Source organism: Lipophrys pholis, assembly GCF_963383615.2.
Source record: "Lipophrys pholis genome assembly, chromosome: 1".
Lineage (NCBI taxonomy): Eukaryota > Metazoa > Chordata > Actinopteri > Blenniiformes > Blenniidae > Lipophrys > Lipophrys pholis.
The window spans coordinates 24,609,717-24,753,895 of record NC_137635.1 but is presented as its reverse complement, the minus strand read 5'-3'; the positions used below and the strand labels follow the sequence as shown (position 1 = coordinate 24,753,895).

Genomic DNA, 144,179 nt, shown 5'->3' with positions numbered 1-144,179 from the left:
GTTTGAAAACGCTGAGGTCTGGCTGCAGAGCGCCGCCCTGCTGGACTACGGCTTTGCTAACATCCACGTTGCTGTGTTGCTTTGCTAACATCCACGTTGCTGTGTTGCTTTGCTAACATCCACGTTGCTGCGTAGCTTTGCCAACATCCACGTTGTTGCTTTGCCAACATCCACGTTGTTGCTTTGCTAACATCCACGTTGCTGCGTTGCTTTGCTAACATCCACGTTGCTGTGTTGCTTTGTGGTGTTGTGAGACTAAAATCCGTCCAAACAGCAACATGTTGCCATGAAAAGTTGGCTAGCACAGTGCTACTTCCCTAGCCTGCTCGCTGGCTGCAAACTGTGGAATGGATTTCCTGACTCATTCCTCCTGGTCTCATTGAGACCCACCTCCCTTCAGGAAATCCAGTCCACAGTTTGCAGCCAGCGAGCAGAGCAGCAGCAGGGAAACACTGTGGATCATTTCAGTACCATGAAGCAGACCAGGATCATGGATCAGGAATCTCTGCAGGTTGGAGCGGAAATTTCTAATTTTGCACTCGTCCCACGGACTGGCCATCGGAAATGTGTCATAGTCTGTAGAAATATGTGGTAGTCTGGGACTGGCGTTAAGATCAACCCCTGTGAGGCCTTCTCCGTCTTCTCAGTCCCACAGTTTTACTCATTTGTCTTCTGGGTGGTCTGGAGTCACTGTTTGTTCTGAGAACACAGCTCCTTCTAACTGTTCTCATGTTCCACGATGTACATTTCATGTTCCTCTGGCATCTCCTCCATGCAGGCTATGTGGGAGGAGTTCATTGCATTTTCCATCTTTCTATTGGCCTGTAGGAGGAAGACGAGGAGTCCTCTTCCATCTGTGTTTCCACGAAGAGCTTGGCGGGGTTAGCTTAGTCTGGCGAGTGCAAGCTAGCCGGCTCATTTGGTGGAGTGTCGTCTTCGCCCTGCGGGAAATTTTTACTTCTCATCTTTCTGTTTTTGGCCATCTTTAAGAGGTTTATACGTTATTTATCATGCAAATCTAGCAAGGGTGGAGGAGCGGAGTACAAACACAACCTCCACCATGATGTGCTCACGAGCCCCCAAAGAGCTCAGGTTCTCTAAAACATGTCAACTGGAGAAGTTATTCTAACTTCCATGAGCTCGACAACGCAGGGTTGAAGGAGTAAATGAATGGTTTGTCCTGAGAGGTTTTCATGGTGGATGTGAATAACTGAAGCCATGTTTGTTGGATTCTGTGTTTTTTTCCAGTCTACCTGTGAAGCGTATCCTCAACAAGCCGCAGATCTTCCGCAGCAGCGCTCACGCCGACATGACGGCCGGCCACTCGTCCCGCGGTGGCCGCACGCTCCTGACCAAAGTGCAGCCGAGCCGACACAAACATCTCTACGACGGAAACCACCAGATCAGGGTGAGGCGCCCTGCTGCTGGGGATGTGTGGTGCTCCTCCACACCAAAGAGGAGGCTTGCTCCCTTCCCTTTAACATCTCCGTGCTATTGGCCAAAAGGGAGTTTGTGCGGTGTTGCGCCCAGCCGAGGAGTTACAGGAGCACGACATGTTAGGCCGTCCTTCACAGCCACACAGAGCGTTAGTAAGGCAGAAAAGGAGGACTTACACACAGATACTAGGGATGCATTCTGCACGGTTCAATTATGGACCACAGGTTTTAGGTGTTGAAATAAATTTTTCATTAATGCTTTGCAAGTGTGTGTGCGTGTGTTTGTCCCCGACAGCACAGAAGAATCCGTCAATGTGATCCGTGGAGTCCGGCGTGTCTCAGAGCAGAGGAACACAGCAGTTCCTCTGCTCTTTGTGGAGGTGTTGTCTCAGGTGGAGGTTTCGTCTCAGGTGGAGGTTTCGTCTCAGGTGGAGGTTTCGTCTCAGGTGGAGGTGTAGTCTCAGGTGGAGGTTTAGTCTCAGGTGGAGGTTTAGTCTCAGGTGAAGGTGTAGTCTCAGGTGGAGGTTTCGTCTCAGGTGGAGGTGTAGTCTCAGGTGGAGGTGTAGTCTCAGGTGGAGGTTTAGTCTCAGGTGGAGGTTTAGTCTCAGGTGGAGGTGTAGTCTCAGGTGGAGGTTTAGTCTCAGGTGGAGGTTTCGTCTCAGGTGGAGGTTTCGTCTCAGGTGGAGGTGTAGTCTCAGGTGGAGGTGTAGTCTCAGGTGGAGGTTTCGTCTCAGGTGGAGGTTTAGTCTCAGGTGAAGGTGTAGTCTTTGGTGGAGGTGTAGTCTCAGGTGGAGGTGTAGTCTCAGGTGGAGGTTTAGTCTCAGGTGAAGGTGTAGTCTCAGGTGGAGGTTTAGTCTCAGGTGGAGGTGTAGTCTCAGCCTGAGCTGATCATCTTGTTGTCGAGGGAGCCGGCGTTGCAGAGTTGAGAGAGCAGGGGCTTCATTTATAAAACTTTGTTGTAGGATCCACCCTGAAAGTCTACGTGTACCTAAAAGCTGCATTGGCTTGCACCAACAATGATCAGATTTATAAAACCATTCGGATGAACTTTTCCCTTCTTAAATCATAGTCCACCTGGAAGGTTGCTGGTTCCTATCCCTCCTCAACATGCCCACATTCTGCCATGATGCTCAAAGTTCTTCATGAATATTTTACCATCTCAATCCGCTAAATCCTGGCAGAAAGACGAGGAAAAGAAATTTAATGTAGAGAGAAACAGTCATAGGGAGGTGGAGGTCAGGAGATGATCTTATCTGGTGTCACAGTCAGAGCTTCACTAATTAAAGAACAACCAGATCAGCAGCTCGTCGTCACTGCTGGAGATACTGAGAGAGTCTCAGGTAGGCCGTTTCCACCAGTAAGAACCAGGTTCTAGTTAAGGAGTCCCCTCGTATCTCTATTGTTGTTTTCTCACATCTGTCTTGTTTTAGTCCGGAGCCCCGGAGTGGCCATAGAGAAAAATAATAGTAATAATAATAATAATAACATGAATGAGTTTGGGTCTTATTTTTCACCATTCCAACATTCCATAGTGACTTTCTGCTCCTTTCACTTTATTTCTGGACGAGTCTGAATCAAAAGCTTCAACATGAAGGAATGGAGGTGTAGAATGATAGAACGCTGCTCTACAGCCGTTTCCATGGTAACCTAGGTAACCACTCTGATTAAAGTTCTCTTTCACATGAAGCCATTAAAAGGCTCATTTTAGCTCTAAAAACTCCAGCTTTCATTTCCAGTAGTTTGTAGTTTGTTTAGTAGTTTCTGGGGAACCAGAAGTCTGGCTTCATTAGAAAGAAGTTCTGTGGAGTGTCTCATAGCGGAGCGCCCCCTGCTGCCTCATGCAGACCTCAGCCTGCGCTCAGAACGCCAAACAAGACCTGGAGGTGGAGTTAGTTATGATGATGTCACCATGAAAAGCCTGAAAAAAACTGGTTCTAGGTTCTAGATCCACCAGCTGACTGACAAGAGGAGCTCTGCAGCTCTAGACTTCAATTAGAGCCACGGCTCCACCCTCGCCTTTAAATGATCTCCTTCCCTCGCTTTATTAACTCCAGGGAACAACTTATCTCCTTCCCACACGTTATTTAAATTTTTTTCTCTATAACCACTCTGTGTTGGCTGTAGATTTGCAGAATGCCGGTTCCGAGTAACTCCGGGCACACGAGCACACCGCAGGATACTGGATGTACGATATGGGCAAAGAAATAAAAATCTTAATTTTTTTAAATATCCTGACAACAATAATCTGAGGATATTCTTTAAAATGTTATTTCTTTACAACAACAAAATGTGGTTTTCTTGCTTCCCAGGACATCTATGGATGGACACAGAGTTTCAGAACAGCAACCTTTGGTTATTTTCTTTAAACCTGCATTTAAGAGGAGGTTTAATTTTCCAAGATGGGGGTTCCCCCCCTACATTTTTCACATCAGGGGGTTATACACCCTCTGGTTCTATGCTTCTTTTATGGTCCCATTCATACCTCAGATTTCCTTCAATCTTCTCTGTGTCTGGGCGTTACAGGGGCTGCTCTGGTCTCCAGGCTCTGGTCTTTCTGTCTTCCAGCTGATAACACTGGGAGTAAAGCTACAGCCTGTTTGTGAGCCTGAGAACTTTTCAAGGATATGATACTATTTGTGATATTAACGAGTCTGAACACGATCCCTCAGATTGATCCATCAAATGCTGTTTGTCTGTTCTGTCTTGGCATCCTCTGAACTCCAGACTAACTATACACTGCTGTTCTTCTCTTTGTCCTTCTCTTCATCCCCTGATCTGATTTCTCAGCTCAATCTCTTTAAAAAAATAAAATATTTGCTCCAGCTACTTTCTCTTGTATCTGCACTGCTTCTCCAAAATGTCACTTCAACTCATATGTCTGTCCTCCTGCCCTGGTCAGGACCAAGTGGTGGTATTGTAGCATCATGTGGGCTTTTAGTGACATGGCATCTGGTTTCTGTGCACTGCACTCTGTGGCACGGAGGCAGTTTTTAAAACTGGTGTTTTCTTTAAAAACAAGAAAAGGAAAGGAAATGTAACACCTACAGATGTTATCAGATCTGAAACCATCCGCCACTTAATGTGGAGTTCTGGACAGTTTACATCACAGGATGGTCAACTAGCATCTGGACACACACACACACACACACACACACACACACACACACAAACTGCAGCTCACTGTTAAGGAGTGTATCGGTCATTCTTAAATCATGTTTAGCATGTAGCACGTCTCGTAGTTTCACACTGCAAGTCTTGATGCTCCGATTGGATTCGCTGCCTAAATACAGTATATATAATTTTTTTAACTGTGATTCTACGTGTATGGCACGTGTCCGGTACAGGTCAGATTTGTATTCCACATATGAAAGATTCTTTCTGTAGTATTTCCTTGTGTTTTACTTTGAGTGTTTAAAGTTTGACCTGTGGTGCCTGTGTTGTTTGTTCTAAAGACCAAACCTGATTTAAACACGACACTGCCAGTCCGACAGACGGCCTCCATCTTTAAACAGCCGGTGACCAAAGTGACCAACCACCCCAACAACAAGGTGAAGACGGATCCCCAGAAGGCCATGGAGCAGCCCAAGCAGGTTGGTCTCACCATAAACACACACTGAACACTGCACAATACACACTACACACTGACCACTGCACACGACAGACTGAACACTGAACAATACACACACTGAACACTACACAGTACACACTGCACACTACTCACTGCACACTGCACATACTATACTCACTGCACACTGCACATACTATGCACACTGCACATACTATACACAGTGCACACTGCACATACTATACACACACTGCACACTACACACTGCACATACTATACACACTGCACATACTATACACACACTGCACATACTATGCACACTGCACATACTATACACACTGCACATACTATACACACACTGCACATACTATGCACACTACACACTGCACATACTATATACACACTACACACTGGACATACTATATACACACTGCACATACTATATACACACTACACACTGCACATACTATACACACACTACACACTGCACATACTATACACACTGCACTATACACTACACACTGCACATACCATACACACACTGCACACTACGCACTGCACATACTATACACACACTGCACACTACACACTGCACATACTATACACACTGCACATACTATACACACACTGCACATACTATACACACACTACACACTGCACATACTATACACACTGCACATACTATACACACTACACACTGCACATACTATACACACTGCACATACTATACACATTGCACATACTATGCACACTACACACTGTACATACTATACACACACTACACATACTATGCACACTACACACTGCACATACGATACACACACTGCACATACGATGCACACACTGCACACTACGCACTGCACGTACTATACACACACTACACACTGCACATACTATACACACTGCACATACTATACACACACTGTACATACTATACACACACTGCACATACTATACACACTGCACATACTATACACACTACACACTGCACATACTATACACACACTACATACTGAACACTGCACATAATTATACACACACACTGCACATACTACACACTGCACATACTATACACACACTACACAATACACACTGCACATACTATACACACACTACACACTGCACATACTATACACACTGCACATACTATACACACACTACACTGCACACTACACACTGCACACACTGCACATACTATACACACTGCACATACTATACATACTACACACTGCACATACTATACACATTGCACATACTATACACACTACACACTGCACATACTATACACACTGCACACTACACACTGCACATACTATACACACTGCACATACTATACACACTCCACACTGCACATACTATACACACACTCCACACACTACATATTTCATTCATTGTAAAAAGAAAAACCAATACATTACAGAACATAAGTTTTGTCCATTAAAAGGGAGCAGAAGGAAGATTAACTCTGCCCTTTCCTCTCGGTTCATCCTTCCCATAGAAAGTTAACAGCAGACATCGAACAAAATGACTGTGAAGTCCGAGCGGAGCCACGGTCGCTTGTATCACAGTTACATTTTGTGTTTTTGGTTATGAGCTTCATACATAATCTGCAGATTACCATAATCCACCATGTTGTGAAATTTCATCAATTTTAACTGAATGAATAACGGGTTTGTTGGATCTCTATATTTTTTCCACGGATTATTCTAACGGCTCTTTTCTGTAAAATTAAACTTGACTGGATGTTTGTTTTATTGGCGTTTCCCCAAACCTCATCACAGTCAGTCAGATACCAACAATCCGAGTTCTATAACATGTACAATGATTTGTCCTTTAACAATTTCTTTACTTTGTATAATACAGCAACAGTTTTTGATAGTTTAACTTTTGTGTAATTTCCAGTTTAAATTTTCATCCACCATGACGCCAAAACTCTTAGTTTCCCTCACTCTATTCATTTCATACCATCTATAGTAACTGAACAATCAGTGTCTTTCCTTCTGTTACTAAATATCAGAAAGTTTCTTTTTCCCAGATTTATGTACTTTTCAGTGAAATCTGCATGTGAATCTGGTACTTTTATAGCTACCGGCCGAATTACATGGCTACTGCTGAGTGCTGGTAATCAAACGGTTCCATGTTTCGGTACCTAAACACATCCTTGCCCCTGGGAAGAGTAGGAGATTTTCCGAGCCGGACTTGAAAACGGTTGCACACGAGCTCTTCAGCCTTGAGGACAATGTCCACAGCCTCCGATTTACCGTCACAGTGTTTCTGGAGGGGACAGGGAAGGAGAGGAGTTACTGGAGCTGCTTTTAACTTGAGCATTATTAAGTACAAAACACTGCGTAGTTGTAGTTCAGGGTATTGTCAATCAACTGCAACGTTACAATTCAAGCTGTTGGATGTTGTTTTGAAATGTTTGTTAAAGTTTATATAATGACTAACCTGTTAAATTGGGGCCCCCGACCAGCTCAGTAGGTAGAGCATGAGACTCTCACTCTCAAGGTAGAGGGTTCATGTCCCCCGTCCAGCTCAGTAGGTAGAGCATGAGACTCTCACTCTCAAGGTAGAGGGTTCTCATCCCACACCGGGCGCCACCTTCCTGTGGGCTCTCCACCTTCCTGTGGGCTCTCCACCTTCCTGTGGGCTCTCCACCTTCCTGTGGGCTCTCCACCTTCCTGTGGGCTCTCCACCTGCAGGAAGGTTCTTAATGGTGCAATGTGATCTGGGTGACGGTGCTCAGACTGACACCACCACCACCCGGGTGGGAGAAGATGGATGTTAAATTGAATTTTTTACTTTATTTTATTATTTAAAAAATTATGATTTATTACCACATAAACACACAAAAGTACTGAGAATTGTTACCATTAAGTACCCGTATCTGTATCGGTATCAGCTCTAAGGTAAAAGGTTCTCGCCTCTGAATCACACCATAATGAACTTCGTGTCGCAGCAGAACATTTCTTCCAGTTTGTTCTTATCTCCAACCTCATTCATGTTCAAATCTTTTCAAATGTTGATGGCAAAAGGAACATTTCCTGGAAAAGCTTTGACACAAAGAATAAAAGCAGAGGAGGTGATCCAGCCAGCAAGTAAAGCACGGTGATCCAGCCAGCAAGTAAAGCACTGAAGCACTTAAGTTTCATATTGAAATGGTGCGGAGTTAGAATCCCCTGGAGGAGGGCAGCGTTCTGTTCCTCCAGGCTCTGGACTGTCATTGGGATTTTAAAGAGGAGATTCACACCTGCCTTGATAAAGCTCCATAATGATTCTCATGGAATTAGTTTGTTAAAGTTTACAACCAGCAGCTTGAAAATAATCCTCACAGATTTCACAGACGGCCCTTTGAAGTCTTGTTTTTCACCCTCCAGCTCTTCTGGGAGAGGAAACTGAGCGGGCTGAATGCGTTTGATATCGCCGAGGAGCTGGTGAAAACCATGGACCTTCCAAAAGGTTTACAGGGTGAGACGCCCGTTTAGAACCGTCCACACACAGTCGGAGGAACTTTCCACCGTTGAACCGTGACTCTCCTCCTGCAGGGGTCGGCCCTGCATGCTCAGACAAAACGCTGCTCTCCGCCATCGCCAGCGCTCTGCACACCAGCCCAGCGCCCATCACCGGCCAGCTCACCGCCGCCGTGGAGAAGAACCCCGGAGTCTGGCTCAACACGGCACAGCCGCTGTGCAAGGCCTTCGTCGTGACTGACGATGACATCAGGTGGGACTGAACACACACACACACACACACACACACACACACACACACACACACCAAGCAGCCAAAGTCTCAACAGGCTGTGAAACCACGGCAACCAGCCTGGAATCACATATTGGAGATCAATTATCAGGACGTGCGTCCGTGATGAGGACAGTCGTCCTTCACTCACATTTAATCATCTGAATGTAGGTCAGAGTATCTTCATCGTGTGTGTGTGTGTGTGTGTGTGTGTGTGTGTGTGTGTGTGTGTGTGTGTGTGTGTGTGTGTGTGTGTGTGTGTGTGTGTGTGTGTGTGTGTGTGTGTGTGTGTGTGTGTGTGTGTGTGTGTGTGTGTGTGTGTGTGTGTGTGTGTGTGTGTGTGTGTGTGTGTGTGTGTGTGTGAGAAGGAAGCAGGAAGACTTGGTGCAGAATGTGAGGAGGCGGCTGGAGGAGGCACTGATGGCCGACATGCTGGCTCACATAGACGACGCCGCTGCAGAGGCGGCAGCGGCCCAGCAGGTGGAGGAGAAGGTGGAGCAGATGGACAAGGAGGATTTATAGCCAAGGTTCCTCCACGCAGTCACCACCCCGGAGTTCCCTCACATCCAACACGTCTGTCTTTTTCCTCCGCAGGCCTGTTTCACCTGTTTGCTGGTAAACTTTTTCAATATTCAGATGTAGATTTGTACACAGTTAAACTGAAACAGACTTAAAGTGCAGACATTCTGCAGACTTGTTAACACAAACGTTCACATCCTGAGAGGGTGTTTCAGTCGTCTTTTTTACCTCTACTACAGTCTGGCAGCTGTGGATGGTGCTCGACACAATGCACTGTTACATTCACTTTAACAGCGAGTTAAAACCGTGTGTGTTTCTCTGGCGTGGACGAGTGTTACAGTGTCTTTTCATTTCTTGAAATTTCTCCACAGGCTTCGTTTCAGAAAGCAGGTTTATTGAAAATCGAGTTTATCTGCTGAGGAAAACACAAACTCTTTGTGTGGTAACGGGCTGCGTCCCAGTCCAGCTGATCAGACCGGCCGTTTGTCACAGCCTCATCGTCTGTCCCCATCACGTCTCATATTCAGTAGAGACGTCTGCTCCTTGTTTCCTTTAAGATTTGAAAGAACAAATCCTTTCACTTCCATGCGTTCTCTCTCTCTTAAGTGTCGTAGCTTCTTTTCCTCTGCATTTTTCTTAAAGGACTGAGGATAGACTGAAAAACTACACTTCAGCTTCCATATTCAAGCACTCCCTCAGGATAATGCCACAGAACTATTCTGTTCTTGTATGGGCCAACCTTCAAAAGCTGTAAATAGTATTACAGACTCGATTGATGATCTGTAAACTCATTTTTCAGGAGGATGTTCCCATTAAACCCTCTGTTTGGGGATGAAGCTATGAGGAGGATCATTGTCCTTAGAAAACCATGACTGACCTCTTTAACCTGCATTTTGTGGACAAACAATGTTAAACTAAGCAGAATAAACGGCGTGCCACTACTTTTTAAAGCTTAATGTTTTCTTAACTCCCCACTTCCTTTGCCATCAAATCATTTTTTCAGTGTGGAAAGTAGCTTTGACCTGTGGAGTGTTGGTCTGCGGTGTGGGTGGATGAAAGTGGGTGTGTTGCCCTGCTGGATGAACGAGCCCACATGTTGCTCCATAACAACACGTCTGTAGGCTTGCTGGTCGCAGGAAGCCTGTGGCTGCCAATGACTGAAGGATTCAGATTGTTTGTTCTTCTCACAAGACGTTTACAGCTTGATGATGTTTGTATTGTTTTTGTTTGTTTTTTAAACCACATTTGAGTTTGGACAGAAAACGGTTGTAAATACAGAACCAGTGTACTGTTCCTCTTTGTGCCACTGGAAGTCAAATAAATGCAGTTTTTTGTGACGATGTGTGTTTTTTCTGTAGGAACATTGTTTTGTTTTATTATTTTAGTTTGGTCAAATGTATCTGAATTAAAAAGATCCTCCTGAGGTTTTACACACTTTACCCCTCGGGAACACGTCGGGCGTCTTTCACAGTATTTTAGTTCAGCTCTCATTGAGCTGGAGTGTCTCGGTACCATGATTTGAGGTGGAACATTTGAGAGACTCAGGTAGACTCAGGTAGTATGAAGCAATCTGCACTAGAGCCCAACCCGGAGGACGGTGTTCTGGCCGGGGGACTGCACAGCAGAGAGTTTACCTGTTCTCCCTGTGTGTGCGCGTGCGTGGGTTTCCTCCCACATTCCCAAAAACATGCACTGGGGGTCCTGGATTATTTTGCCCCGACTTCATTCATATTGATCACACAATGTGCATCGTTATTTTAAAATGACTAGTATTCCTCTTCAAATCTGCTCTGATATAAAGGTCAAATACATTCTTCATTCCCGAGGGGGAACCGTGATATGAAGCCTTAAAGGCTCATGTCATACAAACTTCCCTCCCTAAAGGTTCTCCAGCAGTACTAATCGTCTCCATACCTGGACTGACGTCCCAGAAGTGAAGACAGTCTGTCCTCTCTCTCCCTGACTTGTTTCAGGTTTAAAAAGTGTGTTGCTCCAAGCAGCCAATCAGGAATCAAACCCTATATAGTGTCATCGGGGGTTTAGCCAATCACAATCAAGGTAGGCCCTCCCTTTGACTCCTCCCACAATTAAACAGCTCTGCTCTGGCACATGGCACCACCAGAGGAACTACTGCCTCCTCCTCCCAAGATGGGCATGTGTGGGCGGAGCCAGCCCAGCTCACACAGACACAGCAGATTCTGAATGCAGCTCCTATGATCCAATATTCAAATGAGGAGAATCAATGAATGAATAAAAGGTTTGTGGAGCGACCAGACCAGGAGGAGGAGAGGAACATCTGGATAATGTGACTCTGTTAAGTCTGTTTGTGACATCATGGAACAGAAACGCCGCTCCATCAGGCGCTCACATCTCGAGCTCAACGGGATTTTTTCCTGGTTAAATTCTGGTTGAAAAAAAACAACTTACTTTGGATCCTCTTTCTTTAATATTTGTTGTAGTTTCTGAAAGATTTCAGTGATATGAAAGCATCATAATCCATGCAGATTATTCTTGTGAATCTCTCCTCCAAAAGGTGAAGAACAAACCAAGACCAAGAGATTTCATATAGGAAGTCATACCTGCCCTGTCCACTGGGTGGCGCAGTGAGCTGTCAGCCCCCACATCCAGGCTCCCAGAGCAGAATTAAGAATATACGCTGTACTTTGCAGTACATGTTTACCTCTATGGATTGGCCATTGTTTACTGCAAACTGAATGGTTTTTTTAATCTCCCCTTGGATCTGAATTCTTTCCCGCTGAAATATAGAAAATGTCGTTCACTCTGCTTGACTGCTCTGAAAGGGCAGCGCAAACATATTTCATATCTAATGGAAGAAAAAACAAGGAAATAAGATAGAAAGATTATTTTTCTCTAAAACATGTCAAGTTAGAAAAAAGCTTCTTGAAATGATTAACTTTAAAGTATTCAAAAAACTAAGGCTAATTCAAAATGCATTCAAAAGAATCACCTAAAACCTGAAAGAACAGTTTTAATAAACAGGAAGAGTAATAGCAATATAAAATACAGTAAGGAAACAATAAGTGACGTAAGGAAAATTAAAAGAGAAATTACAGTGAAAAAATAAGTCAAAATATTGATTGCAAATCAAACCTTTCTCTGTTCCTGTTGAATGTTTGAGGACGTTCCGTTTAGGAACCCTGCAGTGCCCCTTGGTGCCGGTGCCGGTCGGGTGGGGTCGGCTATCCGTAACCAGACCCGTATCAGTGCCGTGTTTCCATTACACGGGGTTCGGTTTGAAATGTAGGCGGGGTTATGAACGGTTGTGTAATCATGCAGGATGTGACGCCATAACGGGAGGACATTTTCAAAAACGTTTCCTGATTGCTGCAGAAGAACTGATTGGAAATGGCTGCTTACTGGGAGAACAGGTCGTCACGGACCAATGAGCAGACGGCAGTGTTGAAGCTCCTCCCCCTCATATCCGGCACATTGTGCCTGGTACCCCAAGTGGAGGAGTAGCGAGAAATGGTTACCAATGGTACCGGTTGGTACCGGTTCTGAGTCAGTGGAAACGCACAACAACCGGTTCCGACCTGACCCGTACCGGCACCAAGGGGCACTGTGGAAACGGGGCTTTAGAGCGTCTGTCCTGAAAGCTGTGAACTTTCAGGAACTTCCAAGACAAAACCACATCAGCTCCTCCACCTTTCTGCACATCTTGCCTGCTCAGCCGTTCCTTTTGTTTCCTTTTCTGACTGAAAGACCAAAAACTTTCACCTCAAACCTTTATTCTATATTCTCCTGTGGAAATCTTCAGAATTCATTCATTCAGAAGGGATGGAGGAGTGATGGAGAGATGGAGGAGTGATGGAGGAGTGGTAGAGGAGCTGTGGTGGAGTGATGAAGAGATGGAGAAGGGATGGTGGAGTGATGGAGATATGGTGGAGTGATGGAGGAGTGGTAGAGGAGCTGTGGTGGAGTGATGGAGGAGTGATGGAGGAGGCATAGAGGAGTGATGGAGAATGGATGGAAGAGTGATGAAGAGAGATGGGGAGGGGTGGAAGAGTGGTGGCGGAGTGGTAGAGGAAAGATGGAGAGAGATGGAGGAGTGATGGGGAGGGGTGGAGGAGTGGTACAGGAAGGATGGAGTAGGGATGGAGGATGGGGGAGTGATGGAGAGAGATGCAGGAGAGACGGAGGAGGGATGGAGGTGTGATGGAGAGACGGAGGACTGATGGTGGAGTGATGGAGGAGTGAGGGAGAGATGGAGGAGTGATGGAGATATGGTGGAGTGATGGAGGAGTGGTAGAGGAGCTGTGGTGGAGTGATGGAGGAGTGATGGAGAGATGGAGGAGTGATGGTGGAGTGGTACAGGAGCTGTGGTGGAGTGATGGAGAGATGGAGGAGTGATGGAGGAGTGATGAGAGATGGAGGAGTGATGGAGGAGTGGTACAGGAGCTGTGGTGGAGTGATGGAGGAGTGATGGTGGAGTGATGGAGAGATGGAGGAGTGATGGAGGAGTGGCACAGGAGCTGTGGTGGAGTGATGGAGATATGGAGGAGTGATGGAGGAGTGGTAGAGGAGCTGTGGTGGAGTGATGGAGGAGTGATGGAGAGATGGAGGAGTGGTACAGGAGCTGTGGTGGAGTGATGGCGGAGTGATGGTGGACTGATGGAGGAGTGGTAGAGGAGCTGTGGTGGAGTGATGGAGGAGTGATGAAGAGATGGAGGAGTGATGGTGGAGTGATGGAGGACAGAAGGGTTAGTGATGGAGTAGAGATAGAGAGAGATGGAGTAGTGATGGGGTAGTGATGGAGTAGAGATGTAGTAAAGATAGAGGAGTGATGGAGTAGGGATGGAGTAGTGATGGAGAAGTGATGGAGGAAGGATGGAGTAGAGATGGAGGAGTGATGGAGGAGATACGGAGGAGGGATAGAGAGAGATGGGGAGGGTGGAGGAGTTGTAAAGGAAGGATGGAGGAGTGATGGAGGAGGGATGGAGTGATGGAGGAGAGACGGAGGAGGGATGGAGGAGTGATGGAGAGATGGAGGAGTGGTAGAGGAGCTGTGGTGGAGTGATGGAGGAGTGATGAAGAGATTGAGTAGTGATGGGGTAGTGATGGAGGAGTGATGGGGTAGTGATCAAGTAGTGATGGAGTAGAGATGGAGGAGTGATGGAGTAGAGATGGAGTAGAGATGGAGTAGTGATGGAGGACTGATGGAGTAGTGATGGAGTGATGGAGGAGGGATGGTGTAGAGATGGAGTAGTGATGGAGGAGTGATGGAGAGAGATGGATGTGTGATGTAGGAGTGATGAACTAGTGATGGAGAAGTGATGAGAGAGATGGAGAGAGATGGAGTCGTGATGGAGGAGTGATCGAGTAGTGATGATGGAGTAGTGATGGAGGAGTGATGGAGTAGTGATGGAGTGATGGAGGAGGGATGGTGTAGAGATGGAGTAGTGATCGAGTAGTGATGATGGAGTAGTGATGAGGAGTGATGGAGTAGTGATGGAGTGATGGAGGAGGGATGGTGTAGAGATGGAGTAGTGATCGAGTAGTGATGATGGAGTAGTGATGAGGAGTGATGGAGTAGTGATGGAGTGATGGAGGAGGGATGGTGTAGAGATGGAGTAGTGATCGAGTAGTGATGATGGAGTAGTGATGAGGAGTGATGGAGGAGTGATGGAGAGAGATGGATGAGTGATGTAGGAGTGATGAACTAGTGATGGAGGAGTGATGAGAGAGATGGAGAGAGATGGAGTCGTGATGGAGGAGTGATCGAGTAGTGATGATGGAGTAGTGATGGAGTAGTGATGGAGAGAGATGGATGAGTGATGTAGGAGTGATGGAGTAGTGATGGAGTAGTGATGGAAAGAGATGGAGTAGAGATGGAGTCGTGATGGAGGAGAGATGGAGAGAGATGGAGGAGCGATGGAGTAGAGATGGAGTAGTGATGGATGAGTGATGAACTAGTGATGGAGAGAGAGATGGAGAGAAATGGAGGAGGGATGGAGGAGTAATGGAGGAGTGATGAGAGAGATGGAGTAGTGATGGAGTAGTGATGGAGGAGTGATGGAGGAGTGATGGAGAGATGGTCCCCAGGTTCAGGCTGCAGTAACAGTCCCTGTAGGGTCGTTGTTGTGAAGAGGAGCTGAGCTATAAAGCAAAGCTCTCTGGTTACTGGTCGCTCTACATCTCCTCCGTCACTGTGGTCAGGAACTCTGGGTCGTGACTGAAAGGATGAGATCACGGATACAAGCTGCTGAAATGAGTTTTCTCCATCGGGTGGAGGAGTCACTCTTGGTGACAATAAAATCGAACTTCCAAAATCTTAAACAAATTAGGCCTTTCATTACAAGTGAAGCCACTAAACCCTCCTCCACCCGTCCTTCCTCTCTCACATGGAGTTCTGCTTCACCACCTGCTGTGAGTTTCACTGGCCTCAAGCCTCATGAACAGCTTGAGAAAAGACCATGAAGGTGACGGTGTTCCACAGAAAGCCTCCGTCACTTCATCATTGTGCAATCTTAAAGAATGATTGATTCCTGAGCTTTGACAAGTTCAAATGATTTAAAATTTTAAGTTTACTATTTAAGTCTGTGGATGGGATGACCCCACCCTCACTGGTACCCAGTCAGCCACCAGGGACTGGGAAGTCCATTTAGAAAGTCCACCTAGGCAGGGGGGGGCCTTGTCTGTTAAAGTCCCACCAACTGGAACCCTTTCCCTCCACCTCTGGTGGTTTAAGAGAGAGGACAAGACATGGCTGATTAACAACCTGAGTGAACACTGACAAAATCACATGCTTGAATCATGACAGACTAGAAAGCACTTCACCTAAATAAAGCAAAGAATGATTAGATCATCATTGTCTTTCTTTTACTATATTGTTTTTATTCTTCATATATGTCTGGAACCCTGTATGTTTTTATGGAGTAGAGGTTGGACAAGCTAAACTCGGCTTAAGCCATCGTGGTCGAGCCACGCCCCCGGTTTGTTTTTTCATATGTTCTATTTCTGTCTAGATTAAGTTAAACCTCAACTACATTTGTCCTTCATATACTGTCCTGTTTGTTTCTGTTTGTCTTGGAAAAATCTATAAAGACTGAAGTGAAAAAAATGTATATATTATAATAATTTAAGGATCAATAGTTCACTTTATTATAACCAAGAGATATCTATTATTATAATTTATTATTATTACTTTATATATAATAATAATAATAATAATAATTATATATATATATATATATATGTATGTATAAAGATGTGATTTTTTTTTGTATTTACATGGTAATTAAATTGTTGTGGCATTGTGGGATTAAGGGAGTTGAACACACGCTTCCATTGTGGTTTTTGGAAGATCTGCTTGAAGAAATGCGTTACATAGGGGGCATGTCTAACTATTTGTATGTAAAGAATAAAATTAGATTTAATCTGTGTTTGTACAACATGGAATATTATTTTTCCATTAGACAGAGTAGTTGTATTATGTTTACACTCCCTCCCCCTCCTTTTCGAATGTGTTTGTATAGCATATCATGTATAGTGGGTCATTTATATTCATATTTTGAAGTGCATATGTTTTCCTTAAATTAGAGGAAAATGAACACGGTGCTGTGTTGGCCTGCCGGGCGCCATGATGAACACGCCCAGCGGGCCACGAGCAGGACACCGGACCGGGCTGCAAACCCAAAGACTTGCAAGAGGATGAAAAGTGTTTTTCTGCAGATGACAGACACAAAGGTCCTGACAGCCGCGGCGCGTCGATGCGCTGCCGCGCCGCCGATGCCGCCGCCGCGCCCCTCTGCCGCATGTGGCCTTTGAACTCATTGTTGTGTCGCGGGTGACGTCAGCGCCGCGTGCGGAGACGGAGCGGCGTGCGCCTGTCGAGACAAAGGCGGCGGACGGAGCGGCTGAGCAGCAGAGCAGCACCGCCACCAGCACCGCTTCACTCAGCGCCACGAACCGGCGGGGCTCCCGGACAGCATGAAGAGCCTCCGGCGCTCCTGACGAGCTCTGCTTCCACTCCCCAGGAAAAGAGAGAAATCAGCGGAGCCGCTTTTCCGTTTTTCAGCGTTCTTCCCTCTTCTCCGCCCCCCTGTTAGTTAGCTACCGCCGCTAGCTGCCCAGCGCCTCCTCCTCCTCCTCCGGCTGCTTCTCCTCCGGTCCGAGGAGGACCTCGTCGAGAAAGGTTGGATAAAGTAAGTTTGGGTGGTTTTCCTGCTTGTTGTGTTCAGAAACGAGCCGCCAGGCTGCGTGTCAGAGCCGCTAGCCGCTAGCCGCTCGCCGCGCGGCTCCAAACAAAGGCTCGACAACGTGACTGGAGTTAGCCTGTTAGCCTGTTAGCTCCTCATGGCTCCTCCGCGGCTCCTGAACACCGGCCAGGCTGCACCGCCTCCTCCACAGCCCGCTGGGCTGACGGAGCGCTCCTGGACGGGGTCCGCTGTCAGGAGAGCAGCAACAACAGACAAAGCGAGCCGCTCGGACAGCGCAGAGGACGGGCTTGTTGTTGGAGAGGAGTCGGTGTCCCGCTGCTCTCATCCAGGATCCAAAACAAAGCGCTCGTTCCTCATCTTTCTCTTTCTCCCTCTTTCCTTCAGAGGCTGGCCGAACCCTCGACACACAGGCTGCCGGGATCTGATGTGAGATCCACGGAGAGACTATGCCTAGTCCTCTATTCCACCCCGAGATCATGGACCACGACGTGGTGATCACCAGCCAGCACAACGGCGTGGGTCTGCCCCGCGAGACGGACCAGGAGTCCCGGGAAGAGGAGCACCAGGAGGCGCTCCGCTTCGCCCTGGACCAGCTGTCACTCATGGCCCTGGAGAAGGTGGACTGTGGGGGCAGCGGGCTGGTCGACCCCCTGGACGGGACGCAGGGTCCGGGCTCCGAGAGCTGTAACGGCGTGAGTGGAGGGGGCTTCGTGGACCTGCAGATGCTGGAGCATCCCAGCGGGTCCCGGGATTCCCCGACGTCCTGCTCCCCATCCCCGGAGTACTACGGGTCGGGCGGGTACCACATGGCCGGCTCTCACTCCATGCTGCACGGGGAACAAGGCTCGGTGCTGTGCAGCAGGAAGAGGAGCGTCAACATGACGGAGTGTGTGCCCGTGCCCAGCTCCGAGCATGTGGCCGAGATCGTGGGGAGACAAGGTGAGGACATCCTCTGTGTGTGTGTGTGAGGACACCCTGGGTGTGTGTGTTTGTGTGTGAGGAGACCCAGGGTCTGTGTGTGTGTGTGTGTGAGGACACCCTGAGTGTTTGAGGACATCCTCTGTGTGAGTGTATGTGTGTGTGTGTGTGAGGAGACCCAGGGTCTGTGTGTGTGTTTGTGAGGACATCCTGTGTGTGTGAGAGGACACCCTGTGTTTGTGTGTGTGCAGGCAGCATGCAGCCTGCTGGCTCTTTGTTTGGGTGGCTGCCTGGCTGGAGAGAGGGGCTCTCGGCTTCACTGTCTGGGTTCTGCTGCTCTGTGCTGTTTTGGGGCTCTTCTTTAAAGGGGCAGTATGAAGCCAAATGCTTTGTTAAATATGACTCTGGATGTGTTTACGGGGCTGTTTGATCAGTATTGAGACAAAGCCTTGCCAGTGGTAGCAGGGTAGGCTGGAGGGGGAGGGGTGGAGAGGGTCAGACAAAGCGGCAGATTGTCGGGAGTCTGGACTGTCTACCGGCTGCACCAGACAAAGGAAGCTCCGCTGCACGGCTCGTTTCAGGCAGCGGCTCTCCACTGCAGGCACGCCGGGGAAAAGCCCCAGCTTCGGTCCATAGGTGTGTGTGTGTGTGAGGTGAATGGTCGGCTGTGCAGGCTTGGTTTCGGGCTGATGGTGAGCAGCAGCCGCACAAACAGGGACTGGGCGGTGTTCCGCCCTGCAGCCGCTCCGACTGCCTGCCGAGCCGCCGCGGCTCCGCTCGCTGCTCCCCGCGGCCCCGGCTCCCTTTTTACACCACTGAACGGCCCTCCGCTCCCCGGCCGAGGGCTGGATGCCCCGTCGCAGTGTCGATAGCTTTGAGGCATTGTTCTCTTTGTTTGAAAAAGCCATGCTTTCTGCTTCCCACAATGACATCACGCTCAGAGCCTCCTATTGGTCGGCCTGCTGGAGCCGTCCCCATTTAAAGCGACACAGCCCGCAACCCTGTGGAGGAGGTGGTGGTGGAGCTCAGTGTGGAGGATGGAGGAGGTGGTGGAGCTCAGTGTGGAGGCTGCTGGAGCTTAGTGTGGTGAACGATGGAGGTGATCCAGTACCTCCATCATCCATCGTTCAGACTGGAAAGTTTCAGTCTTTCCATCTTTGTCTCTTTAAAAAAAACATTGACTCCAGATTTAAAACATGTTTGTTTGTCAGATCCAGGTTGTTCAGTAAAGCTGTGTAGTTAAGTCACTACTGCATGATGGCTTCAGGCGAGTATGCAACTGTGAAAAGGACAAACGTCTGATCCATTCTGGATGAACCCTCATCCTTGATTTATATTTGTGTTCATGTGGAGCATTGTGTTAATTTTTGCGTAGGACAGTTATTGCTGCTTATTTTTCCTTTTGAATTGTGTGCTTGTGTTAATTTGCAGCCTCTGGCATTGTGTGCGTGGGGGGATGCAGACAGGGCATACTGCGATTAATTGACCGTTTTCTGATCAATACAGTCTGAATCTGGTGTGTTTGGATGCTTGTGTTGCTTGTGTGTTTTTAATTTCATTCATATCAATTCGAGCTTGTAAATAGAGAATTATTTATTATTAATATGTTTAATCACTATAGTACTGATTATTTGTTTTTACACTTTTTCAGTGTTTTGTAGACACATTGTTGTTTGAGCCATGTACACTTGTGGTGTGCATTTTGATCTACAACGAAATATCTATTCTACTTCTATTGAGTATTATTGATGTTCGCGGGATCTGTATTTCTACTGTTTGTGTGCACAATGCATTTACTTTGTACTAATGTTTTTGTGAACTTCTTATTTGTTCCAGGCTGTAAGATCAAGGCCCTGCGCGCCAAAACAAACACCTACATTAAGACGCCGGTCCGAGGCGAGGACCCGGTGTTCATCGTGACGGGCCGCAGGGAGGACGTGGAGATGGCCAAACGAGAAATTGTGTCGGCAGCTGAGCATTTCTCCATGATCCGGGCATCTCGCTGCAAAGCTGGAGGACCAGGGGGAGGAGCTTCTCTCCCTGGTCCTCCACACCTACCCGGGCAGACCACCATACAGGTACACAGACAGACAGACAGAGAGGTGTTGTGTTTTTGAGGCTGCGGTGAGTAACTGAATGTGACTGTTGTCGTTGGTGCAGGTGAGGGTTCCCTACAGAGTGGTGGGTTTGGTTGTTGGACCGAAGGGGGCGACGATCAAGCGCATCCAGCAGCAGACTCACACCTACATCGTGACGCCCAGTCGAGAGAAGGACCCCGTGTTCGAGGTGACCGGGATGCCTGAGAACGTGGACCGAGCGCGGGAGGAGATTGAGACCCACATCACCCTGCGGACTGGGACCTTTGTAGACCTGCAGGGCGACAATGACTTCCACACCAACGGCACTGACGTCAGCCTGGAGGGCCTGGGCTCCTTGAGCGGCGGCCTGGGGGCGTCTCTGTGGTCCCGGGCGACAGGCCACCATGCCGCCCCCCCTCCTCCCCCAGCCTCTCCCCCTCCCGCCATGCCCTTGTCCATACACCACTCGTCCGGCAGGAAGATGTCCTCCTCGGTTGCCTATCACACGCACAATGGCGGGATGAGCTCAGACGGCTTCAGCGCCACCCGGAAGGCCAACGAGGGCGGCAGCCCCACCAGCCCTTTTAGCACAGGCTCCAGCAGCGCTGGAGGAGGATTCACTTTTGGCGGCGACTCCACCCCCGGACTGCCTTCCTCCGATGAACTGGGCTTTGAGTTCAGTGCTTCCAACATCTGGGCACCTTTCGTCAACGGGGGAACAGGAAATAAGACGACCGGCTCCTCGCAGCAGCAGCAGCAGCAGCAGCAGCAGCAGCAGCAGCAGCAGCAGCAGCCGCCTCTTCGCCGCAACAGCAGTGGCCTCAGTGGCGGCGCCATCACTCCACGATTGTCTCCGACTCTGCCTCAGGATGCCGGCGTGGGCCCTCTGGACCACCCACTGGCCCGTCGTGCCCAGAGCGACCCTCTCAGCACTCTGTCGTGGCTGCAGTCCAGCAGCGCGGGCGGCGGCTCCTTCTCGGGAGCGTCCAGCTCCAGCTCTGGTGGCTCGTCCACCGGTTACTCCTCCTGCTCCGCCTCCTCGCTGCCCGGCGGCTCGCCCACTGATTCGGAGGGCGGCGGCAGCGGCGTGGGGCTCAGCTCCGGGATGCTGAGCCGGCTGAAGGGCGGCCCCGGCCCTGGGGTGGTGGGCCTGGTGGGCGTGGGCCCCGGGGTCAACAGGGACTGCTTCGTGTGTTTCGAGAGCGAGGTGACGGCGGCCCTGGTGCCCTGCGGCCACAACCTCTTCTGCATGGAGTGCGCGGGGCAGATCTGCCAGTCGGCTGAGCCCGAATGCCCCGTCTGTCACACCCCCACCACACAGTGCATCCGCATCTTCTCCTAATGCCCTCGGCGTGGAGGGCAGGGGGCAGGAGCATCAGACAATGGAAGGACTCACACTAATAACCTTCACACACATGCGATGGACCATAATAAATGCATTAAAAGAGATGATGATACTTTATGGACGGGGACTGTCAAGATGAATAATAACAGTAATAATAATAATGACTTATTTTCCGAGTGAAGTTGATTGAAGCTGGTCTGACGTCTCAGACAGTCTCGGTGTTGAACTTTTGGAAGGAAACTAGTGTCTTATCTCTCTTCAGGCCTTCATTTGGACCCGGAGCAGCTCGTGCTGCCGGTCTGTCTTCACATTTCTTCATTCTGCCTGCTTTCTCTCTCACAGCCTTTCCTTTTCACACTTTTGTACTTAACAGATATTTTTGGATGAAGCTGTCCGTGAGGCCTGCACTTTTCTACTTCTGATTTTAATGTTCTTGGCAGGAGCAACCTGTTCCCAACACAATCCCCTTTTCTCTCTTTCTCGGTCCGTCTCTTGTTCATTGCTCCTTGCAACGCCACGCCGGCAGGGTTCCTCTGTTTTTCTGTAAGTTTGGAACAATTTTTAAGGTCAGCATGTCGTTGGGCAGCGCGGCACACCGGAGGATGAGTTGTTGTTCGCCGTGTGTGTGTGTGTGTGTGTGTGTGTGTGTGTGTGTGTGTGTGTGTGTGTGTGTGTGTGTGTGTGTGTGTGTGTGTGTGTGTGTGTGTGTGTGTGTGTGTGTGTGTGTGTGTGTGTGTGTGTGTGTGTGTGTGTGTGTGTGTGTGTGTGTGTGTGTGTGTGTGTGTGTGTGTGTGTGTGTGTGTGTGTGTGTGTGTGTGTGTGTGTAAGGGAGGTGATGCTCTTCTCATCCTCTGGTGTCTGTTACACTTGAGTGTTTTCTAGTTTTGTGTGGCTGACAGACGTATTTTGAACTCTCGGATGCGATAGGGCCCCTCTGATGTCACATGAGAATGTTTTGTCCAATCCGGAGACACGGCTGCTCCTCCCACAATCCAATAACAAAGGGGCAGTTGAAAGCTTTTCTCCGGCGTTTCACCCGTGCACTGTAGGCCTTTGGTTGGGTTGGTTCTGGTCTTCCACCCTCTCAGATGACACTGTTGACCCGTTCAGCGCTGAGCTCCTGTAGTGCTCTCTATGGTTAGTTGTTGATGAGATTGTCCTGTGTTTTCTTAGCATTACTGAGTAACTCCACTGAGGCGGTTACATCCTGTTTTGTGTTTGTGTTTGTTTTTAAGTCAAGTGTGAGTTTGCAGTAACTGCCTCCTTCTAGTGTTAATACGATGTAGTTGTTTGGGGGGCATGTTGGTGTGAGCAGCCCTGTTGAGCTCATAGTGATATTAAGCCATGGCAACTCGATTAAAAGGACACACCTGATCCTCAAAGGGCTTCCTCTGACCGCACACACACGATCACATTTTCAGGCTCGCACAGTAGGAAGAACCAACTTCTCCTTTCTATGGCAGCTATAGCTAGGTCATCCAGGGCTTCCACACACTCTGTGTTCAAATCCCAGCAGCTGCAGGATGTGGTTCCTCTTTCTTCTGAATGGTCATCCAGCTGGCGGGGCGTGTTGAGGCGAGGCTGCAGGCTGTTTAATGTGCTGCTGTGTTCTGGTGCTCCAGCCAGTGTCATGGTGTTGCTGTTGTTGCTTTTTTTGTCCTGGTTGAGCGCAGCAGTGCACCGACGCTGATGAAGCGTTTGAAGATGATGAGGAGCTGAACTGATGGTGCTTTGGTGCGACTCTACTGAAACAGATGAACAAAGCCAGACGTTGGTTCTCACACTAACTTCCCCCCGTCCTCTGTGGGACAGCCCGGCAGCCGGCCGCCGCGCCATGGCGGGGGCTCTGATGTCAAACGTTGCTTGTCCTTGTCCCCTCCTGGTGCACTGGGAACAGATTCAGGCCTGCAAATGCGATGACTGTTGAGTCTGAGGCGATCTTCAAGCCCTCCTTTAGAAACTCTGCAAGTTGATGTGTTTAAAAATGAAAATGTGTTGTGATCAGCGGGATGTTTCTGGCCATTGAGAGAATGTTAGGGTTAATGTACAGTAGTTTAATTGTTGAAAAGGTACTGATTCTTTCAGATTGACTGCTGATTTTTGTTTGAAATCGTATTTTCAGCCAAACGTCTCCCCTCCCCCGTTTCCTTTCTGAAGGTTTGAAAACAGGGTTTCCTGAGGCATGCTAGCCAGTGACCTCTGACCTTTTTTGTGATTAGAGGGGGGGATGCAAAGAGAGCCATGCCAGTAAGGGGTGACAGATGCCCCTTAAGCCTCCGCTCTCCTATTTTTGCTTTAACTCTCTTTGTATGCAGAACCAAAATGTAAGGTGTCAGCAGACCTGCGTGTAAATACCCTGAAACAATCATCCGACTCAATTGAAGATAAGTGTAGTTTCTAAAGAACATGTATCATTATTTGTAAGTTAACCATCTGCATGTCTTCAAGCCGCCTGGCATTAGCTAATAATTTTTAAGATAAACTTTTTACACCTTTTAATTTTTTACACTTTATTTGCTTCCTAAATATCCCAGAAAAAAATGTGACCCTTTTTATGACTTCAAATTTATTTTTATTTTCCATTTTTTATTTTCCTTATTTTCTGTGTACTACATATAGGCAATTTATAACAAAATGAGAAAATTATTGAAGAAATTTTAAAATTGAAATATATTTTATTTGAAAGTTTATGGACCTTTTAACCGTGAGCCAGAAGAATTGTATAATCGTATAATTTGAGCTGACTGGACGGTTATGAGAAATGTATCAAGAGTTTTATTTTTTATGCTTCTTTAATAAAGTCTTGTTTTTTGGTTTCATTTTTTTACTGTAAAATCAGAAAGTAGAGTCCTGTCTTTATTTTTGTAGAAGCTGCAGTGGCGCAGCTTCACCACACGGTGGCAGCAGAGAGCAGACCAGCCTCAGGAGCAACGTTTATTAAACTTTATACCAGAGGTCTCCAACTTCTGGTATAAAGTCTCCGTCCTGCAGGTTTAGCTCCTCCCAGTATCAACACACCAGACTGCAATGGGGGGGTCCTTATTGGGCTTTTTCACAACCTTAAGATATCCTTTATTTATCTCACATGTGGAGAAATTTGCAGTGGTACAACAGACAGGATAGTAAAAAAGAAAAGACACATAGCAGATAAAAATATAATATAATAAAATAGAAATAGATAAATATTAAATGACATCATTAGATTCAGGTCTGCTGAAGCAGGCATGCAGGACAGGGGTCCTCCAGGACCCGGGTTGGAGACCTCTGCTTTATACTAAAGATGGAACGGAAGAAGAGAAACTCCACAGGTCATTGTATAATGCCAGGTTAGTTTGTAGAAGAGGACAAATGGTTTCAGGGGTCCAAACAAATCACACAAATATTTACTTCATTGATCACACCGCATAAAACAGCCTGGTCATACATGAAGATTGAGTGAAATGAATGTTAATCCTTGTAGAATCTCTGTCCAACTCCTCCAAAACTAAACTGACTCACTCAGTTGACTAAATGAAATTTGAAGTGCAGAGAATTCAGCTCGAGGATCAAGAGACATTTACTCTAATCAGATTTCTTGTCACAGTTTAGTTCTCAATTCTTTTTCCTTAAAGGAGGAAAGACCTTAACTTCCCAGCTGCCCCCGACACAAACACACTGGAAGCCACAATGTAGGCTTTCACAACTTGAGTGCAAAATGTTGCCTCGCTTGAATCAAGGTCTCCGCATAAATTCAACCTCTTCAAACACAACAAAATGTTTGATTATACAAGATCTCCTGTCTTTTTTTTTTTGCTTTCTCAGTGACCATAGCCAGCCCTTCCTGAAGGGGAAGGTTTGCATCGCAACTTTGCTTACTCTGGTCCAGGCAGGGTAGTGTCCACTGTGTGTGTGTGTTGGGGGGGGTACTCAGTGTTAGGTCTACAATGTCACTGGTGTTCTCGATCTCCACCAAGATGACAGATGTCACTAACCAGTGCTTTCCAGCTCTGCCCAGTGAGTCCAGGGGGGATTCTGCACATCCGTGGGTCTTGTCAAGAGTCGAAGGGGTTCTGCAGACCGACACCACCCCAGGCCACGGGCCACAGGACACCTGAAGGACCGCAGAGAACAGCATGGTGGCTAGCCCCTGACACCCGCCCAGAAGAAGTAAGGCAAGTGGGCAGCCCCCCCACCCTGACCGCCACCCACCCCCGCCAGCCAAGAAATGTGCTGTTCCCTCTCTTTTAATATGTTTCCTGATGAGCAACATTGGTGTGGTGCATTCACATTGGGTGTATGGAATGGGCAGGGTCCCAGCAGAGGGCGGCAGGGCACCACTGCTCTGGAGCCTTCCCCACCGGAATCCCCTCCCCGTTCCGCCTGAATCCTTCACCCCAGTTGTGGATGTATGCAGTGTGTGAAAAAGTGAATCATAATTAAATATGAATAAAATAACTAAAAGCACGTCGAACCTGCTGTTTCTCAGGCTTCACACTCTTTAAGGCATTACCGGCTGATTTCCTCGGTTTGACTTTATGAAACTTCCGCCTCCATTGGTGTGTGAATGTGATTAACAATGTAAAGCGCTTTTGGTGTGGAGTTTGCATGTTCTCCCTGTGTGTGCGAGGGTTTCCTCCGACAGTCCAAAAACGGTATTGTTCTGTGGGTCTCTGAGCACCCAGTGTGTCTTTGTCTCAGCCTCTGGACTGAACTTGTCTCCTGCTGCTTTGGTCTGGTCATGTGACTGCTGAAACTAAACCTGCTAACTATCCAGGTCCCACAGTATGAACACACCAGGGTTCATTAAAACCTGATGTCATTCAACTAATATTCTAAGGTTTTATGCCCTTTACTTCAATATTCAAGATCAAATCCATATTTCAATGATGAAGTAAACAGTAGTTGTTATGGACCCGTGGTGACGTTTCATTTCTCTCCACACTCCGTCCAGAACCAGGAGTCCCAGTGGAGTTCAGAGGACTTTTCCCAGCTTGTTCTGGAGGAGTTTCACATCGCTGTGCTGGTGAAGCATTTCCACCGTAGTCTTCCACTCTTTTCTCCCGACGGGGTTGAACTGCCGGTCCAGAGTGATTCCCCTCCCCCTCCCCCTCCAACCACAGGTCAAAGGTCACCAAGACCGACCATGGCAGTTTGTTAATTCAGCTGAAACCACTACAACACGTCATTGTCTCCTTTTCAAAGGTCTCGTTTCAGTAATATAAGAAAAATGGACATTCCAGCCGAAAAGTGAATCTCAGTTCAGTTTGTGACACAAATGTCCTTTTAATAGGAAGCAGATCACAATCAGGCTGCATTCCAGTTCACCTTCGAGCACTAATGATAAGAAACAAATTAGAAACATCCTCAGTAGAAAATAATTCTGTCATGCGAGTTCTGTGTTCACACTACATTCATATTGATTACAGATGACGTATTCACAAGCCTTTTGAAAAAACAAACAAACATTGATGAGTCATCGTCACAAAGCTCCGAAATGTAAAAACAAGTTCAATTAAAAAGTCGAGTTACATCAAGGAGACACGTGCTGCCACAATAAAGGTTCCCATCATGCAACTGCAGCTGAATCTATTCACAGGATGTGTGTACGCTTTGTGCTTGAGCATAGGTGTGTGTGTGTGTGTGTGTGTGTGTGTGTGTGTGTGTGTGTGTGTGTGTGTGTGTGTGTGTGTGTGTGTGTGTGTGTGTGTGTGTGTGTGTGTGTGTGTGTGTGTGTGTGTGTGTGTTGAAGGAGAGCTCCACTGATTCAGCATCACACCTCTCTGGATGAGGAAGCAGCTCCTCTCCCTCAGAGCCTACATTATCCACAATGCAGCTCAGTTTGAAGGTTTGGTGGAACCTGGGGATTTAATGGGAAGAACAGCCTCCGTCATGGGTCATTCGGTCAAAATTGCCCCAAGGGCATTAACATAGTTCTACAAATATAACAGATTATTTAGGTAATTTTTAATATTAAAGTCCCAGATCAGCTACAGGAGATGGAAAGTTTCAAATAGATTTCCCAGAGAAGACCTGCATTATTTTTCCTTTGACTTTTTGAGAAAAAAATATTATGCAGATAAAACTATTCATTTTCAAAAAAATACACTTTTGAATAATGTCACTGAGTGTTATAGTATTACAGACACAAATGAAATGTAAATGTAAAAATACAAATGGTTCTAAATAAAGCAGCTAGTTGGATTCCAAGTCTTTAACAATGAGATAAACCAGTCAATTCAAAAAATTCAAAAAATTGTGATGCGGCGTCCCACAGGGAGCCTGGACGTCGCCAGTGAAGGGGCGTCCCACAGGGAGCCTGGACGTCGCCAGTGAAGGGGCGTCCCACAGGGAGCCTGGACGTCGCCAGTGAAGGGGCGTCCCACAGGGAGCCTGGACGTCGCCAGTGAAGCGGCGTCCCACAGGGAGCCTGGACGTCGCCAGTGAAGCGGCGTCCCACAGGGAGCCTGGACGTCGCCAGTGAAGCGGCGTCCCACAGGGAGCCTGGACGTCGCCAGTGAAGCGGCGTCCCACAGGGAGCCTGGACGTCACCAGTGAAGGGGCGTCCCACAGGGAGCCTGGACGTCACCAGTGAAGGGGCGTCCCACAGGGAGCCTGGACATCGCCAGTGAAGTGGCGTCCCACAGGGAGCCTGGACGTCACCAGTGAAGGGGCGTCCCACAGGGAGCCTGGACATCGCCAGTGAAGCGGCGTCCCACAGGGAGCCTGGACATCGCCAGTGAAGCGGCGTCCCACAGGGAGCCTGGACATCGCCAGTGAAGCGGCGTCTCCGGTGCCCCTCGTTGGGTATCAGTGATGGAGGACGTTGACTTGAGTGTAGAAGAGCCTGTGCGGTTGAGGAATCCCTCAGTAAACAGACTGTTGATGCTTGAACTCAGTGAAGTTCTCCTTTATATGTTGAACAATCACGCCGACTCATCTCCAGAGTTGGTCTCACCAGGCTGGTGGTGATTTTGGAAGAAGGTCAGTGACATTGGTTCATCAGATGGTTATTTGGTTGCATTCAGCGGGGCTGAGTGAAGATGGCGTGTGACAGGAGAGGAACTCTTCCTCACCGTCAATGACATCATTACAAGACGAGCCGACTGCCAGTGCTCACTCACTTTTCTTTTTGCTGGGGAAGGTACACATGACTGGAACTAAGACTGAACGATGATCACTGCTTGGCGGCGACTCCGATGGCTTCATTCTCTGAACATAATAAAACATGAGCTCTGGTTCGTGCAAATTTGGTCCTACTGAAGGCAAACATTCTCCCTTGTTCTGATCCAAAACGTGTGAGGAAAACTCACTTACAACGGGAATGGGAATTTTATGAGTTCATAAATAAAATGTCTTAGCGGTTTACAAAACGTCTGATCATCAGTCCCCAGTCCTCCGTGTGGACCGTGAACCTGCTGCTGCAGGAGTGTTGGTGCATCATATTGCTCACAATGGCAAGAGCCTATTTTGCAGGTGCTCTTGCACGCACGCACGCACGCACGCACGCACACACGCATGCACGACAGCAGTGGATGCAGGTCGTCAGGAGGACAAGTGTGGATTTAGTTCCTCCACAGCTGAGCTCAGAACTGTGTGTCTGTAGTGCCTGTAATGTGTCTGTAGTGCCTGTAATGAGTCTGTAGTGCCTGTAATGTGTCTGTAGTGCCTGTAGTGTGTCTGTAGTGCCTGTTATGTGTCTGTAGTGTGTCTGTAGTGCCTGTAATGAGTCTGTAGTGCCTGTAATGTGTCTGTAGTGTGTCTGTAATGTCTGTAGTGTGTCTGTAGTGCCTGTAATGAGTCTGTAGTGTGTCCGTAATGTCTGTAGTGTGTCTGTAGTGTCTGTAGTGTGTCTGTAGTGCCTGTAATGAGTCTGTAGTGCCTGTAATGTGTCTGTAGTGCCTGTAATGGGTCTGTAGTGTGTCTGTAGTGCCTGTAATGAGTCTGTAGTGCCTGTAATGTGTCTGTAATGTCTGTAGTGTGTCTGTAATGTCTGTAGTGTGTCTGTAATGTGTCTGTAAAGTGTCTGTAATGTCTGTAGTGTGTCTGTAATGTCTGTAGTGTGTCTGTAATGTGTCTGTAATGTGTCTGTAGTGTCTGTGGGGAATCTTGAGGCTCAGGCGCCTGGCGGCGGCGGCGGCGGCGGCCTGCTAATCCTGTAGCCCTTAGTGGAGTGAAAGTGTCCTGGGTTGAGATGCGGCGGCGGTTTTGGTTCGTTTCATCGTGACGTGAAGCAAGACACATTCTTAACATGCACATTGTAACCACGCCTCATCGTCCTGTCTTCATCTTCCTCCGTCTCCACGGTAGTGAAGGTTCCTCTGGCCGGTTTCTAAACGTGACTGAACTGGTTCCATGCACCACGCTCACAGACAACAGACCCAAGGCAGCCATCTTTGTTGTGGAGGCAGTCACAGTGTTCTGGGTGAACATGCAGGACGTCGGTACTTTACACTGCGCACCAACAGTGGCGTTGCCTCGGACACTGACCAGGCTCACCTCTTTGTTCTCTTACTTTAATGGGGCAGAAGGCAGGGATCTCAGAAGGGAGTGTGAACGAACACGCGACGCCACAGGAAGAGGTTTGGGTGTGTTGGAGGAGGAGGAGGAGGAGGAGGAAGAGGAGGAGGAGGAGGAAGAGCGACACACAGTCAGGCAGTGAGCGGACGGACAGACGGAGCGTAACGAGGTGAAGGACGGCGCTCCTGAAGACAAGCAAAAGTGCAAAGTGGTGGTTCAGTATTGTCGTGGTTCTGCTGTGCGTTATTTTATCTACAGCATATAAAAGGTGCCAGGAGTTCCAGGAAAGGCTTGCTAACATGGAGTCGGTGAGAATGTGGAGAGGCGGCTGGTAAAATATTCAAAATCAAATAAAAACTTTATAAACTTATTCCTCTATGTTTGCATTGATAACATTGCAATGTAAATGTTGCATAATGTATGCAGATTTATGTACAATAGAGCATTCCCATGTGTGTGCTTGTGTATTGCACATGTTTGTCTATCTATGGAAGTGTGTGTCGTGTCCCACTGGGTCTGTGGGCGTGTCTCTGGTGGCCCCGCCCCCCCCTCAGCTGCGGCCCTCCTCGGCTGATCGCTGGTCCGACTTGAGCTTGACAAACTCTTTGGCCACGTCGTCGTTGTTGCGCTGAGAGAGGATACGTAGCACCGTCAGGCCCGTCTCGTCCATGTGGACCCGTGTGCCCAGTGGCAGCCAGCAGGTGACGCTGTTCTTGTTGGCGATTTCCTTCACCTGGAGCAGGGCCATGCCCACCGTGCGGTCCTCCCGGGCAAAGCAGTAGTCCTTCACACACACCTGCAGCTCGTAGCTCTCAGGACCCACCTCAGTGCCCAGCGAGCTGCAACACACACACACACACACACACACACACACACACACACACACACACACACACACACACACACACACACACACACACACACACACACACACACACACACACACACACACACACTTTCATTTTTTTTTTCAACCCTGTACTTTGTTCAGCAGCAGTGTGAGACCACGCACGGATATCTTCAGTACTTTACGTCTGTGCAGTAGGGGGCAGTAGTGAGTCAGTTTACCACCAGTTAGATTTCAGTCCGGCTCGATGGATCGATTTTAACTGGTCATGAAAAAGTTTAAAATCACGTTGTTTCAAACTGGAACTTTAAGACTGAGTTGCACTGTGTGGAGCATTGGATACCCCCGTACTTTGTATTATTCTATTTGGTTAATATTGTAATTGTTTGTTGTTGGTTTGAAATGTTCACTAGAAGCACCTTGGTTGTCGCTGCATGAACGAGCGCTGTGGTTTTGTTGGGCAGATGAAGTCCACAGACACTTTGTGCAGCTGAGGCGTCTGCAGTGCCCCCAAGAGGCACATTATTCTGTGACCCTCATGATGAGGGCAGTGTGGTCCATTCACACCAGGATTTCCTCTTCAGGGCTTAAATAAAACCAGCTAATCTGGTTCAAATTATTAATAATTTAAAAGGCGATATAAGATATACCTTCCTGTAGGCTCTCCAAATTCCTGTGGGCTCTCCACCTGCAGGAAGGTTCTTAATGGGTCAATGTGATCTGGGTGACGGTGCTCAGACTGACACCACCACCACCCGGGAATGGATAAGAGGGAGAAGATGGATGGAGGGATATAAGATATACAGGAAATAAATATAAGAATGTGTGTGTCACATGAGAAGACACACATTTCAAAGTGAGTGAATAGTACAATCAGGCCAACATAGATGATAAAAATTAATCTCATCTGAACTTGTTGGAGGTTCCTGTTAGTTACGTTTTCATTTGAGTTCTATTCATCTAAAATGTCAGCCCATGCATTCCTTTTTGTGGTTTGTGTTTGTCTTCAATTCAAGTCAAGTCCTAGATTTGTCACAGACAAACTATTATACCCAGGGTAATGTGCCGTGAAATGTCTTTGGTACTTGTTGTGTTAATGTTGACAATGTGTTAATGCTAACAATAATAATGAAAATTAAAGCAGACAGGGGATAAATATCGGCAGATGTATGAATCATGTCATCATCAGTAGTAGTGTTGTCTCTCATCTCTGTCAGTAGTACCGCCTCTACTTTGTCAGTAGTCTAGTCTCTACTGTCAGTAATATCGTCTCTAGTCTCTGTCAGTTGTATCGTCTATAGTCTCCGTCAGTAATCTCATCTCTACTCTGTCAGTAATATCGTCTCTGGTCTCCGTCAGTAATCTCATCTCTACTCTGTCAGTAATATCGTCTCTAGTCTCTGTCAGTTGTATCGTCTATAGTCTCCGTCAGTAATCTCATCTCTAGTCTGTCAGTAATATCGTCTCTACTCTGTCAGTAATATTGTCTCTAGTCTCTGTCGGTTGTATCGTCTATAGTCTCCGTCAGTAATCTCATCTCTACTCTGTCAGTAATATCGTCTCTAGTCTGTCAGTTGTATCGTCTCTAGTCTCCGTCAGTAATCTCATCTCTACTCTGTCGGTAATATCGTCTCTAGTCACTGTCAGTCGTCTCTACTCTATCAGTACTCTCGTCTCCAGTCTGTCAGCAGTCTCGTCTTTAGTTTCTGTCAGTAGTCTCGTCTCTAGTCTCTGTCAGTAATCTCATCTCTACTCTGTCAGTAGTATCATCTCTAGTCACTGTCAGTCGTCTCTGCCCTGTCAGTACTCTCGTCTCTAGTCTGGTCTTTAGTCTCGACTCTAGTCTGTCATTTATCTCATCTTTATTCTCTGTCAGTAGACTCGTCTCTAGTCTGTTAGTAGTCTGGTCTTTAGTCTCGTCTCTAGTCTGTCAGTTATTTCATCTTTATTCTCTGTCAGTAGACTCGTCTCTAGTCTGTCGGCAGTCTCGTCTTTAGTTTCTGTCAGTAGTGTCGTCTCTAGTCTCTGTCAGTAGTCTCGTCTCTAGTCTGTCAGTAGTCTTGTCTTTGGTCTTTGTCAGTCGTCTCATCTCTAGTCTGTCAGTCTCGTCTCCGTCATTAGTATCGTCTTTAGTCTCTGTCACTCATATCGTCTCTCGTCTGTTAGTCGTATCATCTCTAGTCTCTGTCAGTAATATCGTCACTAGTCTCTGTCAGTAGTCTAGTCTTTAGTATCTGTCAATAGTGTCGTCTCTAGTCTGTCAGTAGTATCATCTCTAGTCTCTGTCAGTAATATCGTCACTAGTCTCCGTCAGTAGTCTCGTCTTTAGTATCTGTCAGTAGTGTCGTCTCTAGTCTGCCAGCCGTCTTGTCCAGACGCAGGACACACAGAGTGATACTCACTACTGGAAGCTCTCGTTGAACTTGGGTGACCAGCTGTTGTTCTTGGACTTGGTTGCGAACTTCCTCTTCTTGTCGCTGAGATGAGGCCCGATGATGTAAACCTCCACGAAGGGCCTGAAGCCCTGCGCTCGCCACTTCAGCTCGTTAGCGGCTACCACTGGAGGGACGCAGCCGCAGCTCAGTCACCAACAACTCACTTCTACAATCACACTCAACAGTGCTCAAGCAGGATTCAAGACATTCATGACACAAATGAGTGAGTCTTGAAAGCGTTCTTAATAACATGGACATCGTTGTGCTTTCTCCCTTTAGTTTTGTTTTTATTTGATGATTCAGATGAGCTTTGGGTCATGACCGAAAGAAGGAGATCCCGGATACAAGCGGCTGAAATGAGTTTCCTCCGTAGGGTGGCTGGGCCCTTAGAGATAGGGTGAGGAGCTCAGTCACCAGGGAGGAGCTCGAAGCAGAGCCGCTGCTCCTCCACATCCAGAGGAGCCAGCTGAGGCTCGGGCATCTGTTTGGGATGCCCCATGGACGCCTCCCTAGGGAGGTGTTCCAGGCATGTCCCTCCGGTAGGAGGCCTCGGGGCAGACCTAGGACACGCTGGAGAGACTATGTCTCTCGGCTGGCCTGGGAACGCCTTGGGGTCCCACCGGAAGAGCTGGAGGACGTGTCTGGGGCGAGGGAAGTCTGGGCATCCCTGCTTAGACTGCTGCCCCCATGACCCGGCCCCGGATAAGCGGAAGAAAATGGATGGATGGATGATGATTCATACTGAGTCGTTCAATCAAGATACGATCTGTCTGTTTCCTAAACATTTGCCCAGCATGTCTGAATGTCAGATTTATGCAATGTTTTCACAAATTCTATTGTCAGGCACCAGCATAGAGAAAAGAAAGGTACTGTATCACCTTTTATCAGGGATCATTTTGTAATTATTGAAAGCAAGTTTTAAGGCATGTGACATCAAATATGTGGGATATTTGGTCAATAGTTTATAAGATATGAATGGCATTTCATCAGGTTTGTTTTTTGTTCTGACTTTATAAAGCTACTTGAAAAAGTCTTAAAATTTTTAACTATAATAATTTCATATGCTCCCAAAAAAGAGTTGATTTTTAATTTTCACCACATTTACCTTTGACGCTGATCTTGTGCTCCCCATTTGGTTGTGGTAAAATGTCGACGTTCATGATCACCTCACCAACTGCATCTACTCCAGACGCTGTGAAAACACATCCAGGAAGTAAGTAAGTGTGTGTGTGTGTGTGTGTGTGTGTGTGTGTGTGTGTGTGTGTGTGTGTGTGTGTGTGTGTGTGTGTGTGTGTGTGTGTGTGTGTGTCCCAGTTTATCTTGCTCGGCCATAAAAACTTTTCTTTCTAGTCCCTGATGGAGCTGAGCCGAGGTAAACGACCAGAAGATGCGTTGTCAGATTGTGAACTACATTTAAAGATGTAGAAACCACACACACACACAGCTTCGTGTCCGTCCTGATGCTGAGCTGAAGGCAGTGATTCAGTGAGCTGCACTGATGAAGCTTCAGGAAATAGAAAGTAATATTTACAAAAGTCACGTTTCTGAGAGAAGCTGCACTCAGCAGGTGAGTGACTCTTTCACATCCCGCCCTCGATGCCTCCATCTGACGACGCTGCTGTTGAAATGTTTCCCTCTGAGATGGGCGGCAGCTCTGGGTCCCACTGCATTTATAAAACCTGCTTCTCCTTCTATAAATAGCTTGGTGTGTTAGTCAGACTTTCCCTCAGGAGGTAGGAAAGGAGGGAAAAACACCTTGACCATTGAAAAAAAATGTTGCGTTTCCACTGCAGCAGCGGACACACTGACAACAATGTAATTAGTCTGCCGGACCAGGCGAGGGCGCTGTTGCTTGTTTTTGTAATGAAACCACACAGATGTGTGTAGAGAACAAAAATGTGAAAACAACCCCAAGAGTGAAGAACGTTTTGCAGATACACTCGTATTCGTTGTCGTGTAAACGAGGCCTGAGGCTGTCCTCTTATCTTTGCTTTGTGACTCCTGGACAGAGGTGGAAAGAGTACTAAAATATTCTATTCAAGCAAAAGCACAAATACTTTGATAAGAACTTACTCAAGTTTAAGTAAAAAGTAGCTCATATAGAATGTACCCAGAGTAACAGTTACTTTTTGACAGCGGGAGAACGGTCTCTTGTGAGGAGAGGAAAGACAAGGGGATCTAAATCAGGAAGTAGTAGTTCTTAATGAAAACAAAGTAAAGTGCCACGGCAGTGAAACTGTAAATCTAGAACTCAGAATGGTGACGGTCACAAGCTGAGAGGCTCTAGTGTCAGGTACCATCACCGTGTTTTTAAGATGAAACTACAGCGCTCAGGTATAAAAACTGTCTACCGTCAATAATAGTGGAGCGATCGCCGAGCTGAAGGACTGAACTGTTGTGCTGCAATGCACCATGGGAGTTTGGCTCGTTGGGACTTTAAAAGTCGTTGATGTAGTTATATTAGTCTTGTAGTGTTAGTGATTGTGTTTTGTTGTGTTGTTGTGCTGTGTTATAATGTTGCAACCGTGAGTGAAGTGTGTTGTGTATTTAATCTCCTCCTGCCAGAGTTCCTATTTGGGTATGTCAAAATAAAAGCCTCTGCCAGTAACAGTTGGCATTAACAAATGTGCTAATGTCTTCCAAGTTACTTGACACATAAGTACTGTATATGCAGAGTGTAATTCTCTTGATCCATTCATGAATTGATTAGCGAAGTCAGTAATGGAAACAGTTGAAATTGTGGTGCAGTACACTACTGTTATGAAAACATACGTACAAGGACACAAAAAACTACATGATTACAGTAACACAAGTAAAAGTAATTTGTTACTTTCCACCTCTGCTCTTGGGTCACTGAGGAGTGAGACACATGCAGATTTGCCCCTACCTTTCTCTGGCGGGGTGTCTTCATTGGCAGAGAAGCGCACTCCTTTCCCTCCGTGAACTGAGGATGGAAAAGATGGAAAAATCATTTTTAACTCTGCAGATTGCAGAAGTGCACAAAACTGGTGGATTTGTCACCAAAACAAGTAGAAAAAGATTCTCAAAGTATTTCTGATGATCTTTTACTGGCCGTCTGAGCGAGTGCATGTAGCTTAGTGCTTAGTGCACGTGACTGATACTGTAACTCCCTGCAGCCTTTCATTTGAACATTCTCCACTACTATGTACTGCATTGTACACACCTCATTCTATTTAATCCCATAATCCCTTTTAAAGCTACTGTAATAAGAAGAATAAGCAGTTCTTTGGGGAGTGTGTGAGTGTGTGTGCGTGTGCGTGTGCGTGTGCGTGTGTGTGTGTGTGTGTGTGTGTGTCTGTCTGTCGTACTCTGAGTGTTCTGTGAGAGGACAAACTTCCTGATGAGCTTGTCCGTGGCCTGTGTGTACAGAGAGAGGGCGTAACGCAGAGACTGCAGATCTGGACTCTTTTCCAAGAAGGTTTTCTTCAGACCGACGCCGCCTGCATGGAAGTATTGCTACGTAACAGATACAACAACACTGTGAGCTCTGAGGGGAAGATGGAGCACAATGAAGCAGTAGCAGCAGCAGTAGCAGCAGCAGCAGCAGCAGCAGCAGCAGCAGCAGTAGCAGTAGCAGTAGCAGCAGTAGCAGTAGCAACAGTAGCAGAAGCAGCAGCAGTAGCAGTAGCAGCAGCAGTAGTAGCAGTATCAGTAGCAGCAGTAGCAGTAGCAGCAGCAGTAGTAGCAGTAGCAGCAGTAGCAGTAGCAGCAGTAGCAGTATCAGTAGCAGCAGTAGCAGTAGCAGCAGCAGTAGTAGCAGTATCAGTAGCAGCAGTAGCAGTAGCAGCAGCAGTAGTAGCAGTAGCAGCAGTAGCAGTAGCAGCAGTAGCAGTAGCAGTAGCAGTAGCAGCAGCAGTAGCAGCAGTAGCAGCAGTAGCAGCAGCAGTAGCAACAGTAGCAGCAGTAGCAGTAGTAGTAGCAACAGTAGCAGCAGTAGTAGTAGCAGCAGTAGCAGCAGTAGCAGTGGCAGTAGTAGTAGCAACAGTAGCAGCAGTAGTAGTAGCAGCAGTAGCAGCAGTAGCAGTAGCAGCAGTAGCAGTAGTAGTAGCAACAGTAGCAGCAGTAGCAGCAGTAGCAGTAGCAGCAGTAGCAGTAGTAGTAGCAACAGTAGCAGCAGTAGCAGCAGTAGCAGTAGCAGCAGTAGCAGTAGTAGTAGCAACAGTAGCAACAGCAGCAGCAGTAGCAGTAGCAGCAGCAGTAGCAGTAGTAGTAGCAACAGTAGCAACAGCAGCAGCAGCAGCAGTAGCAGCAGTAGCAGCAGTAGCAGTAGCAGTAGCAGCAGCAGTAGCAGTAGTAGCAGTAGCAGTAGCAGCAGTAGCAGCAGTAGCAGTAGTAGTAGCAACAGCAGCAACAGCAGCAGCAGTAGCAGTAGTAGCAGTAGCAGTAGCAGCAGTAGCAGCAGTAGCAGTAGTAGCAGTAGTAGTAGCAACAGTAGCAACAGCAGCAGCAGAAGCAGTAGCAGTAGCAGCAGCAGTAGCAACAGTAGTAGCAGCAGTAGCAGAAGCAGTATGCTGCGGTTGGATGATAAACTAGCAAACAACACACACACACACACACACACACACACACACACACACACACACACACACACACACACACACACACACACACACACACACACACACACTTCACAGCTCACTGAAATAACACCAAATTGTAAATGCATATATATATATAAATTACATGCACTAAAAACATCAGCATACTGTATAAAACAAATATCATATATTTAATCTGTATACGTGACATATTACAATATATCTATTCTATAACTGAGGCATTAATCTGCATTAATCTACTTCAGTCTCAGACTGGATGAGGGGATCTGCTTCACGCTGGCTGTGGTCTGCAGCATCTCAGGGCTTCTTCCATTTCTCTTTTCATTTTCTCTCTTTCATGAGGACACACTTTTTAAGGCCAAAGAACAAAATCCACTCTGTCACTCTAAAAACAAAGAGATGAAATGACCTTAATGGTGTCCAGAGCCAGCTCGATGACGGCGCACTGTTTGGGAGTCAGAGCTTTGGCCTCCTCGCGGCCCATGTGCTCCTACAGGACACAGACACAGACACAGCAGATGGTCAGTAATCTGAGAGACACACTCACTGTCTCACACTGTCTCACACTGCATGCACACACTTCAATCAGAGTGAAGGAGACGTCAAGAGGATTTAAAATGTTTGAACTTGTTGGTCTGAGGAAGAGCAGAGCTACTGAGATCTGTCTGGATCTCTGGTTTAGACCTCCTGGATGTCCAATGTCTTCATATCTTCTTCAGCATGAACTATGGTGCAATGGTGTGTGTGTGTGTGTGTGTGTGTGTGTGTGTGTTGTGTGTGTGTGTGTGTGTGTGTGTGTGCATTAAAATGTCAAGAGACAGATGACCTGGGACATCTTATTATATGAGATGATTTAAAGCCAGCAACCACTGGATGGTACCCCCCCCCCCCCCCCCCCCCCCCAACATGGGCAAGATGGCCGCAAATTACTGAAAACATTTCCAGATGTCCAATCTATGCCACAAAATGCGTCCCACCTGGTGCCAACATGGTAATGTAATGACCTTTAGTGCGATGTCAGTGCAGGTGCTTCCAGGTGTGCAGTGGACTGAGTGCTGCTGTGAGACGTTCTCACCTTGAGCTTGGAGAGCTGGCCCAAATCTTTAGCAGCATTGAAGATCATCTGGGTTCCCTGTGGACGAGACACAGCCACATGAATGAAGACAAAACAAACCTGCAGCGTGGGACAGGAGGGCAGGGGAGGAGGGTGAGCCACTGCTTTACAGCCATGTCATCATCATTTTGTTTAGGGTGGAGAGAAAGAATCAACTACATCCTGTGAGTATTTTCCAGGGAGGGAAGGGAGGGGAAGAAGGGAAGGGGAAGGAGGGGAGGGGAAGGAGGGCAGGGGAAGGAGGGGGGAGGGGAAGGAGGGGGGAGGAGGGGAAGGAGGGAAGGGGAAGGAGGGGGGAGGAGGGGAAGGAGGGGAGGGGAGGGGAAGAAGGGGAAGGAGGGGGGAGGAGGGGAAGGAGGGGAGGGGAGGGGAAGGAGGGGGGAGGAGGGGAAGGAGGGGAGGGGAGGGGAAGAAGGGGAAGGAGTGGAAGGAGGGGAGAGGAGGGGAAGGAGGGGAGGGGAGGGGGGGAAGGAGGGGAGGGACGGGAAGGGACGGGAAGGAGGGGAGGAGGGGAGAGGAGGGGAAGGAGGGGAGGGGAGGGGAGGGGAGGGGAGGGGAGGGGAAGGACGGGAGGGGAAGGAGGGGAGGGGAGGGACGGGAAGGAGGGGAGAGGAGGCGAAGGAGGGGGGGGAGGGGAAGGAGGGGAGGGGAGGGGAAGGAGGGGAGGGGAGGGGAGGGAGGGGAAGGAGGGGAGGGGAGGGACGGGAAGGAGGGGAGAGGAGGCGAAGGAGGGGGGGGGCGGGAAGGGGAAGGAGGGGAGGGGAGGGACGGGAAGGGAAGGGAAGGGAAGGGGAAGGAGGGGAGGGGAGGGGAGGGGAGGGAGGGGATTCAGTGCTTCTGTGTACACTGTGCTGCCGCTCTGCAGTGGCTCCAGAGGGCTCTAGAGGGTGACTAAAGGCTCCTGCTGAGCACAAAGTGCTGGTTCATGCTTTCAAAAGCTCCACGCTCATACTTACAATGACCTAAGAAAGGAGGAAGAGAGTGAGAGTGGGCAGACGGCAGGACAGAGACATTAAAGGAGACATATCATGCTTTTAAATCCTTCCTTTTTTACATATAAATCATACAGTTGTGGTCTATACAAAGCGGAACTGCAATGCTTGGGTCTGAATTCCTCATTATTAGAGCTCCACAGGCCCCTTTTCTGCCCCTTTTCTGATGTGCTTCTGAGAGCAACTCGTTTTGGGGCGGTCTCTTCATACCCCGCCTCCTCTCCAGGTTGCAGAGGTGACACTCGGTTCAACGTCACCCTGTTCGGCCATCTTTGTAGTTTGATAGAACAGATACAATTATCTAGCGGCGCAGAAACTTTATATTCACACATTATTTACAAAATGTCAACAACGGAAGATTTGTCCATCCAGCCATACATGTTGGAGCCAGAGTCGGACCCGGCGGAGTGAGATGAAAATGACCATGATGCACCTACAGAACAACGTCTTCATATGGATGTAACGCAATGGTGTGTTACTATATTTACACTAACTTCTCCATCCATGCCCACTACTACAATACTGCCTGTATTACAACGACTATTTAACACAGAAGTTACATTATAATCTAAAACGAGCACACAGCGCTAACATATGAAGACGGTGCAACTGCTAATGCTAACAAAACAATGACAGGGACGTCTTATCACACTTTGTAGCGTTATATACAGCTTACCGAAGTGCTCTGTTCGTCGTCTCCATAGATAGAAGGAACTGACCGCTCAATCAGACCAAGTCTTTCGGCAAATCCTTCTTTATACTGGCGGAGGTTGCTGAAGCAGCCATTCTTGAAGTGATTCGCGCACACAAAAATGACCTTACCCACAGATGTGGGTACATTTCTGTGAAAAATAAAACTCAACCAGGCACTTCGAAAAGGTTCTGATGCTGGGAGACGGTGTAACGAAGCTTGTGGGTTACTACATCCAACAACTAAATCGAAACCGATCGCAAAATATGACCAAAACAGAATATAAAGATATCAACGGAGCACCTGAAGAGACTACTTTGAACTTTTCTGTACTTCTAAACACTCTAAATATACAACAAAATGCATTTAAGGGCTAAAAAAGTGGATTTAGCATGATATGTCCCCTTTAATGCTCAGTAAGAGGAGTTTAGGATAAAGGTGAAGTTCCGTACCGTCTGGTCTGTCAGCGTTGGAAGAACGATGGTTTTCTCCATGGTGTTCATCACCAGCTTCCACAGCTCCTTCAGCACTCGCTTCAGCACGGTCTTCTCACAGATCTTTGCAAACAGCGACAAGCTGAACCACACACACACACACACACACACACACACACACACACACACACACACACAAACACACACACACACACACACGCCTGTCACATTATGCTCGTTAAGGCTGTTTAATGATTGACGGTTGTGACATGTGGAACTTTCAGGCTGAGCGACACTGAAACGGCCAAAACACTTGGACTGGACCTGATTAGTAGAATATTCAGGCCGTGGTTGATACATGATTGCCTCAGTACTACACTCTGGGTTCACTTCCATGTGCCTAACATAATGTAAAGTAATGATCCTGAAAATCCCTGCAGAGGGGCGGAGCCTCCAGCACAGGGTGGAGGATGAGTTTGACGTCACTAGTACTTAAGTTTGACTTTCACATAACAGCAGAGGACATAAGGCCCGTGGACCAAAACCCAGCAAGAGGTCCAATCTGGTCCCACCAAGCCAGGAGGTTAAAGGATTTATACTACTTTGTTTTACATTTCATTGTATTTTGCACCAGAATGTTTCATTAAAATTGACTTCATTTTCAGGAACTGTTTGATCTTGTAAAAATATAGAGAATTTCATTACAGACACTGAACACAATAAAGAAAAACCCTGAAGTGTAAATTTGAAGGTTTTTATAACAATATATTTTTTTACCTATTGTTCCTGTTGTGTTTCTTATTGTTTTTTTGCAGCCTGGGACGGCTTAGAGGACAAATTTGACCCATTAAACACACTGAAAATCTCACCAACTTTGGCATCATCAAGACTGACAATAGAATTAAGGACATGTCCAAAATATGTCCTCAATTCTATTTTCAGGTAGATAACATCTAAAAGGGCCAGACTATTGGGCCGACTCCGACGGGCCAGGGGGCGAGGAGAGATCAGGAGGAGGAGGAGGTGGAGGAGGAGGAGGAGAAGAGAGCAAGAGCATTAGGAGGGGGAGGAGGAGGGGGAGGAGGAGGAGGAGGTGTCATGCTTTTTAATGCTGATGCTAGCACTAGGCTAGTTAGCTTAGCAGATTAGCATGTGAGATGAGACCAGAGGTACGTCCGAATTGTCCCTCCTCATTCTTTAACTATCGACTTTACTTTAACCCCCTGGATGACATCACAGGGTTAGAGAAAGGTGTTAGGAGGCTTCCTAAAGGAGTTAGTAAAGGTGCTAGGAGGCTTCCTAAAGGAGTTAGTGAAAGGTGTTAGGAGACTTCCTAAATGAGTTAAGGAAAGGTGTTAGGAGGCTTCCTAAAGGAGTTAGTGAAAGGTGTTAGGAGGCTTCCTAAAAGAGTTAGTGAAAGGTGTTAGGAGACTTCCTAAATGAGTTAAGGAAAGGTGTTAGGAGACTTCCTAAAGGAGTTAAGGAAAGGTGTTAGGAGGCTTCCTAAAGGAGTTAGTGAAAGGTGTTAGGAGGCTTCCTAAAAGAGTTAGTGAAAGGTGTTAGGAGACTTCCTAAATGAGTTAAGGAAAGGTGTTAGGAGACTTCCTAAAGGAGTTAAGGAAAGGTGTTAGGAGGCTTCCTAAAGGAGTTAGTGAAAGGTGTTAGGAGGCTTCCTAAAAGAGTTAGTGAAAGGTGTTAGGAGACTTCCTAAATGAGTTAAGGAAAGGTGTTAGGAGACTTCCTAAAGGAGTTAAGGAAAGGTGTTAGGAGGCTTCCTAAAGGAGTTAAGGAAAAATGTTAGGAGACTTCCTAAATGAGTTAAGGAAAGGTGTTAGGAGGCGTCCTAAAGGAGTTAGTAAAGGTGTTAGGAGACTTCCTAAATGAGTTAAGGAAAGGTGTTAGGAGGCTTCCTAAAGGAGTTCAGGAAAGATGTTAGGAGACTTCCTAAAGGAGTTAAGGAAAGGTGTTAGGAGACTTCCTAAAGGAGTTAAGGAAAGATGTTAGGAGACTTCCTAAATGAGTTAAGGAAAGGTGTTAGGAGGCTTCCTAAAGGAGTTAGTAAAGGTGTTAGGAGACTTCCTAAATGAGTTAAGGAAAGGTGTTAGGAGGCTTCCTAAAGGAGTTAGTAAAGGTGTTAGGAGACTTCCTAAATGAGTTGAGGAAAGGTGTTAGGAGACTTCCTAAATGAGTTAAGGAAAGGTGTTAGGAGGCTTCCTAAAGGAGTTAGTAAAGGTGTTAGGAGACTTCCTAAATGAGTTAAGGAAAGGTGTTAGGAGGCTTCCTAAAGGAGTTAGTAAAGGTGTTAGGAGACTTCCTAAATGAGTTGAGGAAAGGTGTTAGGAGACTTCCTAAAGGAGTTAGTAAAGGTGTTAGGAGACTTCCTAAATTAGTTAAGGAAAGGTGTTAGGAGGCTTCCTAAAGGAGTTAGTGAAAGGTGTTAGGAGGCTTCCTCAATGAGTTAGTAAAGGTGTTAGGAGGCTTCCTAAAGGAGTTAAGGAAAGGTGTTAGGAGACTTCCTAAATGAGTTAAGGAAAGGTGTTAGGAGGCTTCCTAAAGGAGTTAGTGAAAGGTGTTAGGAGGCTTCCTAAAGGAGTTAGTAAAGGTGTTAGGAGGCTTCCTAAAGGAGTTAGTGAAAGGTGTTAGGGGGCTTCCTAAATGAGTTAGTAAAGGTGTTAGGAGGCTTCCTAAAGGAGTTAAGGAAAGGTGTTAGGAGACTTCCTAAATGAGTTAAGGAAAGGTGTTAGGAGGCTTCCTAAAGGAGTTAGTGAAAGGTGTTAGGAGACTTCCTAAATGAGTTAAGGAAAGGTGTTAGGAGGCTTCCTAAAGGAGTTAGTGAAAGGTGTTAGGAGGCTTCCTAAAGGAGTTAGTGAAAGGTGTTAGGAGACTTCCTAAATGAGTTAAGGAAAGGTGTTAGGAGACTTCCTAAAGGAGTTAAGGAAAGATGTTAGGAGACTTCCTAAAGGAGTTAAGGAAAGGTGTTAGGAGGCTTCCTAAAGGAGTTAAGGAAAGATGTTAGGAGACTTCCTAAATGAGTTAAGGAAAGGTGTTAGGAGGCTTCCTAAAGGAGTTAGTAAAGGTGTTATGAGACTTCCTAAATGAGTTAAGGAAAGGTGTTAGGAGGCTTCCTAAAGGAGTTAGTAAAGGTGTTAGGAGACTTCCTAAATGAGTTGAGGAAAGGTGTTAGGAGACTTCCTAAAGGAGTTAGTAAAGGTGTTAGGAGACTTCCTAAATGAGTTAAGGAAAGGTGTTAGGAGGCTTCCTAAATGAGTTAAGGAAAGGTGTTAGGAGGCTTCCTAAAGGAGTTAGTGAAAGGTGTTAGGAGGCTTCCTAAAGGAGTTAGTGAAAGGTGTTAGGAGGTTTCCTAAAGGAGTTAGTGAAAGGTGTTAGGAAGCTTCCTAAAGGAGTTAGTGAAAGGTGTGAGGAGGCTTCCTAAAGGAGTTAGTGAAAGGTGTGAGGAGGCTTCCTAAAGGAGTTAGTGAAAGGCGTTAGGAGGCTTCCTAAAGGAGTTAGTGAAAGGTGTTAGGAGGCTTCCTAAAGGAGTTAGGAAAGGTGTTAGGAGGCTTCCTAAAGGAGTTAGTGAAAGGTGTGAGGAGGCTTCCTAAAGGAGTTAGTGAAAGGTGTGAGGAGGCTTCCTAAAGGAGTTAAGGAAAGATGTTAGGAGACTTCCAAAATGAGTTAAGGAAAGGTGTTAGGAGGCTTCCTAAAGGAGTTAGTAAAGGTGTTCGGAGACTTCCTAAAGGAGTTAGTGAAAGGTGTTAGGAGACTTCCTAAATGAGTTAAGGAAAGGTGTTAGGAGGTTTCCTAAAGGAGTTAGTAAAGGTGTTAGGAGGCTTCCTAAAGGAGTTAGTAAAGGTGTTAGGAGGCTTCCTAAATGAGTTAAGGAAAGGTGTTAGGAGACTTCCTAAAGGAGTTAAGAAGCTTCCTAAAGGAGTTAGGAAGCTTCCTAAAGGAGTTAGGAAAGGTGTTAGGAGGCTTCCTAAATGAGTTAAGGAAAGGTGTTAGGAGGCTTCCTAAAGGAGTTAGTGAAAGGTGTGAGGAGGCTTCCTAAAGGAGTTAGTGAAAGGTGTTAGGAGGCTTCCTAAAGGAGTTAGTGAAAGGTGTGAGGAGGCTTCCTAAAGGAGTTAGGAAAGGTGTTAGGAGGCTTCCTAAAGGAGTTAGTGAAAGGTGTTAGGAGGCTTCCTAAAGGAGTTAGTAAAGGTGTTCGGAGACTTCCTAAAGGAGTTAGTGAAAGGTGTTAGGAGACTTCCTAAATGAGTTAAGGAAAGGTGTTAGGAGGTTTCCTAAAGGAGTTAGTAAAGGTGTTAGGAGGCTTCCTAAAGGAGTTAGTAAAGGTGTTAGGAGGCTTCCTAAATGAGTTAAGGAAAGGTGTTAGGAGACTTCCTAAAGGAGTTAAGAAGCTTCCTAAAGGAGTTAGGAAGCTTCCTAAAGGAGTTAGGAAAGGTGTTAGGAGGCTTCCTAAAGGAGTTAGGAAAGGTGATCACGGTGGTGAGGCAGTCAGACTTTCACTTAGTGACGTCATAATAAAGCGACGGCGGTTCTAGTTAGTGACGTCTGCCATGGTGGGGAAAGAACTACAAGTTTCTGAAAAATGGACTAGAAAAAGTTAATTTGGGTTCTAGATGATTTCAAGTGGTTCTAGGCAGATTATTACTTTGGTAACTTACATGATCTGCTCCTTTTTCAGTCATCCTGAGTTTCCCTGAATGCTCCGATGAGCGGGTTCCTTTAAATGTTGTCGCCACAAGGAATTGTGGGGGAACATGAGCTGGTCTCCTTTGGTAAAGGAACCATCAGTGGTTCCTAAACTAAGGAGGTTCTAAAGGAAGCATCAGTGGTTCCTAGGCTAAAGGAGGTTCTAAAGGAAGCATCAGTGGTTCCTAACCTAAAGGAGGTTCTAAAGGAAGCATCATGGGTTCCTAAACTAAAGGAGGTTCTAAAGGAAGCATCAGTGGTTCCTAGGCTAAAGGAGGTTCTAAAGGAAGCATCAGCGGTTCCTAAGCAAAAGGAGGTTCTAAAGGAAGCATCAGTGGTTCCTAGGCTAAAGGAGGTTCCAAAGGAAGCATCAGTGGTTCCTAGGCTAAAGGAAGTTCTAAAGGAAGCATCAGTGGTTCCTAGGCTAAAAGAAGTTATAAAGGAAGCTTCAGTGTTTCCTAAGCTAAAGGAGGTTCTAAAGGAAGCATCAGTGGTTCCTAGGCTGAAGGAGGTTCTAAAGGAAGCATCAGTGGTTCCTAAGCTAAAGGAGGTTCTAAAGGAAGCATCAGTGGTTCCTCGGCTAAAGGAGGTTCTAAAGGAAGCATCAGTGGTTCCTAGGCTAAAGGAGGTTCTAAAGGAAGCATCAGTGGTTCCTAGGCTAAAAGAAGTTCTAAAGGAAGCTTCAGTGTTTCCTAAGCTAAAGGAGGTTCTAAAGGAAGCATCAGTGGTTCCTAGGCTAAAGGAGGTTCTAAAGGAAGCATCAGTGGTTCCTAAGCTAAAGGAGGTTCTAAAGGAAGCATCAGTGGTTCCTCGGCTAAAGGAGGTTCTAAAGGAAGCATCAGTGGTTCCTAGGCTAAAGGAGTTTCTAAAGGAAGCATCAGTGGTTCCTCGGCTAAAGGAGGTTCTAAAGGAAGCATCCGTGGTTCCTGGGCTAAAGGAAGTTCTAAAGGAAGCAACGAGCCTCCTTTCCTTTGCTTATTGAGGATTCAGACAGTCCTTATCATGGCCGCCACACTAAACCCTTCCGGAGTGAAGGAGAAGTGGACAGAGAAGGAGATAGGAGGGACAATTCGGACGTACCCCTGATTCCAGGTCAGGGACACCTGGGAGGAACCTGGGTGATTTTCAGGTGAATAACATTTAAAGGGGCCGGAGGCCGCGATTGGGCCGACCCCGACGGGCCGGGGGGCGAGGTCCCGTCCAACGCTGCTTGCAGCTTTAATTGTTCTTGTTTCTTTAAAACCTTTAATATGGATATACAAAATACATCAATATTCTTTAAATAATCTTGCAATAAATCAGTACAGAGTAGCAAACAGGATCTCTAGTGATGATGTTATCCCATTTAGAGATTTATTTTTGCTACGTCTTGAACTAAAACATCATTTTGGGTGAGTTGCTGTGGTTTTCAACACCTTTAACTCTTCAGTCTCTGGTCCAATACTTTTACACAACCAACCCAGTGATTGTGAGACATCCCGCTCTGACGCATTCATCTGTGGAGTAGTGTCATGAAATGAACTGTGTTTCACATGTTTACATGCAGCTTTACATACTTGCTGTCCAGGAAATCCATGATGGGCTGCAGGACGTTGTCGGCCTCCTGCACCACGCTGCCATTGGCCGGGACAGTCTGACCTTTGACCTGGGCGAGGATGTCCCCCATTTGTCTGACGTTATCCTCGATCTGGGGCTGGAAGCTGTGACCACATTGAAAACACAGACCTGATGAAAAGAGAGCAGCTGTGTGTGAGGATGCCCAGCGGGAATTGAACCGACGTCCCTACCTGACAGCGAAGATGCGGCTCAGGTCGTCCATGACGTTGTTCAGTTTGATCTGCAGCTCCTTCAGGAAGTCGCTGGCCTCCAGGTTGAGCTGTGAGGAGGGAGACAGGTGAGCGGAGCCACACAGGGCCGACAAGGCAGCAGTAGTAGCAGTAGCAGTAGCAGTAGCAGTAGCAGTAGCAGGAGCAGTAGCAGGAGCAGTAGCAGGAGCAGTAGTAGAAGTAGTAGCAGTAGCAGTAGTAGCAGTAGCAGTAGCAGGAGCAGTAGTAGACGTAGTAGCAGTAGCAGTAGCTGCAGTAGCAGAAGCAGTAACAGCAGTAGTAGCAGTAGCAGCCGTAGCAGAAGCAGTAACAGCAGTAGTAGTAGTAGCAGTAGCTGCAGTCGCAGTAGCAGTAGTAGAAGTAGTAGCAGTAGCTGCAGTAGCAGAAGCAGCAGTAACAGCAGTAGCTGCAGTAGCAGTAGTAGTAACAGCAGTAGTAGCGATAGCAGTAGTAGCAGCAGCAGTAGTAGCAATAGCAGTAGTAGCAGCAGTAGTAGCAGTAGTAGTAACAGCAGTAGTAGCAGCAGCAGTAGTAGCAGCAGCAGTAGTAGCAATAGCAGTAGTAGCAGCAGTAGCAGCAGTAGTAGCAGTAGTAGCAGCAGCAGTAGTAGCAGCAGCAGTAGTAACAGCAGCAGTAGCAATAGCAGTAGTAGCAGCAGCAGTAGTAACAGCAGTAGTAGCAGCAGTAGTAGCAGTAGCAGTAGCAGTAGTAGCAGCAGTAGCAGCAGTAGTTCCAGCAGTAGTAGCAGTAGTAGTAACAGCAGTAGTAGCAGCAGCAGTAGTAGCAGCAGCAGTAGTAACAGCAGCAGTAGCAATAGCAGTAGTAGCAGCAGCAGTAGTAACAGCAGTAGTAGCAGCAGTAGTAGCAGTAGCAGTAGCAGTAGTAGCAGCAGTAGCAGCAGTAGTTCCAGCAGTAGTAGCAATAGCAGTAGTAGCAGCAGTAGTAGCAGTAGTAACAGCAGCAGCAGCAGCAGAGCGACATGGACACTCACGTCTTTTCCTCCCATGGCCTCGAACATCTTCTCCAGCTGGACTCTGAGCTGCTGGATGTTGTTGATGATGATGCACGGCTGAGAAGAGACAGACACACACTTCAGTCTTTAACACACACACACACACACACACACACACACACACACACACTCACACTCACACTCACACTCACACTCTGCTTTACTTGTTATTGTAATTAATCCCCCCCGGTTTATTGTGCTTAAATCCATCAACTTGGATCAGCTCACATTCCTCTTTCAACAAAGTCAAATCAGGAAAATAGTCAAAACGTTGTCATGACAACACTTTGAATGATAACATGCACACATGCCTGAGCTTTTAGTAACAACTTGCATATTTGACCAAAAAAAGAACATCACATTTCCTTGTTTTTAATTAGCAAACTTTATTTAAATTTAACTTTTGTCTTTTCCCTCAAATAGAAAATGTACTCTACTGGAGGATTTCTTTTCAGGGATGATGATTTGATGGGATGAAGGAATATTGGGCTCATTTCTGGCTTTTATGTGCAGTGCACGCACTTACCACTTTCTCTTTCTTCACATGATTTGGGAAGTCCTTTGCGATGATGTCTGCATATGACAGCAGGACGTTACCGATTGTCTGAGAAGAAAGAAACAGGAATAGAGAAATTACAAACCCAGTGTGGTGCTCAGCGAATCAAAACGTTCCTCAGTCAGGACCATTGGTAGTCGGCAGGAGGGGCAGATGGAAGAACCGGAGACAGAAAAGTCACCAGAATTCCTGAATTGGGACGACTCAAACTTTTTCAGCAATTTATTCCTTACTTTGTCAACACTTAACCGGCATTATATTATTGCAGGAGATTATAATTGCGCGCCTGCCCCAGGTAAAGATGGGTCAACTCATCTAGAAACAACCCAGACTAAAAGTAGAGCAGTTATACATCAATTCATGAAGGAACTAAATCTGAGGGATATATGGAGAGATAGAAACCCTGATGCAACAGGTTATTCATGTTTTTCTGGAACTCATGACTCATACTCACCAACAGATTATTTCCTAATCTCTGCTAGTTTAGCGTATAAAATTAAGGACTGAAACTATGTGAGCATTTTAATCTCAGACCATTCTATAAATAACCTAGTTTACGTTGTCCCAGGACAGCAATGTGACCCCCCCAAATGGAACTTTTAACACAATTGGCTTCAGGACCCAGATCTAATTAGTTTCCTTGGAAAACAAATGGATGAATACTTCACGATTAATACCGATGAGACGTCTGCAAGCATCAGATGGGAGGCGTTCAAGGCCTTCCTGAGAGGCCAGATAATTAACTTCACAAGCTCCAAATCCAAAAAAGCTAAACACAAACAATTATTATTAGAGACAAAAATAAAAACAATGGAATTTATTTTAGAAACCCCTGTACTAAGACCCATCAGGATCTATTACTTCTGAGAACACAATATAATGACATTACAGCATCCAAAGCTGCTGCTCACCTAGTAAAACTAAAACAGTGCATCTTTGACCAAGGGGAGAAACGGGAAGATCCTAGTGAGGCGTATAAACAACAACAGACTGAAAGGTCCATCACCACTCTTTAAAATGATAAGGGGGAGCACATTGTACATCCTGTTGTCATAAATAGAAACTTTTATGAAGGATTATACAGCTCTGAAGTAAACATTGGCCTAAAGGATCATAGGTCAGATTCATTCCTAAACAAGGAATATGAAAGGTCAGAGTTGGGGGCAAACCTGACATTAGAAGAGAAGAGATCTCTACAGCAATACGGTGCATGACTCCTGGGAAGGCAGCAGGCCCGGATGGCCTACCCATCGAAATCTATGAAATATTTGAATCACAACTCAGAACAGCTCTCTTATAAATGTTTTCAGAATCCTTTCAAAAAGGGACACTCCCCCGCTCCTCGAGGGGTACCCTGATCGCGCTACTCCCGAAGCCCGCTAAGTCCAACGATAAGTGAGAAAACATGAGACCGATCAGCCTCCTGCACTCGGACCTGAAAGTACTCTGCAAAATCGTAGCTAAAAGACTGGAGTCTATATTACCAGGTCTAATAATGGAAGGCCAAACCGGTTTCAGGACTGGCCGTCAGCGTTTCCAGAAGGCTGTTGAACATCTTGCATGACCAGAAGGGGGTGTCAGATACAGCCTTCTCGGCACTCGATGCTGAGAAGGCTTTTGACAGTCAAGTGGACCTACTGATTTCAAGGTATTGGGCGTTTTGGCCTGGGGGAAGGTTTTTGTAACTGGGTTAAACTTTTGTACAAGGATTCCTATGCAGAAATTATTACCAACAACAATACTACAAAACCAATAATAATCAGTAGAGGCTGTAGGCAGGGATGTCCCTTATCCCCCCTACTATTGATAATTGCAATTGAACCATGCAGTGGCTGTGAGAGAACATATCATGATTACAGGTATAAAGACGGAAGAGATGGAGCTTCGACTCGCTCTTTATGCGGACGATATTATTTTTTTTCTTAAAAAATTGGATAGATCTATTCCACCCCTTCTAGACCTTATCAAGTCATTTGGAAAAATCTCGGGCTATAAAAGAAATTATTCAAAATCCTCCATAATGCTTATCAACTCAGAGGAGTCTCTCTCATTGGTAGAATTAAAATACTCAAAATGAACATACTTCCCAAACTCCTATACTTATTTCACCATCTCCCCGTGCCACCTCCACCAAACTTTTTCCCCAGAATGAAAAATATTCAGTAACTTCTTATGGACCAATAAGCGCCCCAGGCTCCGTTTATCTCTCTGTACTCACCCTGTGACAGAGGAGGGCTACAGTACCCTAATATACAGTGGTACTACTGGTCAGTCCAGCTCAGGATGCTTATGGTTCATTTTAACACAGATGATCTCTTCCATGGAGGTTATTGAGTCATACTCCTTAAAGCTCCCATTCCCCACTTGTTTGTACTCAGATGAACCTAAAAAACTCAAAATGTTCTCCACTAATCTTATAGTCCAAAATATGATAAGAGTCTGGCAAGAAGTTCTGAAATATCAAAAGGATTCCTCCTCCTTTTCCTGTTTCAGCCCAATCTGGGGCAATACTTTTTTCACCCCAGGAAAAATGGAGGCAGGTTTTAAACTGTGGGCAGATAGAGGGGTAAAACAAATAAAGGACATCTATGGTATTAACAGGTATATTTTACCAGTCGAACAGCTGATAAGAAAATACAATATCCCTCGCAAACATTTTTTCAAATATCTCCAGCTAAGGAAAACTCAATACATGTCCTGCCCGCCCCTGACCCTACTGGAGAAAACTCTTATTAAAACTCTTTTTGGCAAAGGCATCATCTCTGAATTTTACAACTTACTGAAAGCCTCCTTCACTCTAAGTTTAATGCCTGGAAATCTGATTTACTGGAGGATCGAACTCTGGAACAATGGCACAGAGCATGTAAGGCAGCCCTGACAGGGACGAGTAATACTCGCTTAAAACTCCTACAATACAACTGGCTGATGCCTTGGGCCTGCTGGTTCCTCCTGGTCCATTGATCCTGAACTTCATTGTCTAAAAAGTCTCAAGACAGCGAGATACATTTGACCATTTATTTGAGTAAACCAGGTGGACTCACACAGGAGGACACCCAAAGGGTCCTAGCGTCTATGCTGGGGGGCTGCGGCCTGGCCTGTGGAGTCCTGGCGGGTATGTGTGGGGGGGGTGCTCCCGCTGGGGTGGGGTGGGGGGGCTGGGCGTCGGGCCCCGGCTGGGCTGTCGGCTGGGGGGGTTGGGGTGCGGGGCGTCCGGGCCCTGGGGGTGCGGGGCCTCCCCCTTTCTGGTGGGGGTGCCCGCTGCGGCGCTGGGGGTGGGTCCTCCCTCTGGCCCCCTCCCCCGGTAGGGCGGGTTGGGTCTGCCTCGCTCCCGGATTGGGGGGAGCAGGGGACGGGGGGGCTCCGGTTTCTGGATGGATGGTTGACTGAGGTTCCCCGGGTCCTAGGCCGGCCGCTCAGGGGTCGGGTGGGGCAGCGCGGGGGGTCCAGCTGGACCAAGGTCCTAGCGATGGGGGGACCCCCTCCCTCAGAACCCTCTCTGCCTTACCTCACCTTATATTACTCCACAATAGGGAACAGTGGGGCGGTGCCTAGGGTGGGGGGTCCGGGCTACTTAACTGCGGTCTGGGTCCTCCCCCGACTTTGCACCACCCACAATTTTAACCACACTTAGTCACGCAGGGTCTTGAAGGGGTAAGCCGCTTTCGGGGTTCTGCCGCTTGTCAGCGGTAGAACGCCCGGGCCCCGCTACCCCCCAATTTTAAACCGCACCATAGACACACACATTGCACCCACTTCTTCAAAACACAAAGACACACCCATACATACATTCAACACACATATAGGGCGGGGGGAGGGCGGGAGACGTGGCTCCCCCCAGCACCTCCCGCTGGGGTCCCGCCCCGGCCCAGGGTGAGTGCGGCTGGAATGCGGGGGGCGCACTCCCTCAGGCGTGGCGCTCGTGGGGGGGCTGGGGTGCGGTGCTCCTTCCCCATTTGCTGTTGGATTAGTGGAGGATGAGATATCGCGGTGGCCGGGTGGGGGCCCGGCCGGCGGCCTGGGGGGCGAGTATCATCCCCCCCCCCCGAGTGTGTGAGTGTGTGAGCGTCTGAGTCTGTGTCTGTGTCGGGGGTGGGTGTCTGTGGGGGTGTGGGTTTATCAATCAAGATCGGGGGGAGAATCGTGGGGGGTGGGGGCGGCTCCCGGGGGATTTGGGGGGGCCCTGCTCCGGCCTTTTCTCGGCTTGGCGGCTTGGGTCGGGACCTGGGGCCCTGTGCCCTTTATCCTTCTCTTGTGGGCTCCTCTTGTCTGGGGGGGATTCCTCTCTGCATTCTCCGTCGGGTGCTTTTTGGGTGGGGGCGTGGCTCTCTGGGGTGGTTCGCTGGGGTCTCCCCGGGCCTGGGGGGCTGCCGTCTGCTGGGGTGGCGGTGTCCGGGCCCGATGGCCTCGGGCCCTGGGGTGTCGCTACGGGTCCCCCCACAACAGTTCCGGCCACACCCAGTGGACAAACCACACACACACACACACACACACACACACACACACACACACACACACACACTTCCACTCCTCATGAAAGGTGCTTCTGAAGTTGCTTGTTCTCTGTCATCATTTGCTCAAACGTTAAAAATCATGTTCCTCTTTTGTTGTTGCCTCTTTGTTAACTCATGTTCCTGCTTCATCTTACTGTCTAGATAGAGCTGCTCAGGCTGGTTGATCTAGAAAATCATGTTCCTGTCTAGATAGAGCTGCTCAGGCTGGTTTAATCTAAGAAATCATCTTACTGTCTAGATAGAGCTGCTCAGGCTGGTTAATCTAGAAAATCATGTTCCTGTCTAGATAGAGCTGCTCAGGCTGGTTAATCTAAGAAATCATCTTACTGTCTAGATAGAGCTGCTCAGGCTGGTTAATCTAGAAAATCATGTTCCTGTCTAGATAGAGCTGCTCAGGCTGGTTTAATCTAAGAAATCATCTTACTGTCTAGATAGAGCTGCTCAGGCTGGTTAATCTAGAAAATCATGTTCCTGTCTAGATAGAGCTGCTCAGGCTGGTTAATCTAAGAAATCATCTTACTGTCTAGATAGAGCTGCTCAGGCTGGTTTAATCCAATAACAGTTGTAAAGTATTTGGATCAGTGTGATAACTGCAAATAATATATGTAGCACAACAAGGGTATTGTATGTTATCCCCGTCCCCCCTCCCCCCTCCCCCCTCCCCCCTCAACTTCTCTTCTCTCTGTTCTCTTCTCTCTCTCTTTGAGCGTTCCCCCCCGGTCGTGTACAGCAGCCATGCCAACTTCTGACGGAGGAGGCAACAGGAGGAGACTCCAGGTCTCTCCCTGTTGCAAGACCAAAAACTCTGAAGGTTCTAGATCACATCATATTGTTGGCCCAAGCTGCCGAACAGGACAAGGGAGAAAAAAACAAACAAAAAAATAAATAAATAAAACAAAGTGTCCCGAACATCCCGGGACTCACAGTTTTCTTCTGGGCGTAGGCCCCGCCCCGACATTGGGTTGGTCTTTTCGCAATTGGTCAATTTGGTTTTGACCAAGCGAAATCAGACGTTGCATGTTTGAGGAAACTGTGTGTGTGTGTGTGTGTGTGTGTGTGTGTGTGTGTGTGTGTGTGTGTGTGTGTGTGTGTGTGTGTGTGTGTGTGAGTTGTTTCGCCCGGAGAAGCTGACGAGGCAAACTAATGAGTCTAAAATTCTTTAGTCGTTCTTATCTCAAGGAGAGCGTGACTCCCTGAGCGAGAGCTTCCTGCAGGGGTTTGACTGAACTGGTACGGACGTCCTGATGACTCCCTGGTTCTGGCAGTTTTCTGTTGTTCAAAGAGCATCTCAGCTCAGTTAAGCACATCCCTTCACTGATGAGAGTGTACATCACTCCAGAAAGATTTAATAACTTTAATACGAATATCCCAGATGCTTGCAATAAGTGTGGTGTAGATAAAGGCACTATCCTCCACTGCCTGTGGCAGTGCCCTGGAGTGAGGGAGTTTCTGGAAGAGGTTAGATTAAATGTGCAGGACATCCTCTCAATCAGATTAGAGCTCAATCCCAAACTCTTTCTACTGGGCCTCGACCCAGCTCTTCATCATATAAAACATCATGAAAGGATTTCTTAAACATGTTTTTTTACAAGCAAAGGAAAATAGTTCCAACATGGAAAAGTAGGAGCAGGCCAGGTATTGCAATGTGCTTTAGGGAATTATCTTCCTGTTTGCCTTTGGAAACAATTTCTTACATTCTTAAGAATAAACAGGAGACATTTCAAAAGGTGTGGGGTCGATTTATCCATCACATTAAAAACAAAGACTTATCTCATCTGTTGAACCAACGTGGAGTAGAACAAGAGCCTCATCTAAACTCTTCCATTCTTGGGTCACTGGACGTTACAGCAAAGAAGCTTGTATGGACTCATGATGTCATCTTTACAGAAGCACTCTGTTAACCGCCATGTTCTGTTTGTTTGTTCTTCTTTTTCTCTATTTTTTTGTCCCATTTTGTTTGTACAGTTATAGTGATCATATTTATGTAAAGGGGAAAAACCTAATGTAGGGTTTGAATATTTTTGTTTCATTGGAAAGTCCCCGTCCTACAAGGTCCTGTGTGTCAACACATTGTTTTACTTGAGGTTCTTTGTTGAACTTGTGTTTTGTTTTCTATATTTGAAAAATTCAATAAAGTTGTTGGTGAAAAAAAAAAAAAAGGATTCCTGAATTGAGCAAAATGGTTTTAACTGTGTGATGATATACTGTGTATGATATAATTAATAATCAATGAATGAAGGAGCAGTCATATGAATTGGTTCAGCTGGAATAGCATGTTGGAGTCATTACATGATGAACCAAACTGGTTTTCCAGGTTTGGCAACAAAAGTAAATCCATCAAGTTCGTGTTTTAAGTTTTAGTTTTTGATTTAGCTGTTGTGGCCTCATGTTAAAGGTTGTTTGTTTGTTTACTGACTGCATCTTTAATCAGGTGTTTGTCCTACTACCATCTTCAGGTTTGCAGAGGTCACAGAGTTCAGGGGCCTCATGTATCATCAGCGTGTAGAAAAGTGTTACGAATGAAACGGAGAGTCTGCATAAGTACAAAACAATCTGTATTTATCAAACCTGTGTACGTGGGTCGTACGCACACCAGTCAGTCATCAGTGTTGATAAAGCCCACTTGTTTTTTGTCACCATGCTAGTGCACTTCAAAGGTTCTTCAGCTTCAGAATCGACTCCAATTAAACAGATATGGCAACAACACTCACCGTCATGGCAAAGAGGAAGAGGAAAGAGGAACTTTAATGAAACCGAAATGGAGGTACTTGTCAGCAAGGTGGAAGAAATCCAGGTCGTTGTTGGGCTAAGCAAAGAAGAAGAATGCTGCTGGGATCAGGTAACCACAGTTTATTCTGTCCAGTCGTCGGAGGAGGCGCAGCAGAAATGATATAAAAGCGGTTTGAGGTTTTCTCGGTGCACTCTGGAAGCTTCGCTTCTTTTTGTGTTTCGCTCCAATATTGGCCGTCAATCACAGCATGAACCCATTAATACTCCATCAAAAAACCCAAACAGCCTGCAGCTCTGCTGGGAATCAAACCCCTGCCTCCAGAGTGCCAGGTGAGAATTCTAGCCACTGTACTACCACTTCTTAGTGAGATGGATTCCTGCAAGGCTTTTCTAATTACACTGAAGAATCTATACAAATAAATAGAAGCACAACTGGCGGGTCATGGCAGCGGCTCCACAAGCTCAAACGCCATATCCGTCCCGTTTCCTTCAATTAAAAAGCTCAATTAGGAGCAAACTACCAATTATGGCAAAAGACAACTTTCTAATTACTAATGTGGGTAATACCTGGAAGGCTCTGAAGAAATGATTTGGGTCCAAACATAAACTGATTTGTTTAACATCATTGACTGATGATCCTGATTTAACCAAGGAGGGCCCTGGGTCCAACTATATACTTAGGAAAATAGATGCTCTTAATTTCCCAGAAGACTTTAGCTTATTGGAAAAAACTATTATCGATAGTATGAAACAAGGTCAGTTTGTCTCCAAATCTTATTCCAAACAGTTGAATATAGACAGATTAACACTCCGACAGAAATCATGGGAAACCCAGCTGAAAACAACAATAGACACGGAAGTATGGACGTTTACTTTTGAAAATATCCATATGTGACCAATTCAGAGAAATGCAATATATTATCTTACAAACGTCTATATATCTCCATATATGTACAGTAAATATACAGCAGGGGTCTCTAAACTGCCTAAAATGTAAAAATATTTTAGGAACAAGATTTAACTGCCTTCTGGAATGGAACTGTATGTGCTGAGGTTAGAGTGACTATCAAACAGCAATTACAGCCTCATCCACTATTGTGTCTGTTGGGATGTTTCCCTGGAACATTAAGATCATGTAAGAACTCTGGACATTTCTTGCTTATGATTCTCTGAAACGCTGGGATGAACCTCCTTCAGTACATCTTTGGAGGTCTTTAATGTGGGACTATATCTCTTTGGAAAGACTACCATTTGTTATTAACGACCAAAAGGACGTCTTTACAGCAAAGTGTTGGGGTACCTGGGAAACCAGAGTAACTACCTGAAAGGTTAGACCTTATAAGGACTTTAGAGCATTGCTGTGGATTTAATTTGAACTTTTGACAATTTATATCTCTACTGTGCTGGACTTTTATAATTTTGAAAAATGTTCAATAAAAAGAATATAAAAAAAAAAAAGCTCAATTAGTAATTGCATCTATTTACAAACAGACGCTTTGTATGTGGTGTGAAAGGCTTTAAAAACACTTGTGACAGCGGGTTCAGATGTATGGAAGTGCCATGGTTCATCTTACGCTGTTAGAATAGTGCACACTGATCAGTTTGCTGAGCGCTGAGAGTGGCTTCGCCGCCCACATGTTTGGGTTCTGCGTCACTCAGTTGAAGTACAAGTTGATCAATGACAGAGTTTGTGTGGGAATGTTCATACGCGCTCACGACGCACTGCTGGTTGTGTACGTACTGGAGATAACTGAGGCCAGTGGACTTAAAGAAATCTGTGAAAGTTTCAGAGCTAGAGGATTGGAGGTGGACATGAGGATGTGAGGAGGCCAACATCACCTTGGCGAATCTCTTCATGTAGTTACCAACGATCTGAGGGTCGGGACACTCCAGCTTGCGGATGATTTCGAAGCTCTGGTTGAGCTGAGAAAAGACGTCCACCACCGAGCAGGAGAACAAAGCGTGCTCCGACGTGACCTGGAACTGCAGCAGGAACAGGATGAGAGGGAGGAGAGTGAGAAGATGTGAGGGCTGCCCCCCCAGGAGCCTGAATAACGACTCAGAGTGGAGCTCTGTGGCTGCCTGCGGCTTGTGGAGTGATTCTGGTGAGTGGGAGGATCAGGTTATGATGGGGAACAGGGCCTGGCTGTTTGCCCCACAGTGGAGGCTGTTACAGTGTGTGACTGAGTTGCTGAAGCCCACAGTGACAGTAACTAGACCCACCGGACGTCTGACAGAGGAGTGCAGCCTTCAGCGGCTTCGTATCCACTATTCTCTGTGTGCCTGTGTGTGCTGTAGGACCCACTCCAGTCCTCAGTGAACTTTCCTTTTCTCAGTATTGATCCGCCTCGAGGCCTTAAACTTGCTGCTCTCAGTGAACAATGTGCTGAGTCGGACATGCTTCATAATGGACTTGATGCCTCAGCAGACTTTGCTTTTCTCACATTCTCTTCTACCCAAAACACCTTTAATTTCAACCAGAAAGCGACATTACGGCAGATCCATTCATCTGACATGAGACATCAGTGACATACACCAGCAGGTTTATAGACACACAGACTTGGATATAATAATAATAATAATAATAATAATAATAATAATAATAATAATAATAATAATAATAATAATAATAATAATAATAATAATAATAATAATAATAATAATAACTATAATAATAATAATAATAATAAGAATAATAAGAATAATAATAAGAATAATAATAATGGATATCTGTGTGTCACTGTCATGTTTACTATCTGAGCTGTGTGTTAGTCTGAGACTGATTCTTTGAGTTCAGCTGGAGTTACATCAGTTAGTCAGGAGTCAAGTACCTTGGATTATAAAAAGGAAAAGACATTTTGCAACTTGATATTAATGGAGAATGAAGAAGACATTAGAGAGAAAGCAAGATAAAGAAATGAATACAGTCACTTGGCAGACTAAATATAATAGAGACTGTTTGGGACGGTAGATTGCAGTTCTTCTCCGTTAACCTGTTGGTAGTCAAAGTGTCTCCTCACTAAAGACACTGGCCTGTCCTGGAAAACATCATGTTCTAGGATTGAGCCGACGGTTCAGTCTTCATCACTCTGCTTCTCTTTCTGTCCAAATTTACTGAGAACATCTATTTCTAAACCTCGCTGGATGATTTTTAATGTGAAACTCGTCCAGCTACGAACATGAAACTGTGAATTTTACAACATGTGGCATGTTTGAAGGAGTGGCTCTGTGTTCTTAGGATGGTTTCATTTACTACAAACATGATAAGACCTTTGATTCATTACCATTCTTAATTTCTTCTTTTAAATGAGGAATTTCAAAGTTCTAAGAATAACAGCTGGATGTTATTCATGTAAAGATGTCTGATAAAAAAAAGGTTACCCCGTCTTTCTTGTCCCTCTCCAGAGCTCCGTGCAGGAAGTCTCGGGACACTTCCTCGTTCTCGTCCAGCCACATGATGACGAACGGCTCGAACCAGCTGAGAGGGAACAGAGGAAGCATGAAGCTCACAGGCCTGTGAGCTTGCTGCCGTAAAGCTGTTGAGCAAATACTCACGCTGGATATTCAGGGACATGCTTCTGGAAAGTGGCCAGCTCCTTGCAGTACTCATTATAGAGCCACTTCACCTTGAAGTGCAAATTCATATAATCTGCACTTTTACACAGGCGGTTCTTCTCGTGCTCTGAATAGCAAAGAGAGAAAAAAAGGATGTGTGGAGCCTCACACAACAAACACTTTGTACAAATGCCGATCCTACAGCTGATCTCTTCAGCATTTTCATAAAACTCATAAAATGACATGTTAGTTTGACACTACTGATGATGTGTTGTTGCAATAGTAATCCTCCCGTCCACCACTTCAGCCCACGATGGCAGTGTCGTCAGCAAACGTCTGCACGTGGCAGGACTCCGAGTTGTGTTTGATTGATGTGTAAAGGGTGAACAGGAAAGCACAGTCCCCTGCAACGCTCCTTTGCTGCTGACCACTGAGTCACACATACTGAGGGCTGCCTGTCAGGTAGTCCATTATCCAGGCCACCGGGTGTGTGTCCACCCCATCTCTTTTAGGTTCCAGGCTCCAGGCTCCTCCCCTGCTTCAGAATCCTCCCCCGCTCCAGGCCCCTCCCAACTTACGTGATGCACCTGAACGCATCACAGAAAACTGTCAGCTCCTGTAGTTCAAACCAGACCAACATGGCGCCAGACAAAAACTCTCTTTTACTACTGAAACAGTTCAGAGAAATGTATTTTCGAAAGTATTGGAGGCCAGAAATAAACTGTGTAGTTGAAAAGTTAAAACGCTGCTTCATAGACGTGTGGCTGCTGTGAGGGGGCGTGGTCTGTTGTGAGGGGGCGTGGCCTGCAAGTTCGACAGCTTCTTATTGGAGTATGAACTGTCCTGCCGAAAAAGCATTTTTTTTTCAACAGCTGGTGAATTTTCTTCTTGTTCTTATGGCTTCAAAAAGGGAGTCTGAAGGGGCCTTAAGAGGACCCAGTGTCGATGTAGTCTGTACAGTGAGCAGCCGCCTCCAAGTCCTCGCTGTGGGACCCCTGCAATACATCCCAGTCCGTAGTTTAAAAGCCTGTTCTGCCAAAGGAGCCCACCGAATGTGGTTGAGGGGAACCTCCTCACTCTGGGAAGGTAGTGAGGCTGTGGCAGAATGAGGTTGTGGTCTGCTTTGCCCGAAGCAGGTCGCGGGGAGGCACAGAATGCATCCTTCACATTCTCAGTAGGTGTGTTTGCCCGGGAATACGCCTTTTTTGTTTGAAATGAAAACTTCTCGTGTCCCTCAATCAGTCCAGTATGTCTCAGGCCCAGTCCACACAAGCCCAGACCATCTTTTTTCTCCCCATCGACCTTTCCCCCCCCACATCCACACAGCAGCATAAATAAATGACTCAAAAGGATGTAGTACAGAGCCAGAACTATAGTTGGCGCTATAACTCTGTCACAGATATACACGGAAAACGGAGAAGACAGAGCATGAAAAAAACCCTCCAATCGTTTTCAGTTAATGTGCATCTTGTCCATCCACACTAGTTCCTTTCATTAAAACAACAACAACAAAATTCCAGGCTCCTAAAACTCCTCGCCGTGTGGATGATCGGACAAAAACGAAGCGGTTACATGTAATGTCACTGTCGTGTGGAGGCTGAAGGACGCCCCACTAAACGTCTCTGTTCTGCATGTGTGGAAATTGCAAGTTCCGTCTGTGCTCACAGCATTCACAGTCTAAAAGAGTAAAACCAGATGAAATGGATCCTAAAAGTCAGAAGAAAGCCGCCAGAGAGGAAACTCACCCTCCATGGCGTACTTCATGTCTTGTGCGAACATGTTCCACATGACTTCAGCGCTGATCTTGCCCACATTGAGCTCCTGGGGGAACCTGCAGGAGAAAGTTCCAGGCTTACAGAGAGCTGCACAGGCAGGACACTACGCATTTTATAGCAAGGATATTCATGTAACTCTTGCTTTTATCATTCATGTAACAGGGGTACGTCCGAAAAGTCCCTCCTATCTCCTTATCTATGGACTTTACCTTAACCCTTGGATGACGTCACAGAGTTAGTGAAAGGTGTTAGGTTTCCTAAAGGAGTTAGTGAAAGGTATTAGGAGGCTTCCTAAAGGAGTTAGTGAAAGGTGTTAGGAGGCTTCCTAAAGGAGCTAAGGAAAGGTGTTAGGAGGCTTCCTAAAGGAGTTAGTGAAAGGTATTAGGAGGCTTCCTAAAGGAGTTAGTGAAAGGTGTTAGGAGGCTTCCTAAAGGAGCTAAGGAAAGGTGTTAGGAGGCTTCCTAAAGGAGTTAGTGAAAGGTGTTAGGAGGCTTCCTAAAGGAGTTAGTAAAGGTGTTAGGAGGCTCCCTAAAGGAGTTAGTGAAAGGTGTTAGGAAGCTTCCTAAAGGAGTTAGTGAAAGGTGTTAGGAGACTTCCTAAAGGAGTTAGTGAAAGGTGTTAGGAGGCTTCCTAAAGGAGTTAGTAAAGGTGTTAGGAGGCTCCCTAAAGGAGTTAGTGAAAGGTGTTAGGAAGCTTCCTAAAGGAGTTAGTGAAAGGTGTTAGGAAGCTTCCTAAAGGAGTTAGGAAAGGTGTTAGGAGGCTTCCTAAATGAGTTAGTAAAGGTGATCACGGTGGTGAGGCAGTCAGACTTTCACTTAGTGACGTCATAATAAAGCGACGGCGGCTCTAGTTAGTGACGTCTGCCATGGTGGGGAAAGAACTACAAGTTTCTGAAAAATGAACTACAAAAAGTTAATCTGGGTTCTAGATGATTTCAAGTGGTTCTAGGCAGATTATTACTTTGGTAACTTACATGATCTGCTCCTTTTTCTGTCATCCTGAGTTTCCCTGAATGCTCCGATGAGCGGGTTCCTTTAAATGTTGTCGCCGCAAGGAATTGTGGGGGAACATGAGCTGGTCTCCTTTGGTAAAGGAACCATCAGTGGTTCCTAGGCTAAAGGAGGTTCTAAAGGAAGCATCAGTGGTTCCTAGGCTAAAGGGGGTTCTAAAGGAAGCATCAGTGGTTCCTCGGCTAAAGGAGGTTCTAAAGGAAGCATCAGTGGTTCCTAGGCTAAAGGGGGTTCTAAAGGAACTAAAGGAGGTTCTAAAGGAAGCATCAGTGGTTACTAAGCTAAAGGAGGTTCTAAAGGAAGCATCAGTGGTTCCTAGGCTAAAGGAGGTTCTAAAGTAACTAAAGGAGGTTCTAAAGGAAGCATCAGTGGTTCCTAAGCTAAAGGAGGTTCTAAAGGAAGCATCAGTGGTTCCTAGGCTAAAGGAGGTTCTAAAGGAAGCATCAGTGGTTCCTAGGCTAAAGGAGGTTCTAAAGTAACTAAAGGAGGTTCTAAAGTAACTAAAGGAGGTTCTAAAGGAAGCATCAGTGGTTCCTAAGCTAAAGGAGGTTCTAAAGGAAGCATCAGTGGTTCCTAGGCTAAAGGAGGTTCTAAAGCAGGGGTGTCAAACTCATTTTGGTCTTGGGGCCGCATACAACTTAATCGGATCTCAAGGGGGCCGGACCAGTAAACTCATTCCAAAATTACATAGAACTAACAATAAGTCCACTTTTTTTCTTTGTATTAGTGCAAAGAAGAAGAAGTAAATTATAAAAATCTTTATATGAAATGAATTGTCCCTTTTACTAAATATATACACACTTAATATAAACACTTTTACTCACTTTAACATTTATTCAAGTGCATTATGCATAAAAACTGATCAGTGATTGTACAATGTTGCAAAACATTTATTCACAGTTTTGTGGAACATAAACCCACTGTCCTGCATGTTAAAATACATCAAACACATACAAATGTAGTGCAATGCTGAAAGCAGCATTCCATACGATTTAGTCTTGCTCAGTATTTGCCCCTGAAACTTGGCATCTTTTAGCCTGCACAAGTGCATCAATATCAGGCATCATGTCCTGAGAAGCAGCCAGTTTCAGAATCTCATTTATGTGCTTATGTGTGAGCTTTGAGCGAAGCTTTGTTTTATTAATGTTCATTACTGAGAAGACCTGCTCACAAAGGTAGGTAGTCCCAAACATGGACAACATTTTTGCAGCCAGTGCTGTCAATTTAGGATAGCCTGGTAGGAGATACTTGTAAAATGTGTCCAAGCCCACAGAAGCAAATTTGTCCTTCAATTCTACATCACACTGAAAATCAATGATTTCAAGTTGCATGTCAACGGGCACATCAGAAGCTCTGACTGTGAATGGTGAGCGAAAAACTGCAAATTCTGTCTCAAGTTCGCTAAAGACCTGAAATCGCTTCTCAAACTCCCTCAGCAACCCTGAAATCTTGTCTTTGTACTGTGTCACGTCAGGATTAACGCTTGCGGTGCACACATCTCTGAGACAGGGGACATGAGCAGGGTCACCGCTTGCCATCTGCGTCTCCCATAACGTGAGCTTTAACTTGAATGCACGTATGCTGTCATAATACTGTGTTACAATTTTTTTGCGTCCTTGCAACATTTTGTTCAGATTATTCAAGTGCTCTGTAATATCAACCATAAATGCAAGGTCCTGCAGCCAAAGTGGGCACTGTAATTCCTTAACAGGTTTTCCTTTTTTCTCCATGAATTGTCCGATTTCCCCACGTAGATCAAAGAAGCGCTTCAGCACAGCACCTCTGCTTCACCCTCTTCCTTCAGTGTGGTATGGCAGACCATGGGTAATGTTACAGTCACTGAGAAAGCTGTCAAACTGACGATGATTGAGACCTCTGGCTCGGATGAAATTAACAGTTCGGACAACCACCTCCATGACGTGATCCATTTTTAGCGACTTGCAACATAATGCCTCCTGATGCAAAATGCAATGAAATGTCCAAAAATCACCTCCTCCATTTGCGGCTTGTACTTTCTCTCTGAACTTTGTCACAACACCTGCCTTTTTCCCGATCATTGACGGCGCACCATCAGTAGCCAGGCTTACGGCGCGGGACCAGTCCGCCCCGACTCTGTCCAGCGCTCCAACAACGGAGCGGAAAATGTCCTCAGCTGTTGTGGTGTTGGTCAGAGGCACCAACTCGACAAACTCTTCTGTGACAGTCAAAGTCTCGTCAACTCCACGAATGAATATGGCCAGTTGAGCGACGTCCGTAATATCAGTACTCTCATCAATTGCAATAGAAAATGCCAGAAATGACTCCCCTTTGCGTTTCAGTTGGCGGTCCAGATCTGCCGATAGTTCTGAAATCCTGTCTGCCACGGTATTTCTCGTCAAGCTAATATTGGCAAAAGCTTGTCGCTTCTCAGGACACACAATTTCGGCAGCCTTCAGCATACAGTTTTTGACGAACTCCCCGTCACTCCCCGGCTTTGACGCTAATGCTATATGGCTAGCAATTACGTAGCTGGCTTTCACCGCAGCATCACTGACCTCTCGGCTCCGGGTGAAAACAGATTGCTGTTTCCTCAGACCCACCAGCATTTCATTTACCTTCTGTTTTCTCACTTCTCCGTGCAAGCTGTTGTATTTTTCACCATGCTGAGATTCATAGTGGCGCCGAATATTGTATTCCTTAAGCACCGAAACTTGCTGCATGCACACCAGGCACACGGGTTTACCATTCACCTCCGTGAACAGATAGGAAGACGTCCATTTTTCTTGAAAAATCCGACACTCTGTGTCCACTTTTCTCTTTTTTGACAAAGACATTTCACTGAAGAGGGTGCCAGAGTCAACAGAAAAAGCAGGTAAAGCGCGCAGTGCGCCCTATGTGTGTGTGTTGTTGTTGTAAAGCGGACGTAGTAGTGAACACCATGAGAACGTTAAAGGGGGAAGTGTGGGCGTGGATTGTATATAAATGAACGGGTATGTGCGTTATGCAGAACATCGTTGTTTTAACAACCCTGAAAATGGCGAAGAGACACGCTTATGAAGCACAGTTTAAACTGAAGGCCATCAGCTACGTGGAGGAACATGGAAATCGAGCAGCCGCGAGAGAATTTAAGATTAATGAATCGATGGTTCGCAAGTGGAGGAAGCTGGAAAACGAGCTCCGACAGGTGAAGAAGACGCAGCTGAGTTTCCGCGGACATAAGGCGAGGTGGCCCGAGTTGGAGGAAAGACTCGAGCAGTGGATCATCGCACAAAGAACGAGTGGGAGAAGCGTTTCGACGGTCACCATTCGACTAAAAGCAGTAACGCTAGCAGAAGAAATGAAAATTGAACATTTCCGCTGGACATCGGTGTGAACCGGCCGTTCAAAGTAAGGCTGCGAGCGGCGTGGGAGCGATGGATGACCGATGGAGACCACAGTTTCACTAAGAGTGGAAGGCAGCGCCGGGCGAGTTACGCCACAATTTGCAAAAGCCGGCATCATTTCCAAGGAGCCGCACGACACGGAAAGTGACTCCGACATTGAAGAAAATGAACCTGGTATGTTTGTTAGTACTTTGTAATCAATACTTAAATAAAGCACAACCAAACTCAGTTTTGCTCCCGCTCTATTTTTAAATATGCACACTTGTGTGTGTGTGTTGTTGTAATGCGGACACCATGAGAACGTTAAAGGGGGAAGTGTGGGCATGGAACCCGCGCCCTATGAGCAGGTGCGCCTTATGTGTGTGTTAAATGCAGTAATGGCACACATAACTGAGACTGCGCCTTTTAGTACGGTGCGCCTTTTGGTTGTGAAAATACGGTTATTCATTTTTTTTTTTTTTTCTTAAAAAAAAAAAAAAATTCTTTAATAATGCATATTTATCCCGCGGGCCGGACTGAACCCACTGGCGGGCAGGTTCCGGCCCGCGGGCCGTACGTTTGACACCCCTGTTCTAAAGGAAGCATCAGTGGTTCCTAAGCTAAAGGAGGTTCTAAAGGAAGCATCAGTGGTTCCTAGGCTAAAGGAGGTTCTAAAGGAAGCATCAGTGGTTCCTAAACTAAAGGAGGTTCTAAAGGAAGCATCAGTGGTTCCTAAACTAAAGGAGGTTCTAAAGGAAGCATCAGTGGTTCCTAGGCTAAAGGAGGTTCTAAAGCAGGGGTGTCAAACTCAGATCCTCGAGGGCCGCAGCCCTGCACGTTTTGCATGTCTCCCAGCTTCAACACAGCTGATTGCAATGAGCAGCTCGTTATCTGGCTTTGTGCTGAATGTGGTGATGAACCATCAGGACATTCAGGGGAGGGAGACATTTAAAACGTGCAGGGCTGCGGCCCACGAGGATCTGAGTTTGACACCCCTGTTCTAAAGGAAGCATCAGTGGTTCCTAGGCTAAAGGAAGTTCTAAAGGAAGCAACGAGCCTCCTTTCCTTTGCTTATTGAGAATTCAGACAGTTCTTATCATGGCAGCGACACTAAACCCTTCCGGGGTGAAGGAGAAGTGGACAGAGAAGGAGATAGGAGGGACAAATAGGAGATAGGAGGGACTATTCGGACGTACCCCTGATTCCAGGTCAGGGACACCTGGGAGGAACCTGGGTGATTTTCAGGTAGATCACAGGTATTAGCCTAGCATGCGAGTTGGCATGCTAACAAAGTTTGTTCAATTGAACTGATATTTGGTTTGTTGGCCTAAAGGGTTGACTAGGGTCACGGATCACTCACTAATTAGCTGGGTCCCGCCCACTTTTGACCCCACCCTAGGGTTAGTAGGGGGTATCGGTTGGTTTTGTAACTACTGCAAATAAACTTAAATAATTAGTGTCCAAGAGAAATAACTATTCAGTTAGGCTGATGTCTATGGGAGGAAGATGCTCTATAATCTGGATGTTAAAGGCGGAAAATGCTCTATAATCTGGATGTTAGAGGAGGAAGATGCTCGGTAATCTGATGTTAGAGGAGGAAGATGCTCGGTAATCTGATGTTAGAGGAGGAAGATGCACAATGATCTGGATGCTCTATAATCTGATGTCAGAGGGGAGGTGGCTGTGGGCTAATGCTAATGCTATTCTAAAGCTGCTGATACAGAGCAGTTCTTGCATGAGGAGGTTTTCCTCCCAAAGTAATCAGAGTTTAAAGAAGCGCTCTTCTCTGGAGTCTCAGGAGCGGTACTCACTGGTTGAGGCAGGGTGTGTAGGAGTTTTTGTCCTCCTCAATGATGGAGACAATGAGGGTGATGAGCTTGGACCAGAAGTCCAGGTTCTTGATGCTGGGACCTTGCTCATCTGGAGGGACGGCTTTAGACTGCAAGCACATTCACACTGGGTTCACAGAGGAGCAGAGCAGAACACACCTGTGCTCACCTCCACATTCAGCTCTTACCGGGTCGGTCTGGTATTCCCGGTTGTAGAGGTCATGACAGTTGTTGAAGATGTACTCGTAGGTGGAGTTCAGGCAGGCTTTCACACAGTCCTTCACCACCTGACTGGCCCTGGGGGGACTCTGCAGCTCCTGGACCTGAACACCAACGCCACGCCACATGAGGCTCAATGCAGAATGCCACATGAACCAACAACTTCAAATATCTCTGAAATATGTCAGAGCGATTAAAGAAATCCACGTACTGTCTAAATAAATCAACGTTCAATCAGTCAACATTTATTCATGAAGCCTTCCAGAGAGCAGTGCTCTTTCTCTTGTTGCTGTTTTACTCTTCATCAGAGGAAAAGAAGCAGGTTGATTAGTTTGTTTTCTCTGCTTCCTGTTCCTCTGACTTCTGTCTTATGGCCCAAAGGATGAAAAGACTGTTTCAATGCCATGAACTTTTCTAACTTATCATTCTGACAGGGGATAACAGCTTTTACTGGGTAAACAGTTTCCAGAGGAAAGCTTGTTCAGGATAATGTGGAGTTAACCGACTGTTGATTTGTGCCTCAGGCTGCTCCCCGGAAAAGAAAAGAAAATTCTGTTTTACCTTCATCCTGAAGAAGGTGATGCTCGTCAGCAGGTCCACGGTGGATTTCAGGTCTTGGAGTCTTTCAGGACTACTGGCAGGAAAATTATTCTACAGACACAAGCAGGGAAAATCCTAGTAAATGAAGACCCTCTGATGAGCCATAACATTACAACCTCCTGTCACTGTTCCCTTTTCCTACTTCATTGTTTATTCTGAGAACTTTAGGAGAACCAGCATTAACTTCTGCAGTGGATTGAGCTCCACTCGTCTCTCGGACCAGACCACACAAACACTAATGAGCCTCAGCTGATACTTTGTTTTCTCTCTATTGGACCAGTTTTAACCACACGCTGTAGGTTGGTCGATGCTCTGATCCAATTATTCACAATTTAGCCATTTTTAAACTTTACTTAAATCCGTATACTTGCCAAGTTCTTGGACAAGATGTTGGTCAGCAATGAAACGATCATCAGCATTATTCCCTTCACCCGTCAGTGGTCTTAATGACTAGTTTCTTGTATGCACAAACACTGGACAAGCAAATGTGACCATAAAGAACAACATGTTGTCTGGAATAGTGTTGTTGATGAGCTGTAATTACCCGATACATGGACAGGTCGATTCTCAGCGAGTTGTGGAGCTGATCCAGGAGTTTGACGAACCTCTCCTTCTGCAGCACGAAGCACACACAGGAAACAACCTCTTGTTTGTTCTGATGTGACTGAGCAAACTAAAAGCTGATCTGACTGGAAGGACCAGGGGAGACACTGACTGGGAGACAGGGACATAATCTGCTGAAGTGAAATTGAGAGACTCACGCCAAAGTTTGAAGCAGCGAATCTGTCCGAGGCGGACACGTTGTTGGAGGACTGGGTGGTGTGGGCGTAGTAAGCGTTGATGTTGGCCAGCAGCGTGCTCATCACGGCGGGCACACCGGGGCACATGTACTTTGACGACAAGCAGGCAAAGTGGCTACGAGAGCACAGAGGAAACATTCACTTCTCTGCAGTGGTGAAGCATTTCATTCCATTAAAAAAGATCTGGCGATTCCTCCACATGCAGACGGGTGCTGAGGTACTGACGTCATGGCCTGGTAGATGGACTCCACTCCATATCTCATGGCAAACTCGTCCACGATCTCCTGAGCAGTCTCTTCAAAGTAAACCTTCCAGGCGTCGTCTCCTTTAGCGTCGGGAATCTTCACCACGCCTCCGTTTTGCTCCTCGGTGGTGTACTGGAACAGATGCTGAGTGAAAGAGGAAGAGCCCAGGTTAGAACCCCACATGCCTCACATGTCATTTAGTTCTATTCAGCTCAACAGGAAAGCATGTTGCTGCAGAAATACAGACACTCGTGTTAATATCTAATTGTCTGCTTATTTAAAAGAATTACAGGTGTATCTCACTTCCTGATTCAAGTTAAAATAAACAAATACCAGCTAAAGAGACTGCTTATTTGATTTCAATGAGATTTCTGTTGACTTTCATTGAAACAAAATGTAAATTGGATCATTTTCCAGATTTGACCATCAAACCAAACATCAGCACACACACCTGATGTGTGTGTGTGGGAGGAGGTGGAGGCAGTGCTCCTGACGGTCGCCACCTCCGTCCCAGAAAGGGAGGAGCAGCGCCACAGGAGGAGCACAGCGGGGAGGGGCAGCGGTGTGTGTGTGTGTGTGTGTGTGTGTGTGTGTGTGTGTGTGTGTGTGTGTGTGTGTGTGTGTGTGTGTGTGTGTGTGTGTGTGTGTGTGTGTGTGTGTGTGTGTGTGTGTGTGTGTGTGTGTGTTTGACTTCAGTGGACATGGTGATGGGAGAGTCTGGGTGTTGGGACCCTGGAGTCTCCTGCTTCGCTCTTCGATGTGTCAGACACCGTGTCTCCGTCTACAGACACCGTGTCTCCGTCTACAGACACTGGACAAGCTCTATTCAACCTGGTCCTCGTCTCTGCCGCCTCTTTTCTAATCAATCACTCCCACAAAGCGACAAAGCCAGAAACAATTATTGAAAAGACTTTTGGGCAAAACAAGATGAAACTGAATTATTTTAAAGGTTACCAAGTTGTCAAACATTATTAATATACTTTATATACTGCCTGCTGTATTCAACAATTGCACACATTTGTCTTTAAAGATTCTGGTTTGTCATGGAAATGAAAGCAGGACCAAAGTTAAACAGTGACTCTGTTCATTAGAAAGGCTTGACCACTCAAAGAATGAATTCCTTTCCAAAGCTGCTGGGTGAGACGTGCGACTGGACGGACCTCGTGCAGGCAGGTGTACTGGACATGGTACGGCGCCACCGTCTCCTCTCCTTTGATCTCCACGCTGATGTGCATCCTGATGGCTCCCGACACTGCAGACTTGTCCGTCCTCTTGTCTGTGGCGTGAAAGAAGACACATGCGGATCAGCTCCGTCTGTCCGGCCCGAGACCAGCTCTCCGACCCTCCTGGACCTTCACTCACCCAGGTTGTACCAGACGTCCATCTCTCCACTCAGAGTGCGAACCTCGATGATGGTCTGGCCCAGGAAGTCGTCGCTCTCCCGCTTGAATCTCTGCTTCACGCGAGACTTGATGTCGTCGTCCTCGTCCCAAACGCGCACTTTGATGCGGTCGGACGAGTTGTGACACTCGCTGGAGGAGGAAGAGGAAAACCAACAGAGAAACAGGAGGCGGTCCTGAACTGAGCTTCTTTCACAAAACCAACAAAAACACTTTGTCTTTCTTTAAAAGCAACAAGTCAAACACACACACACACACACACACACACACACACACACACACACACACACACACACACACACACACACACACACACACACACACACACACACACACACACACACACACAAGCTAAATTTCAGCCATAAGCTGATCAATACTGCAGCGTTAAATTTGCAGAATACATTTGACATTTTTTAAACATTTAGAGGATGTTTAAAGAAAATGACTAATATTTCAGGACACTAGAGTTAAAGTTCACAAACATTCATAAATGTGTTTTGGTTTTTTAACCTGTGAAAACTGAAGACATGTCAGCTGGTATGTTTGGTGTGAAAGCGTGTCTGCTGACATTACATCTCATGTTGTCACATGCTGCTGGATAAACTCACAAGTGGAAGTTTTCCTCCCACACAGGGTTGAGGTTTCCATAGATGGTCTTGGTTCTCTTCTTGGTCTTTCCAACTTGAACGGTCACATAAGGATCGCTGGAGCCGGTTTTGTCTTTGGCCTGAAGGCCCTGAGCACACACCACTGAAGAGGAGCAGACCCGCCACACACACATCAGTTAGCGTCATGTGATCAATGTTCAGTACAACACTGCAACATGTACATGGCATCAATTACTCTACTGCAACACTACAAACCACGAAATCTACCGCTGCACTTTAAAACCTGTATAAGTGAAAGTAATTCTCTGTCCTTAAATTGATTCATGTTAATGACTCTTCAGCTCAGACTGAAGCTAAACATGGAGTTCCACAGGGTTCTGTCTTAGGGCCTATACACTTCGCATTATACTTGCTTCCTGTAGAGCAGGAGTGTCCAACTCATGTCCACCGAGGACACGTCAGCATCATGGCTGTCCTCAAAGGGACAAATGGAACTGTAAGACAGTATACATGTAACTAAATGGAACTGTAAGACAGTATGAATGGAACTAAAAGAAACTGTAAGACAGTATGAATGGAACTAAATGGAACTGTAAGACAGTATACATGTAACTAAATGTAACTGTAAAACAGTATACATGTAACTAAATGTAAACTAATATAATGTAAAATAAATGTAATTACTCCTCAATTTTAAATAATTCTGACTTTATTACTTACTCATATTACAAATATTACATATACATTTGCATAGATATAAAATATATATTTGCTCGTTGCTCTGTTCAGTCTAACTCTGTCATACTTCCCTCCGTACTTGTTGTCGGAGGGAAGTATGACTTATATTTTACTCTTTGAAACCGACACGTCTCAGAACACTAAAGACAAACTGTTTCTCTCCTTGAAGCACAAACATGTCTTCTCCTCCCTTCGTTCATCAAACATCCTTTCATCTGCATCACAGTTTCTCTTCCTGGACATTTTGGATTGTTTATATTTCTCAGTTCTACTTGTGGAAAATTGCATTGATGTTTATTTACTGCAATCTTCACAGGTAATATAATATAACAATCATATATAAATTGTACCCAAATTGTAAATGTGGCAGATTGTAGCAAAACTGCAAATTTAAATCTTTAGTATTATAAAATGAATAGAATCAGCATGCATTGTGGGAAATGTAGTTTATGGTCACTGCAGATTTACAAAGCTGTGGTGAGCTGGAAGAAACAAACCTCACTACTTCATAAAATGAGATTTTGCAGTCGGTGCAAAAGTGCATAAACAGTCAATTAAATTTTTGGAAGAGTTTTTTTTTATTCTTAACACCGCTCCGCCCGGGGCTTGAACTGGGTCTGGAGGTCCCCCTCCCACCCTGCTGCACGGCGCACCTCGTTGGGCCCTCCTGCCCCCGTGTGTGACTAGAGTTTGACACATGAACTGAAGAGAATATTATCAGGAAATACTCCATTAACTTCCATTGTTATACAGATGATACATAAATCTACTGATCAGTGGAACCAGACGACACTGATCAACTTGTGAAACTAAATGCTTGTCTTAAAGACATAAAAGCCTGGATGAGCTGTAATTTTCATCTTCTGAACTCAGATAAAACAGGAAATATTATATTTGGCCCAAAACCTCTGAGAGAGAAATTATCTAAAGATATCCTAACACTGGCTGGTATTACTTTGACCGTTGACCACCAGTACCACTGTGAGGAACCTGAGAGTTACTTCTGACCAGGACTGATCCTTCAACTCCAACATCAAACTGGTCTGCAGGACTGCTTCCTGTCACCTGTGTAATATTTACATTATAAAACCAGGACCAGGTTGACTCAGACTGACTGAGAAATGAATTCATCAGTTCCTCCTGCACAAGCAGCTCCATCGTCTGTCAGAGACTGTTAGTCCATCTGATCCAGAACACTTGGCTCTCAGTGCTGCCCCCTGGAGGTTCCTAGGTTTTCTACCAGTAAAAAGGAGGCGGAGCTTCCAGCTCTCAGGCTCCTCCCATGAGGAAGCAGCTCCCAGGTTCAGTCTCTACTGTGAAGGTTTCTATTTAATGAAGCTACAGTGAAGCTGCTTCTGAACCCTGGAACATTTTGTAGTCCAGCTGATGGAGGTTTACTGATGGAGGTTTAGGCTGATGGAGGTTTACTGACGGAGGTTAATGATGGAGTGTGTCCATTATATGTCACTAACTGCCCCTGTCTTCTTGTGATCTCTGTCTTGCCTGTCTGTCTTATTCTCTCCTTCTATCCTCTAACCCCGACTGGAATAGCAGAAAGTCTTCTCCTCTGTGCCTGGTTCTGCAGGTTTCTCGTCCTCTGGGTCTGGTTCTGCAGGTTTTTCCATCCTCTGGGTCTGGTTCTGCAGGTTTCTTCCTCCTCGGAGCCTGGTTCTGGTTCTGGTTCTGCAGTTTTTCCTGTCCACAGTTGCTTCTCCTTCTCTGGTTCTGGTTCTGCAGGTTTCTCCTTCTCTGGGTCTGGTTCTGCCGGTTTCTTCCTCCTCTGAGTCTGGTTCTGGTTCTGCATATTTCTCCTTCTCTGGTTCTGCAGGTGTCTTGCTCCTCTGAGCCTGGTTCTGGTTCTGCAGGTTTCTCCTTCTCTGGTTCTGGTTCTGCAGGTTTCTTCCTCCTCTGAGCCTGGTTCTGGTTCTGGTTCTGCAGCTTTTCCTGTCCACAGTTGCTTCTGCTTGCAGCTAGAATTGTTGGGTTCTGAGATGACTGTGTTGTATCTGGAGCTATATAAATAAAGTTGAATTGAATTGCAATAAAGCTCTTCACCTGTGATGCTGATCTTTGCAGACCACTTGGAGGTTCCGTCCAGCACACTCTGCTTGATCTGCTTCATGTGCGTGCCATGCGTGGTTTTATCCAAGGCAAACACTTCCTGGATGAGCTCGAAGATCTCCGGCTTGTTCCGCTCTCTGATCTTCATCCGATCCTTCAGCACCATGATGATGTTCTGGGTCCGGTCCTCGGCGCCGTGCTTGGAGCTCTTCTCTGCAGCTCCTGGACAAACAGCATGCGCTTGTATTACCAGACTAGATGACAATTACAGCTTTATGGAAACTGCGGGTCTTTAAATTGATCAAATCAAACTGCATTTCATGTTTTTACACTTAAAGAACACATGATTACTGCAGGAAGTACAGTTACAAGTTACTACTGCCTGAACTCTGTAAACCAGAATTCACTCATTTCAATGCAGGGAAATACAGTCCAGACATCCTCCAGCCCATCTGCTGCATGACATGATGGAGAGAGAGAGAGAGAGAGATGGAGAGATGGAGAGAGAGATGGAGAGAGAGAGATGGAGAGAGAGAGAGAGAGAGAGATGGAGAGAGAGAGATGGAGAGAGAGATGGAGAGAGCGAGCGAGAGAGAGAGAGAGATGGAGAGATGGAGAGAGAGAGAGAGAGGCAGCGGTACGATAGCACATTACTTGAGCCAACTTGGCCAGGAAGAGAGAGGAGGATGTGAAAGTGGATAGAGGACAAGAATGACGGTGTATCAGGATCCAGAGGAGGAGCTGACGTAGTCCTGAGGCAGGTGTGGAGGAGCAGGTGAACTCACTCTGCAGACAGTCGGCATTGAGCAGATCCTGGCACTTGTCGTGGCATTTCACCCCACACTCGGAGCAGCGCATGCCTTGGCGGGCGATGCCCCACAGCAGCCCCTCACACTCGTAGCAGTAGGTGGGCGTGGTGGCCGTCCACACCTCGAAGTTGTGTGGAGTGGTGGAGGAGATGGGGTAGATGAGAGCCTGCAGGGTCTTTTTATAGACGTGGCTCTTCTGCAGGTGCCATGGAGGAAAGAAGAGTTTGGTTCCAGCTGCAGTGACATGATTCTGAAGAGACGTGAGGTGAAGAGGACAGACTCACCAGTTCTTCGTTGCCTAGCGTGGTCGAGGCCATCGCGGACGTGATCCCGGCTTTCCGTGAGTTCTGCACCAGCGACTGAGATCGATAGGTTTGACAAACTCATATTCATCTTCCAATATAAACTCCAGCATGAAGGTCTATATGATTTCCATCAAAGTGAATAAACACTTACCATTGCCTGATGATGAGGGTTAAAAGGAGAGAGGAAGAGGAAGAAGAAGAAGAAGAGGATGAGGTGAGAACGTATTTGAGGTACATAAAGTTGTGGGTGTGTGACTCATCTCGGGGAGCTGATTAATTGCTATAATCAAAGTAACATCACAGTTGTACTAATGAATCAACAGATCAAGCACAGCAGCAGGAAGACTCAGTCTTTAAAAAGTCTTGATGTGTAAATTCCCCTAAACACATAAACACTAGAATTTAGCAGCTGAATGCTTTCAATAAGTCTGGACCACGGTCAGATTTCAAAGCACAAACACAATAAACAAATAAATAAATAATAGAAATTTAACATTAACTTCCTATTATTATCCAGCAGTGGCAGCATCATTGTGTAACATGTATGAAAATAAGTGAGCGAAGCAGCTTTTGTTCTTCATGATCGTCCATAAGGTTTAGGTGTTCATGTGCAGTAACGTTTCCTCCAACACTCTCCAGCCACTCAGCTCGAGCTACAGCAGATTATCGGTGCTAAGAAGCACTTAAACAGGGAAGTGGTTGTTGAGTGAAGAGCCAAATGTAAAGACATTTGTCTGAATCCCCCTGGAGGCACCCTGCAGGCGTGAGAGGAAGGAGTGCACAGCAGTGTGTTCTGGACGTCACCAGGTGGAGATGGAGGGTTGTGCTATTGCTTATGTGATGATCAACCCACACACTCACTTACTTTACGAGCGTTTCCAATACAGCACATGTTAACTGATTGGGGAAACGCCCCATTTCCAGCCTCCATAACACCATCATAACACTCTGAGTCATCTGAAACTAAACTAAATCTAAATTTCCAACAGAAAACATAATGTTGGATGCTGGTTCGTCTGCATTCATGTTTTTTCTCTCTCACCAGATCTCTGACGAGTGGAATGGCCTTCCTCTTCCTCAGGTCCGGCATGCTGTCGATACTGTAAAGAGCGCCTCCCATTCTGAAAGAGAACAGCCCTCACCAGCATTATGTACATCTTTGCCATCAAACTGTGTTCTTGTGAAATGTTTTGCAGCTTCATTTATCTCAACCAGTCTTCTGACGCTGAGCCAGTCAAGGATTTCTCAAGGACTTCAACAGAGACTTTAATTACCAGGCTGCCCCTTCTGGAGTCGTGAGCCCGACACAGAACCAACCTGAGAGTCTGATTCAGTATGCAGCGTCAGTTCCAATCTGAGGTCTGCCTCCTCTACAGACGGCCTGCCAGCTCAGTGGGGGCAGCCCAGTGCCGCTCGATGCTCATTGGCTAAATGCCACAAGCTGAACGAGCCCCAGCATCAGATGGAAATACACCAGAGGATCCCTGGACCCAAGGGCATTTTCAGCTTGGAGCAGCAGGGGCAGATTTCCCCAACGAGCCACAGATTATTTTGAATCCATTTCATTTGGGAGGTTATTGTGTTTCCTCATCTAACTACTGAGTGATATACGGGGGCTTTTTGTGTCAGAGAGTAAATTATAGGACACTTACCCTCCTTTACCGAACCACAGAGAGTTGGAGGTTTCTCCTCGAGCCTGAGGGGAAAAGAGGAGAAACAGGCCGTTTTGGGTCTTCCTGTTGCCTTTGGATACTGAAATCATCAGCTGGGTTTCAGAGACATTATTTCTGGAAGCAATATTTTTTTTTCTGGCTGTTTATCCGATGGATCCATCATTTACTATGTTTACATACCTTTAATTCATTTTGTTTGCATACTGTTCTCCGTACATGAATGCAGCTTTGTGTCGGGGTGTATGCACAGATGCATTTGCACACACATCTGTATGCGTGCAATGATTTGTCTGTCTTTTGTATTTTTGTCAATTTCCTGTAAAGCACTTCCCGTTACTCTAATGTCTGATAGGTGTTTTATGAATGATTGGTTGATTGATTGATTGACAGATAAAACCATATCCCATCTGGTGTGCTGAGTTGTGATTGATAGAAAGATTGTAGACTGTAGTCCAGCGAAAAACCCTGGGAAAATGAAGTTAAGCTAACAAAAATGACATAGCACATTATCAAAATTGAGATCAAAAGAAATCCTGAAAAGCTCAAAACACAATCCTGCTCAAACGGATTGAAAAATCAGCAGTCAGTCATGCAAGTCTACAGAAAGCCTTCGTCTCATTAATGTTTGAGTTCAAATGTTTCAGGATCAACCAAATTTGTTTTAGTGTAAAACTTGTGCAAGCTGAAAGGAAAAGCTTCTCAGTTTTGTGCAGGTGAGTGAATGGAATGAAGGTGCCTGTAGTGCTTGGTTCAGGCTGTACCTACCTGCCAGCATGCTCCAATGGTGGCCGAGCAAAGTGCATGTGAGTGTCATTATGGTAATGACATGAAACTGGAGAGAAAACAAAGTGGGTCGGCACAAACAAACAAAAAATACAAAAATATAGACAGCAAGGCAACAGAAGCCAAATGTATAAAAGAAACACGACAGACATGAACAAAAACATCAAAGCAAGTGATTAATCCCTGCACAACTGAATTCAAATGTAATGAATAGCAACATAAGATGCAAATCAAATATGCAAGTCGCAGGTAAATCATGCAGTTTTGTCAAGCGGTTGTGGTGCTGCATCCAACTATTTTCATCTCAGGAAGACCAAAAGATATAAATTATACACTCTGAAACACATGAAGTCTGCTTTGTGACGTCTGGATGAAACACTAAGAATAGAATTCAGGAAGTCACTGGGTGTACTCTGGCTCTGCACATGAATAATACACAGCACATGTATATTTCAAAGAGCTGGCAGAAACTTTCTGAGTGTCTTGAACTCAGGTGAATGTTTCAGATGACAGAGTGGAGCTGAATCAGGTCTGCAGCTGGAGGACAGCTGGACAGTGGGGACGGAGATGGGGACGGAGCTCCTACCTCCCGGAGCTGCTCCAACACTTTGTTGTAGAGCCGCAGCCAGTTCTCTTTGGCTCGGACTGCTGGATCCACCGGCTCCTTCGGCTCCTCCACAACTGGAGGACTAAAATCAAAAGGCATATTTTGGGATTTTGTTCAGTGAGAGTATCTTTAGCTGACAGATTTGTACCAGTTGTGACTCACTGATTCTTTTTTTAGTCTGTTTTTGTTGTTGAATGGATTCATCCATCTTGTTCTCTACCCACTTACCTCTCAGGTGGAGTCTCTGTTTGCTCCACCGGCGTCAGCAGCCGGTCCTCCTCAAACTGCTCCTCCTCCTGATCCTCGGCGAGCTTCTCCTCATGCGGAGCAGGAGGCGTCTTGGCCTCCTCCCCCAGCATCATGTCCTCCTCCAGCCATGGCTCTTCCTCTGGCGGGGGGGCCGCCTGGTCCTCAGTGGTGGCGGCAGCGGCGGGCTGCGTGGAGGGCCCACTGAGGTGTGATGGAGGGGATGTGGAGGGAGTCTGCTGGGACAAAGGGCCCGTGGTGGTGGAGGGGGGCTGGGATGCAGAGTTAGCCAGGGTGGCCGGGTGGGATGGGGGGACGGAGGTAGCTGCAGGAGACTGCTGAGGTGCGGCTGAGGCTGGGGGGTGAGGGTGGGCCGGCTGGGCAGCGGGAACAGACGACAGGAAGGTGGAGGCCAAGCCGCTGACTGCAGCCGTTAACGGTTTGGCCATGGAGAAGAAGGAGGAGGCGGCCGGAGTCGGCTGAGGCTGAGGCTGAGGCTGAGGCTGAGGCTGAGGCTGGGGGGGCTGTTTGGGCGGGGGGGCTGGCTGTTGCCCGGTGGGGGGCAGTGCTGTGCCCGGTGGGTGGGCCTGGTTGAGAGTTTGGCTGGGGGGTTGAGTTGGGGGCTGCTGTTGGTGGAGGGAGGGCTGTTTCTCCAGAGGAGGCCTGGAGCCGGGCACATTGAGCGTGGAGGGTGGGGGTGACGTCGGGGTGGGGGTGAACGGAGGCTCCATGTCCTCACTGAGGGTCCCATCCAGATTGTACAGATCCTCATCCTCATACATCATCTCCTCATCCTCATACAGGCCTTCCTCCTCCCCATCGTACAGCCCTCCATCATCCTCCTCGTACAGAGCCGCCTCTTCTCCGCCATCTTTGCTGTACCCGCCCTCGTCGCTGTAAGCCCCCTGCGTCTCGTCGGGGTCCCAGTCCGGGGAACCTTTACTGTAGCTGACGGAGGAGTGGCAGGAGTGGTAGGAGTCATTCTCATCGTAAGGGTCCCGCTCCCCATACTCCCCACCATAGTCTTCCTCACTCAGCTGACTGCTGCAACGGCTGAGCTCTGCAGAGGAAGCATAGCTCCCCGTGGGACTGAGGCAGGAGAGGGAGGAAGAAGAGCAGAACCAGGAGGAGAAGAAGGAAGGGAAACAGGGGCAGGACAAAGAGGAGGAAGAAGACAAGGTAGAGGGGAAAAGGGAGAAGGAAAAGAGGAGAAAAAGAAGAAATTAATGAAAGATTAAGGAGAAGAAAAAATAGAAGGAGGAACAAAACAAGGAGGTGAAGGAGGGGAAAAGGACGAGAGATAATAAAAAACTTTAAGTTACTGTAACATGTAACATTGATTTTTCATAGAAAGTACAAACTCAAACCTTAAAGGAAAGATGACATATAAAATGGAAATAATCTATTAGCCAAGTGAGCACATTTCTTCCAAACTAAAAATAATACAGAAATAAAAGAACATAATCCAAGTTTAATACACGTTAAACTTACACAGTGCTTTAAATAAACTGTTATTAGGGTTCTTTATTATCCACTATAGGAAAAACATTACTTTTCATTGAACCATTGAAACAAAATAATTTGAACCCAAAAGAGATGAAATACATATTACAGTATTCAAACCACAAAAAACAAGTTTAATAATCACATAATGTCCTGCAATATTCTCATCAATTAGCTGCATTTTAATCAAAATTCTGTGCAGATATGAAATAAAATAGATTTCCACTGAAATATTTCAGAATGTTTAACTCCTGCCATGTCCTCAATATAATGACATTCATGTCTAATTGTCTACGTGTTTCTTCAGACTGGTTTAATGTAAACAATCTTTGTGAGCCTTAATTTGAATGTCAAATTAAGGTTTTCAACTGACATTACAAGGCATCAATGCCCTGGCAGTTTACAGTTAGAACAGGATGCTCCAGCCCCGTACAGGAATCCTCTGACTGATATATACGACTGAAAAACATTTTCAGGCTCTAACAAATGAAAGAATACGTGATTTTGAAGCTTAAAAACAGATTTAATACAACAAGCTTGATTTTGTGGTGTTTGTCATTGATTACATGATTGCTTATATCCTAATTTATCTTTTTCTAGTTTCTCTGTATTTCCACAAGTGCCATGCCGTTCATCATATGGACAGAACTGCTGAGTCGGGAAAGTCTAATGACCAACAACAACTGGTACAGATTGTTTATCTCTCCAAGTCCTGCACGCCCAACCTGGAACTCTTAACCATTAACGGCTGGCCTTTCTATCTCTATCTTCTAGCCCGTGAATTCAACTCCATCATCCTCTGCACGTGGACACGGACGCTGCATTAGCCGAGCTGCACGATGCTATCACCCGCTACCTGGCTAACCACCAGGAAGCAGCCCTCATGGTGAGCGGGGGTTTTAATTGGTCCAACCTGAGGAAGGTGAAGCTGGAACATCTCCAGCACATCACCTTCCCCCCAGAGGAGATTGAACTCTGGGTCACTGTCCCTTCAGAGACGCTCTGCAGCAAAGATCCAGCCACCATATGACCAGTCGGACCAGCCTCCACCCTCCTCCTGTCCGGGTACAGTCTGGCCACACCTCCACCCTCCTCCTGTCCAGGTACAGTCTGACCAGCCTCCACCCTCCTCCTGTCCTGGTACACTCTGGCCACACCTCCACCCTCCTCCTGTCCAGGTACAGTCTGACCAGCCTCCACCCTCCTCCTGTCCTGGTACACTCTGGCCACACCTCCACCCTCCTCCTGTCCAGGTACAGTCTGACCAGGCTCCACCCTCCTCCTGTCCTGGTACACTCTGGCCACACCTCCACCCTCCTCCTGTCCAGGTACAGTCTGACCAGGCTCCACCCTCCTCCTGTCCAGGTACACTCTGACCAGCCTCCACCCTCCTCCTGTCCAGGTACAAACAGCGGCTGAAGCAATTGGTTCCGGTGGTGAGGGAGGTGTTGTGTTGGATTGACCAATCAGAAGCCGCCTTGCAGGACAACTTGGAAATAATGAAGTGGGATTTGTTCCAATCAGCTCTGGTGGTGACGTCGGAGCGGTTGCAGGATTTATGGGGAAACTAACGGAGGACACTGTCCTCAAAAATCTCTCAGAGAGTTTCCCCACCAGAAACATGAATAGAGCATCCACAACGCTCTGAAGTCCTGCACTGCCGCTACAACACAGGACTCACCACCGGAGACATGAGACCTTTCCAGGCCGCCACGTACAGTGACCAGAGCCGTGAGGAGGCAATGCAGAGGGACAGGGAGAAGCTGGAGTCACAGCAGAGGGACAAGGAGAAGCTGGAGTCACAGCAGAGGGACAAGGAGAAGCTGGAGTCACAGCAGAGGGACAAGGAGAAGCTGGAGTCACAGCAGAGGGACAGGGAGAAGCTGGAGTCACAGCAGAGGGACAGGGAGAAGCTGGAGTCACAGCAGAGGGACAGGGAGAAGCTGGAGTCACAGCAGAGGGACAAGGAGAAGCTGGAGTCACAGCAGAGGGACAGGGAGAAGCTGGAGTCACAGCAGAGGGACAAGGAGAAGCTGGAGTCACAGCAGAGGGACAGGGAGAAGCTGGAGTCACAGCAGAGGGACAGGGAGAAGCTGGAGTCACAGCAGAGGGACAGGGAGAAGCTGGAGTCACAGCAGAGGGACAAGGAGAAGCTGGAGTCACAGCAGAGGGACAGGGAGAAGCTGGAGTCACAGCAGAGGGACAGGGAGAAGCTGGAGTCACAGCAGAGGGACAGGGAGAAGCTGGAGTCACAGCAGAGGGACAGGGAGAAGCTGGAGTCACAGCAGAGGGACAGGGAGAAGCTGGAGTCACAGCAGAGGGACAAGGAGAAGCTGGAGTCACAGCAGAGGGACAGGGAGAAGCTGGAGTCACAGCAGAGGGACAGGGAGAAGCTGGAGTCACAGCAGAGGGACAGGGAGAAGCTGGAGTCACAGCAGAGGGACAAGGAGAAGCTGGAGTCACAGCAGAGGGACAAGGAGAAGCTGGAGTCACAGCAGAGGGACAGGGAGAAGCTGGAGTCACAGCAGAGGGACAAGGAGAAGCTGGAGTCACAGCAGAGGGACAGGGAGAAGCTGGAGTCACAGCAGAGGGACAGGGAGAAGCTGGAGTCACAGCAGAGGGACAAGGAGAAGCTGGAGTCACAGCAGAGGGACAGGGAGAAGCTGGAGTCACAGCAGAGGGACAGGGAGAAGCTGGAGTCACAGCAGAGGGACAGGGAGAAGCTGGAGTCACAGCAGAGGGACAAGGAGAAGCTGGAGTCACAGCAGAGGGACAAGGAGAAGCTGGAGTCACAGCAGAGGGACAAGGAGAAGCTGGAGTCACAGCAGAGGGACAGGGAGAAGCTGGAGTCACAGCAGAGGGACAGGGAGAAGCTGGAGTCACAGCAGAGGGACAGGGAGAAGCTGGAGTCACAGCAGAGGGACAGGGAGAAGCTGGAGTCACAGCAGAGGGACAAGGAGAAGCTGGAGTCACAGCAGAGGGACAAGGAGAAGCTGGAGTCACAGCAGAGGGACAAGGAGAAGGTAAAATGGTGCCATAACAATCTTTAACTTTAAAGTTTTTCTTTGTTGGGGCACAGAGTAAAAGGGATGAGAACGCCGATATTTTCACAAAAACCAAACAATTACTTCAGAAAATGACTCCAATCTCAACAGAAAGCCAATTGTAATGAAACCTTCTGATGAGGATCCAGTGAAATGTCCAGAAAACCTCTCTGGCTGTTGCAGTCTGGGTGGTTTTACAAACTTCCCCTGACAGCGTGGCTCTCAGGCTATTTTGGTAGAACAGTTAGTCATATTCTCTAAATGAAAGCATCCATCAGCTCCCATTTGAGTTTCTGTGCTTTTCATTAACTCATCAGTCTTTAACTAACAAAACATTTCTAATTTGAAATCTGTCTGCAAATGATTCTGTTTCAAAATCTTGTGAGCTTAATGTGCATTCAGGGATCAATGCAGCCAAGCTAGCTACTTAAAGTCAAACCAAGAGCCGAGATACGGTTAACTGTACTTTTCACAGTTTAAAAAAGTAATAGTTCAGAAATAACATCAATGCAGAGTTCTATTGTATTTGTAGTAGTGTTTTCATTTCATTGCCATTTCCTCTTGCGTTGCCATGTGTCCTGTTTGAATTCATGTCAGAGGCCCGTTCAGAGATCTTCTAAACAAGCTGCAGTGGTTCATCTGCTTCTGGAGAAACATCAGCAAACATTTCAGTCTGAACAGCCAGAAACAGTGTGTGAAACCCTCAGCTCTGCTGGGTGTGTGTGTGTGTGTGTGTGTGTGTGTGTGTGTGTGTGTGTGTGTGTGTGTGTGTGTGTGTGTGTGTGTGTGTGTGTGTGTGTGTGTGTGTGTGTGTGTGTGTGTGTGTGTGTGTGTGTGTGTGTGTGTTTGACTTCAGTGGACATGGTGATGGGAGAGTCTGAGTGTTGGGACCCTGGAGTCTCCTGCTTCGCTCTTCGATGTGTCAGACACCGTGTCTCCGTCTACAGACACCGTGTCTCCGTCTACAGACACCGTGTCTCCGTCTACAGACACTGGACAAGCTCTATTCAACCTGGTCCTCGTCTCTGCCGCCTCTTTTCTAATCAATCACTCCCACAAAGCGACAAAGCCAGAAACAATTATTGAAAAGACTTTTGGGCAAAACAAGATGAAACTGAATTATTTTAAAGGTTACCAAGTTGTCAAACATTATTAATATACTTTATATACTGCCTGCTGTATTCAACAATTGCACACATTTGTCTTTAAAGATTCTGGTTTGTCATGGAAATGAAAGCAGGACCAAAGTTAAACAGTGACTCTGTTCATTAGAAAGGCTTGACCACTCAAAGAATGAATTCCTTTCCAAAGCTGCTGGGTGAGACGTGCGACTGGACGGACCTCGTGCAGGCAGGTGTACTGGACATGGTGTGTGTGTGTGAGTGTGTGAGAGAGAGCACACACCTGACAGTCCTCTGGGGGTGGTAGTCCAGGTCGTGGCTGTTGCCAGAGTGGGGGTACGAGTGGCTCCTGGAGCTGCGGTGCTGATGGCTGATGGGATACTGGTGTACGGAGGCGTTAGGCTGGGACGTGCTGTAGTACGGAGGGGGGATGCTGTTACTGGTTTCACTGCGATAGTCGCTGTCTCTGTCGTCCACAGCACTGTCGGGGTCTTCATCTACTCACACAGAAAGACGACGCATGAAGAATAGGACCAAATACAAACCTCAGGTCAACAATGAACCAACCCTGTAGTAATATAGTCATTAAAAATGCTGAAGTGGCATCACTCCATCACTGTCAGATCCCTTGCAGAGGGCATCTTTACATAAAATACATGACCACCAGTCAAGCAGATCAAACCTTAACACGCCAGAGTAAAGACTCCACCCACACTGAAGTGCTCACCACTATCACAGCCATATGTCAACCGTTCATCTTTAACCATCATCACACTCACTTCTTCATCTGTGGACTAATCAAAGGCCTCTAACTTTGTTTTTTTCACTTAAACGGTCCCCACATGTCTCACTTTCTGTCTGGCTCACTCCATCAGCTCTCACCACACCCCCGCCCCCGCTCAGGCCTTGTTGCCTCCGAGCAAACTGACATGAGATGAATTGCTGCAGTTGTGTGGGTGAAGCTGACAGGCTCTTATATAAGCAGGAGGCAGAGCTGCTGCCACACAGGGGACCGTCTTCAGCCGCTCTGTGGACATACACATGAAGAACTAGAAACTTTCTACACTGTTAGACAGACACAATTTCTAAATGTTCGGTTTTACAGGAGTTGAGCAGGAATTTTGTTTCACTAGATTTGAAAAACATATCACTGCAGCAAAAATACATTCATTGTAAGTATGCATGTTTATGTACTAAACTAAACATACAGCTTTCAATTAGCTGTTTTTATTACTTTCATAGCTATAATTGTCATATTTCCTTCTCGATAAAGTACAATATCCAATACTGACATCATTGTAGTTCTTCCTTATTTCTGTCATACTTATTTACAGTTCACATGACAGATTACACTCTAGATTTAAATTCACCCCTGAGCAGGTCAGGGACCGTATTCAATAACTTCCTCTACATCTCTTGATGTTTTCTTCTGAATGAACACTTGTAAATATAAGGAAAATTATCATATAAATGTTAGAGGTAATAGAAAATGTAAAAACATAGTTTCATGTTTCATTTGTTGCTCTTTCCATCAAGTGTTCTTCTTTCGATGCAAAAACAGGACCTGAAAACTGTCAACCAGGGAAACTGTGGGTTAGGGTTAGGGTTAACTCTATAACAACAATTATTAAACAAATAAATGAACATTTTACTCATTTCCCATCATAAAGTTGAATTCCAGTTCAAACTTCAGTACTAAGCTACAAAGAGGCTCAAAATGTTCTTAAATCTCAGCTCTAATGATGGAGTGATGAATGCTGCATGATGGGTAAATATATGATTATGTTCTGCATCTGCACTTACTCTGCTGGTCTCCCCACAGACTCCAGTTACCTGCAGGGAAACAGGACGGGCTCCGTATCAGTTCACAATCGCAGTGGCTTTCAAACATGGTCATGCATCCACAGCAGTAACACATCAGAGCTCCCACAAGCAGGAAAAAAGAGAGTCTGCTGTTTGCTCCTGAAGCAGCCTCAGCACATGATAACACCACTGACCCTACCTGCCCTCTGACGCTCACACACACACTGAAGCAATTCTAACTCCATCTCTACAGCTTAACAGTTCTCCGCTCCGTGGACGTGTGGACGTGTTACTCACAGCACTGAGTCCCCGGCGCACGGAGAGGACGTTCCTGCTCCTCCTGGTACGAATACTGGAGCAGACAGCAGTCAGCAAATTATTATGCACACATTCTCTACCAGGAAATGATCACTTCACATTATGGAGGAAAACAGTCATGATTGATGGTTTCTTCACAAGGATGCTGACTCTCTGCAAGGGGTAGTTAGGGGGAGTTTTCACTTCAGAAAACAAGAAACCAAATGAGATGCTTCTGATTAGAAGAAAAATATTCTCCCTGTTCATTGTGTTGGTTTGCTTCCTGAAAAGTGAGGATAAACTGGGGTATTAAATCAAACAGCTCTTACATCTTGGTCCCTCATGGCATTGAGCTGCTCCAGTTTTTTGGCCCAGTACCGCGCCTCATCCTCTGGGATGTCTGAACACAGAGTGAGAAAAACAGCCAGAAACATTTAAAAACAGTTCCACCTACATTACGTTCTAAAACACATAAAATCAGGCGGTCAAATCAAACATTTATTCAGTTCAGCGTGATTCTTTTCTTAATTCTGTCGCTTTGCATAAAATGTATTGAAGGGGACTTTTTACCAGTGTGTGTTATTGTTGAAGGTTTTCTTTGTGACTTTTATACTTTGTGAGCTCATCATGGCGTGGACACTCCTGCTCAAACGAAATCTAAAAAAGCCTGGTTTTGTTCCAGATTCATGGATGTTGATCAGCTGTTTCATGTGTGTTTCTGGCTTCTGCCTTTACCTTTGGAGGAATCTCAACTGCAGAGCCCCTCCAGCTCATGAACCCATGGTGAGCAACAATTAACCCAGATGTGGTTGAAACCGGCTTAAATCACATTTAAAATACACAGACATTGAAATCTGGGCCCAAGCAAACTTAAAAATATAGTTCAGGTCCACAATCTGAGGAGCCAGGTTCATCATCGACCGAAAGAAGAGGAACCAGCAGGAAACTGAGACCAGATCAATGCTAAGAGGAGCACAGCTCCCGCACTGCAGAGCCACACACACACACACACACACACACACACACACACACACACACACACACACACACACACACACACACACACACACACACACACACACACACACACACACACACACACACACACACACACACACACACACACACACAGACAGACAGACAGACAGACAGACAGAAATGTTCATTAATGATGGATAGAGGACTGGGGTCCATCCATCACTGTTTGCTGTGAAAACACACTGACAGACTATTTATTTGCTCCATCTTCTCCTCGCCTACAGAGTCCGGGGTTTTCTCTCACCTAGTGGCAGTTCGAAGCGTGTGTCGAGCAGCACCAGGTGCAGCGTGGGATCTTTGGTGCCGCAGATTTCATTATCAGCCATGATGACCTGCGAGTCCAGCGTGAGCCACTCCCCTGGACCCTCCTGTTCACAGACACAACCAGTGTGGGTGGGGGGGGGGGGGGGGGGGGGGGGGGGTGTCAATCTCTCTCAAGGCATTCTAGAGAGTTTACTGATATGGGTTTGAGGCTTTACAATGCATACATTATGAGCTTCTATTCATTACCCCTTCTAATTAAATACCAGGGTGGACATTGGCTGTATTTTCCTAAAAGGGGTGGGGGTGGGGGGGGGGGGGGGGGGTGTCTGCCCCATCCCCTTAATGCAGGCTCACTAAAGCTGCAGGTGAACATGCAATATGCAATAAAGTTGTTGACTATTGCAATAATGATATGATTTCAAAACACAAAGCCTAATATTGAACAAGTTTGCGTTTTGGGATTTATTCTCCTAAATGGCAGTGCTCTTCCTCCTGGTGCTAATCCCCATTGCAGAGCTCATTCAGTGCTCCACACACTTATATCTAGCTGGTGGCAGGTTTCAAAGACTCGAGGACTCGAGGACAGTTGGGTTCCTGCTGATTGGCCAAATACAATGACATGCAGAGCATGAAAGTACAATGCAACAAAACATAATTTAATATAGTACAGTCAGTCTTTTACAATAAATTGTTCAGCCTTAATGCACACAGGCAGGTTTTTTTTGCATAAATAGTAAAAAGGTGGGAGCTTTTTAATTATGACAACATAATTGGTTTCATTGGGTTGTCTAATAATTGTATTATTCATGAGTTTGTATTTAATGATGTCTTGGGGGTCTCAATCCTGTTTTTTGAAGGATGCTCTATGGACAATAACAATGTATGTGTGTGTGTCTAGTCCTGATGTACAGCTGAGTAATGAATGGTGGTTAGTGACGAACCTCATTGGACTGTCGGATGCTGCGAAGGGGAATCCACACAGTGCCCACCATGGTGTCCCAGATCAAGCCTTTGTTCCAGACCTCTACTGTCAGCCCCAAGTCCAGGCGGTTTATTTCACTACAGAGACAGAGGAAGGCCAAATCACTCCAAATCAAGTCAATGACACAGACACTGACAAACACAATAAAAGCACTCATTTTTTTTCTTCGTAAATTTCTTTGAATGTGTGAACGCCTCTGGCAGAATCTGCTGATGCTGAGTGTGTGTTTGCCAATAACTTGTTTCCTTGGCAGCTAAACAACATCTATTACATCTGGAGAACTTGTTCCAAAACCCCTGTGACAAATTGAGCACAAGGGGGTTTCCAATCTCAAATCATTTGTTTGTCTTCAATATCAGCACTGCATTTGTTTTACAGATTAAACTCAGGCCTACAACTACAGATGGAGGAACACAGCTACTGTGATGCCTCACTGACAAATATAAAACACATCATGTTGAAATGTGTTTATGTCAGTGGTTCTGGAGAGCCCCGGTCCCGCATGTTTCAGCTCTGCTTCAGCTGGATTTAATGATTCCCCCACTGAGCTTCTAAGGCCATGTTAACACCTACCCAGTTTTTTTTTTAAAAAAGACGGATAGTTCCCTCTCTATGTTTAAAAACAAATCTTAATTTACACTGACCCACATATCCACCTGGTTCAGAGCTGCTATGTGCAGCCAAACCTGTAGGGGGCAGTGTAGCAAGAAGAATGAAGCCATTATAGCCAATCAGAATCCTGGAAAAAAAAAACAGGACGTCACGACTTGTGACGTAAATCTCCGCCTGCCCCCCTTTACATGCAAACAGAGACAGGGATTTTACCCAGCTCTCTACTGTGGCCGGAGTTTTCAGGAATCATTGTTTGTGGTGAGTCGCAGTTGGTTTATGTGTGAATGCTCCCAAACGCAGAGAAATTTCACAGTTTTTTCAGATACCCAGGTACGTGTAAACAGTGGCCTCAGAAAGTCCAATAATGACCGACTCATTGCGTTCAGGTGTGTTGCAGCAGGGAAACATTCAAAACGTTCAGGACTGGGTCTTCTGGGACCAGGGTGGGACACCAATGATGTGCATGATGCACAGTTTGATCTTCTCTTCAGAAACAGTCTTCTTAATTCAACACTGATTCCTTAAAGCCCCAAAACAACCGACACCAACAGGGTGCTGTTCATAGAAAACATCCCAGTGAAGGAAGCAAGTCAAAACTCAGAAAAATCCCATTGGATATGGATATCAGAAATTAAAGAGTGGAAAGTGAAAAAAGACGGGGAGATGCGCCCAATATTGTAACTGGGACCAAGGGCAATGGTAATAGTGGCAATTTTTTTCAAAACAGTCAAAATGTCACCAAAACTTGGCTCAATATTATTTAACTGGTATTATAAAAGATCTGAGCACACTCACTTTGAAAAACACAATATCACAAAATCTCTGGCATTATGTTCAGTAATTAATTGTGGGCTTGTCTGTGACAAATACAAACATGTCTGGATGGACGCAGGCCCGAGAGAATCAAACATTCACAAGACAGCCGGAGCCGGACAGGAAGAAGGAGAGCGGGATGGAAAAGAGGAGGAGAGCGTAATGGAGGCAGTGGAGGAGGTGATTGTATCGCATGCCTGGAGGGACAAAGTGGGAACTTTAATTACGAAATAGAGCAGGTGGATTTCCCAACTCAGTGGTGACTCCTTTAAAGAAATGCGCTGGTTTGATTCATGACAGTGGCTGAGAAGCCACAGTCATTTAATGGCAGTTCAAAAGAGGCCTCGAGGTGCTTCTCTTTCTCTGCAGCCTAAATATTACATAACACAGCCTCAGTGATGCAACCCAGTACAATCCTCAAGGCCTCCGAACATCACAGAGGCTGCTCAGGACTCTGCAGTAATGCTGACTGCTGCATCCCACATGCTAAATGATCCGCACTGTTCATTGCCCATATGCTGCTGCTCTGCTTCATTTTAGTGATCACAGCATGCCATCATTCAATATTCATTGAAACAATGGCTGAAACAAACTCATTGAAAGGCAGAAACTGACTGCTAATAATACCTGGAGAGCAGAGCGAGAGTTCATACAGGGAGAGGTGGAGTGAGGATAACCTGCAGAGGAGGAGGGGGAGGAGGAGCTGATGACGATCAAGAAGCATAGAGGCTGGGAAAGAGCCAGGGTTTGAAACGATGATGAGAGGGGCAGCAGATGATGAAGAGCAGGAGGGAGGGAGAGCTGTGTGAAACAGGAACAACAAGCACTCGGATGGAGGAAGGAGAGGATGAAGGAGAGGATGAAGGAGGGGATGACGGAGGACTCACAACATGAAGTCTTGCTCCCAGCTGGGCAAGTTGCCCCTGACAGCGATGGTTGTGCTCTTCACATTTTGCACCTTTAGAGTCACATAAGTGTTGAACTTCTCTGTAGAGGGATGGAAAAGAGTCCCATTAGCATGAAAACACCTACAACAGCAGGAGTCTGCAGCAATATGGAAACCATGATGTCACCAAGCTGCAGATGCTCTGTCCCTTCACCTCCATTCAATATGGGAAAAGATTTACACCACATAGCAGCCAGTACATCCTGTTTCAGGTCCCAGGTCTTACCTTGGGGTCCGTCCAGCTTGGCTTTCTTCACTGTGGAAACACAGAGAGACGCCGTCACACACAGGAAAGCCATCTGGTCACACTTTCACACACAAAATCAACACCAATGGGGATGTTTGTGATGCAGGAAGACAAGAATCTGAGTTCAAATAATACATTCAAGTGCATCTGGGATCAGGTTTGTCTGGAGTGCAGGCATGTAACTTTAAGAAATTGTTTCTTTTTAAGCAACAAATTAGTCGGGAGAGACGGTTTTGAATCCAACACGTTTCGACTGCATCGGCAGTCTTCCTCAGAGCGTCATCTGATGTGCCGTCCGATGGTTTCTGGAGGAGCACATCCGGGACTCCATCCTCCAGAAACCATCGGAGGGCGGGAGTCGTGGCCAGTCGGACAAATTCTGGTAGATCTGTCTGGCCGGCCACCTGATAAAACGAAGACGCAGTCAAAACATGTCAGGTAAAAACCATCTTTCCATTCAAACTCGTCACGTAAACAAAACAATATTCTAAAGTTAGAAAGGACAAGATTAACATAATTCAGCAGTCATGTAAGTTGTCACATTGCTTTGGCAGGAAAGGAAAGGTGGTGTAGAGGCTGGATGTCAGAGAAGTGAGGTGGATTCCTCCCTGGTTCTCGCACTCATCATCATGCCCCCGAGCAAAGCCCCTAAAACTCTGATTCTGTTCCAGAATGCTGCAACTTCAACCTGAAGCCACCGATCGTTGAGTTCAGAAGCTTCTATCTCACGAGGACGCACTGTAGAGTTTTGTCTGGGAGGAAAAGCTGCTGTTAGTGAACCAGGGACCGCCGAGTCCCGCTGTGTTAATTTAAGCCGATGTTTGTGTCGGGTTGTGGACGTTCCATTCACCCACAACCAGACCAGGAGTGATCTGTAGACCAGGAGTGACCTGAAGACCAGGAGTAATCTGTAGACCAGGAGTGACCTGTAGACCAGGAGGGATCTGTAGACCAGGAGTGACCTGTACTCCAGGAGTGACCTGAAGATCAGGAGTGACCTGTAGTCCAGGAGTGACCTGTAGACCAGGAGTGACCTGAAGACCAGGAGTAATCTATAGACCAGGAGTGACCTGTAGACCAGGAGTGATCTGTAGACCAGGAGTGACCTGAAGATCAGGAGTGACCTGTAGTCCAGGAGTGACCTGTAGACCAGGAAAGACCTGAAGTCCAGGAGTGACCTGTAGACCAGGAGTGATCTGTAGACCAGGAGTGACCTGTAGACCAGGAGTGACCTGAAGTCCAGGAGTGACCTGTAGACCAGGAGTGATCTGTAGACCAGGAGTGACCTGTACTCCAGGAGTGACCTGAAGATCAGGAGTGACCTGTAGTCCAGGAGTGACCTGTAGACCAGGAGTGACCTGAAGACCAGGAGTAATCTGTAGACCAGGAGTGACCTCAAGACCAGGAGTGATCTGTAGACCAGGAGTGACCTGAAGATCAGGAGTGACCTGTAGTCCAGGAGTGACCTGTAGACCAGGAGTGACCTGAAGTCCAGGAGTGACCTGTAGACCAGGAGTGACCTGTAGACCAGGAGTGATCTGTAGACCAGGAGTGACCTGAAGACCAGGAGTGACCTGTAGACCAGGAGTGACCTGAAGACCAGGAGTGACCTGTAGACCAGGAGTGATCTGTAGACCAGGAGTGACCTGAAGACCAGCATTCATTTGTTTATTTATGTTCTCTTCTTTACCCGTCATATATAATAAACAATATAAACTAGAACGAGCACTCGGTAGAGTGCATACTTTCACCAATGCCACATTTGTGAACATGGAAACCAAAGGATTACATATATTAAACTGTGTGACGCTGGTCAATATGCCGTGATACGCCTGGTAGTATGTGCTCTTTTTTTAATTTGAGCACCTGAACCTTTGGAGTTCTCTGCACAGGTTTGCTCACAATCACCAACCCAATTCTATTTAGAAAGTAGTTTTAAAACAGAGTTGACCCTCAGTGCTTTCCATCAACTAAATAGGATCAAGCAACAGTTAAAAAACAGAAGTACAGCAGTTAAAATACATTAAAGTACAGTAAGAAAAGTGACAGTGGTCCCGCTAACCCAACATAAAACCACAGAGGTACAATCGCCCTTGATCTTCTGGAATACTTCGGTCGATATTGCGGATAAACATTCAGAAGACCCAGGTTTTATGTTTCAGCTTTACCCCGACCTCTCAGGTCACACGAAGCCTCTCTCTTAATTGGAATCTTAGAGCAATTAGGCATTTGAGACTCTGACTGACACAGAAATTTGAAGACACGTATGAAAGAAATGGCTACCTTATTAAGACCAAAATAAAAGACGATTTGGGACATTGGTCTCTCCTCCCCTTGGACATGAGTAACAGGATTGAAACTATGAAGCTCAATGTTCTACCAAGGTTGTTAATCTCTTCATGTCTTTACCAATAAAAATTCCTCCTAAACAATTCAACCAATGGGACAAGCAAATATCCCGGTTCATTTGGAACGGAAGAAAACCAAGAATTAAATATTGAACTCTCCAACAAAGTAAAGACGGGCGGTATGTCCGTACCGAAGCTTAGAGATTATTATTATCACGCTGCACAGCTTAAACCGCTTGTCTCCTGATGTGATGACAAAATAGAAGCCCAATGGAAAGACATGGAGCTCAATAACCAAGAAACATGCAAACCTTGTTGGGAAATGTAAAACTGGCCAAGTCTAAAATCAATCAGTTTGACTCAATTATAGCCATCGCCATACAGAATTGGCTCCCTATCATTAAACAGCTAAAATTAGAGGAACAAGCTAAACTAAAATGGAGAACACTGGACACAGCATTTGCTGGATCAAAGATTTGAACTTTGGTCTGACGGGTGTGACTGCTTATTGAAAAATAATGAAGCATAATAAGCTGCTGAGTTATGAAACTCTGAAGAGCAGATATGACCTCCAGAAGCCAGACATGTTCAGGTACTTCCAAGTACCAGAGTATTTTCACACAGACAAACCGTGAACCAGACACAAATGCAAATCAACTAGAGCGACATTTTGTACAGGCATACGGAGAGGGGGCAAAGAATACTGTGTCTAAACTATATCAAAGTATTAATGGTTCTAGAAAACACACAACAGACTACATCTGGAATCCAGTAGTTTTAGAACCATGTATGGGGAAAATACTGGAGATTTTGAAGCTGAAAATACAAAATTCCTGCCTTGTGCTATACCTAGGAGATTTCCCAGATGAAGTGAAAGGAAGTGACAAATATTTATTGAAAATATTTACAGCAGCTGGGAAAAGGGCTGTTACACATCAGTTTGAGCATTTGTTATGAAACACAATTAAGCTTGTCAATTCTTTGAAACATATTTCACTGCCTTTATCTGTTTTACATGAACACATTCTGTTGCACCAACGACAGAGTGAGGGAGTGTCATGTTTCCATGACGACCACGTACAAAGCTCCGGGAAGTCTTGTGGTATTTGCTACTGGAATAGAATAAAAAGCTGAAACACTTCTGAGTGAAATAAACAATAAATACTAGAGACTCCGCTGGCTTATACTAAGAAGCTGGAATTTCTTTTCTGGAGGTAACTTCTGGATTAACTCTGGTTTTCTCTTCTGGATTATCTCTGGTTCTATTTCATCCCTGCTGACTGCCAGAGGTGGTGCTTTAATCACTGAATATTCCCCTTCGCGCATGCGCAGTGCGAGTATGTGTACCAACAATGTCACCTGTGACCCCTGGATGATCCGGACGAAGATTATATCTCAGTGCACTCCAGGGCACTTTCCTTTTTGTCCTCTCGTTTGCTGGAAGATTGGTCCCACTGATACAGCCTCCTTCCGACGGTTACGTGAGCCAGCTTAATTTGTTTGCTGGTGGGTCGCGTGCGCGCTCCCAGAAACCAGCGTGGTTTTGTTTACGTTAGCTTCACCGGCCGTAAATTTCTATAATCCGCTGTTGATAAACCCAGTACGGGTGAAGACCACAGTACAGTGGTTATTTTTTGTTTGTTATATCTGAGCCTCTACTGTGAAGGCAGTGTGCGCGCTCCCTTCCCCAGTATACGGTCCCGACGTTTCAGTTAGCCGACTTAATTTGTTTGCTGGTGGGTTGGCCCAGCGCCCAGTGCCCAGTGCCCAGTGCCCAGAGCCTAGCGCCCAGTGCCCAGCGCCCAGTGCCCAGCGTCCAGCGTCCAGCGTCCAGCGCCCAGCGTGGGTTTGAGGACCACAGTACAGTGGCTGTTTTTTGTTTATTATATTGAGCTTCTACTGTGCAGGCAGCATGCTTCCCCAGTATACGGTCTTTATACTCGGCCAATCTGCTGCGTCCGCGCTCAGGCTAAGCCGAAGTTATAGTTATAAGTTATACCTGACAGGCGGCCTACGCGCCCCCTCCCTTGGCTGAGCTAAGAACAGCTGTGTTGACTGAGATAAGGGGTGTTTTCTCGTGCAACTACAATGGATGGTCTCATACCTGCACATCCTGTGGGGCTTCTTTACAGCCAGAGGATGGCCACGACCTATGCCCTGCATGCCTTGGTCCTGAGCACCTACGGGATGCGCTGTCAGGCAAACCCTGCATGAACTGCAGCTACTTGCCTCAGGCAGCAAGGGTTGCCAGGTTGGCGGGGGTAGAAAGCCCAGTAGCTGAGGTCGACCTCACCCCATCAGGCCAGCCACCTCCGGCCAGGCGCATGGGGACTGGTTCACGTCAATCGACCTCAAGGACGTGTACTTTCACGTCCCAATCGCTGAGCAACACAGGCAGTTTCTGCGCTTTGCATACCGCGGCCGCCACTGGCAGTTCAGGGTGCTACCCTTCGGCCTCTCCCTCTCCCCAAGAGTCTTCACAAGGTGTCTGCAGCCCTTGCACCTCTACAATCTCTGGGCTTGAAGGTTCTCCCGTACCTGGACGACTGGCTGATCTGTGCTCCATCTCGTGCCCAGGCGTCCCAAGTCTCAGAGCGTCTCCTGTCCCATGTGGCTCGACTCAAGCTAAATGTAAATGTGGAGAAGAGTTGCCTGGTGCCATCCCAGGTAACACATTTCATCGGGGTATCATTGGACAGTGTAACCATGAGGGCAACACCGTCCTCCCATCGTGTGGACAATATTTTTCACCAGCTTGCCCTATTTGTAGAGGGCCGCACGCTGACCTACTATGTCTCATCCCTCCGTCTGTTGGGCAAGCTAACGTCAGTCTCGGGGGTAGTTCCTCTGGGCTTGCTGTCGCTGCGCCCGCTGCAGAGGTGGCTGAACAGCTTCCGCTCAGATGCCAAGCGGCACAGGTGCAGGAAGCTCAAGGTATCACGGCAGTGTCTCTGCGCCCTGGCTCCATGGAGGGACAGGGCTTACATGCTCAGAGGTGTCCCTATAGGCTCTGTTCCAACTCGCAGGGAGATTGTTACCACAGATGCATGCCCCTCAGGATGGGGTGCAGTGTGGCAGAGCAGGATGGCCCATGGGTGGTGGCCTGTGGAGGACTGAGGTGCACACATCAGTGTGTTGGAGCTGCGCGCAGTTCACCTGGCTCTCAGGCACTTCTTACCACACCTGAGGGACAAGCATGTCCTTGTGCGACAACAGTGTATCACATAAATCATCAGGGTGGTACCAAGTCTGCACGGCAGAGCAGAGGAGGACCTCTTCGTGACAGAGCAGTCGGCCCACTGCCCTCTGTGGTTCTCCTTGGCCGAGGCAACCAGTCCTCTTGGCTCATCCATGGCAGAGGGCCTCTTGTGTGCCTTCTCCCCGTTTCCTCTGATTCGGCTGGTACTCCACAGGGCCCTTCAGGAGGGCCACAGGATCGTGCCTGTAGCTCCATTCTGGCCAGGAAGGAGCTGGTTCCCGCTGCTGCACAGCCTCTGTTGCGGCACGCCGTGGCGCATTCCCAACAGGAGGGATCTCCTGTCCCAACTGGCAGGGCGGATCTGGCACCCCAATCCACAACGCCTTCAACTGTGCCTTTGGCCACTGAGGGGCCCGACACGCTCTTAAGTGTCTGTGCCGACCCAGTGAGACCCAGTGAATGCGAGAGCACCATCTACTTGCCTCCAGTACGAGAACAGATGGAAACTGTTTTCCGACTGGTATACAAGGTGGGAGGAGGACCCAGTGCACTGCCCTGTGCTAACTATTCTGGACTTCCTCCAGTCCCTTCTGGATAAAGGGCTTTCTCGCTCAACACTAAGAGTCTATGTCGCAGCAATATCTGGTCGACATATGATGGTTGACAATGGCATGATTGGTAGCCATAGGCTGGTATCCCTTTTGTTGAAAGGGGCTTGAAGGTTGCATCCTCCGAGAGCCGCAAGGCCCCCAGCATGGGATCTTCCCCTGGTGCCGGGGACACTACTCCATCCACCATTTGAGCCCTTGGCGCAAGCAGAGCTAAAGTGGGTTACGCTTAAGACGGCGTTCCTTCTGGCCATTTCCTCTGCGAAGCGTGTCAGTGAGCTGCATGCCCTGTCAACCAGCGACACATGTCTGAGGTGGAATTCGGATGGCTCAGGAGTCACTCTGTGGCCAAACACGGCTTTTCTCCCTAAGGTGCTGTCCCGTGCTCACCTCAACCAGCCCATTCGGCTGGCCCGGTTCAACCCTCCTCTCAGGGAGCCAGTGGTCCAGCCTGAACTGTTGTGCCCAGCGCGCGCCTTGAGGGCCTACATTGCAGCTACTGTAGGCTTTCGGGGGTCTGATCAGCTCTTCCTCTGTTACGGTGGTCCTAACAGGGGTTGTGCTGTCTCCAGACAGCGCCTGTCCCACTGGTTTGTCGACGTAATTGCCCATGCATATCGGGCAAGTAACCGTCCCCTCCCATCTGGTGTGATCGCGAGAAGATTCTGTAGGAAAGTGCCCTGGAGTGACACCTGGAGATACAATCTTCGTCCGGGTCGTCCAGGGGTCACAGGTGACATTGTTGGTATACATACTCGCACTGTGCATGCGCAAAGGGGACTATTCAGTGCTTAAAGCACCACCTCTGGCGGTCATTCGAGATTCATAGAACCGTAGTTACATTCGTAACTTTACGTTTTCTCTTCTGGATAAACTTCTGGATTAACATTGGTTTTCCGTACTGCAATGCTGGTTCACGTCCTACTTGTAAATCAGTGTGGTAACTTACTGAACCTCTAACCTGCTCCGGAGACAATATAAACTTAAGGAAGAGCATTGAGGAAGAAGGAAGAGCATTGAGGAAGAAGGAAGAGCATTAAGGAAGCTCTGCCCAAAACGTTTGTGCCGTGATAAAGAGAATGTGAGTGATCACAGTGCCGTCAGTTTATACTGTCTGTTGAATTAATATTGTAGAATCTCCGGAAGTCGACGATTCTCTGCCAGCATTCCTTTACTTCCTGGTTTTGGCTGCGACTGCAGTGCTGCTTTAGCCTGGATGATGTGATTGAATTCTTCATATTTTTGGAGAATAATTGCTCCTACATAAATGGTCTCCCGGACGCAACAATGGTGAAGTTTAGATGACATTGTGAAATCGTGGATGCTGAGAACGTTGTCATGAAAGCAAGAAAGTAAAAACTGTTTGGTTATCAAGTTGAGGTTTACCACCAACTGTGAGCCAACAGCTGGCTGACTGCTCGGTGACCTCACCTCACCTCATAGCCCGGCTGTCCTACCTCACCTCATAGCCCGGCTGTCCTACCTCACCTCATCACCAGGCTGTCCTACCTCACCTCAAAGCCCGGCTTTCCGACCTCACCTCAAAGCCCGGCTGTCCTACCTCACCTCAAAGCCCGGCTTTCCCACCTCACCTCAAAGCCCAGCTGTCCTACCTCACCTCAAAGCTAGGCTGTCCTACCTCACCTCATCGCCAAGCTGTCCTAACTCAGCTCAAAGCCAGGCTGTCCTACCTGACCTCATGGCCCGGCTGTCCTACCTCACTTCATCGCCAAGCTGTCCTACCTCACCTCATGGCCCGGCTGTCCTACCTCACCTCATAGCCAGGCTGTCCTACCTCACCTCATTGCCAAGCTGTCCTACGTGACCTCATGGCCCGGCTGTCCTACCTCACCTCATCGCCAGGCTGTCCTACCTCACCTCAAAGCCCGGCTGTCCTACCTCACCTCATGGCCCGGCTGTCCTACCTCACCTCATAGCCAGGCTGTCCTACCTCACCTCAAAGCCCAGCTGTCCTACCTCACCTCATAGCCAGGCTGTCCTACCTCACCTCAAAGCCCAGCTGTCCTACCTGACCTCATAGCCCGGCTGTCCTACCTCACCTAATAGCCAAGCTGTCCTACCTCACCCCATGGCCCGGCTGTCCTACCTCACCTCATAGCCAGGCTGTTCTACCTCACCTCATAGCCAAGCTGTCCTACCTCACCTCATGGCCCGGCTGTCCTACCCGTTAACTACTACGTTAGTTAAACTTTACTCAATTCTTTTTAAGTTTTGTTTAACATGGCTTTATGCTTTGTGTTAAAATTGCCTAAGTAGCAGAAAAGACAGATTGACACTGTTCCAATTCTAATCATACAGAAGTTAATCGGCAACACTTGTTGGTGAGTTTGCATTCTCAGTTTTCAACCAAACTAATTCAATATATTCTGTTCCGTTGCTGTTGTTGATATGTCTTTATCTATTACTATACTCAATGCCAGGAGATTAAGAAAATAGTATTACGTGCAGTGCTCTATTTCTTTTTTCTTGACGCAGCACAGAAGTCATTTGTATTTTTCACAAGAATCACATTCAGATCCAGGAGACAGTAAGTTCTGGAGATCACAATAGGGTGACGATCTGTGGCTGGCTCTGCATCTGAACACTCGGCTGGCGTTGCAACTTTAAGTTAAAGTTTTGCAGGAAACATATTGTCAGCACTCTGTGACAGTTCTGGACTTTATACTTCAAGTGTTGAGTATCGACAGTCTAACCCTGATAGTTAATATCTACGGATATATGTCTCGCTATGAGAACAATCTGCTTCTAGAGGCAGAGAAACACATTCAAAATACCCTCAGGAATTTAAAAATGTTCGGAATATTGATTAGTAGGGATTTTCATGTGGTTCTTAATCATAATCTGGACTGTTGGCCTCCTCTCAATTCAAATGTAGTCAATGGCAATTAAAAACAATTAATGCAAAAATGTAATGTAATTGATTTCCGGAGAAATAACAACCCCAATAAAAGTAGTTTTACTAATAATAAGAACCCCACCAGACAATCTAGGTTTTATTGTTGGTTAACGTCTGACAGCTTAGTGATCAAGAAGATATCAGTTAATATCATCTCAACGCCACCAACGGATCATAATGCTGTCTCTATTTTCATTCTATTATACTCTACTTCCACTAAAATGTGTGCAAGAATGAATGCTTTTTGGAAACTGAATATCTCATGACTGCAATATGAGTGAAAACAGATATTACAAATATAATTTCTGAATTTTGGGATAAGGCAAAATCTGAGAATGCCTTTAGAAGTAATTAGGAACGTTAAATATAAAGCTGGACAATATCTTAGACAGTTTGGTAGTACTCTAGCAAAACCTCAAAAATGATTCCATTAGCTCACATGAGCTGTGCTGATATGTCAGTGTGGCAGTTTTGCCTGCCACCGTCGGGCTCCCCCACAGAGTCACGGCGTTCCAAAAAACATTCTTTTATTCAACAAATGAAAACCAAACCAAACTGAAGACACACAGCTCCTCTTGCAGGCTCTGTCCAGTGCCTGTGTCTCTTCTGCCTGTCACACTGTGTGTCCGGCAGCTCCTCCTTTATGGGCAGAGAGGTGAGGCAGCACACCTGAGTCACTTTAGGGCCGAATCACCTCCCTGCCACAGTCAGACTGTGGCCACGTTTACACGTCCCTGGGTATCTGAAAAAACTGTCATATTTCTCTGCGTTTTGGCGCATTTACACATAAACCAGCTACGACTCACTCTGTTTACATCTAAAAGGCGGGTCAGCGGAGATTACATCACAATTCGTGACATCCCATTTTTTTTCCAGGTTTCTGATTGGCCATCATGGCTTCATGCTTCTTGCTACACTGCCCCCTACAGGTCTGGCTGCTCATAGCAGCTCTGAACCAGGTGGATATGTGGGTCCTTGTCAATTAAGATTTTTTTATAAACGTAGAGTAGGGTTGTTCGGTATACCGATACTGTATTGGCATCGCGGTACTGACGCCTTTAAAACAATACTATACTGGGCCCAGCCGGTAGTGGTATCTATTTTATTTAGGGCACAATGGACCAGCGGTTGGCTTGTTGTGGTGAATGCTTACAAGACTGCAAGTCACAGAACTTAGTAAGTTTACTACTGTAATTGAAGTAGAAGATAAATAAACTGTCTTTCATATTAATACATGCTTCATTTGACTTTATCTTAACATAAGCCTCGCCTATAAGAAAGAACAATTTATGTAAAATAAATCTGATATTGTTTATTATAATACATTGATTTATTGCTTGTTTGTTGAAAAATACATGAGAAGAGAACCTTGAAAAAAGAATCCCATATTAAGTCGCAATATTGAGGAAAAAAATCGCAATTAGATTATTTTCCAAAGTCGTTCAGCCCTAATAAGGATGCACAAAAGCTGTCACACGCAAAACACGCACAGCAGGTTTCCATTTCAACCGCACACACAAAGACCACAAACTCATGCTGCCAGTTACCAAAACCTGCACTGAAAGAAAAATATCCACTTCGATAGATCTGATGAAACACTGATAAACATTTCAGTGAGGTAGCCAGAAGGAGTCAGAATTTGGATGTCAACCACCAAACGCAAGACACTGAAAATAGGCAATAATCATGCGATGCCATTCTGATGTCATTGTAACGCAGGCATTTAGGAGTTTTACTGTTAATGCTAAGTTACACAATCACCCCCCAAAAAAAGTACTCTTGTTAACAGGAAGTGGTAATGTCAAATGTTAATGCGCCCATTGGCTGAATCAGACCACAAAATAAATAAGTAATAAAACAGTTTGGCTTTGCACCAAATTTGGTCTCTGTTCTGCTCCAATCGCGTGAGTCCACCCTCAGCCACTCAGGCTCCGCCCACCCGAGCCAAAACTACCTTCTTTTTCCCAGTCTATCTTAAAAAAATTCCGTCCACACGTCACTATGAACATGGCTCAAAACAATGTTGTACATATGCCAGGCCTTTAGGTGGCGCTGTAACACTGCCACAGAAACACCAAAAACAGAGAAAACACGTAAGAATCCTCATATTTGACAAATCCAACATCTGGCCTTATCAAACTGACGAGCATCAGTAGCTTCTGCAGCTCGACCTGGAGCATGTGGTCCGCCATTGTTGTTGTTAAGTGACATCGTGGACAGGGTCGTGGGGTCGGGTGGGGCGATGACATCATAGTTTTGAGCAAATGTGCATCTTGCCCGTCCACACCTGAAAGCCGAGGCGACGATTTGAAGTTTCTCCACTCTGGAACCAAAACACCGTGCAGATGATCGGACAAAAACAATGCGGTCGTATGAAATGGCGTTGTCGTGTGGGCGGGGCCTCACACACCCCCAACACTGGTTCCAGAGTTGAGGTGCACCGACAGGAACCCCCCGACACCCCGTGCTTCACTCTGGTTTCAGGTACGTACAACGAGGAGAGGTCTGGCGACCTGAGAGGCTGCCGAGGAGTGTGAGGCGGCAGGGAGGCGACTGGGAGTCAAGCCATTCAAGGCTTCAATAGAAAACAACTGCATTTTAAAAATGAATCCTAAATGGAGCGGAAGGGAGGGACCAGGTATCCTGCTCTTTCTGATGTGGCCCAGATTCAAAATCTTCCTCAACTTCCTGTTGGAGGACGATGGGGTGTCCAGAAAAAAGATCAATGAATGAACATGCAAACTCAACACAGATAAGCCACCAAGCATCAACTCCAACTGTGGCTCTTCCCCTGTGAGCCAAAAACCAGTCGCTGGGTAAGTATGTGAGCAATGTACCAGTAAATTGTCAGTCATCTTTATTCAAACCTTTGCCTGCATTTCCTCATCTGAGTTATGTTATGAGTAAAGAGATTATTTTATTTTGTTTTGTTTTTTGTGATCCAGCCGACAGAAGCCTAAAAACGTGCAGCGCTGCACCCTGGAGGCTTCAGCAGATGCTTATTCATGGCTGAGAGAGGCAACAGTCAGCATCAGGAGCTTTTGGTGGAGTCTGTGGGAGGAGGTGACGCATCGCTTCAGGGAAAACGCGGAGATGTGACGCGCATCCGTCAGCCGGGGCTGCCAGTATTCCCTCACGGTGCGGGGCGGCGGTGCGGTGCGGCAGAGGAGCGGCAGGAAGGGGCTTTTCCTCCTCCTCCTCCTCCTCCTCCCCATTACACTGCCCACGCATGAATGGACGGAGAGGATGATGCACACAGGGACCGCAGCAGCAGCCTCCCATTTACACATTCATAGAAAGTCCAACAGCCTGCAGGATGACCATCACCATGACAACCAAAAGATGAAATAATGATCTTTGCACACAGATGATAGAAATGTGAGCACAAGCAGCGTAAAGAGGAGCAGAGCCGCCAGAGGACTCATGACTATCCAGCACACACACCAACACACACACACACACACACACACACACACACACACACACACACACACACACACACACACACACACACACACACACACACACACACACACAGCCATGTCCCTTACCTCCCACACACAGCAGGGACATCTCTGAAGCGGTGTGAGTGTCCTCAGCTGTCCTCTGCTCAGAGCCCCCTGCTTTGTAGGTCCAGTCCCCGTCTTGGTCTCCTGGAAGCACAACGCGGCAGAAAATACAAATACAACAGTGTGTCCGTCAAAAGTGCAGGGAAGCAGCGAGCAATGCAGCCGCGGCTGAGTGTTTGTTGCTCTCTTTCCGGCAGGACAGACAGAGTGAGGTCCTCGCCCCCCCTCTGCTTCCTCCTCTGCATTGCCTCAGCGCTCCTCCGCTCCTCCTGCGCGCACAGCCATCTTGTTTCAGCAGCGAGCGCACCTCCTGTGCGCGGCCCTGACGTCACGGTGGTGGTGGTGTGTGTGTGTGTGTGTGTGTGTGTGTGTGTGTGTGTGTGTGTGTGTGTGTGTGTGTGTGTGTGTGTGTGTGTGTGTGTGAATGCAACTCACTCAATGAACACTGACGGTGGAGAGGCATTTCATTCATAATAGTAACAACAACAACAACAACAACAACAACAACAATAATAATAATAATTACAGCTGCAAGCGGCCTTGATGGGGACCTCACACTCTGGCCTGTCGAGGTCGGCCCAGTTAAATATTGAAACAAACTTACATACATTTGCATTAACATTTTGAAGGTTCTAACAACCAAGGACTTTTCTTTTGAAGAAATTTGGGTCTTTCATTTCGAAAGACAGCTAATATCTAAATCCATTTTGAAGTCAACACTGAAATTCTTGACGAACAAGGACTTTTATTTTGAAGTATTTCAGGGGTTTTATTTTGAAGGACATGCAGGTTAAGTGGTCACAGTTTGATTGACATGGTATTGTGTAATCCTGGATGTGACTGATGCAAAAGTGTTCTGACCATCTGCACTTAGTGATGTCATCAGAGTGGGAGAGAGGACGGACTTTATACACATATTTTGGAAACAACTCCTCAGAATTCAGTTTTTGGGCAAATATTTTGATAAAATTATCATTTCTTGAGAGGAAAATTTGATGTCTTTCAGTCTGTGTGGGTTTTGAAGCAGCCAGACGTAAGCTTTAGACACGAGGAGGTGCAGTTTGATGCACGATTTTGCTCTCTGACTAAATGATAAATGTCGTTTGAAATCGCAGAAACAAAAAAAATGACAGCATTGTTCTCTTTTGTTAAAAAGGTCATGTTTTATGGAATTTTCCCCACATGTGTTACATCGTCTTGTTTGGCAGGTTCTTGTCGTGCTTCTGATCTGCTTGCTTTATTGATCAGAGTCACGGTTTAGCCACAGTCGCCACTTGTTCAAGGTATTTGAGGAGACATCTTGGTTTTCCCATGTATTAGAATGAGAGGAGGGAGGCGGAGGGATTCGTTAGGAACTTTGACGGCTAATAAAAACGAAACCACTCAACTAATCAAAAAAGTTGAACTGAATTATCGAGTAGGAGAGTCTCCTCTGTCATTTAATTGTGTTTTGAAGCCGATACGATCTTCGTCCTCAGAGGAGATAGTGTTTGCGTGAGGGCATTTTTTGGGGAAAAATCTTATTTTGAAAGGCAAGATGCAGACTTCCTGTTGGATTTAGGTCAGGAGTATCAGGCCTGTAATTTTTAGGTCTTGATGAGACAAACAATTGAGTTTTGGTTTGATCTCCCTACAACATTCCGACAGGCCGTGGTGGCCATTTTAGTATTTCTAGGTGGCGCTAGAGTGCGTATTTTAGCACTCTCAGGGTTATTTTTTTACATTTTCTTAACGTTTTTGCCAGTATGAATGAGCGTGCCAAATTTGGTGAGCATTTGAGCATTTTTAGGGGGTAAAATGTGGGTCTAATAACACAGCAGAATAAGAAACAATAAAGCTGCAAGCAGCGTTGGTCGGGACCTCGCCCCTTGGCCCATCAGGGTCAGCCCAATCACGGCCTCCGGTCCAAACACGGCCTCCAGCCCCTTTAAATGTTATGTACCTGAGAATCACACAGGTTACTCCCCAGGTGTCCCTGACCTGGAATCTGGTCTTATCTCACATGCTAATCAGCTAAGCTAACTAGCTTAGCAGGACCTGGCTAATTAGCTCGTGATCCTTAACCCTACCCGTGTTAGTGCTACATATATTATTTGCAGTTATCACACTGATCCAAATACTTTCAAACTGTTATTGGATTAAACCATCCTGAGCAGTTCTATCTAGACAGTAAGATGATTTTCGAGAGTAAACCAGCGATACCACCCCAGAGAGCCACGCCCCCACTCAGAAAGCACCAGATGGAAAATGCAGAGAGGACCAGGCCAGAAGAGCCCACAAGAGAAGGATAACGTGACGTGACGTCATCATCTCATAATAAACTAGTTCTATCTTTAAAAGCTCAGAATGACTTTATTAATTTCTGGGGAAACTCTTGAGCAAGGCAGCAGCAACACAATGTTTCCAGCTCTAACGCAGCTCCAACCATTGGGACTATTTTCAGGGAGTTTAGTGTGGAGTAGGACGCAGCATCACGGAGGTGTGAATCGCCTGCTGACAGCCTGGAGGAGCTGCTGGTCATTGTTTTGATGTCAGAGCTGTTCTCCTCCGAGAGCTGGAGTTTGAAAACGCTGAGGTCTGGCTGCAGAGCGCCGCCCTGCTGGACTACGGCTTTGCTAACATCCACGTTGCTGTGTTGCTTTGCTAACATCCACGTTGCTGCGTTGCTTTGCTAACATCCACATTGCTGCGTTGCTTTGCTAACATCCACGTTGCTGCGTTGCTTTGCTAACATCCACGTTGCTGTGCTGCTTTGTGGTGTTTTGAGACTAAAATCCCTCCAAACATGTTGCCATGAAAAGTTGGCTAGCACAGTGCTACTTCCCTAGCCTGCTCGCTGGCTGCAAACTGTGGAATGGATTTCCTGACTCATTCCTCCTGGTCTCATTGAGACCCGCCTCCCTTCAGGAAATCCAGTCCACAGTTTTCAGCCAGCGAGCAGAGCAGCAGCAGGGAAACACTGGGGATCATTTCAGTACCATGAAGCAGACCAGGATCATGGATCAGGAATCTCTGCAGGTTGGAGCGGAAATTTCTAATTTTGCACTCGTCCCACGGACTGGCCATAGGAAATGTGTAGTAGTCCGTACAATCACCAGTTCCTAAATTGAAAGTCTAGGAAAGAACAAACAGTCTGTAATAGAATTATGTTGGGGCAGACAAATTTAAACAGTACACTACATTTAATAGGGAAACACGAGACAGGGCTATGTGAACAATGTCATACTGAGGAGACAGTGGTACATGTGTTATTAAATTGTCTAAGGTATAATGAAGAAAGGACAGTTCTGGAAGCTGAATTGAGAAAGGAGGGAGATCACCGATTTACAATTAATAGTGTTGTTCACTGTCCAGAACCTCTAATCACATTCGTCGTACAAATGGGGTTAATAAATAGGATATTGTGGAGGCTGGGAAAGATGAGACGGACGAAGGAGTCGAGTCGGCTTTCTTTATTGCCTCCAGCCACATGACAGTTCACCTGTCAAACATCTCTACTTGTGCGTCACAGCACTTCCTCTTTTGACCCTTCCCATCACCAACACGCCCCCGCACGTCACCGACACACCCACTGCATTCTGCTTGTGAGAACCTCCCTCAAGGTGCACACCACACAGGCCCCCCCCGAACAATCAGAATGGTGCTACTATCAAAAAAAAATAAATAAACAAAAATACGCAACAACAAAAAACGTTTGCTTGTTTTTTTTCTTTTTTTAGTCCCTTTTGGGAGGTCTTAGCACCCGACCATAACGGCTGCGTTGCACCTCCAATGGAGTAGGTGCAAGTACCGGCACCGGGGTTAAGGCAGGTGCAGGGGACATTGCAGGAGCTGATGACTTAGGGGGGCGCCCACGTCTCGGGGGTTGCGCCACCTCCACTGGCTGCTCTGGCATGACATGGGCAGGTTTCAGACGGTCCACTGAAACCCGGACATGCCTACCTCCCATATCCACCACAAAGTTCTTCGGCCCTGCCTCGAGGACGTGAAACGGGCCGTCATATGGCGGCTGAAGTGGGGAACGATGAGCGTCATGACGAATAAATACATATTCGGCTGCCATCAGGTTCTTCGGGACATAGGACCGGGGCAGGCAGTGATGAGCTGGAAACGGGTCGAACATGCGGGCCGGCTCCTTGAAGACTGGCCGCCTTGCTGTAACCAACCAGGGTTCTGATGGTTCTGGCAGGAACTCTCCGGGGACCCGCAGAGGCTGACCAAACACCAGCTCTGCAGATGACGAGTGGAGATCTTCCTTCGGGCCCGATCGCAGGCCCAACATGACCCACGGCAGTCGGTCGACCCAGTTGCCGTCAGTGAGGGTGGCTCGGAGAGCGGCCTTCATCGTGCGATGGAAACGCTCACACAGTCCATTGGCTTGAGGGTTGAAAGCCGTCGTCCGGTGTAGCTGCACCCCCAGGCCTTTAGCCACCTCTGTCCACAGCTCCGAGGTGAACTGGGAGCCTCTGTCCGAAGTGACGTCCAACGGCGTGCCAAACCGGGCCACCCAGGTGGATATGAAGGTGCGTGCCACCTCCGCAGACGTCGTCGATGCCAGAGGAACCACCTCCGGCCACCTAGTGGTCCTGTCCACCTTGAGAGGGAGGAAGTGGACCCACCAAGTCCAGATGCACATGATCGAACCTCCTCTCAGGGATAAGGAATGGCTCCAGGGGGGCTTTGGTGTGACGGTGTACCTTGGACCGTTGACACGCCACACAGGAGGCCGCCCAGCTCCTGACGTCCTTCTTGAGGCCCGGCCAGACGAACTTTGCCCCCACCAGCTTCACGGATGCTCTTACACCCGGATGCGATAGAGCATGAACCGCATCAAAAACCTGCCGTCGCCAGCCAGCAGGTACCATGGGGCGGGGCTGTCCGGTAGACACGTCACAGAGGAGTGTGGTCCCACTGTCATGGAAGACCACATCCTGCAGCCGTAACCCTGTGGCGGCTGTCCTGTAGGCCTGGATGTCAGAGTCAGTCAGCTGGTCGCTGGCCATGGCAGCATAGTCCACTCCAAGGTGCACAGAGTTCACGTGTGCCCGAGAGAGGCAGTCGGCCACAGCATTGTTTTTTCCAGCGACAAGCCGAATGTCTGTGGTGAACTCTGAAATGGCAGAGAGGTGGCGCTGCTGCCGCCTAGACCAGGGCTCCGAGGTCTTGGACATGGCGAAGGTGAGGGGCTTATGGTCCACAAAAGCAGTAAACTGCCGGCCTTCCAACAGAAACCTAAAGTGACGTATGGCGAGGAAAAGAGCCAAGAGTTCTCTGTCAAACGTGCTGTACTTCCTCTCATTGTCACGCAGTTGTTTGCTGAAAAATGCCAGAGGCTGCCAGGCTCCAGCCACCCACTGTTCACATACTGCCCCCACTGCGTAGTCCAAGGCATCGGTGGTGAGTGCTACCGGTGCGGTTGGAGATGGGTGGGCGAGCATGGCAGTGTTGGAGAGCGCAACCTTGGCCTTCTGGAAAGCCAGGATCCTTTCTGGGGACCAGTCCACGTCCTGCTTGGCCTTCTTGCCCCTCAGAACTTCATACAAGGGACGCATCAGGTGAGCTGCGTGTGCGATGAAGCGGTTATAAAAGTTCACCATGCCCAGGAATTCCTGCAGTGACTTTATGGTTCTCGGACGTGGAAAGGCAGTGATCGCTTCCACCTTAGCCGGTAAGGGCACCACTCCCCGTGAGGATACATGGTGGCCCAGAAACTCAATTTCTGATAGTCCAAAACAACACTTAGCTGGGTTCACAATCAGCCCATGCTCATTAAGTCTCTCAAAGAGCTGCCGCAGGTGTAACAGGTGCTCTGCAGGTGAAGCGCTGGCCACTAGGATGTCATCCAGATATATGAACAGGAAAGGCAGTCCCCTTAACACGGAGTCCATCAAGCGCTGGAATGTTTGTGCTGCACCTTTTAGTCCAAACGGCATCCGCAAAAACTCAAAAAGTCCAAATGGTGTGATCACTGCAGTTTTGGGCACATGCTGCGGATGAACTGGTACCTGGTGGTAGCCTCTTACCAAATCCACCTTGGAAAAAATCACTTTTCCTGTCAGGTGGACGGAAAAGTCTTGGATGTGTGGAACGGGGTACCGATCATGTGCGGTAATATTGTTGAGGCGCCGGAAATCCCCACAAGGCCTCCATCTTCCATCTGATTTCGGAACCATATGCAAAGGTGAGGCCCACGGGCTGTCAGAGCGCCGCACAATCCCAAGCCGTTCCATAATGGCAAACTCTTCTTTAGCGATTGCCAGCTTAGCCGCATCCAGCCGGCGAGGGCGAGCAAACACCGGCGGCCCAGTCGTGGAGATATAATGTTCCACTCCATGCTTGACAATGGAGGCTGAGAAGGTAGGGACCGTCAGTTCGGGAAACTCAGCCAGAAGATGCTGGTACACATCCCCTGAAGCTAAGATATTGGCGAGGGACACCGCCTCCCCCTTCCCCAAAGTGCAGGAGTAAGAGGAGAACGAGACGGCGTCCACCAGGCGGTGATTCGACATGTCCACTAATAGTCCGTGAGCGCACAGGAAGTCTGCTCCCAGGATGGGCACGGAAACAGCAGCCATGACAAAATCCCATCCGAACTGACGGCCATTGAATCCCACAGTCACAAACCTGGTGCCAAAGGTGCGGATGGGAGTCCCGTTAGCGGCGTCCAGAGGCGGCCCTTTCCCGCCGCTCGCGACGTCGGTGAAGGAGGCGGGGATGATGCTCCGCTGCGCTCCGGTATCCACGAGGAAACGCCTCCCGGATACAGTGTCTTTAATAAACAGCAGCTTCCCGGTGTTCCCGGCGCTCACAGCTGCTATCGAGCGCCGGGTCTGGCGTTTCCCTGCAGAGAAGGAGCAGGGTGGCGTGCAGCGCTGGGCTCTGCTCCCGAAACGCCGGTGGAAGAAACACAGCTGGACGTCTTTCTTGAGACGATCCGTAACTGCCCCGACCGCCGCCTGCGCTTCCTCCTCCGGCTGCAATCCAACTGTTTGCACTCCGTACGACCGCGACGCGAGCAGGATCCTGTCAGCCTCTTCCGCCAACCCACGATAGTCTTTAGTGCGCACGAGCGGAGAGCTGGCCAGAGCGGTGCGCACCTGAGCAGGTAGTTGACGCAGGAACAGCTGGATGAAGAGGAACTCAGCGTCACCTGATCCCCTCAGCGCCATCATGTTCTCCATCAGCTCCGTGGGTTTGCTGTCTCCCAAGCCGTTGAGAGACAGAAGGCGCTCCGCTCGCTCGGCGTCGGACAGCTGGAACAGCCGGAGGAGCTGAATTTTGAGCGCGGTGTATTTTCCGTGCGCCGGCGGGTCCCGAAGCAGAACCATTACTCTGCGGGTGGTGGAAGAATCCAGCGCAGCGACGACGTGGAAATATTTCGTGTCGTCAACCGTTACCCCTCGTAGATGGAACTGAGCCTCGATATGCTGGAACCACGGCTCCGGATCGTGTTGCCAAAACTCCGGCAATCTGACAGCAGCGGCGTAACAGTAACATGATTTTCTAGATTAACCAGCCTGAGCAGCTCTATCTAGACAGTAACATGATTTCCTAGATTAACCAGCCTGAGCAGCTCTATCTAGACAGTAAGATGATTTCCTAGATTAACCAGCCTGAGCAGCTCTATCTAGACAGTAAGATGATTTCTTAGATTAACCAGCCTGAGCAGCTCTATCTAGACAGTAAGATGAAGCAGGGACATGAATTAACAAAGAAGCAACAACAAAAGAGGAACATGATTTTGAGAGTTTGAGCAAATGATGACAGAGAACAAGCAACTTCAACAACACATCTCATGAGGAGTGGAAATATGTGTGTGTGTGTTTGTGTGTGTGTGTGTGTGTGTGTGTGTGTGTGTGTGTGTGTGTGTGTGTGTGTGTGTGTGTGTGTGTGTGTAGCGGCAGAGGCAAATGCCACACTTGAGGAGTTTCACTGTCGTGCCCTCGGGCCACAGTGGAGTAGAAAAAACTCATCATGCCATAACTGCCCGCTATTATTGGCCTGGCATGGAGGCTGACATCCGCCAATGGGTAAGTGAACTGCCATTACATGGGTGACGTGTCCGTGTGTAGAGGGGTGACTGGTCATTTGGGGCAGGTGGGGCTCAGCGCCACCTGGTGTCACCAGAAAGGACTGCATGCAAAGTACGCTATTAATTCTTTAAGATTATTTACAATATTTCTTGTCTGTGAATAAAACTTCCTCTTATATACACAGAATTACTGTGTGAGGACTGTCCTCCCTGGTTACTGGTCTCCTCTTGCTGCTTCAGGCTGTGGTTTCTCTTCACTGAACAGGAGCGAGTCGTCACAAATACCAGCTTGTTAGCAGCTGGAGCTAACAAACATTTAAGAATAAAAATTAGTTACGTGCATTATTTCCGGGTATGAGTATTAAACTCTGACTTTAGAAGAGAAGCTTGGTTGAGTGGTCGAGCTGCTTCACTGATGTCAGCGCAGGACCTGGTTTCATGCCCATCAATGACTTTTTTTTTTTTGATCGGCTATCTCCAAGGCTCAACATTTTTATGGTATCAGCGCCTATATGGTTGTTATAATGTTGTGGCTAAAAGCTTGTGCACCCACTTTACTTTGGAATTCAATAAAAAAATCTTGCTTCACCAAGTATTTACATCTAGAAACACCACTGTATGTGTAACCAATTATCCCAATAACTTGTATGCAATCTTTTGTACATGTGTGTATAAATGTTCTTTACATTTTTTTTTGTCTCCCAGATCACTCAGGCCAGGCCAAACAGGTCCGTTTGAAAGAGAAATGCCAATACAACCCGATACAGGTGAGTTCCAGCCCTATTTTGTTCAGCAGATAAATGTTGACCCCCAAATGTCTTGCAACAAACTCCTTTAATGTCCACAAAAAACTTTCAGGTCACTGAGCCATTTGAGATGGTCTGCATGACGCTAACAAAAACCGAGAGAGGCCACCAATACATTTGTGATATGGTGGACTACTTCACCAAGTGGGCCGAGGCCTACCCACTAAAAGCCAAGTCAGCTGATGAAGTGACAATGTGCATTTTGGATTTTATGCACAAATTTGGTGCACCGCAGAGACTCCTCACTAATCAGAGCAGGGAATTCATAAACCAGATAGTCATTCTTTAAAAAACATGAAAATTAGTTGTGGTCATAGAGCACATGCGCTAACTAGTTTTTACCTATAATTTTGGTCACAAGGTGAACCTCAACCTGTGTAGAAAACTGGGTATAGAGTGGGTTTTCTGTGCCCCATACCATCCACAAATGAATGGTTTGTTTGAAAAGCTCAATGGCACCATACAGAGGGAAGTTAACTAAATGGACTAGTATCACACAAGAAAAGCTATTTTGTGAGCTTGATTACTGTGCGTTCCCGTGGACTCACCACCCGCAGGAAAGGTTCTTAATCGGTGCAATGTGATCTGGGTGATGGTGCTCAGACTGACACCCCCGCCACCCGGAAATAGATAAAATGGATGGATGGATGGATGGATGGATGGATGGATGGATGGATGGATGGATGGATGGATGGATGGATGGATGGATGGATGGATGAATGGATGGATGGATGGATGGATGGATGGATGGATGGATGGATGGATGGATGGATGGATGGATGAATGGATGGATTACTGTGCATGTTCAGGTCTCTCAACAAACTGGCCAAAGACAAACCCACTGACTGGGACAAATTTCTACAATCGACAATGTTTCCTCTGTGAACCAAAAAACAGTTGACCACTAAATACAGTCCGTATTTTCTTCTGTTTGGACGAGAGGCATGATACTCATCCCAGGTGCCTCCGGAGTATGAAGTAAGACCCTAACTTTACTTCACTAAAGTGTTTCCATGCAAAATGGGCAGAAAACGTCGCAGAAACTTTGTTTCTTCTTCAGGTGGCAACTGAAAGGGCAGAGAAGTTGGTGAGCAGTGAAGAAAAATGCCAGGGACTGCCAGGGATAATGTGGTAAAGACTCAGCAGAGAGTCGCTAAAAGGAAGGCAAGGGAGGGAATAGATGATGAATTTGAGGTTGGGGACCTCGTTTTGAAAAAAATGTCAAAGAACAAGAAAGGAAGGGAGGAAAATTGGCGAGGGACATGCTGGGGCCCTACAGAATTACTAAAATCCAAGAGAAGGTGATCAGCCGGTCAGAAAATAGAAACATCCATTGCAAATGTTGATCACCTGAAAAAATACATTGATCCACTGGAGCGGGTCCCAGCAAGGCTCAAAAAGGTGTCCGCCTCAGCAGCCACAGGAAGAAACCGTCCCCATGAGAAGCCATGACTCCCTCTGCCCTCACCTTCTGTCGACAGTGATGCAATGTGATTTTTAAAAGTATTTCTTCAAAAATGAAGAAATTTGATGACCCAAACTTCTCGCTCTGGACAAAATCTCCTCCATCGGAGGTGAAATTATATGGTCCAAAACTGGACCATATAAGCTTTTCACAGAAGATGTTGTGAGGTTGGGACCAGGGAGAGAGCTGGAGAGTGAGGTAGGTGTCTTGACTCTCAGAGGGCCTTTAGGTATTGTTTTATCATTATGGCACAAATGGCTGATACTTCATGTACGCTATGTCCTCTTCTTTGAAGGTAATGAATGCATACCTACTAATGTTGAGCAGGAGGGCGCCACATCCAACTGCAGTGATTGACACTTTTGAGATGACCGCTATATGGAAGGGGACCTCCAAGGGCTTGCGAAAGGTAGGGCAGATACTTGCAGTGGTTGTTGTGGTACTAGTGTGAATTTCAGGTAAAAGTCTATGTGGTTCATTTGTTTTTGTTTTTTAGTTGGATGTGGCAGATACAGTGGTTCTGTTGGGGGCGGTATGCGAAGAACAACATTGGACTTTAGTGGTAAGTGCATTGTTCTGTGACTAAATGTTCCATTTTTTAATCCTCACACTGTGTACGACATGTCATTTCTGTAAAAGGTGACTCTTCTGCCATCAGCTTAGTGTTTCTTAACTTAACTTAGACAGCGAGCTTAACACAAAAGAAATGGCCCCAGAAACGACAGGACTCAGGGTGTCTTTTATGTCCGTAGACCATCTCTTAAATTTGTAAAACTGCAAAACAGATACAAAAATACATCAGTATTTCAATATATGTACAAAACTCAAATAAAAGAGTGTATAACTTATTATACATGTCAAATATCACATAACACACATAACATGTTTCAAAATTGCTCAGCTTAGCTTAGTTTAGACACAGCAGAAAACCTATGTGCATAACACAGCCAACACACATCCAAACAGCTTAGCTTAAACTCAGCATAGCAAACCATTTATGTAGACATCAAGTAAATAAACATTTACAACAAGTGATAAAGCACTGCAAAACATTAAAAGTAGTTGGTAACTTACAGATTATGTCTTGACAAGGTAACGGAAACAGGAAAAAGTACACAGAGGAGCGATTTGCATGTGAACTCCTTCAGTGCTGCTCTCAAAATGGTGTCCTTAGCCTGCTGCTTACAGGTGGAGGCCAATAGGTGGCAGTAACACAAACAAAGTAAATACCATAGAAGAAGTTAGAAAAACAGAATTATTGACTAACCAGTGACTTCTTATGAGCAAACAGAGGATTACACATCCATTCCAAATAAATCAACTTAAAAACTTAATATATATAAATGTGCCGACATCTGAGGGACAGAACAGTGACGTATCCAAATGATGGCAAAGCCATCTTAATTGACCCATTTGGTGCCACGACAGCCCAGCTAAAACTATGCTGTGATTCCACAAGGTAAACATCTCTGGCAACTTCAGTTGAACTGTTTGACATTCAATGTAATAAAACTATTGTCTTCAGAGCTTTCCTCAGAAAGAAGAAGCCCAATATTTGGCGGTGGACAGCACAAACCGTGTCCCGTCCCCGGCAGCAAGACAGCACCTCATGTGGCGTGATTGTCTGCAAAGTAAGACTGTGTTCATGGAGAAGCATGCTTTGTTTCCAAAGAAGAAATGCAGCAATTCCTTTCTTTTTAGGCCGCAGACGCACTACTTCTCAAAGTGGACATGGAATTTTGGGGTTGATGAGTCCAGCATCCTTACACACCGAAGAGAAATGACCCAAAGTCTTATTGAAAATTCTGGTTGGTATTATGATGTGCTCAATAATTCATCATATACTGTACTTCCAAGTTTTTGGAATGTTTCTTTATTTTCTCATAGATGATCCGACGGACTTGTGCCACAGTTGTGGGGAGAGGGAAATTTCAGAGGGTCCCGTGACTGAATGGATAGGTCACTTTAAACTCTGACAATAAGAATCACTTGAGATGTTTGACTCTAACTACATATGTTTCCATGCCTAGGTTGAATGTTCCAACTGTGGAAAATGGTTCCATTGCCTTTGTGTGGGGCAACCAAACACGAGAAAGGACTTTTTCTGTCCAGCATGTTAGTGTCCAACTTCAGGGATATGTTTCGATTTTTCATTCTCCTTATATATTTTCTATTTCTATTTTATTTTTCAACCCCAACTGGAATAGCTGTGAAAATCCTTTTCACAGTCTCTTATCCTTGCTCATGTATGTGAATTTGTTGGGTTTACTCTGCGAGGTACCCTGAAATGACTATTTGGCACTACATGAATTAAATTTCATTGAATTGAATTGTTAGTGTGTGGATTTACTTTTCTGAAAAAGCTGCTGTGTTACTATGACCAACATGTTGTGTTGAACATCTGCATGATTTTCCATCAATGCTTGATGTAACATACAGGTTGATTCAGTTCAGGACAGATGTGACCATCTGTCAGCACACACTCCATGTTAAGACGTGACCTAAGTTATACGCATCGTAACTTCAGGATCCCGATGTTCGCTTTTTGTCTATCAGGAGTGCTTTAACAGCTAAATGATCAACAACAGTTTATTGAAACAGCCTGTTAAGAGGCACTGATATAATGTGTACTCGTGTTGTGTGTGACGTTACTGTTTTATTTGAGATGCAGTATATGATGTTCGCCACTGTGGGGCGCAGGTATGTTGGGTCATTCACATCTCTGTTATAGACACGCCCAGTTGTGTTCTATCAGTCCCAGCTCTATGTTAAGTTTTTTTTATACCCTTCTCGTCAACTTCTAATATAGATGTAAACTCTCGTGGAATAAATACGCCTCAGAGCTTGAGACCATTTTTATTGCCTCCGTCAAGTTTTTCTTTACTTCTTGAGTTCAACGCTGGTGAGGCTGCGGACCTCAACACAGCCCATGACCACATGAATAGTTGGTTAAAAATACAATAAGAAAAGAGTTCTCACTCATGTAAGTATCTGCATGACTTCCCACCAATGCTTGATCTAACACATCAACAACCTGACAGGGGTCACAGGTTGATTCAGCTTCAGGGCCGATGTGTCTGTCTACACCATGTGAAGTTGTGACCTGCATTATAGCCCCGCCCATTTCGTGACGTAAGCGGCTGCCAATGTTAGCTTAGCCAGTTTCTTTTCTTCTCAACGTGCTTAATAAGAGAAATAATCAAGCGACATATCCATCCGACAATGGATATGAGTTGCAGTAATGTTTATTGAACGAGCCAGTGTGAACATGAATAGTGTCGCCATGCCAGGCCAGTAATAATGGAATGTGACCGTCTGTTTTCACACACCCCATGTTAAGATGTGACCTGTGCTATAGCCCCGCCCCCTTCGTGACGTCTCAAGACCCCGATGTTGGTCTCAGTATTATCAGTAACTCTGAAATGAGCGGGTGCTGCAGCAGCTGAATGACACACATGGTTTCACATGTTCATCAAACAAGGATACACACTCACAGAAGGTAATATACTATGAAACTTTATTGTGAATGCGTTTAACAGGCGTTCGCAAGGACAGATATGAGCCTCCGTCAGGTTTTCAACATCTGCTGAAGCTTGCAGTAACAACTGACGCGAAAGGAGCTCAGTCACCAGTTAAAATGGTCACCTGTTAATATGGAACACCGGCCCTGAACTAGCTCCTGGTTCTTGTTGGTGGAAAAGCCCTAATTAGGGTGCCTTAAGAGTTAAAAAGCTCCGTGGTCAACCATTTATCTGCTCTTACAGGGTACCTGGTCCGAGGTTCTACTGTACACATAAGTTAGATGGCTTTCAACAAGTTGTGCTCTGTTTTTTCGGCCGTCTTTTAAGAAGATTGACTGTCCAAATGACGTCTGAAGGTAGATTTGCGTCAATTAAGAAATTTTTAAAAAAAAGATTCAAGCTTTAAACCAGGTTTAAAAACAGAGTTGCACTCGGTCGAGACGATTAAAATATGTTGGGAGTCCAATGGCCGAGTCAAATAACAAGAAGTCTGAGACAAGTGTTCCCTTTACAGCTGTCCAGCCTGGAAGCGTAGCTGGAGCGAGCTCAGGATTCCGCTCGTAGCAGGTAACCTCTAGTGGTCCGGGTTAACACGGCGAAGGACTTGACAACAAGGCAGGAGCTTCCACAGCTGAACTCGGCTTTATTTTCACTATTGCTCTACAATCGCGGGATATGAATCCCTGTGAGCGGGCGCGCTCTGACCGGGCCGCTAACAACAACACACGGAACTTTAGACGTAGAACTATTGACATAGAACTACATAGAGCTACACACAAAATATTCTTCCCTGAACACCTCTCTCGCCTACGTTACAGTTGCATGTTTTCCAACTCGTCACAAGAGGGCAGTATTGCAACACAAGTCTTGTGTTGTCGTGTGTGTGTGTGTGTGTGTGTGTGTGTGTGTGTGTGTGTGTGTGTGTGTGTGTGTGTGTGTGTGTGTGTGTGTGTGTGTGTGTGTGTGTCTTCTCAGCAGGCAGCCTCCATTAGCTATGAGAGTCAGAATATCCCAGCCGATGCGTACTTCTCAAAAAAATTATTGTTCATCGAGAACCGTTTAAAATAAAGATAAAAGTAGCGCCTCATTCAAAGCACGAGAGCTGTAGCTACGTATTGGTGTAGATTCATCAACCTTTGAGCAGGAGGCGGCGGGGTTCGGTGTTCAGAACTTTGATGGCTAATCAAAAAAAACACTGGATTAGTCAAAAAGTTGAACAGAATCATTGAGCAGAAGAGTCTCCTCTATCATTTTATAGTATTTTGAAGGCGATACTATATTCGTCCTCTGAGGAGATAACGTTTAAACTGGGGCGAGGAGGTGGAATTTGGTGTTCGGAATTTTGACGGCTACTCAAAACAAAACCACTCGACGACTGAAAATGATATTCAGGAGTATTGAGGAGGAGAGTCTCCTCTGTCATTTAATAGGTTTTTGAACTCGACAGACATTCGCGCTCAGAGTAGCTAGCGTTTGCAAATCTTATTTTGAAAGGCAAATTGCGGACTTCCTGTCGGAAATAGGTGAGGGGTACCAGCATGCTCTGTGACCAATGAGCTGACAGCATACTCACACACGAGGATAGACATAAACACTAGACGCAGCCTGTCTCCGCCCACCGCTCCGTTACGTCAGAGCGGCCGCCATCTTGTGAGGGGCAAGTCTGACCCGTCAGCCTAAACAAGTCTGTGTGACAGCAAAGTGTTTTCTGAAGAAAACCACGCAAATATACATTTACATGACTGTGAAGAATCATTGCTTTCATTTTTAATTTATTAAATTAAAAATTATTTCATTCATTTATTTATCTAATGTAGCATACCTATAAAAAGTATTGAGAGGAAATGGAAGAAGTTTGCAGACGGGACATTGGGACGCTGTCCTCTCCTTTTAGAGCAGCAACATGATGGAGCCATGACAACAATATGTAAAGTCTTTATTTACACACAATGTGACATTTATGTACAATGAACATGTACATTAGGGCACAAGTTATAACTTTCTTGTGGAAGAAATTTAGATAAAAAAATTTTTTACCTTTAATATTACATAGAAAATACTAGTTAGATATTTACCCATTACATATTTATTTATTGTTACACATTTATCTGTTATTCCATATTATATAACATATTCTCTTCCAGCTCTTCATTTATTAGATGTTTCCCTCTCAATTCCTCCAGAAGACCCCCCACTGTGCTCTTTGCCCTCCGTTCTCCATCTTTTCATTCCTCTTCTCTCTTCTCAGACTCTCCACCTCGGCCATGGCTTCACTGAGTCTGGCTGTCAAAGCATCAGGACATGTGGGCAGTGCATAGGAGAGGTCCTAGTGGGAATAAAGGATTTACATGTTGCTCAGCTGTTTGAGCACAGCCAGACAGTACTTCCTACTGGGATCAGGCTGAGGTTCTCCTGCTGGAACAGGCGGGGAACAGTACACTGACTGGTTCTGAGCAACTCATTTCTTTTGAAATGTAATATTCTACACACTGCAACTAAAATAGCCTCCGTTAGATGAACCCAATAGACCTTGATATTGTTGTTGTTGTTTGAGGGCGAGCTTAAGCCAGGGAATAGAGAGCATTTCCCACGGCTCCAGCTCATCTATGTCCCAAGTTAATGTTATCTGAGCTAAACACCACGACACCAACAATAATATGTTTGTCCTCCCTGTGGAAGGTAATCCCACGCTGTCCATTGTTCTGACTTTGTCTGTTTGTACAACCAAAAGCAGAACAGTGATGCGGTATCGTTGCTGAAGTCCTGACAAATGCCCCTCCCAAGATGGCGGACGCACTGACGTATGTTCCTGCCAGTCAGTGAGGCGTCTAATGTATATGTCTATGCACACGAGTATGACAATACAGAATCCCGCTCATCTCATTGGTTGAGGTACAGTTGCTCAATAACAAGATACCGGAAGCCAACAGATGAGCAGACAAAGCAGCATGGTGACAAATTTGGATATTACACCTTCGACCAGCAATGCTCCTCCGAAAAAACATAAATAAATGCTGAAGGAATACAGGAGGAATGAGAAGAAGTCAACATCTGGAGGAAAAAGTGCCTGATAACAATTATACAGCTCACTGCACTGTGCCGGTGCACTTTTTGAACCGCGCCGCTCTCTGCATGTGTGAGGGAAGATTTCCTTCAATGACATGGAGAAGATCATGGAGCAGCTTTACCTGGTCGGCAGTAAGAATGAAACAACTGCCAGTGTAGTGATAAACCATGTTTATTATTAGTGACAGTTAGAAACAAAGAAATACAACTGATAGATAATATATATAAATGATAAATACAATTGATAGATCATATACAAATGAATACGTAATCATAGGGCTGGGCAAAAAATTGACAAAAATCGAATTTGTTGCTAAAATGGATTTTCATTGTGCAAATTCGAGTACCCCCCCAGCTTTTTGGCATTTTTTGTGTTATGTTCAAGCAATCCTTGTGGGTTTCTGTTGTTGCTGTTGCATTTTTGCTTAAAACTGGGTTAAAGCTTGAATCTTTCTTTTTTTAAATTGAAGAATGTTTCATTAAAATTTGCTTTATGTTGAGGTTGTAGTCATTTTTAGTACTCATTGTGTGATCTGGCAGAATTCATCCCGTACACTGTGGCCACAACAAAGAAACACTTTCAAGTGTAAATTCAACGGTTATTAAAGTTTTATTTTACCAGTCCAGCAACTCAAGATGAAACTGGACTGTATGTGGCTTCTGAAGTTACATTTTATTTTGTATTTATTTTGTATACCTCTTTGTATATATTATATTCATGTATATATCTTTATATTTGTCAGGATTCGGTGGGTCCGGTCCTGGCAGTTTTATGTTTTGTGTTCTGTTTGTTTTTGTGGGTGTGGTCTTTCTGTTCTGTGTGTGGTGTTCCTTCCTCCCCCTCACATTTTGACAGCAGAGCAGGCGCAGCCGTGGGGGAGGATAACTCGTTTGACCTGTGGCTCATCAGCGGCTCCGCCCTTAAAAGCCTGGAGCTGCCAGTGGTCGTCGCCAGTCCGTACTCCTGTGAGGGTAGTGGTTTGTGCCAGCGCTCTCTTCAGAGTTTTGTCCCCTGGTGATGATCCCTGAGCTCGCAACAGTTCCTGTTTTCCTGCGGACTCCCGGTCCTCGCCATCCTCTCCCATCCTGCACTTTGGAGAAGCTCCTCTGCACTGGTTGTCTGGGAGCTGAAGGATCCCCCAATAATCTTTTGAGTTTTTCACTTTCAAATCTGTCCAACGTTGTCTCATGTGTTCTGCATCTTGGGTCTGCCCCCCCCCGGAATCATGACAGAACGGACTGGCCAGAATGCAGACACCGCCGGAACACACGCAGAGGTCGCCCAGCTCTGTCATGCCGTTTCTCAGCAGGGAGCCAGTCTGGGTCAAGTGGACCAGGAACTTCAAGCCATGATGACTCAGATACAAATCCAATTCCACCGTTTGGAGCAGCAACTGGATCACCTGTCGGCTGCTTCCTCAGACACTCCGGTCTCATCCGTCCAGAACCCCTCTGCACCAGTAAGGCCACCCGAATGCCTTCAATCACGGATTCCTATGCCAGATTGTTTTTCCGGGGATCTGAACCATTGCCGGGGATTTTTGCTTCAGTGTGAGCAGGTGTTTTCACTCCAGCCAGCCGTGTTTGGCACCGACGCAGCAAGGATTCAGTTCATTTTAGGACTAGTGCGGGACCGCGCCCTTACATGGGCGGAGGCTAATAGTTCTCCCACGCCACTAACCCACTTAAGTTATAATGAGTTTCTAGAGGAATTTAAGTTGGTTTTTGATCATTCGGCTCACGGCGGGGACGCAGCGCGCCGGCTACACGAGCTCCACCAGGGGTCCCGGTCTGTGGTGGAGTATGTGGTGAGTTTTGGACATTAGTCCCAGACGTCACTTGGAATGACTCCGCCCGCAGGGATGCCTTCCTACGAGGCTTAAATGACATTGCAACAGACAGTTTAACCCTTGTTGAGTCACCAACAGAATTAAAAACCTTGGTCCGCCTGGCTATCAGGGTGGACAACCGGATCCAGGAGCAACGGGCAGGACGGAGCCGCCCCTCCACCCCAGCTTCCAACCAGCGGCCGCCGAGCTCGGAGTCAGGCAGGACGGAGCCACCCCTCCACACCAGGGGCCGCTGAGCTTGGAGTCCCAGCGGGCCTTTCCCAGCCCTACCTCTCGCAGTGAGGCCGCCCGAGCCGCCGGAGAGTCAGAGGAGCCCATGCAACTTGGTCGCTCCCACCTCACCCCAGCCGAGCGGAACAGACGCTTAAAGAAAGGTGACTGCCTCTACTGTGGTAAGCCAGGCCACTTCATCTCCAACTGTCCAGCCACGTTAAGACTAGACTTGTCCGGCCGTGTGGGGGTCCGGATGAGTCATAACTTAGACCCTGCCCAGGTAAAACGCTTGTTGCTCCCTGCAAGACTACAAATTAGCCCAGCAGCCCTCAATTTGACAGTATTCATAGATAGCGGAGCGGAGGACAACTTCCTGGACTATGAGTTTGCCCGTCAAGCCAACATAACCTTGTTCCCACTGAAAAAAGGCCTTGGTAGCTACCAACCTTAGTGGCCAGCCATTCACCCAGGTGACCCATACTTCGGCTCCATTAGTGTTATCTGTCTCTGGCAATCATAATGAGACCCTCAAATTCAAAGTCATCAGCTCCCCGATTAATCCTATTGTTCTTGGTTACCCCTGGCTCCTCCTCCACAACCCTCAATTAGACTGGCAGGCCGGCAGGGTGCTCAATTGGAGCCCTCATTGTCATGCTCACTGTTTAAGCGCAGCATCCCATTCACCTCCTGGAAAACCTCTAGAGTTTTCCCGTCCAGACATAGCATTGGTCCCGGCAGAATACCACGACCTGGGGGAGGTATTTCGCAAGGATCTGGCTCTCTCCTTAACTCCCCACAGGCCTTATGACTGCGCCATTGATCTGCTTCCTGGCGCTCCACTTCCTGGCAGTAAGCTTTACAGCCTGTCACGTTCAGAGGCGGCGGCCATGGAAACATACATCTCGGAGTCGCTTGCAGCTGGCATCATCCGACCCTCTTCCTCTCCCGTGGGAGCAGGGTTTTTCTTCGTGGAGAAGAAGGACGGATCCCTCCGACCCGGCACGGCCCTTAAACTCCAGACTGAGAGTGGTTCATCATCAGACCAACGCTCATCATAGACTTTTCTTAGTATTTGTACTTATCTGGCCTGTCTGCCACTCTCTCTCTCTCCCTCTTCTATTCCTCTCTCTCCCTGTCCTATCCCAAGTACTTCTCCCCCCAACCGGTCAAGGCGGATGGCCGCCCTTCCAGAGTCTAGGGTCCGCCCCACGGTTTCTTCCTGAAGAGGGAGTTCTTTTGAACTTCTCTCCATGCGAGGGAGTTTTTCCTGGTTTCCACTGTTGCTTGTTACATCTGCTACTTTGGAAGGGTTTAGTTGGGTTCTGTTGTTCTCTATCATTGTAAGAGGCTTTGAGATGTTTGTTGATGTGATTTAGCCCTTTACAAAAAAAATTGAATTGAATTGAATTGCATTGACTATCGAGGTTTGAACAACATTACTGTCAAGAACAAGTATCCCCTGCCGCTGCTCTCTTCCTCTTTTGAAGCCCTCCAAGGTTCGGTGATCTTCACCAAGCTGGATCTTCACAACGCATACCATCTGGTGCGAATACGAGAGGGCGACGAATGGAAGACTGGATTCAACACCCCTCTGGGCTGCTTCAAATATCAGGTTATGCCTTTTGGACTCACTAATGCTCCTGCAGTATTCCAGGCTTTGGTGAATGATGTTCTTCGTGACTTCCTCAACCGGTTCGTGTTTGTGTACCTGGACGATATTCTGATATTCTCCAAGTCCGTCCAGGAACACCCCTCCCATGTCCGCAGGGTCCTGCAGAGGTTATTAGAGAACAAACTGTACGTGAAGGCGGAGAAGGGCCCCTTTCACACCACCTCGGTTCCTTTTCTGGGGTTTGTATTTGAACAAGGAAGAGCCCGTACAGATCCTGAGAAGGTGAGAGCGGTGTTGGAGTGGCCTACCCCGTCCACCCGTAAGGAGTTGCAGCGATTCTTGGGCTTCACCAATTTTTACCGCCGGTTCATCCGGAACTACAGCCAAATCGCTCTGCCTCCTGACCCGGCTGACCTCCACCATCCGCCCCTTCTCCTGGACCCCCGAAGCAGAATCAGCATTCCTCCAACTAAAGAAGCTGTTCACTTCTGCTCCGGTGTTGGTACAACCGGACCCGGAGGGACAGTTTGTGGTGGAGGTGGACGCCTCGGACTGCGGAGTGGGTGCAGTCCTGTCACAACGTCACGGTCCCAAGAACCTTCTCCATCCCTGTGCCTTTTTCTCCAGGAAGCTGTCCCCGGCTGAGTGTAATTATGACGTGGGAAATTGGGAACTCCTCGCCATCAAACTAGCCCTGGAGGAATGGAGGCACTGGCTGGAGGGAACCTCAACCCCCTTCATGGTTTGGACGGACCACAAGAACCTGGCCTATGTGCAGGACGCAAAACAGCTCAAGGCCCGCCAGGCCAGGTGGTCCTTGTTCTTCAGCAGGTTCAGGTTCACCGTGACTTACCGCCCTGGTTCGAAGAACCTAAAGCCAGACGCCCTCTCTCGCCTGTTCACTCCCGCCGAGGTGGGCAAGCATCCTGAACCGATACTACCGGCTTCTCTGGTGGTGAGAATCCTCCATTGGGACATCGAGGACCAAGTACGCTGTGCCCACAAGGAGGCGGCCGATCCAGGTACTGGTCCCGCAAATCGTCTTTTTGTCCCTAGCTCTGTTCGGTCCCAGGTACTGCAGTGGGGTCACGACTCTCGGCTGTCGGGTCACCCGGGAGTCCACCGCACAGCGACATTGTTTCGGCGCAGGTTCTGGTGGCCCTCTCTCCTACCGGATGTTCAGGCCTACGTCCGAGCCTGCCCCATTTGCGCCCATAGCAAATCCTCAAACCAACTGGCCTCCTGTATCCCTTGCCGATTCCGTCCCGGCCATGGTCCCACATCGGAGTGGACTCCGTTACGGGTTTGCCCCCCTCTCAGGGAAATACGGTGATTCTCACTATCATTGACCGTTTTTCCAAAGCTGCCCACTTCGTCCTCCCTGCCAAAGCTACTATCGGCCTTGGAGACCGCTTGCATCCTGGTGGACCAAGTTTTCCGTTTCCATGGAATCCCCTCTGATATCATCTCCAACCGGGGGCTGTGGCGTGAAACCCGTGCTGCCCTCCTCCGCTCCTCCGAAGAGAATAAGCGCTTGGCTGATCGCCGACGTTCTGAGGCCCCTTCCTACACACCAGGTCAGGCCGTCTGTCTCTCTGCTGAACATGTTCCCTTGCGTACAGACTGCCGCAAGCTCTCTCCCAAGTTCCTGGGTCCGTTTCTGGTGGAAAGGGTCATCAATCCCACCGTGGTTAAACTGAAACTCCCTCGGTCCATGCGGGTCCATCCGGCCTTTCATGTATCCCAGCTCAAGCCAGTGGAAACCTCGGAGCTTTGCCCCCCCAGCCAAATCCCCCCCACCCCCCCTGCTCATGGAAGGAGGGCCAGCCTACAAGGTGCGACGGCTCCTGGATGTTCGAAGGCGGGGTCGGGGGCTCCAGTATCTGGTCGACTGGGAAGGGTATGGGCCCGAGGAGCGTACGTGGATACCTCGCTCCTTCATAGTGGACCCCTCGCTCATTGGCGACTTCCATCGGGTCCATCCAGGGAAGCCTGGGTCGCCAGGAGTCTCCCATTGAGAGGGGGGTACTGTCAGGATTCGGTGGGTCCGGTCCTGGCAGTTTTATGTTTTGTGTTCTGTTTGTTTTGGTGGGTGTGGTCTTTCTGTTCTGTGTGTAGTGTTCCTTCCTCCCCCTCACATTTTGACAGCAGAGCAGGTGCAGCCGTGGGGGAGGATAACTCGTCTCACCTGTGGCTCATCAGCGGCTCCGCCCTTAAAAGCCTGGAGCTGCCAGTGGTCGTCGCCAGTCCGTACTCCTGTGAGGGTAGTGGTTTGTGCCAGCGCTCTCTTCAGAGTTTTGTCCCCTGGTGATGATCCCTGAGCTCGCAACAGTTCCTGTTTTCCTGCGGACTCCCGGTCCTCGCCATCCTCTCCCATCCTGCACCATGGAGAAGCTTCTCTGCACTGGTTGTCTGGGAGCTGAAGGATCCCCCAATAAACTTTTGAGTTTTTCACTTTCAAATCTGTCCAACGTTGTCTCGTGTGTTCTGCATCTTGGGTCTGCCCCCCCCCCCCCCCCCCCCGGAATCATGACAATATTGGTTCAGTTATGTGCTTTTAAATAAATGTTTTTTCATTAACATATTATTTGGTGTTTTGTTCATTCAATACCAACTAGTCCTCCAATTTATCACATCACAATGTAGTATTTTGCAGTACACAGTGTAGTATTTAGTAGTACACAATGCATTAATGCATCAGAATGCACCATTGAACTTCTGCTTCTGTTCCTCTCCTGTTCCTGAGAGCAGTACCTTGTTGAAAGACTGCGGTGATGTGATGTGATGTGTGCCGACGTTTCAATAAACCAGTTAAGAAAACAAACTGTGAGCAAAGCGGCGTATGTAAACAACAGGAAGGTTTACGGTCGATGAAACATTGAAATATTATGGGCAAGTCCAGAGTGGAGATCCTCAGCAGACGGCTGTGCTGTCGCTCCTCCTCAGAGACGTTCCTCGGTGCTCAGTACCTCAACCCAATGCAAGCGGAAAATCCTAGCCGGTGGTCACGAGTTCTTTCTGGACCATCCACAACTTTTTCAGTCAGACCACGTGAAAACCCGTCCCGCCTTGTGACGTCCTGTCAAAGAAAGTGTGGTGGAACCGCGGCTCAAGAGAACAGCAGAGAGGTTCCAGTTCCTCCCAACATCCAGGCTGTGGTTCCTTTGTCCTCAGCGTCCAGCTGATACTGAGTTTGGAGAGAGGATTCCTTCTTCCATGAAGAAGAAGTGAACTGATGTGCAGAACAAATGTTCAGAATTAATTAGAAGTGAGCTCGTTGTCAGTCTAAATGATGAAATGTCTTCATCAGTTTTATTCTGGAACACTGAAGGACAAACACCTTCTGACTGCAGTAAGAGCTCAACAGAAATACTACTGGAACAATATTCTGATGATGGAGCGTTGAGCTTTTAGGTTCATGAGTTCAATCTTTGTTTCGTTTGTACTTCAACTGTAGTCTGCTGTCGTTCACCTGGAGGAACAAATATTCTATGTTTAGAACTTCTCCAGACTTTCTGTTTGCACTTTTCTTATTGTACTAAATGTGCATTATTACAGGAATGTTCTGCTTTCTATTGTTTTCTATTAATTTATACAATTTTAAGTAAATTTTTATTTACTCCTTTGTCATTTAAGCCAGACGAAGTTCTGTTAAAGAAACATGTATTTTTATTCTATGAAGGTTTCTATTTAGGAAAAATACAGATTTCATTCTGTTAATGTTGGTGTTTTGCAATAAAAATAAATTGCTAAATAATTTGCTTTCAGTGTGTTCATATCACAAATCATGTGCGTCTACTAAAATTCAGGTTCAAGTCAGAAAGTAAAAAAAGTGTTTCATACTAATACTAATACATAAGAGCTAAACAATGTCACCAAGCCAGGAACGATGAACACAACTGGGTCGGCCGGCCTGCCAGGGAGTTGGCAACCCTACAAGAGGGCAGTATTGTAACACAAGTATGTGTGTGTGTGTGTGTGTGTGTGTGTGTGTGTGTGTGTGTGTGTGTGTGTGTGTGTGTGTGTGTGAGTGTGTGTGTGTGTGCCGTCACAGGTTGGCATGCAGCCAGCAGCCGTGAGAGCGCATGAGCACTGCCGATGCGGCCCTCTTGAAAAAAGGATTGTTAATCAAGAACCGTTTAAAATAAAGACAAAAGCAGCACCTCATTCAAAGCACAAGACCTGCAGCTACGTATTGGTGTAGTTTCATCCACCTTTGAGCAGGTTTAGTAGGTGAAATTGGAGCTCAAATCCACGTGGAGGAGACGGCGGCATCCTGCGTTCGGAACTTTGATGGCTAATTAAAAAACCCGCTGGATTAGTCTAAAAGTTGAACAGAATCATTGAGCAGGAGAGTCTCCAGTCATTTCATAGTTTTTTGAAGGCGATACGATACTCGCCCTCAGAGGAGCTTTAAACTGGGCGAGGAGGCGGGATTCGGTGTTCAAAACTTTGACGGTCAATAAAAACAAAACCGTTCCACGACTGAAAATGATATTCTGGATTATGGAGGAGGAGAGTCTCCTCTGTCATTTAATAAGTTTTTAAGGTCGATAGATATTCATGCTCAGAGTAGCTAGCGTTTACAAATTTTATTTTGAAAGGCAAATTGTGGACTTCCTGTCAGATTTAGGTCAGGGGTTCCAGCATGTGATTTGTCGGGCTCCATGAGACGAACAATTGAGTTTTGGTTTGATCTCTCTACGACATTCCTACAGGCCGTGGTCGCCGGTTCAGTGTTTTTGGTAGCTGTTTCAGTGTTTGTAGGTGGCGCCAGAGAACACATTTTGGCACTCTGATGTTATTTTTTACATTTTCTTATAATGTTATCCAGTGTTAATCAGCATGCCAAATTTGGTGAGTCTTTGAGCATGTTTAGGGGTCAAATGTATTCTCCTTCAGAGGTTGAGGGCCGTTTTTGGTAGAAAATCATACTTTGAAAGGCAAACTGCGGACTTCCTATCGGATTTACTGTATGTCTGGGGTACCGGCATGTGATTTTTAGGTCTCGATTAGATGAACAATTCAGTTTTGGTTTGATCTCTCTCCGACATTCCTACAGGCCGTGGTGACCGTTTAGTTTTTTCTAGGTGGCGCCAGAGAGACATTTTAGCATTCTGGGGGTTCATTTTTACATTTTCTTATAATGGTATCCAGTGTTAATGAGCGTGCCAAATTTGGTGAGTTTTTGAGCATGTTTAGGGGGGTTTGTACAGGTTTTTTTTGCAAAAAACGAAGAAGAAGAAGAAGAAGAAGAAGAAGAAGAAGAAGAACAATAGGGTCCTGGCCTTTTGGGCTCACTCCCTAATAATAATAATAATAATCTATAATTTACAAATATTTTTCCATATATAAATATAACAATGTAATTGATAATGAAGGCACAATAATGAAACAATCTCCTGTGAGGTCTGTCTTTTCATTTGTCTCCATCTAGAGTGTGTGTGTGTGTGTGTGTGTGTGTGTGTGTGTGTGTGTGTGTGTGTGTGTGTGTGTGTGTGTGTGTGTGTGTGTGTGTCTGCTTATGAAGTGTGGTTGTGTGCCTGTTGCTCACCTGTCCTCATGTCTCACTTCCAGATCGTCCTCGTTCCTCGTGTCTGGACATCCTGCTCTTCTCCCAGTGTTTCTACTCATGTTTGGACGTTGTTTCTGCCACTGACCTGCCTTCAGATACACCTTCGCCTGCTTTAATGAAATACTTTTTATTTAAAAACCCCTGGAACTTTTAGTCTCTGAGTTCTGCATTCATCTTTCCACACTGCATCTTTGAGCCCAGAGTCCTGGATGCTGGAATCAGTGGGTAAATGAATACGTTTAGGAGTATTGCCCTGTACTTGCCACAGGGAGGGGATACATCTTGATCCCCGTGGGGCCCTGCTGTACTGGCTGGTCATACTTTAACACTGTTTAGCATTTCATTTTTCAGTTTTGCATCTGAATTTGCTTCTTTTATTCCCGGGATGAAAGCAGGACCTCCTGACTTGTGGAGTGCTGGCTGGGCCTGTGGAGAGTCCCTCGCTTCATTAACTCGTCCTGTGGCCTGCAGTATGACTATTTTTAGATTCACTCTGTAGATGAGGATTAAGTGTACAGCAGTGGCGATCTGGCATTTGCAGAGTTCAATTTAGGTTTCCAACTGCAGCAGTCTTATGAAAAAAGTACATTCTGTTATCGGAAAACCATGAATAATAGTTTGCACCTGGTTGGTATTATACATGCATTGCTGATGGAGATGTGGAAGTAGTATTACTGCAGTTTTTCTTCCATATAGATTTATTTTTATTTTATCCGTTTTTTACAGAGGTTATCTCATTGAGACCAGAGTCATCAATAGAGAACTATGATTCATAGCATCACAGTGACATTAATATCAATAAATAAAGGGTTTAAAATAAAACTAGAAGTGAATCACAATGTCAACGAGTGTCAGCTCCACAAGCAGCTCATCAAACCCCAGGACGAGTCCTCCTGTAGAGCTGATAGTGTGTGTGAGTGTGAGCAGTGCTCAGGTGGGCTTGTTTTGGAGAATGTCTGCATGGAGGACCTCCACCCATCTTTCATAAGCATGCAGCAGCAGCCACTCCCTGAAACCAGCCCCCCCTCTGCTGGAGAGACCAAATAACAACAACTTCCTCACTAAATTTAAATGTCTGAGCCTAATTTGGGGGAAAATAATCCCTGAATGATGAGAACTCTTCGTATCTATGTGTTTTAGTACAACTAGATATTAGTACAATGTGAAAACATTTACCTTAACTATGTCTTTCTTTTCTTACAATCCCTGGCGTGATGTTATTTTAAGACAATTAAAAGCAATTTCAACATTCTAAAAAATATTATGCCGAATGCAAAATCCAGTCTAATGTCCAAAATGTATTTTCTCATTCACTTTATTACCTCCATGAATCCGCAGAAAGATGTGAAAATATGCTGTTTCTCTTCAGACTGGACGATTCCTGCAGCTTCTCTCACAGTGTTTCTTTAACAGTGTTTAATGCTGCATCCCTCTCAGTCCTCAGAGCCGTCCCCAGTGAAGAAAGCTGCCGCCTGAAAAGCAGCTCTCAACCAGAGCTGGGATTGGAGGTGGCATGGCATTCTCTGGGGATCCGTAGTCCCTCTACATCAAGGGTGCCCAACCTCGGTCCTGGGGGGCCCCTGTCCTGCATGTTTTAGTTCCTCCCTGCTTCAGCATACCTGAATCTAATGATGATGTCATCAACAAGGTTGTGAAAAAGCCCAATAACAAGCCCCTCATTGCAATCAGGTGTGTTGCAACTGGGAGGAGCTAAACCTGGAAAGTAACTGTCTGTCTCTCTGTGATGTGACCAGTGTCCGCCGGGATTGGCTGTAGCCCCAAACCACCCAAACCTGAAAGAAAAGTGTGAGAGACGATGATGGGTGCATGACAGCGTCAGCAGCTGACACCAAAACTCAGCATGCAGAGCGCTTAACACCCACACAGTGTAACGTTCAGATTACAAGATAAACAAAATAAATCCTTTAAAAAGTTTTTTGTTTTTTTTTTACTTAATTTTTATTGAAATATTTTCAGTTTTCACAGTTACAGTGTCAGGGCAAAACAAATATACAAAATCTATCCATCTTTCATCAACCAAAGTCTCTATTGTCCAGTGGTGGCGGTGTCCTCTTCTGTCCTCCTGAAGTCAGTCCATTTTTCCCACTTTTCTTCAAAATGAGACTCCTGTATTCTTAGTTTGTGAGTGAGTCTGTCCATTACAAATATTTCTTCAACAACACGTAACCACCGCTCCCGGGTCGGCGGCTCCACTTTGTACCACAATCTGATAATCACTTTCTTGCTTGCTGTTAGTAATATCTTAAACAGATATACGTCTTCTCTTTGTATCACATTATGAGTTATGTTTCCCAAATACAGCATCTTACAAGTTTTGGGGAACTGATATCCGATTACTTTTTGTAAACTCTGCCATATTTGTTCCCAATACACCTGTAATTTGTGACAGGACCAAAATATGTGTGTGTGATCTGCATCAAAGTGTCCGCACAATCTCCAACATGGCTGTTGTGCCGACACCACTTTTGACCTTATTTTTGGAGTTATGAAAAATCTAACAATATTTTTCCAGCTAAATTCCCGCCAAACCCTGGAGCTCGTGGCCGTGCTCTGTGATTTACACATAACAAACCATTCCTCTTCTGTTATTTGTTCATTTAGCTCTCTTTCCCATTTTTCTTTAATATATAGAGAGGAATTGTCCCTATTTGACACCAGGTTTTGGTATAAAGCTGAGATCACTCTACACTTTTTCCCTTCATAAGCCTTCTGGAATATCTCCACTATTCCATTATCCCTGTCAATCTTAATCTCCTTCTCGAAATAGTGTTTTAGTTGTAGATATCGATAGCGTTCATTTTCCTTTAGTCCAAATGTTTCCTTGAGTCTCTCAAAACCCTGCAGCTTCCCCCGTTCCATTATGGTGCATATTGCTGTGATTCCTTTGTTTGCCCATTGCTCAAATCCTCCATCAATCGTCCCTAGTTTAAACCTGTGGTCAAATGCAAACCAACTCAGTGTCTTTATCTACTGCTCCAATTTATACTTTTCCACCACTACATTCCAAATTTCTACTGTAGTTTTAGTTATTATATCCAGTCTATTATCCAGTTTTCTCAACAGTCCTTTGTCTGCTATTAGGTTCCGTACCTCTGTGTCCATTGTGCCCAGTTCTATATCTTTCCATCTTGCGACAAAAGTATTGTTGCACCAAAACACCAGAGGTCGGATTTGTGCTGCATAGAAATATTCTTTCAGGTTTGGCAAAGCAAGACCTCCTTTCTCTTTAGGCAGCTGCAGGGTTTTATAACGAATCCTAGGTTTCTTCCCTCCCTATATGAACCTTGATATCCACTTATCCCATTCCATGAACTGTTTTTGTGGGATTTTCACCGGCAGAGATTGAAACAGGTACAGAAGTCTTGGTAAAATGTTAAACTTAATTATCTCTATTCTTGAGCTGAAATCCAAACAAATAGCCGACCATATGTCCAGGTCCCTCCTAATATCATGGTTCACTTTGGTGTAATTTGCTTCATATAGCTTGTCTATTCTGTTCGTAATGTTGACTCCCAGGTATTTTATTATTTTAGCATATCATTTGAGCTTATATACATCCTTTAGTTCTTGCGATGCCGAGTAATTTATCGTCAAAATCTGTGTTTTTTTAACATTAATTTTGAATCCTGAATATCCACCATAACATTCCAATAGTCTCATTGCTTTCGGAAAACTTTTGTCAGGGTGCTTTAAGAAAAACAATATATCGTCGGCAAACAATCCTATTTTATGTTCTACCCCTCCTAATCTCACTCCTTCTACTCCGTCCTCCTGCCTGATCATCTGGGCCAGTGGCTCCATAAACAGTGCAAAAAGAGTCGGAGAGAGACTACATCCCTGTCTAGTCCCCCTCTCTAATCTGAATTGTTTTGTCAGGCTGCCATTTATTTTGACCCTTGCTTTAGGCTGCTGATATAGTGATTTAATACAATTGACTGATTGCTCATTGAATCCAAATTTTGCCGTATATAAAAATTCCCAATCTACACTATCAAAAGCCTTGTCGGCATCAATACTAACCAAAATTGCATTTTCCCCCTTTCTTTGGACATAATCCACAATATGCAGACCCCTTCTGATATTATCTTGTGTTTGCCTTTCTTTGATAAACCCACATTGGTCTTCATCGATCAGGTCCTGCATAAATGTCTCTAATCTTTTGGCTATAATGGAGGTGTACAGCTTATAATCCACATTTCAGAGTGATATGGGTCTGTAGTTACTGCAGCATTCTCTATCCTTGCCCTCCTTTGGGATTATGGAGATGATGGTCTCCTTCCATGAGGGAGGGATCTTCCCTGACCTGAGGGTACAATTGGATGAGTCACATAAATATTGACTTAACTCCCCCTTGAAGGTTTTATAAAATGAGGCTCCAAATCCATCTGCTCCAGGTGATTTCCCCGGTTTTGCCCGGCTAATTGCTTCTTCTATCTCTTTTAGTGTGATTTCTGAGGTCAGCATCTTATTTTGTTTTGCGCCTATAGATGGCAAATCCAATCTTTCTAAGAACTCTGTCAGATGTTCTCCTCCTACAGAAGCACGCCGTGAATACAGTTTACTATAATATTCCTCAAAAGCCTTCTCTATTTCTTCCGGTTTATATAGAGTTACATTTGTGATGGGGTCCCTTATTTTATGTACGTTTGTTGAGGATTGCTGTTTCCTTATACGTCTGGCAATGTTTTTTGTGGCTCTTGCTCCTCCCTCATAGTATGTTTGTTTACAAAATCTTGCCTTCCTTTCCACCTCTTCTAACAGTATATCATCTATTTCTTTCCTTACTTCCTGAATCTGAGTATATACCTCTGAGTCCTTTGACTGTTTATGTTGCTGTTCCAATTCTTTTAATTTACCAATTTGCTTTTGATACATCTCTAATCTGTTTTTTTGGCAAAAGCTGTGTATGATATCAGCTTCCCTCTCATCACGGCCTTCAGGGCGTCCCATAAAATTGTCAGATCTACTTCCCCATTATCATTTTCTTCTCTGTATCTCATAATTTCTCCCTTCAATTCTGTAATCAGCCCCTTATTGTTTAGAATACCTTCATTGAGTCTCCATATTGTATTTTTCCTCTTATTATTCAAATTAATTTTTAGATAAACTGCACTGTGATCTGATATATCAGCTACCCCTATCCGACACTCCTTTATTCTGTGTATGTCACTCTTATTCAACAAGAAATAATCAATCCTGGAGTACATCGCATGAGGGACTGAATAGTGGGTATAATCTTGGTCAAGTGGGTGGAGTTCCCTCCATACATCCAACATGTCCATCTCTGACACTAACATGTTTACATAACTATTAATTTTCTTTTTGCTTCCTTTTGTACTTGTCGTATCCAACCTATAATCCAGTACCACATTAAAATCCCCTCCACATATCAATGTCCCTTCTGTTTCTGAGTTCAAAAGATCGAATATTGTTTTATAGAATTTTTTCCCACATTCTGGGGGTGCATACACATTAAACAGTGTAACCAGTTCGTTTTCCAGAGTACCCTTGACCATGACATATCTCCCTTCCTTGTCGTTTATTTCTTTGATCATCTCAAACCCCAGAGCGTTAGAAATCAATATTGCCACTCCTCTTCTATGATTTTCTCCAAATGAGCTGGCAAATGAGTTCTTATAGCCGAACTTTTTAAATTTAGCATGCTCCTCCCGTGACAAATGTGTCTCCTGAAGGAAAATGACCTGCATCTTTTCCTTTCTGAGCTTGGTTAGAGTTTTATCTCTTTTTTTTACATTCTTCAAGCCGTTAACATTTAATGACACCACCTTTATATCTCTATGTTGCATCATTTGAATCCCTTAAAATTATCCTCAGACCCTCAACTGTAACATTATCAACAAAATCAAAAAACACAGCCCTGAGAACACAAAGAGGGCAAACGCAAAACCTGAACTCCACAGCAAACAGGGGCCGCTCACAACACCGACCCCATCTCCCCGTTGGTAGGAGTGGGGGATAACCTTCTGTAAACAAAAAAGGGCCCCCCCTAGTGTTCGGGGGAAGACCTGATGTAGGTCTTCCCATGTCACCAGATAAGTCCAACAGTTATTAATTTAGTAACTCTCTCTGTCGATTATTGTCCAAAACACAAAAGGTTCAGTGAATAAAACACAAACAAGACAAAAGAAACCAAACCTTTTCTCTGTTTACCAGGTAGATATCACTGCTTTATCTTTTAAACTCTTGTAGTCTTTCCTTTGCACGGTTTCCCGCGTCCTGACTCAGATCCTCTAATGCCGCAGCGGATCCGCTCTGCCCCCGTTTCTCTCCGACGCGTCGCCATTGAAGCGCCTTCTGCAGGCGCTCCTCGAGCGGCGCTCCGGTGTCGGCCGCGCCATCACGTCTTTCAGGTGTCTCCATCCCTCGCTTCCTCATGTCTTGTAGCACGTCCTCGGCGTTGTTATATGTCTTTGGTCCTTCCGGCCAGTGGACCCTCATCTTGTCCAGCGGTGTTTGGAAGCGGATCTTCTTTCCGTGGAGGATCTTTTTAATCGCTGTGTATGATTTGCGTTTCTTCATCACCTCGGTCTTGATCAAAAAATATGCGTCTCCCGTCGATTTCAATATTCTTTTTCCATGCTTTGGCCGGAATATCCTCTTTTGTCTCGTATTTCAGGAAATTGACCACTATAGATCTCGGAGACGTCCCAGCTGGTGGTTTTTTGCCAAAGCTTCTGTGCGCTCGTTGAATTTGTAACTCGGAACTTTCCGGTAACTCGAGTTCCCGGTGAAGGAGCGCGTCAACCAGCCCAGGCACGGATTCACCGTCCCTTTCAGCGACATTATAAATCCTCAAGTTGCAGCGTCTTCCGTGTCCCTCCACCTCGGTCAACTTTTCCTGTAGTTTCTTTTGTTGTTGTAGTAACGTGAGGATTGCACATTTCGCCTCCACGCTCCACCCTTCCGACTCAATCACCCGCTCCTGCATCTCGTCAATATCCTTCCGCTGCTGTTTAATTTCTTCGGCGTTTCGTTCAATTTTTTTATTAATTTCCTCTTTGAACCCGGCGAATTCTCGTCTGACTTCTGCTTTGAAGTCATCTCCGAATTTCGCAAGGTCCCCTTTCAGCTCTTTCTTCAAGTTTCGTATTTCTGTTGTAATAACACCGAGACTCTCCATTAATAAATGAGGCTGTTCGACACTCACGTTTTCCCCTTCCATTGGTTCGACCTCGTGGTCGGGTTCTTCTGGGTCATTGGACATGGTTTTCTTCCTTGAACCTTTCTTTCCTCGTCCCCCGCTCATTTCGCGTTGATCAAATATTCGTGTTTTTCAAGTTTTTTCTAAGTTTTGGGGGATAATTCACCTAATCGACTTGGGAGCTCCGCTCTATGCTGCCATCTTGGTATGCGCCCCTAGTGGCCTCCCCTTTAAAAAGTTTTTGACCTTGATAAAATACAGGTACGTTTCTCAGAATGAACATGTTTGTCTTTGGCTTTTTGTCTTGATAACATTTGTTGTCATGTCATTGGACAGCACTTTGTCAGGCCCAGGGACACTGAGACACAATCTGCTGGACATGTATGGGATCAATCTTGTGCCAGTAGGAAGTGAATTTAAATGATCTAAACCTGACCCTGAATGGTCTAATTTCAAATGTAATCTATTAGTTTGAATATGTATCATGATCAAATCGAAACTGTTTTTCACTCGATAGAAAGATTGAGCCCCCTTATTCATTCTCACATTTCAGTTTCACTTCTCTCCATTCAGATTCAGATTTTTTGATTGAATTTAATTTGCCACACATCTGGGACAAGGCATCAGATAAAACTAGTTGAACGCAGATAGTAAGAAGTATATTTATTGGCAGTAAAGTGCTTTACGTTCTTCACCTGGCAAAAACACGGACAGAGAGATGAACAGGAGATGTGGTTAGAGAGAAAATTATTGTTTGGAAGATTTACATTGGGTGATAATTGGTAGCTTATGAGCAGTTGAACACTTTGGACTTTGATTTTGAATTACAAATCTGACTGGTGGGGCTTGTGGGGAGTGGGGTGGAGAGTATCGCCCAACGGCCTGTAAAGATCCGGTAGCGGCTGCTTCTCCCTTCCCGCTGCCTCGGTTGTAGATTTTAAAAAAGAGCACTTAGCACAACACCAATGGTGGTGGAGGTGGTGGTCTGACTCTGACCCCTGGTAGGGTATGTATGTATGTATGTATGTATGTATGTATGTATGTATGTATGTATGTATGTATGTATGTATGTATGTATTGTTGGGATTTACGGTTGGTTATTAGCATTAAATTACTGTAAGTAATAGATTACTGAAAGTAATAAATCACTGGAAGTAATTTATGAAAAATTGTAATTATTAATGGAAGTAAACGGTCATTTACTCATTAACAACTCCTAAAGTAATTGAGTGATTACTTAAAAAAAAAAAAATTATCAAAAATGATTTATTAATAAAAAAAAATATTAATTTGCATAAATTTGTTATTTATGTATTAATACTAAATCGGGGCACCTCCAGATAAACTGGAAAAAGCTAATACCAAAATCTCAGTCTCGTTTGTAAAAAGTTTATTTAAGTTAGTTAATATTTCTGCATAAAATATAACAATCTTAAATAAAAGGGAAGGTGTGAGATCCGAGCACAGACTGTTACAAACCAGTGAATTGTCAACAATAAATACACAATAATCACCAAGAAGCGTTCAATTCAGCTAACAGGCGTTTATTAATAAAATGTATTAATTCATAAATAATTCTGAAATCATTCCATAAATCAACACATTCAAATAGCAAACGACATCTAACACCGAGATCTAACCTATTAAACAGCAAACACTATATACAAAGAGAGTGTGTGTGTGTGTGTGTGTGTGTGTGTGTGTGTGTGTGTGTGTGTGTGTGTGTGTGTGTGTGTGTGTGTGTGTGTGTGTGTGTGTGTGTGTGTGTGTGTGTGTGGTCTGGAGTGATGAGTGTGAGTGGGTGTGGTGACCGTGGCGAGCATTAGGGGCGTGCGGCGGTGCGCAGAGGGAGAGCGCAATGGCTTGATGTGTCCACCAGGTGGATGTCAAGAGGGATTGCGATGACCCACGCGACCACTAGAGGCGTTTGACTCGCTCTTTCTGGGGACACAGTGGTTGCTTAGCGGCCAGATAAACAAGACGTCCGTCGAGCGCGCATGCGTGAGGGCGGTCTCGGAGCGAGGCAGTCTACCGAGGGCGTAACGAACGGGCGGTTCCGTTAACCTGGTTCTGAGCGCCAGATTCCTAAGTGGAGGTCGGGACCTGCAGTTAGAACTCTGATGATCGAGACAGATGTGGTCTTGCAACAGATTACAGTTGTTACATGTAGTTGAGTGTGTGTCTGTGACCTTATCTGATCAGATAACAGGGGAGCAGGGCTGCGAGCAGATCCGGGTTAGTGGAAGAAGGGGGGATATGAGAGAGGGGGAAGACAAGAGAAAGACAGAGAATTCTGGTGACGCTCGGTTCTGAACCCTGGTTCCTCCACCTAGAACTTCCAGTGGGTTGGAGCTCATTTGGACCTCTGGTTCTGAGGTGGAAAACCCGATTACTGGGCTTGGTTGATGCGCGTGAACGCGAGTACACAAACATATGAGATGCTGCGGCCTTCTGAGCGGCACATTGAAACACATTGCATTTTAGCTTCACGCTAATCCAACAATATATCTGCCCAGACAAAAGCTCTCTCACCGTCCGTGGCTGGACAGCACCGTCCGTGGTGCTGTTGGTTCTGTGAGGCTGTGGTAACTGGTGGTTACCGGGTCTGAATTCAGAGGCCTGGCTTCAGCTGCAGGAATGGACAGCGAGGCAGTTGAAGGAGGAGAATAGACGCTGGTTTTGGTCTCCAGAATCCCCAAAAAAAGGAAAAAAAGAGGAAACAGACGAAGTAGTCCAAACTGGGTCCTGCACATCCAGCGGGCTGGCGTTGGTGTGTCTTTTGGACCTACCGGGTGCTCTCTTCATCATCCTGAGGCAGAGACATGTCTCTCCCTCGATGGTCAGATGGAGAAGCAGAGAGAGTTGGTAGGAAAAGTTTCACCAAGCTTGAATTTCGGACCCCTGTGGTGTTTGGGTCAGATTCGACCATCCTTATTGGTTATCAACCTGGGGGGTTGTAAAACTTCTGGGGTCTCTGGCCGGCTCCCTGCTGTTTTATGGCCTGTTCATTGTTGCTGGTGTTTCTCCTCTGTCACAGAAAATGCTTGGAGGAGTTCACTGGAATCTTCAGCCCAACAGTATGTATGTACAAACGAATTAATTAATAAATGAATAGATCCATCCAGATCTAGACAACCAACAACATAAAATATATGTATTGGCAGTGTTGGGAAAGTTCAGTTTCTACATGAACCAGTTCAAAGTTCAGTTCACAAATTGTAAAATGAACTAGTTCAGTTCATAGTTCTAAATTCATAGTTCCAGAAATTAACTAGATCATAGTTCTTTTTTTTCAATATGTTGCTGTGAGCTATTCCCCTCAGAATACTGTCATTTCTCCATTGTTACCCCCCAGTCAGTCCTCACTAGTAGCAGCTGCAGCCCCCCACCCCGACACTATATTCTCATAACCATGAGGACAAAGCTGCTGCTTGAATGGACTTTATGAATGAGGAATTATTCAAACTAAAACAAAACGGACAGTAGTTCTTAAGGTGCAAAGGAAAATATACCAGGCAGGTTCTACAAACAAATTACAGCTTAAAATAGTAAAACCCTCAAGGAATGTTTTAGTTCCTGGAACATCCCTTGAAAGGCCAGCCGGGTTCAATGAGCCTCTCAGGTATGATGTTGTTGAGTTGCTTCTTGAAACCCGGCGGGCAAAGTTTATTCAAAAAAGTATATGTAATGATGCTTTGGGAAAATTTGTGGATTTTCCAGCACAATCGACATGCAGCCAGCCTCTGCAAACTGTGCACTCCACCCATTCTCCACCCATTCCAGAATGTCAACATGTGGATATAAAATCCTGCAAAACAAAAGACATGTTCACGTAATTTAAAGAAATGTCTAATGTCTTATAAATATAGAAACAGACAAAAAAAAAAATTAATATGAATGGAGAGAAGAACAATTTTATAATTATCTGAATCCTACACACACACACACACACACACACACACACACACACACACGCACAATGAACCAATGGCTGGAGACAAAGCAATACTCTACCATCATTTCAGGAGGCAGAGGCTGAGGAATGAGATGGATTAGGTGTGATCCTTTTATCAGAGGATATGTAGGTGGATGAGCGATGGTTCATGGGAGATATGTAGGTGGATGATTGATGGTTCATGTGTTACATGTTGTTAGTTCAAACTAAAAGCCAACAAGGCTGAGCAGGGTCTGGCTCCATGCTGGAGGCCTGAGTGATGCGGTTGAAGGAGTGAGAAGGTCCTTTTGCCACTTCTTTTCATTTCAACAAACAGCTTTTCAACCCACATTTACTTTAGCAAGTTTTCTTGTGGTAATAAATTACAGGTTTTTAATAAACCAACACATGGAACAAAGATAGAAAGAGCATCTTAAACATTCAAGCTGATCTTACGTGCATTGCTCCTAACAAAACTATAAAACTATTCCTACTCTCATTAATACTGATAGAACTAAAGCTACCATTTCATTCTTATTAGTGCAGGCTGATATGTTCTACATAGACAAGAAAGCAATTGTTTACAATAACAAAAGACAATCCTTTACTCTGTTGAGCTTCCAGTACTCGTGTGAAGAATCCAAAGACGAAAAAACAAACGTGCGTTGGAACAACGCGGCGTCGATTTCATTTACGTCAAGTGGGTCCCGCCACGTCACTTCCTGCGTGTTTGGTCAACACGTCACTTCCTGTGGGTCGGCTTTTGTGTACGTAACTTTCTTTATGTTCAGTCCGTTTCGTCATTTCCTGTGGGTCGGCTTCTATATACGTCACTTCCGGTGCGTCATTTTTGCGTCATTTCCGTCATAGCATTTCAAGATGGCGGCGACCGAGAAATAAATATGGCGGTGCCCGCAACACCGCCATCTTGGTTTTCCCCACTGGCATCTCTTGATGGCTTTAGGCTGCGCACCTCAGTTTACGGCAGGTCGCAAACGGGGCTCGCTTTACGGCAGCTGACGTGAAAAAGTTTTGGGTTTTTTTAGATCGGCGGGGTGATCGGCTGGATTTGCCGATTCCCGATCACTCACAAACCACTATTATCGATCCCGATCCAATATCTACCGATCTGATCGGGACATCCCTCGTTTATATTTTTGTTCGGTGTATGTTAACATCCTCCACAGGAGATCTTAACACACATACCAAAGGAAACAGAAGAATGCACAATAAATTAGAATTGTTTTGCACATTCTTTTGCCATCAGCGGTCTAACCATGCACCGTGAAAGTTAAGTAACTCTTAGTTTTTACCATTATTTAAAGTGTAATTACACTCAAGCAATATATCACCTGACTCTGTGACCTGTAATTTTTTGTCAATGTTTACCATTCACCAGTTTTGTGTATGAAATCCTCTCAGCAATACCTTTCTCCACAAGTGCTGGCGTGGTACTCGATGACGGGCGTGGGGACCTGCTCACCACAAACTGGACACGTTCCCAAGGAGCCAAGTAGTTATAATACAACACATAAATTAACATCTGTTGTGGATGCATTTGCCATCTTGGTAATTGTTGTTGAAAATGAAAACCTGTATAGGCCTACTTTTTTCACAAACAGAAAAAAACACAGGAACAGATGAAGAATCACACTTGGGAGGTGAGGCGACAGAGGAATGGGTCTAAGTACAATGTTATCCTTTGCTGTCCCTAATGACACTTCATTATAATCACAATCATGCCATTGCAATACTGTAAAAAATTAAAAAAATATCCCTTTTTAAATGATCATGCAGCCCTAATATGTTCAGAACCAGAATTAATTTGTGTCATTGGTATGCAATGCTGCACTATGGAACCGAGAGCTCAGTGACCACTGACCAGAGAAACAACGTTTACATCAGATCCATGTTTCTTTTAAAGAAATTAAAAACACCATCAGTTTTACTTCTTGACGTAAACTTTTCAGTTGAATATAAGGTTACAGTAAAATCCAGGTGCAATGTTGTTAATACAGAGTCATTTTTCTACATAAGAATAACTTACATCACCACAGAAATCAATGTGAAGTTGTAGCAGTGGCCGGGGAACTGACTGCATACATGACATGCATGCATGTTTGGGCATGTGTTGAAACTCCTCAGCGTCATAGGGCAGAGGACTGGTGTCTTTTTTCTCTTGCAGTGGGATGATATAAATGACATTCTTTCCACTGTTTGAAGATTTCTGCTGTATAGCCCTCTGACCCGCGTGGCAATGGGGTTATACGGCGTTGTCCACTGCCTCCTTTAGGAAAGATAACATT

At 46.3% G+C, this 144,179-nt stretch overlaps 3 protein-coding genes across 4 annotated transcripts in view; 2 read left to right on the top strand and 1 right to left on the bottom strand.

Annotated features, from left to right (window-relative positions):
* Window positions 1-10,598, top strand: part of mbd3a (methyl-CpG binding domain protein 3a) — a 15,012-nt gene extending 4,414 nt beyond the window's left edge. The window contains exons 2-7 of one of the 2 annotated variants that reach the window (XR_013935244.1): window positions 1,249-1,408; window positions 4,889-5,026; window positions 8,379-8,469; window positions 8,547-8,724; window positions 9,111-9,357; window positions 9,633-10,598. Coding sequence is in view for 1 of the 2 variants with exons in the window: in XM_080460374.1 (XP_080316500.1) it covers window positions 1,249-1,408; window positions 4,889-5,026; window positions 8,379-8,469; window positions 8,547-8,724; window positions 9,111-9,264 (721 nt within the window). In the remaining variant the exon portion in view is untranslated. Of the gene's footprint in view, window positions 1-1,248; window positions 1,409-4,888; window positions 5,027-8,378; window positions 8,470-8,546; window positions 8,725-9,110 lie in introns of both variants that reach the window. The other variant, XM_080460374.1, reaches the window with a different exon arrangement.
* A 6,609-nt stretch (window positions 10,599-17,207) lies between these two features.
* On the top strand, window positions 17,208-24,615 carry LOC308122758 (RNA-binding protein MEX3B). Its single transcript, XM_080484817.1, has 4 exons — window positions 17,208-17,426; window positions 17,826-18,380; window positions 20,196-20,437; window positions 20,520-24,615. The coding sequence occupies exons 2-4, from the start codon at window positions 17,888-17,890 to the stop codon at window positions 21,777-21,779; spliced, it is 1,995 nt and encodes a 664-aa protein (XP_080340943.1). The 5' UTR covers window positions 17,208-17,426; window positions 17,826-17,887; the 3' UTR covers window positions 21,780-24,615.
* A 6,213-nt stretch (window positions 24,616-30,828) lies between these two features.
* LOC308108832 (protein unc-13 homolog A) lies at window positions 30,829-92,027 on the bottom strand (the record flags this gene model as incomplete). The annotated part of the gene is made up of 40 exons (XM_080462092.1): window positions 30,829-31,117; window positions 33,528-33,684; window positions 34,666-34,752; window positions 36,448-36,504; window positions 36,890-37,037; window positions 38,550-38,630; window positions 39,216-39,272; window positions 41,390-41,513; window positions 47,620-47,763; window positions 47,851-47,939; window positions 48,881-48,958; window positions 49,428-49,505; window positions 58,538-58,681; window positions 60,080-60,176; window positions 60,254-60,380; window positions 61,999-62,084; window positions 68,191-68,318; window positions 68,397-68,531; window positions 68,989-69,078; window positions 69,572-69,640; window positions 69,789-69,942; window positions 70,053-70,216; window positions 71,233-71,348; window positions 71,435-71,604; window positions 72,084-72,225; window positions 74,877-75,104; window positions 75,668-75,887; window positions 75,976-76,050; window positions 77,039-77,117; window positions 77,649-77,692; window positions 79,039-79,141; window positions 79,288-80,394; window positions 85,257-85,470; window positions 86,777-86,806; window positions 87,074-87,128; window positions 87,403-87,473; window positions 88,356-88,479; window positions 89,317-89,434; window positions 91,670-91,769; window positions 91,955-92,027. The coding sequence occupies 40 exons, from the start codon at window positions 92,025-92,027 to the stop codon at window positions 30,829-30,831; spliced, it is 5,652 nt and encodes a 1,883-aa protein (XP_080318218.1).
* Window positions 92,028-144,179: the final 52,152 nt, after the last annotated feature.

Excerpts from the sequence above, each read along its gene's own strand:
- LOC308122758 (XM_080484817.1), top strand. The coding sequence starts at position 17,888 with ATGCCTAGTCCTCTATTCCACCCCGAGATCATGGACCACGACGTGGTG. Across the intron at positions 18,381-20,195 it reads CGAGATCGTGGGGAGACAAG|GCTGTAAGATCAAGGCCCTG; the intron begins GTGAGGACATCC and ends TATTTGTTCCAG. Across the intron at positions 20,438-20,519 it reads CCGGGCAGACCACCATACAG|GTGAGGGTTCCCTACAGAGT; the intron begins GTACACAGACAG and ends TCGTTGGTGCAG.